We start from the raw sequence: 144,179 nt of genomic DNA, 5'->3' as shown, positions 1-144,179 counted from the left end.
AGGCAGAAATCTCTGAAATTCTTCTATTAAATTACAAATAGACTAAACCCCTCTACCTGGTGAAAGTGATCATTGCTTTTGTGTCCTGGACAGAGGTTTGTGGGAGCATTTTGGTCAAATAGCTATGTGCACTTCTTCTGTAAACATTGGCTTCACTGCTGCTTCCTGGCTGAGTCTTCATTCCTTGGGCTACAAGAACAAAACTTTATTTTGCCTCTACCTATTGAGTGAAACTGGCTGCTTTCTGGATGAGAGTAACTGGTAAACCCATTCATACAAACATGTGCCACAGAGGGTAACTTTCTGGCAGATAAAGCTGGGTCCTTTCTTCAAGCAGGGTGTTTCCAATCCTTATTTTAGTTTCTAATTTTCCTTGGTTGTAGCACAGGATTTTTTTCATCATGCAAGTATTCTTGGATCCAAGCTTGGGGCTTCCTGCCACAGCGGGGAAGGGATGGGTGAACAGATCAAACATCTTCATAGAAAGGAAAAATTTGCAAGGAAATCAAGCTTTATTAGTATCATTTTCAATTACAGTCTTCTGCTGTCTCTGTATCCTACTGAAAGGCCCATTCTTGAAATTTTCTTTTATGAATATTGTTTTTTCTAGTTATCTGGTGGGACAGGGAACAGCAATTACAGCACAGCAAACAGAGAATGTACTGAGCATTAGAAGAAATGTGGCCAAGGACTGGATTGCTTTGTGGAGGTGGAGAGGAGAGTCTCCATCTTGAACTTCTTTAAGAACAGACTGGGTAAGCTTTGTCAGAAATTTTCCTTGCCCAGGGAAAGGGTTAGGTCACCCCTCCTGATCCTTCCCAAGGTTGTCAGCATTGCTGAAGGTCCTGTGTTGTCAGTGTTATGTGTACAAAACTAATTGTTTCTTAGAGGTTTCCATAACTAAAGTCCTCTGTACAAGTCATGGAAAAATGGCTTTGGGGGGATGTATTTTGTTATGAGGGTCAGAGAGTAACACCCTTCTCAGCATCCATAGCAACCTGTTTTAAAAAAATATCTGCTTGGAAATCTTTTAATCTTGGATGCTTTTTGAGCTTTTTCCAGACATGTTCTGCACTTTCCCGTTCACAACTACTAAATATACACTCTGTTTGGACTGCAGACCCCAATCTATTTTTACTTTTATTTCCAGCATATTTTAACTTTTCTATCCTTGCTAGAACAATTTGGTCTGTTTTTAAACCCAAGACCTTGCTGCCCCTTCTCCTGCTGTTGCCCAATTTCAGCATTGCTTACGAGGAGGTTATTATTCTGGGGTACTTCTGTGTGATTATGTTAGCTTCCATCTGGCTGAAGACAGACATAAAACTGGGAAAAAAATGGAAAGGAAAAAAAGGAAATGGGTTGTATAATGATATGAAGGAGTAAGAAAGTGCTTCTGCTCTCTCTATCCTGTTTGCAAATGGTTAACAGAATTTGGGGACAGAAAATACTGTAATAGAACAATGAATTCCTGCTTGTGGGGCACTTCTTGTTCCTCTTGGTTGAAATGGCCAATGGTTTCCTATGTGCAAGGTAGAAAACAAGTGACTGCTTGCTTTCTGGTCCTCCCCTGTGCTAATATTTAGCTGAGTTTTGTTTATTTGATTAGGTGCAAGGAATGCACACAGGTTGTTTACATTGCATGAATGGGAATGGCAAGAAATAGATTTTTATCATTGCTACTCTTGTGTTTGGTTGCTACTCTGCCCTCTGGAGTGTTTCTGGATCAAGCGAAAATTTAAAGCGGGGGGGGGGGAAAAAAAAGTGGAGGAGTCTGAGGAAACATTCTCAGGCTTGTGAGCAATGAGGGACCTATTCCATTTGTGAGCTGTGACTTGATTAAGCTTATCCATCTCCACTTGACCTTCATAAGGAAACTCACACATTAAATAATATTTCTGAGTCCCTAGGGTCAAATCCAGGTTTCTGTGATGCAAAGCATTACTAATGAAATTACTGTGGTGTCTTGTGCTGATAACATCTTGCTGGGCAGTGGGGCACTGCTCACCCAGAGCAGGGATGGATTGTCCCAGCCCTGCTTAGGACCTACATCCAGCCTTTGGGAAAGAGCTCCAGAACTGAGTAGGCTTTGAGTGTGGGTTGAAGCACTGCAAACCCCAATTCCCATGGGAAGAGCTGCAGTCCTGTCCTGTAACTCCTGCAAACCAGCACCCACCACAGCAGCTGGCCTGAAACTAGTTATTTATTTTTCGTCCAGCCATGGGGTGTGCCCTTTGGTACTGACAGAGAGAAACTCAGCTCTCCCAGCAACACTATGGCTTTAGAAAAGGAGGGGAAGAACCCCAAGCCCCAAGTCTATTACTATAGGATCAAAATCCCCATTCCACTGGGGTTGGAATGTGCTACAAAACACTGAGTAGAGTTTCTAGCATAAGGGCAGGTGAAAGGGTTAAAGACAAAGCTGGTGCTGGTTCCTCCATGGCATTATCTGTATGATTGCTTTTCATATCTTGTTTATTGTGGTTAGCAGAGCAGTTATAATATAGAGTGCTAGATGCAATAAATCTTGTCATTGCAGACAGCATACTTTTCATCAGAGCCCAAGGAATTGCAAGGTAAGCATTCAAAGGAAATCTATAGATTTAATTATATAGAAAGTCTAACCTGTGTAGATCTTAAAGGAAACTATAACTGTGCAGATGACATTATGCTCAGTTTTATTTGTATTACATAGAATATCCTATTTTAGTTGTTATGAGGATACAAAGAGTGGCATTCTGTGTCTTCTGTGGTTTTGTGTTGGCACTGAACAGCAAAAGATGTTGGTAATTTATGGGCTGAGGTTTTTTCCCTTTCTGACAGCTATGTCTATAAATTTATACCCCTGCATTTTAAAATCTTCTCTGGTGCTAATTGTAGCCCAAGAAATCCCATTGGGTAAAGGAAAGAATCTTCAGATTTATTTATTTATTTACTGAAAGATGGGCCTGTGACCAGAAAGCAAAACTCTGCATCAAAGTGACAGGTCTAAATTGCTCTAAGCTCCTCAGCACCACACTTACAATGTGGTCTCAAGCTCTGGGCTGTCTGTGACATGTCCCTGGCTAGAGGGACACACCAGATGCCCCCATTCCTGTGCAGGAGTGGGAAGGTAAACCACCCATGTGAGTCCTGGGTGTTTAGGGATTATGAAAGTTTTAGCAACTTTCATTTTCTCCTGACTTGCAAAATCCCCAGCTTGGGTTGTGCTGATGTAAAAACTTCTGTAGATTGACTGACCCATGTTATGGGGTCCTGAGGGGACACATGGGTGACTTTAGGGCCTTTTTTGCCCTAAAGGGGCAGTGCAGAAGGCTTCTGCTGAGGTCGGTGTCCTTGAGAGATGCAAATCCAATGGACCTGAGGATCTAAGCAAACTTCTGGGGCTTGAGTTTCTCTGCTTTGGGCAGCAAGCTCTGGTTCACTGATGGGTTCTCAAGATGAAGTCTGAGCAGGGTTGCTGGTCCCTCAGGAGGGACAGGAATAATATTCCTTAAGGAATAAGGACAGGAATAAGCCTGTTAGAGCTGCAGAGGTGGGTTTATCATTGCCAATTAGTAATGAAACGAAGCAGAGTTAAAACACTCAGCTCTGTTCAAAACACCATGATGTGGGCTGTGCTGGAAGAACCTGTTTTGGTCTTCCCAGCTCAGGAGAAGGGTTGGGGAAGCTCCTTTGGTGGTAGGTGAATTTTCCAGATGTGTCACTGAAGTGTTTCACTTGGAGTGACTGCTGTTGGGCACACTCCTACGCACCCTGAGTCAGGAGGAGGTTGCCCAACTTGCCCTCGGGGGAAGATGTTGCTCCAACAGGTTCATCCAGAAAGGAGCACTAAAAAAATCCCATCTGGAAAGGGGCATAGCAGCAGAAGGATCTGCCCTAAATTCTCTGTGCCTTTCTCATCAGCAGCACTGAGAAGAGATGAGGGATCTTTGTGCCTATTTCATTGACTCACCCAAGTCTTGTCGTGTGGAAACGCAATGGTTTTAACAGGAGGTTCTTAAACGCTGAGTTTTGTGCTGATGGCAAACCTGGAACATGAGCTGTGCCAATAGCTATGCACACAATGAATGCAGGCATGTGATGATGAAGAAAGACCCTTTTTCCTAAAACTCTCCCAGGACAACTCTGTGCCCACCTCATAAACCTCTGACTCCATTTTCATGTCTTCTGTACTGGTGGAAAAACCAAAGTACCTGTGATGACCTTCTGCCTGTCCTAGTGTCTGGCTGAGAAGTAAAATCCTCTGTGGCTCTGATACAAATCTCAATGGTTTCCCCTGTGCAGGATCAATAGCACAGGGAAGTGAGACACTGAGCTCTACCCTGATGCTTGCCCAAACCTACACTCCTCCCAAGCCTCCAGAGAAACTCCTGATTTATCTGTGTCATGTTGAGCTCCTCTAATCTCAATATTATTTCTTCCCATGAGCTTCTCTGGGGTCTAAGATTCCCATCCTGGTTAAGGATTAGGCCCCAGGGACTGTCACTGTCCCCACTCCCTCTCTGAGCAGGTATTGGGTTGGACTGGTGACAAATGGGTGCAATCTGGGCACATATTTAGATTTTAGCACGCAGAGGTGGTTTGTAAATGGAATGTTTTGTTAATGCAGAAGGAAATAGATAGATATTAATTGCTCTCCAGCAGTTTGTCATTTTTCATGTAGGTTATTGATGAAATAATTGTAACCTGAGGGAAAACAGCAGAAGAGAAAGAGGTCAGGAAAAAACTAAAGTCAGAGAAAAACTCCATAACAGCTGGAGGAAGAGAGAGGTTGCATTTTAAACTGAATTTTTTCCAATAGATCTTTCAATATCCAAATGTTTCAGGAATTCTTCTTGGCTTCACCAAGCTGCTCATATAAAAATTTCTTCTGAAAGTCAAAATATTATTTTAACACTTTCAAAGTGAACCATTTTGATTTTGCTTCTTAAAATCTTTTTCTATGATCCTTTCATTCTCAAACCCACACATTTAGGGAAAAATGCACCCAAACCTCATTTAGCCCCAAAATGAGAGCAAAATACTTTTAAGCCTAAACAGAGAGGAGTGTTGTTTGATTCCTGAAAGTTTTGCAACATCTCTTTCTTTAAGGATCCCTTTGAAAGGTTGCAAACAAACTGTAACCATAATAAACAAGCAGTTATCATCTTTACTGGGGCAAACTCCCCTGTCAGAGTGGAAATAGCAAATATATTGATGCTGAACCCAATGGACCCTTGAGTGTGGACAGAGGTTGGATGAAAAATGAGCTTTGGTGTGTGCTGAATCCAACCAAACATCATTATGATCATGTGAGCCAGCTCTGGGGAAGAGAGTCTAATTACCTGGGTGATGTTAATTTATTAACTCCCACAATTTAGCAGGTTGAATAACCACTAAAGAGGCAATGCTCCTGTTAGAGCTGTGGCAGTTTGTGTGCTATTTGCAGGTGAGAGAGATGCAGTGAGCAGGTACCTGCATGCAATGAAGTGTATTAAATTTCCCATAAACAGGAGAAGAAACCAAGTATTTCATGTCAGATTCTTTTGCCCTTTCCAGATGCAGAGTTGTGTCTTCTTTTAAGCTGTGGATGTACAACAGTATTTCCTTGGTATGAGGAAAGTCAAGGGGAGAACAGAGTGCACTTGAATTGCTTTTGCTGTGAATTTATATAAAGCTTTGACCTTTAAGGGAACAGTATAGCTTTGCTCTGCCTGTTTACACTTTGCATTGCTCAGTGATGTTGCCTAGCTCTCAGCATGCCATTTCATTTATACATTCAGTTCTAATAATCCTCCCTCTCTTCTCCATTTTTCTCTCCCTTCTCCCCCTCTCACAGTCTCCACATTCCTGGCAGTTGCAGTATATTGGGCTGTCCAAGATGAAACAACCCCACATTCTCATCACCTTTAAACACAGGAAAGATAGAGGCTTTACTTGGAGAAAACACTTTTGCTACTCTGTTCTATGTAGCACTTGAGTTTCATACCCTCAAAATGAGAATCTGCCTTGCTCCCTGAGAGCAAGGCTGGGAAAAATCTTTCTTTAAATAGCCCCAATAGCAAATGGTCATTGAAATGCATGGCTCTTTCTCTTTCCACTGCTTTCCTTAACCTCAGTGCAAATAGTAATTTGGCTGACACCTGGTGCCAGCCACCTACATCACATGTGTTTAACACTCCCACAGCTGCTGGACCTGTTAGCACTATTTTCCATTTTCTGCCTGCAGCTTCAGGAGACACAGCTGCATTGCTGCACCCTGGGTTTTCCTGTAACCCTGGGAAGGGGGAACCTTGGCCTCCCCAAAACCCAAGCTTTGAGGGATGAATATGTTGCGTGGGGCTGGTTTTACAAGGCCCCTTAAAGGTATCAGCTTCTCCGAAGCTCTCATGTGCTTACCAGCACCTGTTGTATGCTCTCATCAACAGATTTGGCCCAAAGTTTCCTTTATCCTATTTACAAAGTGAATTTGGTGCTGCTGGACTTGGACTAAATTGTCTTTCCTAGCTGGGGAGAGCTGCTTACCTGTGTCATGTTTCCATCTCCTGCCTGCAAAGAGGCTTCATGCTGCTTGGGCACTGGTGAGTGAGCAGGGGTTAAGGAAATGCTGGAGAACATGTGGGAAAAATGTTTATTATTGAATAGTGTGGGGAAACTTTCAGTCTGTTGGCAAGATTCTCTCGTTACATGGGGCCATTGAAGCAAGGTAGGTTCGGTTCAGATGGCTTTCTGGCTTAGGGTGGTGGCAGGAGGGTCCTCAAACAGGGATATGAAAAAAAACTTGTAAAGCACAAACACAAGTGGTGTCTCCCCATTGTGGGTGCCCTGAGCCATCCCCTGGGCTTGTTTTCATGCCTCAGAGCAGCTGGAGTTGGGGATCTGCAAACTGTTTGGAAAATCAATTCAGACCAACTGCTCCCAACACTTGGAGTGGGACCAGGAGTTCCGTGGATGTCACTGTCACAGGCAAGAGGCACGGCACAGCCTCTGAGCAGCTTCATCTGCTCCTGGTGTGTTCATGACTTCAAAGGCAGAAACTGAGAGGTTTCTGAACTACAAGTCTCAGCTTTGTTATTCATCTTCTCCCATGCTCATAAATTATCAACAAACAACCTCAGCTATCAAGTTGGTGAGGAGGACTGGGTAATTATGTTTGTGGTTCAAAACGAGGGTTGTCAATTTTAATTAGGGAAAGCTGAGGGCACAGGGAATTTTTAATGCTACTACCTGAACAGTGCTGCACAGATAATAATTGTAAATTAAAAATTAATCAGGGCTTGGTAAGGAGTGCAAGTAGTTCTCCTTTTCCCCCCTATTTCATTATTTTCCTCTCTTTGAAGCAAATTTGGCTCTAGTGATACAATTGCCAACAGGTTTGCTTCCATTAACGATAAGAAAAATGTATAAGTGTATAACAAAGGCACTGGGTGATTTTGGTGGCAAAGAGGTTTTTAGAGCCCCAGAATCTTTAAATATTAAAGAGAAATCTTGGGTATGAATTTCAGAAGCAAGTCTGCTACCCAGACAGTGCTACTCTCTGGGGCTCTGGTATTGTCAGAGCAATCCTGAGCAGTGCCTGTGGCTCTGTCTGTACCTGCAGGATTTCCCTTGCCCTGGTGCAGGCAGGGTTTGGATTTTTTGCCCCTCCTGGGGTGTCCGTGGTGTCTGCCAGGGCAGCAGGCAGCAACATCACCCCAGGAGAGGAAATAAATTGAACCAGCTCTCCCTGTTGATAATAGGAGCAAGGTGCTCTCTGCTCATCCCCAGCTACATCCTGCCTGGTGGCACCAGAGTTTGTCCCCAGGGAGCAGGCAGGGGGTGCTGAGCCATCACTGCATGGCACAGGGCTTCTCCTCTGCGTGGAGCTGAACACCGGGGAGTGCTGCTCCCATCATACCTGCTCCTCCTAAAAATCAAGGGAACTTTATCCCTTAATGTCACTTAACTTAATGTCACTGGCAGCCAGAGGGCTGTCTGTGGGGTGGCAGTATCTGAAGAGCAGGCAAATGTCAGCCCATAGTGGGGAGTGGGGGTTAAGTTTTAAGCAGCAGACCAGTATCATCTCCTAATTTATTTTCCTTCATTTAGACAGGATCTGCTGGATTGCATGCAATCTTTTCAGTATTTATAATGAGAGTTTTTTCCCTTGCTGCCTCTGTGATGAACCAATTTGGTACTTCCCAAGGACATACAGAGTGAAGGTTAAACTGAAAAGGTCCAATCCTTCCCTGGTCTTATCCTTTGAGTGTCAGCAGAATTGTGTCAGCCATGATTTTGGTCCCTGTGTGTTTGCTAGGAAGGGATTTTCCTCAGCTAGACAACACTGCCTTGCTTCAAGTGTGCTTGGTACCAGCAGAGATGGACCAAAAATATTCTCAAGACAGCAGAAAGACATTTTAATGGGCTTAGATGAGACCCAAAGTGAATCTGCAGCAAATGAGTTCCCATTTTTTAATAGTAATTTTTTAATAGTCAAGTTGCAGACAAGTATTTAGCAATTTTAGTTGTTAAATCATAAAGAATGATGAAAAAAACCACAAATTATTTGTAATTCTATGTAATTCTATTATGAGAAGAATATGCTGAATCTCTGACTGGAAATCCTTTGGGCTGCTCAGCTGATGCTGGTAGGGAAGATGAGATTGTTTACATCAGATTGTGTCACTAGCTGGATTACAGTCACTAGCCTTGCTTACAGTCTGGTAATGCAAAACCAACACCAGCCTGGATCAGCTGGCAAATGAGTCTCCTGGTTGCCTCTTAGTGTTGTGGCATGTTAACTAAACCTCAATCAAGCAGTAAATGAAAGGACTGACTCTGATCTTGGTGATCCTAGTAAGAACTGAGTGCATATTTACTGCCATTGGGGAAGCTCAGGAGCTGACCCCTTTTGCAGGGGGCCATCGGTTCTGATGGATGCAAAAAGGCCCCCAAAGCTCCATGCCATGGGTGAGGGGTGTCAGCCCTTCCTCTTTGTGCAGGAGGCAAGTGCTGAGGGGTAAAAACACCTCAGCCCTGCCTCCAACTCCAGCCCTGCCTTAATCCCTGTAAGGTCAAAGGGATCCTTGTCACCCCTCCTGCAAGTGCTCATTGTGTGAGTTTCCACGGGTTTGCCAATGTGAATGATTAAGGTTGGAAATTAAGGGAAATTAATGAGAGGAGTTTGTGTTCCCAAGTTCCCTGGCACTTGGGTACAGGTGGGACACTTCTGTTTGAAGATGTTCTGTGACCCTGAAAAGCTGGAAAGTGTCTGTGATCTGGGAGAATGTCCTGGAGTATTTTTGCCAGTCAGGGAGATCCAAACAGCACTTAAAGCATCATCCCCAGTCAAACCCTGCCTACAGCTGCCTCACTGCCTTTTATGAATTTTGGCATCTCTTACTGCAGCTACTGATTTGAGGACTGGAGGTGTTCATATCAGAGAAAGCTCCAACCAGGCTGAAGAGCTTCTGTGCAGCTTGTTCATGTAGCTCCATACGTAGTGCCAGCTCTTCCGTGGTTTGACACTCCAGGATTTGGAGGAAAGACATGCACGTGTGAAGTACACCCCTGGGAGCCTCAACCTTTGTGGTTGTTTCTGCAAATTGCAGCCAATTGTGCCTGAAGCTTTGCTGGGATATGGGGATAGGAGGTCAAAGTCTGGCAAAAAACCATTTGGCCCCAAGGTTTTGAGAGAGGAGAATCTGGGGGACAGGATTAACGCATGGTTACTTGGCTCCTATTCATTATCCCAGCTCAATACAACCAAACCAGTTCCTCATATAGGGAAGATCTGTTCTGTTTATGGGTTTATTCTGTCTGTCATGGGCAGACAAGCTGTGGGCTGATGTCCTGTAAATTGTTTGGTGCCCTCAATTATTTCTCTCCAGGAGCACTGGTTGGTTGTTCAGCCTGCTACCCAGGCAAGTGTCTGGCATTATCTGGAGAGGAAAAAATTCTGTTGTTCAGCTGTGCCACAGCAGAGAGCTTGTAAACTGTCTGGCTGTGAATGGGATAGAGGATGGTAATTAAAATGTGCTCTCAGAATCTAGAAAGAGGTTGCAGACAAGTATTTATCAGCTCCTAGGTCTCCAGCAGGCGAGTGAAACACCAGAGCATAGTTAGATCTATAGCACCATTTAATTAAGCTGTTGTTTTAACCTCATATAGGAAAATTGTTGGCTTATTCCATCCAAACCATGCATTCAGAAGGGGAAAGACAAGAACATGCATAGTCAAAAACTTGGCTTGATGGCCAAAAATACTCAAAAAGGCAGTCAGGGCACTGACTGGGATTTAGGAGAATAATTGTGGTTCTGCTGCTGGCTGCTTCCGAGTCTCCTCTGATCTCTGCATCCCCTTTGCTCTGTCTGTGAAAACATAAGAATTGAAGGCTGCTCTCCTTGATTTTCACAGGTCTTGAGACCAAGGTGACAGACAGGATAACAAGGCTTCATCAAGTATGTTTTAAAGATGTTGATCAGCCACTAATTGAGCCTGGCTTGTCTCTGCATGCCCAGAAATGCTGCTTTTTCTCTAAGGGCTGTTTGGGTTTCTCCATAGAGCATCACCTGAGCAGGGAGCCCTCTTAAGCCAAGCAAAGGGTCTGACTTCAGCTCCTCTAGATGCAGTTGGGGTTTCCTGCTCTGGAGCAGCCTGTACATGCAAGGAGACTGCACTGCTCACAAGTCATATCCAGCTGTGAGTACCTTGGCAGGGACCAGCTAGCTATGCCTCAGTACAGCCCTTTGAGAGCTTTTCGACCTTGTTAGGAAGCTGTTCTCAAAGATGAGTGTAAAGAACCGTGAGTGCCTTCCTCCCTGTCTGTTTGCATTTGTGGGATCTGACCTACTTCTTGGGTTTTTCTAACACAAAAGCCTCCCTTGTTTTCTGACTTGCAGTGAGCTGCTGTGAGATTGGTTGATGCCTGGGAGGGATCACTGGCTCCAGGACAAGAGTCCTGGCATCTCCCACCACAATGAGCTTTCTATTAGAAAAGCTGCCCCCAGGGATGGCAGGCAGTTTTTTGGGAGGGTGATGCCAGCTGTGCTTGTGACGACCAGGATATGTCCCTAGTCCTGCCCTGCCCTCCATCTCCTTGCACCCAAGCTCAGAGCCATTCCTCTTATGATCAGGGATTGGAGGTTGCTGTCTTTCTGCTGCCAAAACCCAATGTGCAAACCCTCAGCAGGAAATTTTGCATTTTTATGGCCACAGCCTCCACCTGCTCCTGAAAAGACAGGAATGGTTAAATCACTATAGGAAGGGATATCTTTTCAGTGCCTGAGCATCTTCACTTGATGTGGCAATACTGTAGTAAGAAAAGGGGTGAAACGGGAGTGCAGAAGCTGCTTTTTCCCAGGCTGACTGCCTCAGTGCAGAGCATCAGCATCCTCTTCATCCTGGTTTGCAGCACCAGCATCCCATGGCTGTGGATGTCCATGTGCCAAGGGCTGCAGCAGCCTCTTCTGTTTTAGGACATACTGGGATGAATTTGTTTGTGCACCATGAATTATGATGGGCAGGGCTGGGCTGCTGTGAGGAGCCCTAATGCAGAGACCTTTTGTTTTCCCCACTACCCATCCACTGGCAATGCTGGGCTGACATCTCCCAGGGGAATAAACAACAGTTATGAGCTAAGGAGAAGGCACACAGGGTGCACTGAGCATTTTGGAAGGACTTAGCTTGAACAGCAGGGCAACATTAATATATGCTCTATCCCCTTGTAAATGTTTCTTTAGAAGGCACTGCAGCTCTCTGGGATGTTCCTACACAACAGCAAGTCAGGAATGATGGCTTTCTTCAAGCAGAGTAGACTAGAAGCTCAGTTAAATACATCAAATTAACTGTCAAAATAATCTTCCAAGACTTGATGAGCCCAAAGATTAAACAGCATGTTATTTCTTCCCTGTGCTTTTTCATCCTAGCAAAAAGGATTTACAGTAGATTCCAAAATCCATATTTTAAATGAATTGCAAATAGTTTCTTGTAGACTTGGCCCATATGAAAAGTATTATTACCCAAACCAACCCCTCTATTGGGGAACGTAGGTTAAATAGAAATAGGAATGTAAATAAATCTAAGGCTTTACAGTGAATTCTGCAGGGGGTGTGTTTATTTTCACTTCTGATTCTCCAAGCACAGTTTCCTATACAATTAAAGGGTCTAGCTCTGCATTGCAAAGCATAACCCTGCCTTTTTTTGTGTCATCAGTAAATATTTGGGCTGAAACTGTTTAAACATAAGCTTTCAATAATCTTTGTTTTTCTTTTTCCTCTTCTGGATGAGTTTTGGTTTGAATTTCCAGAGACTAAAAATACCTGATTTTGTTTGAAGAGCTTAGATGGTAGTGTTCATTTTGCTGTTTATCTGTTAGGAGGAAAGTCTAATCCTTCTCTGATTGATGTGCAGTGGCACGTAGTTAAACAACAAGACAGGGGTTGCAGCAGGGAGTTGTTATTCTTAACCACACTCTTCAGGTACCCAAGCCCACTGCTGACCTAGAGCATCCCCAGTAAATTGTATTGCCCTATTGCCACAGGTTGGGAGCAAAAATGTGACCAGATAGATGTAAAAAGGTGATAGAGACAGAAATGGCAGAGGATATTAGGAGGCAGGGAGCAAAGAAAGAGGTTGGTAGCAGTCAATCCTGATTTTCAAGATAACAGCAGTGGCTCTGAGGCAGCATTCCCTGCATTGTTCATGTTTGAACACTGAAAGGGAAGGACAGCCTGTGCCTAAGGCCTGGCTGCAGCCTCAGCTGTGGGATTTATCCATATATCTACCTGGGGCTCTGCATTTCAGCTTTCCTTCTAGGATGTTTTATGGGGAGCAGCTGGTGATTAATATATTTAAAGAGCTGTATGATTAAGAAGCAAGGAGAGGAAAAGCAAGTCAAAGCTTCCGGAGGATTTCCCCATTTACTGGGCTTCTGGATGTTCATGTCAAAGTTAAAAAGTAACATTAATTACATGAATCTAGAAAGACCCATAATCATCTGTCATTCATGGTGACAGAATGACATCTCCTGTTTGGATGGTTCCACATTACCATTTGCAATCTCGAGCACTCAGCCTACAATGATAACAACTTCTGACAACCTGGGGAGATGAGTTTGACATTTTGGATGTGTGTGTGTACAGGGAAGGTCGTATGGCAGTGCAAGTATGCATGAGGGCCTTTCATAGGCAAAGACCAAACAGGTATTTTTCATTCTGAGAAACATCTAGTTTGGATAAAGGGAGATATAAGCTCAAAAGAAAGCACTGAAGATGGGTGCCCATGTGCCCTCCATGCAGATTCTCCACTACAGCCAGAGCCCCATTAAGGTTGATGCTGTACCCCTGATGAAATTGAACTGCTTCAAATATCCAACAGATTATGAGAGGTCATTAAACTGTGGTGACTCAGTTCTTGCTCAATTTTACCTGGAAGTAGACAAAAAAAATATCTTGCCATATCCATGGAGTGGGGCCACAAGCTGTTCCGTAACCTGGATAGCAAGGACCTCCTTGGAGCTTGATTTTTCTTTCAGGAGTAAGGGATGAAGTTCCCCACTTGATTTGCTTGCTTTCAGAATGAGTTCTGGTGAGAAATGCTTGACTGGGGAAAAAGAAAAAAAGCAGACATCAAGAGTTGGTCTGTTTGTTCCCTACATATACAGTGCTGTGTTTGCAACTGTCATCAAAATCTTGCCTGGAATGTCTACACCAAGTGAGCTGGACTGGAGGGCAGGAGGGGCAGGAATGCCAGACTGAAATAATGGGTTCAGCATGCTGAGACTCACCAGTTCAACACTGGTGAGCAGCTGTGTGCAGACTAACAGAGGGCTGGGATCACACCTCTGCAAAGCAGAGCATCATAATGTCAGATCTCTCTTGACTGGGTGGTTTTTTTTGGGTTTTTTTCCTGTCAGATATCAATCTCTCAAAGAGCTGGCATCTTTCATAGCCTCCCTGGCTTCTCTGCATCTGAATAAAGGCACACTGGCTCCTGCTCAGCTCAGAGCTTTAGGGGAATCAGGAGATACTGCTTGCATTTCTGCTTGCCCCACAAAATACTCCTGTGTGCCCTCATTGCCCCTGTGCTGCTCTGGCTGATCTTTCCATTCCACTGCAGAGAGTTCATAAGGCTGTGGTGGCTCACAGCTTGAGAATATAAGTAATGCAGAATCTTCATCAGTCTTGATTAATAATGTGTCAAGAGAGGTGAGAGTGGTTTGCCCATGAAATTCAATATGTTACATTAATAGTAACAGAAATTAAGAATAAAGGTGAAAATTTAAAAAAAAGATAATCCCCATCCAAGCTAAATAATGGAAGAAATGTCTCTTGTGATCATCTTGATATGGATTAGATCAGTAGCAACATCTGAATAAAGCCAGGAGAGTGGCTCTGAGCCCAGAGCACTATAGCACTACCAGGATTCATAGCCCTGATCATGGTTTATTACACAAATGTTTTCCCTGCTCAGTGCAAGGTTCTCTGGTTGGCTAATATACAACCATTGTTGAAATAAATAAATATTTTAATTTTTTTTCTTGCTAGAGGAGAGATCAAGCAGTAACTCTTTGCTGCCACTGGGAAAGAATATGCAAAGCTGGCTCTTCAAAAGGTCAGGCTTACATTAGTCACTGTGACTACAGATAGAAAGGGAAATCTGCACTTGTTCTGCCCTGTGGGAGGATTCTGGACATTTCAAAGTTTGGTGTGCAAAATTTGTTATATTTAAGGACTAATGTTTGCAATCTGGACTCTTTGAAGAAGCTGCTGGGTCTTGACATAAGATTTCTAACTAACATGATGAATTTCTTTGTTTGCTGGGTTTATTTTTCTTCCTCAATTGAACCAGTCTCCTAGTGTTTATTTTGTAGTTCATTATTTATACCACAGCATTCAGCTGCCCTCATCGGATCAGCTCCCTCTGTGCAAACACACAGTGGGAAAGTCCCATCTCTAAAGAGCTTTAGCCAGTGGTGCTAATTAGAAGACAAAGGTGCCTGCTGCTCCCCCACACTTTGTTCCTGCTCACAATAACAGGCAGTTTGTTTTCCACCATGTCCCAGGACACATGGGATGGTACCTCCCATGGGGCCTTAGCCAAGAGCCAGCTTCTCCATAGAGCAGGGTAAGAGCTGTCAAGGGAGAATTTGTCCCTTCTGTCAACAGATGAAGGTTTTCAACATGCTGCTTTCCTGTGAGAGGTGGATGTCTTAGCATATCATCATGTCTTTTTTTTTTTTTTTTTTTTTAAGATGAAATAAATATCTCAGCCATGGCAAGTTCTTACCCAGGTGCCTTTATGTTGGGCAGCCAAAGGAGCCTTGCTTTTCCTGACAGGAACACTGTGGGAGGAGAGGCCAGAGTGTGTCCTCCCAACACACTGCTTTCCCTTCAAAGGCTCAAAAGGATTTCAGCTGCAACTTCACCTTCCATCTTTCTTTATCTTAGAGCTTTCTCATCTCTGTTTGGGAAGACATGGTTTCCCACGTTCCTGATTATTACAGAAGGGGAGCATGATATACTGTGACAGGTTAAATGATTTCTAACATAGAGTTCTCTGAAAGATATACAACACAGGGATGAGAGAACCTCTGGAACACGATCTTTTGGCAGTGTGTGAAAGCCCAATAATGATCTTGGAAATATATTGGTTCAGGGATTAGCATGAAAGGCATCCAGGTAGGATGCTATGTTCTGCTTTGGGTGGCATCACTGGAGACCTTGAGGAAGGTCAGTAGATCTTGCTGACTCTCAGTCATTCCAGCTGGAAAGAAGTTAGGTAAGAAGCAAAGACTTTGTGGAGGACCAGATGCTGGATCCACAGTTATTGTTCCAGGGTGAATAGGAAGTGCTTTTCATTTTTTTTTTTCTTGAGCAGCTGTTTTTGTTGTTCAGTGAATCTTTCAGTTCATCTTCAAATGCAAATTGGCCAAGTAGCTGTACATATTTCAAATGATAAAGAATAATTTAAATAAACCATTCTATTGCCATTGAAATAGCAAAAGCCATGCCTTGATAGCTCAGTCAAAAGGGTTACAAGTGTAGTGACACAGACCAGCCAGTTGTGCTAGCCAGGCACATTGAACTACGTGAGGTTTTTTGAGAGAGGCCAGAAAAGTAACACTATGAAATAAGACCTGGAAGATCTGAAATGGTTTTAGTTTTAAAGGACAGCTGCTCTGTCATTTGCTTCCCCATCTCAGCTATTTCTGCAAAGGAAAGGCCATTAGATGTGGCTAGAAATGCAGACTTGGCACCAGAGAGAGGATGCAAAGAATACTCTGTACTTTATAGGAAGATAAAGCTACATTGAGCTGGGAGCAGAAACCTGACACTGTACTGTAGCTCTCTTTTGAGCCCTGCACAGTCTTGTCTGATGGGATGGCAGAAGCTGAGACTGCATGAGATCAAATCCTGCAGGCAGTCCTGGCCACAGCATTTCTGTGCCACAGCATTTCTGCACACACTGGGTGGCCCCATGGCTGCTCAGGTGCCCTGACTCCTGCACCTCCTGCAGAAAGGGCTGGGTGACCACCACAGCCATTTGGTGCCCAAAGCACCATGGCTGCCCCCCCTCTGCTCTGGATGTCCCCCTGATCTGTTGACACCTCTCTAACTAGAAGACAGGATTTGATTTTAGGCAGTTTTCATGCTACACAAGTTTGACTGCAAACTGTACAGCTCCTTAATTAATGACTTGCTGGCTTCATTCCTGACTCGTGGCTTCTCCATTTAGGCTATTCCAGTCACATACACACTTGAAACAGCTTTGGCTTTTAGAGATGCAATCCAACAGATGAATAAATAACAATAAGCTCTGGCTGAAATGCATTCAGGAAAGATTTGATAGTAATTAATTTATTTTACTTTATTATTTAACGAGCCCATATATAAAATTACCTAGGACAACAGCAGATTAGCTGATGCTCTCACTTTCTATTAGCCTTTGCTTGCTGCTCTTGAAAGAGAAAAGGAGAAGCAGCATATACACAGATAACCTCAAATTAACTCAAGTAGTTCAGCTGCACAGACACAAACACGGGCTCTGCTTTGACAGCACAAGGTGGACACTTGCTTCAGAGTCATAGGAAACCAGAGAGGGCAGCAGAAAAAGCAGAAAAACCAGCCAGATTTCCTGGCTGGCAATTCACCACTGCAGTAAAATCATCTGTTAGAAAGACTGTGTTTGTGTTACTTAAAAACAGAGTTACAATGGTAAGGGTGAAAACTGGAAGAAGAGTGAAATCATTGCCTTGGGATGTCCCAAATGTCTAGGAAAGGAAAGCAAATCTTCAGTCATTCCAGCTAAGGTGGAGGTTTTTTCCCACTTTTAGAGTTTTTCTGTTGTATTCTGATCTGTCAGACAAAAGAATCTGCTTGCAATCATGAAAATAAGAACCAGTTAGAGGTCTCACAGTATCTGAATTAAATGTATGTGTGAATCTTTGCAGGAGAAGAAATATGGTAAAATTCTCTGAAAATCCTGTTCTGTAGAAACAACCAAAAATTGGGCAAGGGTAATTCTGGAATTTTTATGTCCAGATTGTAAAGAAATATAAATTGAAATCTGGCTATTGCATAAAGGAGAATATGAAAGTTGAATGTGTTGTATGCTTGAGCTGTTTCATTTGAACATTTATTCAGTTCTCATTCTGGCAGTTTTCCTACCTCGTGAAAAAGTAGAAAATGACAAGGTTTCTTTACAAAGCCTTGAATAGTTATATGGAAATACAAGTCTTGGTTACTTGAAAAGGCCATAACATGCAAGGAATTTTTTCATATGTTTGAATCTAAAATTCTATTCTATTTAACACAACAAATCCTCCTCTCCTGTTGCCACCAAACTCATCCTGTTCCCCACATCTTACCTGGCTCTCAAGGAGCTCCAACATATATATACCTACACATGCTATATGTTCCTCTGACTCCTCTACATAAATATAGGTAGCAGGGTTTGAGATACCCAGCTCCCATTCTGGAACCTCTTTTCCATTTCTCTGATTCACTCCTCAAATACAATACGGGTTTTTTTGTTGGTTTTTTTGGGTTGGTTTTTTTTGTCAGTGATCAAAACAATACTTTGCTACCTTTTTTTAATGATTTTCCACGTATTTTGGTTCTAGTCCTTAGCTGATAACATCCTGACAGTCCAACAAGCCCTTCTTCACACCACAGCAAACTCAAGTTGTACTGAAGTGATTGTCTCCTGCTCTGCAGCATGGCAAAGACACTTTTGATGATAATTCCCCAGACAGTTTAGCTGTGCCTTGAGGAATTAGTGAAACCTCCAGCTCTACCTAGAGCTGAGGAGTCTGTGGGGGTGGGGATGCTGCAGGAAAAATAGGCAGGGTGAGACAAATATAGAAGCAGTCAAAAGAAGCTTGTTTCAAGTATGTCCCCCCAAACCCACCAGTCTATTATTCTAACCACAAATTTGTCCTTCAGTGTTTGTGCTTCTTGTCTTAGAGTCTGAAAGGCTTATTTCTAACATTGTGAAGCCTCAGCTGTCAAAGCTACTTTCCTTTTATTGAAAGCTGCACACTGAAGCACTGTGTTGTTTTATACCAAATGCATCATTAAAATAGATCCTTTTTCCTGTGAGAAGTAAGAGCTGGGTGCAGTTTTGGGAGCATTTCCTCTAGCAGCCATGCCAACCTAAGACATTCATCTTCCTGACAAGCCCAGAGGTACAGTTTCCACCCCTTCACATGTACCCATTTGTGGGGCTACCCCATGAATTTGAGCTCTGTGGATTAAAACCATCACCCTAACACCTTGGCACAGCAGAGGGGAGCACTGCTCCCCAGCACAGAGATGGGGAGCACATCCTCATCTTCAGACACCAGTAATGGTCATTTTTGCTGCTGATGGGCACTGCCCAAAGCAAAGGCTGCAGGCAGTGAAAAAACAAACCTGAAGCCTTTACACATTTCTCAAGCAGGCAGCTAGAGGCCAGAACCATTTCTTTATATTGCATGGCACTCTCTTTAGGCATTTCCACAAACAAAATTAACACTCTCAAATCCCCAAATCAATTCAGTGTCCACGTTTTGTGATGATTAAATAATGTGCTGCTATTTATTTAATCTTCTTTGAAAACAGCAGAGCTGCTGTGAACAGAAGAGGCATGTTTATTTTCAGGCATTTTTAATTCATTACATTCCTGTACTTATAGATACATATACAGATTTATATCCTTGGTACAGAGAAGCCCATTTAGTGAAACAAAACACAAACATCTAAAATACAAATCAAGGATAAGCTTTCACAGCTGAACTACTGTCTTGTGTCCTCCTTGCAAACAGAAATGTCCCAAAAGACTACAGCTCCCAGCACACACCAAATCTAATGGCATTTCTGGCACCAGGGTGACAGCTTGCATGAAGCAGCAATTAACCTGCCTTGGCAAAACAGAAGGGAGTGGGAAGAATTCATGGCCACAGCTGTTCTGTATTCTTGAAAATTCAGTGCAGCTGCCAGCTTGCAAGTTTACTCTGCACTTTAGACTAGTGAAAATTTGCAAGCTGTTTAACATGATGGTTGTTGGGAGGAAAAGGGATGCTAAAAAATAACTTGTGGAGGACTTGGTGAATACTGAGATATCACAGGATGAGAATTAAATGGAAAAAAAGCACCTCTGTGACCAAATGCTAGTGGGGTGTGTTTGCTTTTAGGAAAACGCTTGAAGTGAACCTTGCAAAGAAGCAGAACAAAAGGTAAAATATATCACAAGGGGTATTCACATCCACAGCACACTAATGAGCTGTTCTACCTAATGAATGCACACATGTGCAGTGTTTTGGGGATAATGCCAAGAAGCTGATGGTCCATTACACAGGTGCAGACCCCTCCATAGGGGTTTAGTGCTGCTGCCTTCAGACAGCATCTCTGGCAAGCTTGTGGCTAGCCCTGCCAACCCCCTACCCCTGCAGGGCACACTCAGGGTCCCAGGAGAGAGGCCTCTTTCTCCTCACTTTGAAACTGTCTGCTCTAGTTGGTTGATATTTAGATGTGTATGAAAATTAAAGCTTTTTGCTAACTCGAGACTTTGTGAAGAGACACTGGTTCATTAGTGCTTGGCAGAGAACAAGAGCTTGGGTTAATTGTATTTGCAGTGCCAGATTCATCTGGCCACAGCCACGGTGGTTCAAGGGTTGGACTTGATGATCTCTGAGGTCCCTTCCAACCCAGCCAATTCTATGATTCTATGATCTGCAAAGTCCAGATAGAAGTAGCTGAAGAGCAGGATCATCAAACCCATGGTGTTTCCTGAGCTCTGCCTGTGAGCTCAGCATGGACAGGACAGGCTTTTGGTGGAGATGAGATGTGGATTAAAACCACCTTGCCAGGGGAAAGGAGGAGATGCTACACCTTGGAGCCAAAGTGGGGAGGGGAGCATGCTGCATTTTGGCATCTCCCTGTGCCTTTTTGAACCAACCAGTGGACTGGTGGAGCACCAGTATCCCCATAGACTGAAGCAGTGCTAGAAGCCTTCCAGCACCTCCATATTCTCATGCAAGGTTGTATCCAAACCCCAGTGGGCACCTCCATGGGGAAGCAGGGCTGTGTCCAGGGTGTCTGCACAGGAGATCTCCACACTGCCTTGAGCACAGGGATGTCAAGTTCCTTCAAACCATTCCTGTTATTTTCCCTGGGGTGAAGAGGCTGGGTGAGATGGAAGCTAATTGGGGAGAATAAATCCTCTTTATTCTTGCATCTCATTCTGCAAAATCTTAAAAATAGCAGAAGCCATTTGTGCCTTCTCTTACCCAGTTCAGAGCTAAGGATTCTGGTGTGTATGTGTGCAAGATACACATGTGCATCTATAAGAATCTTCACCTCTTCTTCTCCCCCACAACATACTAACTCATTGTAGCACTTGGCTTTCTTCAGTTGCTTTGTTAAAAAAAAAAAAAAAAAGCTCCAGAGATGATCAAAGGTTAATGAAAAGTTCAGCCAAGGAGCAGACCCCAGCAGAGATATCTGTTCTTTAAGGCTTTCAAGCAGTTGACAAGAAAACATCAACAAGTATTTGAGGTCAGAGATAAAGAGAAACATCTTTCTGAACATATCCAAGCATGAAACCTCCATGGTAGTTACCTTAGAATATTATCCCTACATGTCAAACCATGTCATTTTTATGAAGAAGACTGATTTATATGTGACAGCAGCAACTTTTTTACAGCCCTCAGGGGCTGTGACTTCAATAGCTGAGATCTGAGTAGTAGAACTGTAGTCTGTAACCCCATAATAAACAGCAGTGGGAGGAAAATGAGAGTTGCATTCTTGTTGTTGTTACCAGACTGTAATAAATACAGCTTGCAATTGCAGTCAATTTGCTCTCAGGGCTCAATAAAAACTGTCTTCATGGAATAGTGCCTTTTTTTTTTTTTCCCTGATTTTTTGAAGATACAACTCTCCTGAAAGTAAGTTTTTTGCTTTGATGCTTGAGAAATTCTTAAGGATATTTATTTGTTTTGCAAATGCTCGTGTTCTAAAATGAACACACTTGTGTTTTTTACATTATTAGAGTACTGAGAGTTTCCCTCATGTGAAAGAATGGTTAACAGACCTTTAAGAAATAGAGAAGTGTTGATGGAAGGGTTTATCTGGACCAGAGCCTACTTCTGCTTGAGGTCTGAGTGACCTCAGAGAACAGAGCAGCCAGAAAGTGGGGCCAGCTGGGAGGTTGGAGAACCTGGGTGATCTCAGCAGCAAGTCAGGAGAAAGCATCATCACTTTGTGTACAAACCCCAGTTTAGGTTGTAACACCAGTGGTCAGAGGGTGGGGGTTAATCACAGGGGAATGCTGTTGGATGGTGCCACAGGAAGAGATTGATTCACATTCTCTGGGATTAATTATATGGTGGATGCTGATGAGCTGGACAGAGACTTTAATATCTATAAGGTAATTGTAATGGGAATTTATCATCATACCTATTCTGTTACTGATCAAAATGGTAGTGACAAGACATCTGGACCCTACTGATTAATGTAGATGTGTTACTGGTGTATGTATTCTGAACAGAGCTCTGCACTTGTGGATTTTTTCTCTTGTCTTTATTTTTATTTTCCTGTCACCATAGTACTGTGTATGTAAACATTCTTTATTTTAAAATATCAAATATGAAAGCAGATTTAAAGCATTTTAAAATGTTTGGATCAGAATTAAATGTGTGGTGTTTTGACATTAGCTGAAAATATATCCAAAGGCTTCTTTCCAGCATGCTGACAAAACATATAAATTAGCCTGGCAAAGGTCTGGCTCTCACCAGAGCTCCCAGCTCCACACAGAGCTCTGGCCCAGCTCTGATCTGTGGTCAATCATCATTTTTCTAGCAGAGATGGTACCTGTGGTGAGCACAATGGGGACTGCAGGGAAGCCAGCAGCTCACTGCCTCTAAATCTGGTGATAAATCAGCCCTGTGCTATGTCTGGCTGCTACAGTGATGGCCAAGAAATCCCCATGGTGGCTTTTGCTATCTGGAAGGAAGAGTCACCCCTCCAGGTGGCAGCAGGGGAAGGCAGCACTTTCTAGGAAGGGACACCGAGCACCACAGCTCACACGTCCCTGTCACCAGCACTGTCCTCCTAAAAGTCATTTGGTATTCTAGATCTAGTGGTTAAAGGAGCTTGGTTGGTCCACACCCAAATACAGCAGCCTACAAGATTTGGGGATCAGCGTGTCATATTTTCATAAATTTAGTTTTCAATGTCTATGCCCCAGCTTAAAATACAACCTGCTGCTTTGCACAGCTGGGCTTGCTTCAGGTTTCACCTCCCCGCTCGTACTTTTAATTTTAGAGCTCTGACACTTAGTGTGAATAGGCTTGTAGAGGCATGAAATGTCCTTGAGTAACTGAGAACACAAAAGAAAATTTATTTAGGGTTGTTTTTTCCTTATGGCTGGTGGATAAAGTTTACCCTCAGGCTTGAAAAGGTGCAGCGTTTAAATCAACTTGTAGAGAAAAAGATTTTGTGTTGAGGCACAAAAATGGCATAAAAAATACCTCAAAAAACCAGGCCACTTGTATTGCATTAGATATTTATTTAAGTGTCTAAATCTGGTTCTTAATATGAGGCACACACTGAGAACCCTGGCCCTGATAACAACAAAGGCACAGAAGCATCAAAAGAAGGAAGTTAACATTTAAGAGTGCAATTTCTTTCAAAGCATTACACATTCTGTGATTTACACTTCTAATTCCTACAGATGTTCCAGAAAAGCTCACTTTAAATGTCTGTCAAGTATTTTAGGACTGATGATGGGAAGTAGAAATTCCAAACATTAATTTTATTGCTTAGTTATTGTATTTAAAACACAAAGGGACTGTGTGGTCTTTAAATGTCATTTCAAAAAAAGAAATCTTCCCCTGGAGAGATCAGCTTCTTTCAGGAATTCTCTAGTCCCAGGCAGATCCATGGTATTGAAGGGAAACTCAGGTTTGTGTCTCCTCTGCTCTTACAGAGACTGAAGGAAAATCTCCCCCAGGAATGCGTGCGGCTGCTATAGAGCTTGGGTTTTATTTCTGTGCCTTCTCTGTGCTGTCCTGCAGCTCAGGCTCACACACTGCTGTTAATAAAATGCCAAAGATCAAGCTGGTATTGGAAATCAGGTCAGCTGCTGTGTCTCAGGTTTAGCTGTTCTAATTACTCTGTAGCACAGTGAGACACACACAGAGAGCCCAGAAGGCGCCCTCTCAGAGCAAGACCCCTCTCTCCATACTGCTGGGTCTAAAGAAAGGCTACATTTTACTTCTTAGAGCTATTATTTTGGTAAATTATCCCAGGTGCAAGCAGCCCCTCACCTGGATCACTCCATCTTCCCCCACCAGCAGCTGGTGGTGGAGGAGGAACATCCTTTTAGCTGATGAAGGGCCCTGAGTCACTCCCAGCTGGGCAGTGCCCCTCTCCATCCCACAATACACCCTCTCCCAGATGTTTTTTCTGGTAAGCCCTCTGCTAAGGGAGCTGCTTTAATCTGTGTTTGAGGTGGAGTAGCTCTTTGGTGCACTATGCATTTTTTTTAAAGCTTTTTTTCAAGCACAGGTAACCAGCAGTCCCTTGGCTAATTTGGTGCTGAATGTTTTGCCTTGGAGTGTTCCATTTCTGTGCATTTTTAAGTGGGTGAGATGAGGTCTGTTGTTTTCTCACAGTTTGCCTCTTGTGGGTCCCCTGGGACAGTCTGCCAGGGATGGAGGTCTATGTCCTAGGAAAGGTAAAGGTAGGCTGAGGTTTTTCTGTTCTTTGTGGATTGCTAAAAATATGACTTATGTGCTAATTTTTGTTATGATTGCATAGCATCCTCTGTAAAACTAACTGCATTTAGTATTTCTGGGTTGTCTGGACATGCAAAAAAGCTTTGTCATGTATGGTCTAGTTACTTCATGTATTACTGGAATTTGTTATGCTTCAATCCTGACACTTAAACTTTGATACACTTTATGAAATAATGATAGGTCTGGAAGCATGTGAACTTATGAAAGCACTTTGCACCTCTTAATGGACAACTGCCTAGTGATCTTCAAAGGAGTTCAACACCTTCTGTACTGAGAGCTCTGGAAATAATAAACTTTGGACAGAGGATGTAAAATGTTTGATTCTGAGGTATGGGAAGTGCTTGACCTTTTGTGTCTGCTGCATCCTCCTGCCCCTTTAAGCTGTTTCTCACTGTAGTTGTCTATACCACACATTATAAAGGATTATTTATTTATTTATAAAGGCTTATTATTTATCACTTAACACCTGAAATAAGAAAAGGGTTTCTTGTTTTTTCCTTACCAATAGTCCAGACTTCTGAGCTATTCAGGTCTTCTTTTTAGTTATGTCAGTTTTCTCTAGGTGGCCTTCATAGTAGCTTGTGGTGAATTATACTGGCACAAGAACAGACAGCTTAGAGACCCAGGTCTCTGAGATGGAAAAAATACTTGGGATTTGGAAAACCTCAGCAGTGCTTAGTTTACATGCCAACTTTTGCTTTGATTCTAGGGTAGCTTCCTTGGTAGCAGCAATCCAGAGATCAATTTTGTCCTCCTCAAAGTAAAGGGCAGAGCAAAGGTACTTAGAGAAACAAGCTGGAGATAACCACCTAGCAGGGGTTGGGGGCAGTGATAGGATGAGTCTGTGGTCCATTGCAATGGCAGAGACCAAGGACTGGGTCTGTTTCTCTCACTGATCCACTCTGACTCAGGGAAATGCACTTGGGCTGTTTCAAATCCTCGTTTGTAACGGGTGGGGGAAATGCTCCTTTACCTCCACCAGTGTTGCATATATAATAGCCCTTATGTAATGGATTTCCTTGAACACTGTCATGCTTCTTTTCCTCTTTCCCCTCAGCTGTGGCTGCACAGGATATTTGCAGGCTTAAAGGAGGGGAGGGTGTCATCCTTTTTCCCCCTCCCCCCTTATTGTTCTTGCTAAAGAGAGGAAAACATTTCATGAAGGCAAGGAATATTTTTGCTGCTCTAAACATGCCTGACTCAGAAGAGGTTTTGTCAGCTGACTCAGCTACAGCAGCACTGAAATGAAATTAGCAGGTGCTAAGCTTGTTTTGAAATGCAGCATCACTTTTACCTGATTAATAAAGGCCTAAATGCTTCTAAGCCGCCTCTTTGGCCTCATATAATTAAAATTTTGCCAATACATCATCTTGTTCTCTTGGTTCTTCTACTAAAATGAAATTCTCTTTATTGTGTTAGCCTCAGCATCACTGGAGGATGCTTCTTATCAGAGGCAGTCAGGTATCTGTTGTCCTGATATTGCACAGAGCACAGTGTGTTCTGGAGTTCCACAGGTAGCACCAAGGGACAGCTCAAACCTAGGGATGTAACTTTCTCATGGCAGGAACTGAAGATTTTTTTCTCTGGATGTTTCTGTTTGAAACCAGATTCAAAGCCTGCAGCACATTTCTCAGGGCAGGCCCTGTTATTCCATGCTGTGCTCATCAGGATTGCTGATCCTTTGGAAATGCAGCAATAAATCTCTTAGATTTCCCAGCCCAACAATCCTATGTGCTGGGCTGCATCTTCAGGCATCCAGGAACCTAGGGAAGCCAAGTAGACCAGACAAGCAGCAAGACAAGGACAGAAAAGAGGTCTGCTTTTTGGAAACTGTCATTTTGATACTCTGTTTTTCAGCACTTCCACTGGAACATACATAACCACGTTTTCAATATCTAATGTACTGATGTCTTCTGATAACCTGCCTGCTGGTTTTGATGACTGAGGGCTGATTCTCTGAAGGGTTGGTTCCTACTTGACTTCTTATCTTGATTCCATTACCTGATGTCAACAGAGATGATCTTCGTTGATCTGCAAAAGGCCAGTGCATCACCAAAACCTAGGTTTTATGTGATGACCGAACCTTGTATTGCCCTTATTGCCCTCTAACCATGATAAGTATCATGGACCTGAAAGCTGTCATGGATCTGCTGGATGGTAGAGCTGTATTACCCCTCTCCTTCCAAATACTGCAGCATTTAAACCCACAAACACGTGAGGCAGTAGGAGCATTTTGTTATGCTACAAGTCAGTAGACTAAAACTAGTCTAATCCCATCAAAATCCCCAAGCTGTGCAAGTTCATACTACCTAGCTCTTTACTCTAAGAACATCTCTGAACATGAGAGGAAAAAAAACCCATTACTGCTAGAAAGTGTAACTATGACAAAGATACAAGTGCTTTTTGCTACTAGAAATATTTGGATTGTGAAGAGTCCTTTTCTGGGGAGAGTTTCTTTGGATTGCTGTGATTTCTTTAGTTCATAGTGTTTTCATGCTGATACAACAGTTTGTTGTATAACTGGCTTTTGCACATGTCCTGTATTTTGATACAAATTGTCTAGCACTATGGATATTGGAAATGGTCATCACAGTAAACAAAGCCCAGTCAGTGTGTGTTGGGTGAAAGGAGCAGATTTGCAGGAAAGCAGCTGACAGAGGGGGAGACAGTGTGAGACTGCAGCTCTGAAACATGGCACTGACTCCAGGCAATGCAGATCAGCAGGAGACAGGACTGCAACAGATGGTCTGAGTTTGATTAATCAAATGTCCTGAATTAGAGCCTGATTGTTTTAAAAACAACAACAACAAAAAAAAGGGTACTGACAGTGTAAATGAATGCACTGTCTATCCCTATTATTAACTTCAAATAAGCAAAGGCTGAAGGAATCATTTTCCTGACAGCTCACCATATAGAACATTAGGGTTTAAATAAATTTTTAATTTCCAGTGTGTTTCAATATGTTTTCAACATCATGGGAGCCAAGCAAATTCTTGATCTCTGAAAACAAGCAAATCCTGCATCCTCTGAAAGGCTGAGCTTGATGGTTTGGGGATTCAGTGTATGACAGGCAAAGGTGTGCTGAAATGCACACAGGACTCCCTCAGTCTTGGGAACTGTTCTGGGCCATAAAACAGGTCCATTTATTGCCTGTTCAGCCCCAGACATGCACCCCTCTGTGTTGAATTCAGCATAGTTGAGGATTTAAGTCTGCCAGTCTGATTTTATTTTCAGAGAAGCAAAGCAGATTTTGGTTCTCCCTGGCTGAGACTGTACAAATTTTTTTGCTTTTTAATCACATGCACAGTTTATTATAATTAATCATCTGAAGAAATGGGGAAAAATTACAAAAGTGGTGAAAATCATATTCAGCTCTGACTTGGTCTCTAAAATAGCAAAACCACCCAACATTTGGGGGGAGTGTAGAATTGAAATAAAACTATAGATTGATTGTAAGACTTCTTGGCTATGTGCCAAGAGTGGAGCTATTAATTTGATGCAAATTAATCTATGCAAATTTGCCCACTGATTTAATGAAGAGACAGACATGCAATCATTTCATTACTTCTCAAGTTTTCAATTAGATTGAATTCAGTAGCTGGCCACCATCATAGCTGCCGAGTTTTGCTAAAAGGTTACTTGATGAATATTTATGAGTTTGGGACTCCACTACAGCTAGGCTTAATAGAAAGTATCACACTTTCTGAGTACATGCAAATGATTCTCTAAATATCCTGATGTAGTGATTGATTTACCTTGACTGCTCTATCTTTAATCCCAGTTATTACTCTGGTGTTCTGGTCTGAGATAAATGACTTGCTTAGGGGTAAGTGACTGCTTTATATTATTACAAACGCTGTCTTGTTTCATGGCTGTTTCAGTGTCAGACGTGACATTCTAAACAACTGGAAATGTGACAAACCTCACTCAGAGTCCAAATGGACAAAAATTGAGACAACACATAATATTGCCCTGGGCAAAAAAGGTTCCAGTCCTACAGATGCCTGAGATTAGAGAGACAGATTCCCTTCTAATTGATTTCTACAATGCTATTCACCTTGCAGGTGCACTTAAGATGTGTTCAGATGGAAGTCTGATGCTTCCACTGTATCAGCTGGTTCATGTATAAACACTGCCCCAGTGTGAACTGGTGCTTCTGAACCTTATCCAGCCTTTCCTGAAATAAATGAAGATAAACTAAAGTGCTAGAAATAGGAATAGGAGCGAGTCCCACACTTTCCAATCCATCCTTTCATTGTTTCAGGTTCTCTTGTTGTAAGAAACCAGAATAAAGACTGAACCTGTCACATATTCATGTGCTGCAGGATTGTTCTGGAGACAACCAGAACCAGAAGCAGCCCTGCAAAATACTGGCTGTCCTCAGGTGGCTTCTATAGCCCATTCTATATGTCAGAAACTTTCTGCAGAATACATTTCATTTGGTGCCAAATTAAACTGGGACATCAGTAAAAGTGATCACATCATGTTGAGCACTTGGAATCTCCCTTTTTTTATTTTCATCAGTGTAGTTTCTTATAAAACCTCCATTAACAGTGTCAAAGCCTCTTCCTGTAACCATTATGCAAATTGTCTAGTGGCTGGCATGAGAGACTCATTGTGTCTCTCTGCATCTCTTCTCATCTCTTCTCATGCTACAAACAGTATTTTCTTTGGATGCTCCTGAAGTCAGCCTGAAGAAACACACAGCTAGTACTTTGGTTAGGAGATAGGGTGCTCTGTGATGCTCTTTAGCTCCTGGAGAAAACAATTCTGGTGTCTGTAGTAAGTACCTCACTGTTTATCACAAGCTTCAAACTGTGCCTTGGACCTTTGCCTTTTAGCAGTGCAATGGAGATGTGAAAGCACTGGCAATGTGAAATTAAAATGGCTATGGCTGTAGTTTGTGAGCTTTGTAAAACAAGATCTTGAACTATGTAAGGCAGCATGGAAATAAACCCTGTATTTTATCCATTCAGAACCAGAACTGGAGAGATTTAGAGGAAAACCATACATATCTCTTAGTAAACTGTGATGAAGATACCAACTGTAACTTCAGGACTAAGCCAAAACTGGTGTCAGTGGCACTTTTTGCCAGGCACCTTGGTGTGCTGGTTAAACTTGTTTTGTTGCCCTTTGGTTGACACCCACGTATATTACAATTACTCACATGTAACCTCAGAACTGGCTCACTTTACTTAAGCAGGAATATTTTGTGTGTCAAGAAGAAGCAGAAGTGCAGTTATATATCTACAAAGACAAGAAGTGGTGATAAGGAAGTGTTGACTGAAGTGGGCTGTACCTCCTTTTACATTTCACTCTTCACTGGAGCCAAGATGTTAAGCTTATTCATTCCCACTGTAACATAGACCATTTTGTATATTCCTCCTGATCTCTCCCTGCTATCCAGACTAGGAATTAAATCTCGTTTGTGATGGAGGCATTTAGCTGGGAAAATGAGAGAGCAGCAAACTTCAGAAGGTTATGAGGCTGACAGGACAAGTAAGGCATGTTTCCATGCTGCTGAGAGCAGAGAGTCCTCTTCTTTTTAACTGGCAAGGAGACTGGTCACTATTCAACTAATGGCCTCTGAAATAAAGAGTACTTATAAAGTCTCTGCAGTTCCTTTACTCAAAAAGGTCAAAAGGGTGCTGTTTCCATTACAGCCTGTTTCTTGAACTAAATAAACACCTGCAGTTATGTCAGGCAGGACTCAGCTGCTCTGCAAGGAAATGCTGAAGGATTTCAACAGCAGGAACTGGCTTGCCTGAGGAGGAAAGATAATTCATTACAGGCTTTGGGAAAGTTTGGAGCAAATGTCAGTGGCAGAGTTTGTCTATATGCTTATGTAAATCTGAGTACGTGTGGAGGAGGATTATCAAACTAGTAAAGCAGTAATATATTACCAGCAAGTGACCTAAGGCTTAACCAATGCAGGGAGGCTGGGATGAGTGAGGACTGCAAAGTTTGACTCACTCTATTAAGGGGTTTCTGATTTCCACGCCAACTGATTTGCATGATGTCTGTGAGACTGAGTGTCTAATCATCTCCTGATTATTCCTGCTTTTCCCTGCTCTGGACCAGATCCTCTCTGAAGTTTTCCTTTAACCTAACAAAAGAAGCATTCATTACTACCTGGAGATGTAACCATACAACTCATCTGAGAGGCGTTGTTCCTTACAGTGCTATTATGTGACAGTGTGCAGCGTTTCCACACTTATTGGAAAGCTTGTTGGATGCCTCATTGCCCTCCTGAAAATCACCTTCCTCCTGAGCAGCAGTGACAAATGGCCACGGAGAGGCCCATGGAGCAGGATGGGAAACTACAAAACTTGGTAGAAATTGATTTCCCAAAGTAAGAGACTGAGAACCATGCTCCCGCAGCTTTATACCTTTTTGTCACTGGCAATGTTTTTGCCTCCCCCATGGGGTGCAAGCAGCTGAAGTGTTTCCCCTGCGTGACCTCAGAGCTGGTGGGGCTTTGCTTTTGTGGCTGAAAGGGCACAGCAGATCCATCTTGGCACCAAGACAAACTTTCCCTGTGAGCCCTTCCTCCAGGACTGAGCCAACAATACCAGGGTCCCATAGCCCCTTTGCAAAGCAGTGTTGTACAAGGAACAAGATTGCTGTGCCCAAGGGACTAGGAGAGAGTTTTGCCCTGCTACTTCCCCGTGTTGGAGCTCCTGGCATGTCTGCCCTGCTGCTGGGTGTCCTTCCCTGTGCACACAGGCCAGGCCACTACACTTGGAAAGGAGCCCAGAATTCAGACATTTCCTCAGAACTAAGGAGGCTGATGTGGCTGAACCTGTCAAAGAGGAAGAGCCCTCTGGGAGGTAGGAGATCTCTGTGTGTTCTCAGGCATAAGGCATCCCAGTCTTTACCAGAGCTAACTTCCCCATTGCCATTATTGATCACTCTTATCTACTTCAAGAGCTGCCCTTGAGAGAAAGGCACACTCCTGAGAAAAGGAAAAAAGGGGTAATAAACAGGAAAAAGCTTATTTTCCACCACAGGGATGGCCTTTTCCTACAGGTGCAGTGCTCTGGAGTGCTATAGATTTGCTGCCCTCATCTGCCTCCTTTAAAATGTCTCCCCTCCCTGCCTGGGGGCCAGGAGGCAGGGTGCAGTGCCATGTCCTGCCCTCATTCCCCACCATGCATCCAGCACCCTGGTGCTGTCAGGCTCTGAACCCTGAGCAGGGTGGGCTGGGCTGTGCCCATCCTCTTCACTGCTCCCTGCATCCCTGTCCTGCTGCTGGGAGCCATGGGCAGGGCCAGCAGTGGAGAGGTGGCTGCAGTAGCCATGGAGAAGCTCTTCCCCATGAGGCAAAGGGTGTGAGGAAGACCTTTTATTACAAAAACCCAAAACAACAACAAAACTACCAACCGAACAAACCCCTCCCCCCCAAAAAAAGAAACCCAAAAAACCCCAACAATCAACCAACCAAAAAAACCCACCAAAAATATACCCTTGTTTGCCGTGGGTGTTTAGTCCCTGCATTTACTGCTGTGCCCAGTCCCTGGCTCCTCAGCAGGGTCAAGGAGGTGAGCCTGGCTCTCCACAGCAGCCCCTTGCAGGATGCTGAGAGAGAAATGGCTGTTAAGTGGCCCCTGGAGAACACCTGGAGCTCAAAATGCTGGGAAATCCACAGGGGATGCTCTTCATTGTGTGAGAAGAGCATCAGACATGGCAGATAGGCTCTGGATTGCTGTGGGGGGGGGAGTTCCTACTGCAGACCTTGGCATTGCCTGCATTTTGGGGGTGCTTCTCTCATGCCCTGGCTGCAGGGTAACACTGTCTGGTTTGTTGTGCTTCCCCTGCACCCATATAACCCTCTCCAAACTGCCCCTGAGCAATAAAGTGACTCAATTTGTTGTCTCTTAATATTAAGTCTTTCAGCCATACTTCAAATAAACCTCAGAGAGAAATTGATATTTCTCACCCTTTGCACATCGATTTACACCACCCTTGTGATGGCTCCTGTAACATATGCAAAAGACTTGTTGGGATGCAAGCATCTTTTATGTGCATCTTTTATGTGCAAATACAACAGTGTGGGGAATAAAGAGTCCTGAACAAACTTTCAAGGGGCAGGACAGACTCAGTGCAGTGCAGGGCTGGCTTTTGTGCTGCTGCATGCACGTGTGTTTTAGAGATGCAACCCATAGTCTGGGAGCAGGCAGTAAAACAGGAGGATGCTGCCTCAGCATGTGGGTTAAAATGGAATTAAGGTGGTGACAAGACGTGATGACAATAAAAAAAGATATAAATAAAGGTAGTGACACGGTTTTAACCTTGAAGCAGCCTGCTGCAAGTGAAGAGCAGAGCCAAACGCCAAGAAGTGATATGTGCCATGCCATGCTTTTAATTTGCTTATATATTGGTGCCAGACAGCTGGATGTGGGTGTCTGGCCTCAATCAGCCAGTTACAATACTAAAACATTGGCCTTTTGGCTAAAAGAAAAACCTTCTGCTCCAAGGTTTTTCTCAAGCACAGGGATAAGCTGCAGAAGCAGCTGGAATCAGGTCCAGGGCCACAGAGTCAGGCCCTGTTTTAGGATTAGAGCAATGTGCTTGGGATTTGCCTACACCCAAAAGCATTTCAGTGACCAGAAAGCCACCCAGGATTGTAACTCTGCCTGTTCTTTGACTTGGTTATATAGAAAGCATAATTTGTGTTGTTATGAGTTGCATGAAATTGAGTAACTTCTTAGTCACAGGAAATCTTAATGGCTGCCTCTTCATTGCAGAAAAATACAGCAGGGAGCTGATCTCCCCTTTCATGTGTTAAAGCATCCACCAAAAGCCCAAGCTGACTGAAGTCACCAGTCAGACAAGTTATAAGGGCTTCACAAGATGCTGTGCTGTGGCCCTGGCAGAATGACATCAGATCACCTGCAGAAGCAGCCCCAGAAAGCACTGGCAACACAGCACAGAGAAAATGCTGAATGCAGCTTTTTGAGAGCTAAAAAGGGACTCGGAGCTCTCTCCTGCTGCTTCCTTGCTGGTGTGTGAAGGGAAATAAGGCTTTATACATAATTTGAAAGCAAACAGCATTGTGTCAAAGATCTCAGACTCTGCCATTAATTATTTCTCCAGGCTGGAATGACCCATGGGAGATTTTTAGCCAGCTCCTCCTGGCAGGCAGATAGTATCATGAAATGTTCTTATCTGATGGAAGTGGCTATCACTCCCTGGACACTGATAGACACCCGCAAAGAAGCTGACAAAAAAACCCCAGAACAACCACCCACTTCCAATGAAGATGAAGCTGAGTGGTACATGAATTTCAATAGCTGCTTTCACTTAGCTATTTGGTATATTAAGTACATAATTTTCCTGCTCTATTTCTTCCACTGTAAAGCAATCACTAATGAGGACTAATGAATTAAGAGTTTGGAACAAATGCTTTCAAATCTTAAGCAGTTTGACTCAAACTGATTACTTGTCTAAAAGGGTAGTTCTGATAGTTCATAGCTAATACATATTATATTGTTGCTTTAAAAGTATCAGCACTTTAGAGCTGTTGAGCTTTGCATTTGCATTGCTGCATTCTGTCTACGAATTTCCATTAGGGCAGTTTCCAGTATTTTTCAAGCTCCATCTCCAGTAAAACTCCTTGGGGAAGAAGATGAAGAGGAGAATAATTTCTTATGTGTTAATACAGTAGCTACCACCACAGGTACCAATCTGAACTGAAATAGTTGTATACTGACACTGTATAAATAATAAATCTTCCAAATGTTTAGGAGGTTATGCAGTGTCTGAGTCCTACTGTGCTAATTCACTGGGGTAAGGGATTTATTGTTGATTATTTTGTAGGATAGCTGTTTGGCTTATAGCAAGAGCTGGGCATTCAGCAGCTTTAAGTTGTCATAATTTTCCTGAAGTCCTTGGACTGGATCAGGGATACAAGCCTGGACTTCCCTAAGCTCTAAGGCTATACTGGGTTCTGTGATTTTGCTGGGTGCTTAGATGCCATTTGAAATGTTACCTGCTGGGGTAGGAGGTAGGAGAAGAAGCCTGGGGTAGCTCAGGGCTTCATTCACAGACACTTTTCAATGCCTTTAAATGCTTCTGGTTCAATATGCAGCATTTGTTCCTTGAAGAAAAAAAAAAAAATCTGTCTTAAAGACAGGTTTTATAAGTACTGTATGGGATTTGGATATAACTGGCACCTTTGACTTGAATGACTGTGCAAAGATTCCTTCATTTGCTAAACAGCGTTATTTGCCATTAATTTTGAGGAAAAACACTGCTCAGTGAAGGCTTCTCTACCTTTATGGGAGAGCAGTGCTGTAACAGTGATATTTCCCTGGGTCAGTAAGCTGAGTTTACTGTGTGTATTTGATATTCCAACCATAGTCTCATTTCCATACTTAAAACCCCATGAATTTTCCCAGCAAGAAATTCTGCCTTACCCCAGATACGCTATAAAGCTGACCCTGTCCTCCAACTCAGCTTTCAGTCCCAGCAAGTGGCTGAGAAAATGTAATACTTAAAATTGAACAGTTATATGTGCACCAACCCATCCCAATCATATACGTAAGCTGCCACTGCTCTGGCCACGTGTGAGGACAGACATGGCACCAAAAAATGAGAAGAAGTGTCCCAGAGGTTTTCATGCTTGCAGACACCTCAGCTGTAACTTAGAAATCAGGAAATGTGCTTCAGAGGGCAGTGCAGGATCCCACTGCAGGATTTGTCTCTTCTGTATTCATGAAGAGCTCTCATTGTGGCTACTTCTCACATTTATTTTATCTTTAATTACAATGATTTATGATTGGGTTTTAATTAACTTCTCTTGTCTGGAGCTTACCTGTATACTTAATAGAACTTTACAGTCTTGGCCTAACACATTCACAGGGGTGGAAGTTGCTCGTGGAAATACCCTTGTAGCCACAAGCTTTGATTAGCAAAAGATGAGGTTTTAACAGAGCAGTTTTTGTGTTACAGAGAAGGTGAAAGGCTCGTTCAAGGTCTCCTCTGAGCCCTGGTCTCTCACTACCAAAGCAGTTCTGTGGTTCTCAGACTCCTGTTCCCATGGGCTGAGTACTCCATGCCTGTGGTCACATCCTGTTGTCCAGGCTTTGTGGCTGCTGTTTTCCATCTTTGTGCTACTCAGCACCTCTAGTGAGATGTCACATCTGACTCTGGAAGGAGGATAGAGTCCACACAGCCAGAGGAAAAGGGGAAATTGCCAGCAGTGTTGGACTGTTGATTCCCTATGAGTCTGCAGTGGATTTTGTTCTGGGCAAGGCTTGCACTGCAGTCCTGGCTGCAGAGATGTGTGCTCTGAGTTAACTTTGATGTGACATCAGACTTTTGGCTTGGTATGACAGTCCTGCAATTTTCTAATAAATTTGGGTCAGTGCTGGTCTTCTGTGGGATAATTAAGGTTGATCCATTCTGCAGGGCAAGCAGGAAGAAAATTCATTACTGTGTGGGGAGGTCAAAGAGGGCCAAGGTGGAGAAATATCTGTGTCCTGAGCACTGCTGTTTAGTTCTGCATCCTAATTGATCAGTGAACTATGTAAATGCTGAGCAGGTCAGGCTCTGCATTTCATGAAGTGTCAGAACTGATGAGGCTTCCTTTGAAAAGTTACCTTGCCGTGCTGCATGCTGCTGAGAGAACAGGAAAATGGGATTTTTTAAGGGATTGTTCATTTTTAATTCATGGCAAATTCTTTTTATGATCTTTATGCAGCACTCAGGCTGCTGAGCATAGTTGATTGCCTCTGTAAACAAAATACTTCCAACACAAATAAGACAACTGTTTCCAACCCTTTTTACCCCCTCTGCCCCTCACAGTGCCAGGTGCTGTACACAGCATTCACAGAGCAGAGAAGTGATGGTTTCTTTTGACTACAAACAACATAACTGCTTTGTAATAGGATTTATTAGCTTGGGCTCAGGGTCAGGCAAGTTCAACTTCTTGTTCTGGAGCTAAAATCAAAGGCCATGGAAGCTGTTTCACACTCCCTTGGGTATAGAGTTACTTTCCTTGATTTTGGTTTTTTTTAAGGAGAGGAGGCTGATCTAGAACAGTCTCCATCATCTTCTACCTGGGGTCCAGGATTCTGATCTGACCATGCCTTGCACAAGAGTAGAAGACAGGGGCATCTCACAGCTCATTTGGGTCCTTGTATGGCACTTGCAAGCTGAAGTCCCAGCAGCACTGGGAGGGGGAGATCTGCTATAAATACAGGGCTTTGTTTGTAGAGCTTTGACTTTCAGGATCATGCTGAAATCCCATAGCCTGAGCACTCTGCTAGAACAAATTGCTCTGAGAGATCTTGGTGTTTTTCATTTTACTATGATTGGAGGAATGCCAAGTTTTTTTCATTCACTTACAACAAAAAAACTTATCAGACCTCAGGGCTTTGCAGAGCACAATGAGTTAGAATCATGAAAGAATAATGAATTCCTACAAAGGAAACTATATATTCATTTGTACAAGGGAGGTGGGGACAGAATTTGTACTTGTGGCATAAATAATTTTTGTGATAGGCCTTTCACCACTACTTCCAATCAATGCTGAAGCTGGGAAACATTTTTCACAATGAGAGAGGCAAGAAGTGGGTCTCTAATTATGAATATATTAGGAAGCAGAAGCAAAGCACCCAGGGCTAAGTATCAAACAATGGAAATCATCAGTCAGGCTCAGATAACACGAGTCTGTTACTGATATTAGAATTGTTAATGTAAACATGTCATGGTTTTCCTTTGTGATAAGACTGTGCAAATAAAAATAATAATTAAAAAAAAAAACATTTCAGAGGTGCTTGAAATTGTGGTTCATCTAGACAGAATTCTTCTGGTGGGCCCTGGACTGCCTCAGACACTGGCTGAAAGAACACCAGGTCACCATCCCAGGCTGGGAGAGGTATTCTCTGGCTGATGGTCTTGCTATGAAGAACAAGGAATCTCTTATCCTAAGACAGGATATTGAGGTTCTCAGAGGAGAAACCATTTGGCTTGTCAAGCTTCATGAAATGAAAACTAAGGAGAGGATGTGATTGCTGGCTATATGTGTGAGAGGAATCAATAGGAGGAAGGAGAGCTCTGGATCTGGACTGTTCATCTGTGAGCTTTCCCAGTGCTTTGCCATTGCTTACATTGATTAAATGGAAGATATTACCTCTCCCTGCAGGCTGTGCTTTTCTTCTAGTTTCAGACCATAACAGATATGGCATTTCTATGCTTGGTACTAGAGTGGAACAGTTACAGCCTGGTTGAAAATAAATTTAGTTTGAGTCAAAGAGGTTTCTAAGTCTGAAAGCTTCAGGGATCCAGAAAAGTGCACAGCAAATAAAACGTAGGCACCCGAATTAGCCATAAATTGGCATTTGATTAGGATCTGAGGGATTGCATGACATGAGAGCACATGATAGCAGAACTGGGATGGCTTGAGATCCTCTGCAGACCAAAGGGAACACGAGCTGAAATAAAGCAACTCTGTAACATCAGCAAAGTGGGAAAAATCTGCATGAGGAACATCAGCAGACTTCCTATCCGATGGTTTCTATTTAATTATTGATAGTAATCCAAGTACTGCTTACTGTATCTTGTACTATTTTGCAGTGTTTTCCTCTGTGTATTGAATGTCTGATTTATGAAGGAACTTTATGCCCTGGAGTTGTGTAAGAACAATGAATGTATTCATCAGCTTTCATATCAAGCAGCTGTAAGATCTCACTGAGGAAACCTTCTGCAAAGAGTTAAGATGAGGGATGAAGAGGAATGTAATAAAATTACATCTAAGACTGGCACATCCATCCAACAGACTACAAAGGCTGTGTCATAAGGTTGATTGTCTTCTTCTCTGTGTGTGCTTATAACTTACAAAAGAATGTCAGAAATTCAGTGTCCATACCTAGGGTAAGATTTTGGCTCCCACTGGCCACTCTACAAAGGAGCCAGGGTCTTGAATGGAGTGGTGTGCTCAGCACTTTGTCCTGAGGTCTGCCATGGAGAAAAGCTGTTCATCCCAATCAGTCAAGAGGAACAGAGTGCAGATGAGTTCTGTGGCCTTTCTATAACCCCTGGATGCCAGCAGTGGGAGAGTGACATTTTGGGTAGTTACAGAACATGGGGAATGCAATGTTTTGATTGTAGGATGACATGATGCAGGACAATTTTGCATGAAAAAAAATGGAATGAGTTGCCAAACTTTTGCCCAAAATAAGCAACCAGAGAACATTAGGCTATTCCTGTAAGTTAAACTTACAGTGTGCCAGTGGCATCACTGAAAGTACCAGGAAAAGCCCTCATCCTTCCCCTGCACTGCATTGCATCCTTAGTGTGTATTGGTAAGTGGGAGATTTGTCTTGAGAAAGTCATTACTTTTTATGCTCAATATATATGTTTCATTGTGACACAAAATAATTTATGCATGGATGATAAAACTGAAGATCTAAATTCCTCCTTGCAATCTCATCTGAAGGGGAAGGACATGATGGATTGGATGATAAAATAGGATGAAAGACCTCTCTACCTGAGCCTTACTGGAAGTTTATGTGTGCTCAGAGCTAGAAGCAAAAAAAAAAAACCCTTCCCATGTACTACATGGGCCTGAATTCTGCCCTTGAGGTGTTTTTTTTTCATAGCTTCAAGGGGTTTTAGATCAAGCCATGTGAATGGGAATGTATTTCCAGGGATTCTACAGCAGCACTCTGGTGAGCTGCTCCTTACCTCTAGTAGTTAGGGAACCATTGCCAACAACTGGATACACACTGTGGGCAGTGTTTTGCACTGTCCTTCTCAGTTATCATTCTTTTACTGTTGTAAATGCATTTGAAGGGTGTGATTTTCATTTAAAGTACACTATAGAACCAGGTCAAACATGAGGAATTCATTTTTTTACCTGCCTAGTAACCTGACAGATCATGGAGTTTGATCCTGGTGAAATTATCTGACTAGACACAGTGCTCTTCAGAAGAGGAGGATTAGGAGCTCTTTAGACATAGAAGCAGACAGCTATAGTAAAATGCAGTGATAAGAATAGTTGCTTACTCTTGCCTTACAGAGAAAATGAAATTAATGGAGGAAGTGCTCCTTATTTGACTGTGAATGTGGGAATTATTACTAATTGCAAGAGTAATTCCTTGATAATGATGCTGTAATGATTCTTTCTATTATAAGTGGTAATGCTGTCATTACTACATTACTCAAACTCAAATCCATGGGGAAGCTCTGTAGGGTGAGCAGTGATTGAGAGTTCCACATTAAAATAATTACTCCATCTTAAATTTATAGTGTGTGTGATATACATCTAATGTTCCCTACATTTCTTAAGGCTCCTTTTCCACAGGGATATTTCTCTTATCTGCATTGGGTTCTGGTTATTATTATTTTTTTTATACTGTTTAATTGTTCAGGACATGTTTCAGGTTGATATACAGAAACAGAGAAGTTTTAGCATTATTAGAAGAGTGACAATTGAAAAATGAGCAGCTTATTTCTTATCTGTAATGTTGTGCTGAGAAAAATGTATCATTCCTTATCCAGAGCTTTCCTGTTCCTGCCACTGCTTTGAGATAGGATTTCAGTATCTTGGCTGAGATATACAGTGGCAAAGTGAGAAATATGACATAGGAAGGTGCAACAAATGCTAATCCAGGTCTCCTTTTGATTCTGAAATCCCTGGTGAAGAAGGCAGGTGACACGAAGGACTGGGAAAGGGCCCTTCTGATTTCAGTGGAAGGGACAATAAATGGAGTCAGCTTTCCACACAGACTTTTGTACCTGTGCCACTAAACTGATGGCACCACCAGAACTGCCTGAGAAGACAGGGCAAGCCTTCCCCTGGGAAATGCTGTTAATCCAATCCTCCCAGAGGTGCTGAGCCTGCTTGATCTCTCATTTAACTGGGATGTGCTGCACTATTTCTGAGGCAGCACTTTGACAGCTGGAACAAGGCACAAAGTTATCATGGACAGATACGTGTCAGCATAGCAGAGACCAGGGAACATCACTGAAAGGTAGTGAAAAATAATGTGCTTTCCTCTCCTTCTTTTTTCTGTGGTGTTCCAGGCAGCAACTTGGAACTGAGCTACTGCTATACCCTACCCATGGCTTGTCTTTCAGTGTTATGCTGATATAAGTGGTGAATGCTCATGGTCAATGATTGCTCTATGAACTTGTAGGAACAGTTCTGAAGGAGAGTTTTATTCAGGCCACTCTGTAGCACATCAAAGAAGGGGAAGGAAGCCCCTAAAATAATTTTTGGTTAAGCTAACTGGATGTAAGTTAGGTTACCATAGTAAAACACCACTTGTTTCAACGTGGAGGTGAAGGAGCAGTGGGAACTGAACCATCTCCTGTACTGCGTCCTCTCTCTGTTTCCTTATCAGGCCATGAACAGGGGCTGCTGTCTGGGACTACTGAGGGAGGTTTGGGTCCCACATGAGGGTGGTGGCTGGCCCAGCTGTGGACCCTAAGGATTTCTCCCTCATCTCTTACTGCACTTAACCTCAGTGACTGACTTCCTTACTGAGCTTGTCCCAGTTAACTGCTGGGGACTTGTCAGGATTCTCTGCTGGCAGGGAATTTTAGTCTTTGTTCCTCATCTATACTCTCCTTTGTAGAACAGTATAGAATCTGTTTTCTTTTACAGTGTACTTTTGAACGTATTAATGATATTGGCAATTACTCAAAGAAAAACATATAATCAATGCTTGTTAGTCACTGATTTGATAAATTTTAAAAATAGTCTGTGCTCGCCTGGAATTTATTGCTTCAGGCAAGGTGAGAGCTTCAGCAGCACCATTTCCAAAGACTGCACTGTGCATTTATTTTCTCATTAGCATCTAGTTTCTATTGTATATTTTGAACAAAGGTAACCTTGGAGTAGCAACACATTCCTTTCTGTCAGGAGGAACTTGTGATGCTGTTTCAAAGGTACATGCATGACTGAGCAGCAATACATCACAAGAAGCTCTGCAAAGAAGAGAATTCTCCGTGGGCTGTGGTAGAAGAAAAGAAAAATCCTTTTTTCTTTTTTTTTTTTGGTTTATCATACTTTGTGTGGGGGGAGGGCTAATTTATGTGTGTTGTGACAAGCTCTCTCAGATGGTGAGTAGACTGTTTGTCAACTCATAGCTATCATTCTCCAAAATAGCAAAGATTCCACAATTTGCATTTTTGTAGGTTTTGATAAAAGATTATATTCCTTGGTATATTGATAGCATTTAAAACATGCTTAGGATCCATAGAGTCCCCACAGAGCTGGAAGCCATAGATGTAGCCACTTTTCTGAGGATCAAGGAGAAGACATGCTGGGGAAGTGAGGGAGGGCAATCTCTGTGGTGCTCTGGTTGGTGGCAGAGAAGGTTTTGTGACCAAGAAAGTCAGTAAGTATCAGTGGGACATCTGAAAATGGACTCTCAGGTGCTCCAGAAAGGCCATTGTGAAACCATCTGCATTCTAGCAGCACCTCAAGATGTTAGACCCAGCCCATGAAGTGGTCCTTTCTGTAGCATGGACTGGAGCTAGGATAGTAGGCACTACCCAACATGGGGAAAAGCCATTCTCATCCTCAGAAACCACAGGACATAGTTAGAACAGGGAAGAGGAAAACTGCTGGTGTCAGAGTCAGTTATCGACCAGGATGTTAATCCCAGTGCTCTCATTTGACACAACACAAGCCGAGCTCTTTAACTCAGCTTAACCTCAGACCTGTCTGTTCCCCCCCATCTGGGGTGAGCATTGATGCAGAGGAGCACCCTCTGCTAAAAAGTTCATCAGTGTAGGGGCAGCTGTCTCTAATGCTGCCAGGGTTTTGATTTACTTTGATTTACTGTCCCACCACTGCAGCTCCCGGTGCTGTCTGCACCATCCCTCTGGGTGCACCCTCAGTGCCCTTGCATAGATTATCTGAGCTGTCCAAAGAAAACAGAAGTGCAGATGATGAACTGTGGAAAGAAAATAGTATTTCTTTAGTTTGCTGTTCTTGATGGAGTTTAATCCCAGCTGAGATGGCTCTATCCATGCTGAGGATGCTGTGTGTTGAGCATCAGGCTGCGGACAACCGAGCTGCTCAGCCCCATCCTGCTGGGAAGCAAGAGCAGTGCCTGGGGAATTCCAGAGATATAAAAGGGCTGCACCAGCCAAAGCAGCTGGAATTGTGGCTTTCAGCTCTTGATGTGAGTATGCTGTGGTGTTGGCCCTTGCTCTTGTGTTTTTACGATGATGGAGACAGAACAGGGAACTAATGCCCTGGAGTTCCACACTTTTGGGTTTTTTCTGTGATACAGATTTGAATCTTTGGCCTTCCAAAGGGACAACAGTCACAGGAAATTGCTTCAGTGGAAAATGAGGCCGTTCACTCCTGTGCCCAGCTGATCCTATCAGGTAAACCTCTCTCAGAAGAGTTATCTGTTTAAGGATAAACTTCTGGTGTGAGGCATTAAATAATCACAACACAAAGATAGCTCTTGGCTTGAAGAGCATTAGCTCTCTAGTCAGCTATAGCTGGTCTGGTTTGAAAGATCAGATTAAATACAGTGTCTATTACTAGCCATAAAACAATGTTTTTTGAACAATACAAACTTTAATGTGTTTGAAAGCACCTTAAGTTGGCAATAATGATGAAATGCAGAGAATAATCAATTTTTTTTCTACTTACTTCTATAATATAAGCAGCTTTATTCAGTAGTTTTTGCATGGGGTATTCAAGATTTTTAACTAACAGAAAATCACTGGCTCAGAGAAGTGTTGGCATGCCCTTGTGTGAAGTTTGTTAAAAATGTATGATAGACATCTTGTTATTTAAAAAATCCTTTTCCTTTCAAACAAATTTATTCTGTGGTTTAAAAGCTGTTTTAAAAGATAATTGGACAAGACCAACTACATAATTAGAATTAGATTTATTCTTATGCAGAATAACTTCTGGGACTTTTCTGTAAAAGAACTCTGAGTCTTCAACTGAGCTTTGTCAGAATATCACAACAGCAAAATAAAAATAAATTGCCATCTACTCCAGGCAACAAATCCAATTCTACCAGGAGATTCCTATTATCAGACATGATGACCTGGTGCCATTACTTATCATCTGCTTGTCAAGCCCTTTTCCTACCCCCTCTCCTAGGGGTGATGCTGGCTACCAAAATCATTGGACCTGCTGCTGGTGCTTGTAGGATTAAGAAGGTTAAACCAACATTTGGTCACTCACTGAAGGCTGATAATTCATAGCTGTTAACAAGTGTATTCAGTAGTCATATTCTTTCTGATGATCAAATCAATTGCACCTTTAAGAAGAGCTGAAAATAATTTGTTTAGGAAATAAGAATCTTCACATGCAGCCTAAATATTTTTCTCAATTTTTTTTTTTTATGGAATTTGAATTCTCACCTTCCTGAAGAAAAGCTTCAAAGGAACATCTTCCAGTCTTTTTGCCCTTGCTTCCTTGTAAAGTCAAAAATGAACAAAAGGTTGCTGAAGGCATCCTACAAAATTTATCTTACCTCCAAGTTTTGTGACTGTCCACAGGTTTCTGGATCTTGTGCTTTCCTGCGTTTGCCTGGAACATTTCATGCCCGAGATGTACGTCTGAGCTCTCTGGGAAAAGCAGAAATGTTCCACACAACTTACTCTGGACTTGTAACTCCCTTTCATATCTATGCTATAACTTGTTAGGTCTCCTCTTACATTTTTACCTCCCTGGCTGTTACCACCCATCAAAGATCTGTACCAGAACTGGCTAAATACAAGGCAAGCTCGGGAGGATTTCTCTGCAAAGTGCCAGGGGCCACATTCTCCCCTCACCTCCTCCATACCTGGGTCTGCTTTGATCTGGCAGGAGCTGTGAGCCCAGGGCCCTGGAGGCATGGATCAGCTTCCCTGTGGTTTGCCTCCTCTCCCCCTCAGTTATTCCAGGAAGCAGCAGCATTTACAGTGTAAATGAGACATTTGAAAGCTGATGTTGTCAAAAGGTTCCTCCTAATCCCATAGTGCAAATCTTACATATTCAAGTTGTCCCTCACTGAGCACATGGAGGTATCAGCCAATGGCAGGGATCCCACCTTGCTAAAATCTGTACATTTGGGTTCTTAGAGTTCATCTCTGTCCTGAAGAACTTGGAGCTTGTATGCAACACACACAGGGAACTTTTGGAATGGTAATTTTGGAATGGTAATGTCAAATCTAAGTGGTGGTGTGGAAATGACCTGACTTCCCAGACTTCTGCTAGATCATCTACATGCCTGAATGGTCACTATTTCCTGCCTTCCTAGAAGCTCCAGCTCTTCCAAAATCCTACACAAATTGAATAATAGAGTAGAGTTTTGATGCCATGAAAAAGCTTCAGGTCCTGGCCAAAAATGATACTGGAAATGGATTTACTTTTGCTGAAACCAAAGCCTTGTTTACTCTTAAGCTCTGTTTATTGCCTAATAGAAAAGATGGAGAAAATGTGCCTTTGAGAGCAAGTGGACTAAATGACTTCCCCAGGGTCCCACATGTACTCCAGATCAGAAGTTAAGCTGAACTTTTACAGCTCCTGAATATTCACAGGGCCTTAACCACAGAATGATCTCTGTCTCCTTACATTAACACATTCTCAGTTCTGAGCTGGCTGACTTAAACATCTGAAAATAAAAGCAAAGTCGTAGCTCAGAAATTAAATAAAAAGCTGGAATCACTTCAGTACTACTGAGTTATTAATATTAACAATTTCAAGAAAAATGTCACTGTTTTAGAGTAATAGCTTTTTTAAGTGTTTTTGAAGGACAAATGTTTACATTCGTGTGGATTTTTTTCCCCTCAGCCATTCAATAACCAGAATGCAGGGAATCATCTGAGAAAGCTTCTGTGACTCTAACTCCGAATCCTTCACCTATAATTTGCTAATGAATTTCATCTTAAGTGCAGTTTGACTGGGGAATAGATTGAAAATAATAATTTTCCTTCTTCCTATTCCCTCTCTAGGCACTTGGTAAGAAATGTTTTCAGTGTTAAGAGACTGAGTACTTGCTATAATGGCAGTGGAGCTGCTGTTTGAGGGGAGGCAAAGAAGAATGTTAAGGAAGGAATCTGAAGAAACTTCCTTTCCAATTAAGATTAAAAGCATTTCAATTTGAGGAAAAATAAATGTCTTCCAGACCTTCCTGTTGTGCACTTTAGAATCAAATGAACTAGAAAATTTGCTTGGCTCTTTCTGTAGACATCAGTCCTTCATGTGTGTATCCAGACACTGGACCTGGTGTGCACGTGCCCAGGCCAGTTGTGCTGGAAATGGCCTCACTGGAGCAACCAGACCCAAAATTTGATGGATATTCAGGAATAATGGATGCATTCATAGGGACTGGGATGGACTAAAACTCAGATGAAGTGTTCAAATATCTAGTCTGCAGTTGGTGATTCATCCAATTTTGATAAGGACATTTTGCATGAAAAAGGCTTCTCTTTCCTCAATAATTCATCAGCTTCTATATTTATTCCTCAATAGCCATTGCTCAGCTCCAGTTAGGCATCTCCAGGGCTGGCTTCTCCTTGTGCTTTTGGTTTTTAATATCACACATCCCCTGCAGTCTTCTCAAATGCTGTAACCTATGGGATCAAATCAACTTTAAATAAGAAGGTCAAACTCAGCCAGCAGCCAGCTCAGTGTCTTTGTCACAGTTCTTGCTGGCTTGGATAGCAGGGGAGTACATTCCACATCTGTCTCCAGGAGCACATAGCCAGGCTCCAGAGGGCACATCCCTGGGATGAAGCAGTGTGCAGGAATGGTATCCCAGGGACTGTAGGGGTAAGGACAGATGTCAGCTGAAAATTTTCACAGCTGGTCATCTCAAATGAGAAGCTGTTTGTTTGGCACCAAGAGTAATGCAAGGGCAAGTGGCTGGGACATCTCTATGTGTGTTTGCCACATACCAAAGGCTGAAGCAGTCTCTCCATGGGTCCAGCCCACTGGTGCCAAAGAGGAAAAAAATGTTTGTCCTCTCCCCTATTCCCTTCTGCTCTCTCTACCCATGTTATGTTGGAACTGATGCTTCTTAGGCCCTGCACAGAGCTAAATCCGTTTGTTAATCCAGCAGAAAATTAACTTCTCATAAACGAAGGGTGTTTTTTTGTTTGGGTTTTTTTTTTTTCCTGAATTATCAGAGAGTTGGCTCAGCACCGGGGCTGATGAATGTCAGAGCTGAAGCAAGGCAGAGAGCAGGACTTGAGATTTGGGTGCTGGCATCTCAGATGTGCTCTGTAACTCTGCCCCTTCCAGCTCTTGCCTGCCCTGGGAAGTGGAATTAACAAGGAAGATTTGGTTACTCTGATGTGTTTTAGTTTTTGTGAGAAAATTACAGGTTAAGAGGACAAATTGTGGACCAGATTTGACCCTCTGGAAGGGTAGTAATATACCTCTGATTTTTGCAAAACTGGGATTGATGTGTGTGCAGTGTTTGTTTCATGTGAAAGCATTCAATTAGATTACATGTGATTAAAGACACTTTTCCTGTTAATCAGTGTGGATTATGAGGATGGGCTAAAAATTTTAACACTGAAGTTGACTTAAAAATATTTGTGAAGTACATATTTAGTCATCCATTCCACTCTAAGCCTTTGGGATCCTCAGAAGCCCATGTTTCATTTCCCAGCAGCGTACAGATGGGGAAAATCTGTTTACAGATGTTGTGTTATATGGAAGGGACTTAGTGGAATGTTTGTCTTAGACTTACAGTACTATTCAGATAGTTTTGGTTTAGTTTGGATTTGAAGTGAGAAATTTGCCCCAACTTTACTCTTTTCTGAAATGCAAGATTTAGTTTTACCATTGCTAATCCAGACTGAGCTAATGGCACTGAAGTCCTGCAGAGGATGTGGTGATACAGCAAGCAGAGAGCCCAAGCTGAGCTCCCATCCCAGCTGGTGTGAACACTCCAGGTATGGATGCACCCAGAGGCCATTGCTATGACCCTGTCACATCCAGTTAGTCCAGGGAGATGTTTGGTGATGACTTTGAATCCAGGCCCTCAAATGCAGATACCCTTAACTCATCCCTCTGCAAAACTCTGCCTGCTCGGCTGACATGGACCTTGATAGGCAGAAACCCAGGGAAATTAACAGTAGTCTGGTGTGGATTAGTGTCACTGGCTTTGAAAAATTGTAGTTGTGTATTTTAAGGGCTGAATTAAGCTATTTAAATCACCCAGCCTGACTTGTATTACATCATTTAGCTTCCTTGCCTTACATTCTAATTGAGATAATATATATCTTTTAGATATAAGGACCAGTCTGTCACATCCCTCAAAACCCTGTTCACCTACAAACTGTCCTTAGTCTTGAAAGTGCATTTAATGGTCCTAGTTCCCTTAAATTTTCCATTAAATTTGCTCTAATATTCACCCCAATGTGCTAAAATGAGCCTGAACACTGAGAAGCTGGGTTGCCCAAGTAGAGTATATAGAGGCCTTGGGTTGAAACTTGGATTTTTGTCACTATAATGTCTATTCTTCACCTTAAAATAAAAATAAACAAAACCCAACCAAACAGAACATTTTGCCAGCATGTTTATACATGATCTCAGCTAGTCTCTACATGGTTGCTATAGTGTTGCTAACACAAGCATGTGGATTAGGAGTAGTGATTTTCTGCTACTGCTTTTCCAGTTGAGTAATAAAATAATCCATGTTGGTATGCTAGCAAGTACTTCGTAGCACACAACTGAAAATAGCTTTATCAAAATTCCCAATTAAAACAAACCCAACCTCAGCCTTACACTTGAAAGCCTCCACATTGGCAAAACTCGTTAGCATGTCAGTTTGTTAAATATTCCCAGGACTAAACTCCCATCCCCAGAAAGAACAATGCAAAATGCAGAGTTTTAACATAAGCCACAAAAGCTGGAAGTCCTCCTTTATTTTTCTAATGCATTTCCAGCACTGTTTTGCATCTTTATGACTCTGGGGAACATAATCTGCAAAGTACATGATTAAGAATTATCATCATGATTTCAGAAGCCATTCTGTTAAACCAAGTAATAATTCATTTTCCACCACTGTGCACACTGATATTGCTGTCTGAGCTCTAGGCCAGATCCTGGCACTCGGACAACACTGAAAAAGAAGCCATAAACTAGCAATGACCAGTGTGTAGACTTTTTCCTACTCATGATTTTTATACTTAGTCAAGCCAAACAAGTCTTAGAATTCCAGTCCTGCCATAAGTCTGGGCATCATAAGGCTGTTCTGTTACACTTTGGTTTGTGCTTATAGTTTTGTGTGGGTTTGTAAGACTGTCTTATGTTTTCCTGGAGGCACCGTTTTAATTTTGAGGGCAAATCATGACCAGTGTTGGATTTTTTTCTATTTAATGAAATTGCTCCAGGTAGAATTTGCTCTCTGTTAATTAAAACACTCATTGGACTCAAACTTGAAGTACTTCTTGGGAGCAGGAAAGCAGCAGCCCCTGGGTGAGGATGGGAGAGGGAGGCTGAGGTTGGCAGGAAGGTGGAGTTTTGGGGCAGAAGGGGATGCATGAACCTTCACTCTTTTAATCTCTACTTTTCCAGTCTCCCTGTACATCCACCTCAGAGGAGCAGTGGCTGTGATGTCAACTGATGGAGTATTACAAGGGGCTCTCACTGCTGGGAATCCCCAGACACAAAACCAGAGACATGGCCCCCGTTTCTCATCCAGGGAGGAATGTTTTCATTACTATGTTAATTCAATCTCTGCTATAATAGTGATACTTTAATTGCTCCTCTGTTTTCCTCAGACATAATCCAATTCCCTTTGGCCTCCTAGTTTATCCACGCATTAATTGGGTTATTGCCTTGTAAAACAGAAGAGCAAATATATCACTTAAATTTTATCACAGACAATTAATAAGCATGACTGAGATTTTTAAAAATACCCTGATGTAATTAGGTGTCAGGCTCCCGGGAATTTCGGTGTGATCTGGGTGCCATCCTGTGTCACACCTATTTGGAAATCCCCATCCTAGATACCTAAAGGAAAACAACATTTTTTTACAGGAAAATAAGCACTTCAGAGTTTCTGTCTTTCCATCTGAACTCCTGATTTTGCAGTCTTTAATCCTGTAAATCTCTGTAAATTTACTGTAGTAAAATTCATTTTTATTTCCTTGATTGTGGGCTCAAAGCTTTTGAAGTACACCTAAAAGCTTTAGAGTATAAAAAAGGCAGAGACAGGACTTGGGACACTGGTAATGGGACACCCATCTTCATGTTCATGATTGCAGTCCCTGTCAAAAGTGACTCCACACTTCCTCAAGGTTGTAGCTGCCAGACTGTTGTCTGTACCCCAAAATCTGATGGGGCTGCTGAGTAACAGTCTTGTTGAGCAAGCTCAGAAACCTCTGAAACTTTCCAATCTCCTTACCCAGCTTATCCTGGAAAGGAGCTGGCATGGCCAGGTCTGTGCTAGTTATCTGACAAGCAGACACCCCTGAGCACCCCTGTTTCATGAGCACTTTTGTCCTGGGAATTTTTATTACCTCTGTCAAGGAACACCGGACCAGGATAGCAGCACTGGAAACTGTTAGGAAAAAAAAAACCCCAAACAAACAAGCAGAGAATGAGGAACAGCCTTGAATTCATTCACGTGAGCAGTGCAGGGAAATACCAGGACTGAGCACACTGCAGATCTTACTCATTTTGTAGCTGTTTCACCACCACTTGTAGCAGTGTAGCTAAAACTACCCCTCATTTATAATCAGAACCAAATACCCTACAACTCCTTCAGCTGACCTCTCCTGGAGACAAAGTGTTGCATCAGAAAGGGTGGTGGCTGCTGCATCTTCCCACAGGTTCCTAGTGACACCAGCATGGGGAACAATGACCAAAAAGCCACCACTGCTGCAAAGCCTTCCTAAAGGAAACACATGTGCTGAACTAAGCCCTCTTTATTGTTACTTGTTTGAGGCATGAATCAACTGCCATAAAAGCCAATAGTGCATGATCAAAGGGTGAATACTAATGATATTAATTAATGGGATCTCTCTTCTGGACCAGCAAAGACATTATAGCCATGAGCTACCCACATCTCATCTGTGTAGTCTCAACAATCAATTTCTCAAGCTAAGCAAGGGGAAAAATAAGAATTGCCAAAGCAACATCCACTTTGTGTTTTCTCTTCCTATCAAACATGGAGGTGAATGAAACTGAGCAGGTTTATTTTGCTTTGAGTGGTTTTCAAGTAAAAACACTTTCCACTCAACCTTACATAGTGTAGGTATTATTATGGCCAGGGAAAAGCAAACACTTTGTAAACCATTGCAGCCAGCTGCTAAAAATTGAAACTAGAAGTAAGTTACAAGTGGTGTGAGAGAACTGTGGACAGGTAGCCCTGCAGTGGAGCTCAAGCAGGGAGCAAAGACCTAGGGTGACCTAGCCCTGGTGAATGCAAAGCAAAATGTGTATAAATCACTATGATAGCTTCTCTTAACCCATAATATATTGTATGTGCATTGGTGAAAAAACAAATCCCTTCTAGCAATGGCCAAGTGCTCAGGTGTACCACATCCTGTCTCCTGGGGGTCTCAAGTCTCCTCCAAAGAAGCTGATGTTGGTTACCATAGGATGTTGTTGGTTAAAACATGAAAACCCACACCAAAGGAAGAGAACTCATTTTGGTTCACAGTTATTTTCTCTATAGAAGTCTTCTCATTTAAAGTAATTTTATGGGTTGAGAATCAGGCTCAAGTAACTTTGAAGGGAATTTGGGTTTTTCAGGAAGTACCATATCCCAGACTTTCAATGGACAGAGAGGCATAATGAGTGTTCTGGTCCACTTGGGTGCTTCATGAATTTAGGCAAAGTGTTTGCTTTGCTTCTGACTCTTCCATGAAGAAAAATCAGCTCTGTTGCTGGCTGGACTTCCATGTGCCTGTTAGGCAAAAATTACTTGTATCTGGGAACTTTCTCATGTGTGAATGTGCTACTCCAGGTGGGAGATCAGAGTCTGGGGAAGCTGGGTTATCCATCAATTACAGGACAAATCTACAGCATCTCAAAGGTACAGCTGTCCAAACAAACTGAGATCTTGATGTGGAGTGCCTGTAACACGTTACACTAAGTTGTCTGTGACTGTCATAAGAATCATCTTAAATATCCATTAGATAATTTATTTTCTGTATTGTGTCAGCCAGTTCTTCCATTTCCAAGGAGCACCTTTAATTTTAAATAGGAAAAATCTGGGTTATTTAAACAAAGCAAACTGCTGCAGTGAGCCCTGATCCAGATGTTGATTGAATTGAATATTGATTGAATAGAATTCCAACCTTTCCTTTCTCCCCTCTAAAGAAATTAAGGACTTAGAGTCTTGTTTCAACTGGGTTAGGTTCTGACAGCTTCCTTTTGCCCATTTAGCTCCAATCCTGCCACATGCTGTAGGCATTCAGCTGTCTGCAGCTATGGAGGGAATTGCTCAGCTGCTTGGGGTTGTATTCACGGGTGGACAGCATTGGGGAGCACCTGAATCAGCCTGGCCTCAGCACAACACCCCAGAGAGTGGGGTTGTGCCAGGGGGTGTCTGGGAGCACAAGGCTGAGCCTTTCAAAGTCATTGCTGTTCCTGCTGGAGTCTTTGCAGTGTTTTGCCATTACTCAGCTGCATGCTGAACCAGACAGCTTGTAGGACTGAGCAGTGAATTGTCCCTGGGGAAACTTCCCTGCCATTTCATTTAGAACATAATAAAACGAAACATGGAGATTTTTATTTTTTTTTTTCTGCAGTGGTGGATTTGGAAAAGAGGGAGATGACTGCAGTAGTGCTTTGTTAAATGCTCATTGCCACGGGGGAAGGATGCTGCTGGCTGCTGCTGCTAAATTTCGGGGTGGATTAAAACTCCCTTGTAGTACAGGGTACAAGCATTTTCATTTGGAGCTTGGAGTCCATCCAAAACAGAAATGCAGAAATAAGGATCGAGCTGTTATTCTGACAACTGCTCAATTCTGTCCTCCAGTCCCTTCTCCCTGGACAAAAAGCTAAGCAAGTTTTGGTCTCAGGCCTTTGGTCTTGCTTTTCATTTTGACTGAGCACTCATTTGAAGTAAATGCTGTAAGCCAGACTTGTTCTGTTTCTTGAAAACACAAAACTCCAGGGATTCATTTTAGGAGATTTTTTCTTCATCACAGGCTTCAGAGTTAAATGAAGGACTAGATTTCTGATAGGAGTATTTGCGTGAGCTCTTGAAGGACATACTTAGCTGAGGTTTTTAGTTACAAAATACCTTCAATAAGGTGTTTTATAGCCTCATAATCTTTATGAGTTATTGGGATTTCTTAATACAGGATTCAGGATTTATTTTAATCAGGATTTATTAGCTTTGCATATGGAAAACACCCTAAAATCTGACAATCTTCAATATCTTTACTCAGGCTGTTGAGTTGATTGCAAGTTACAAGACTTTGTGACATCTTAAGTACTTCCCTAAGGCTACAGCTATAAGATTATTGCTACATTATTGGTATTAAATATAATAATAGCCATGAAGTTTTTTAATTGTTGTATACATTAGAAACAGGATAAAATGTATTCTTCATTTTACTATAGGTATAGTATAGCCTATACTATATAGTATATATGGTGTATATATATATATGGATGTGGCACTCAGTGCCATAGTCTAGCAACCACAACGGTGGTTCAAGGGTTGGACTCGATGATCTCTGAGGTCCCTTCCAACCCAGCCAATTCTATGATTCTATGATTCTATGATTCTATGATTCTATGATATACTATATGAAAATTTATTGATCATTCTTTAAGACAGTGCTGTGCCCAGATAAACTGGGAAAACCCGAATCCTTTTGCTAATAAGAAGCTGACTTCCCATCAGGTTTGCACCACCAGAATCAGGCTCAGAGCTATAGCCCAACATAGAGAAATCAAAAAAATATCATTTAAGTGGATAGTTAATCTGCCTCTCTCATGCAAGTGGGAGATGGGCTCCAAATTCAAAAAAGCAAAGGGAAGTGTTAGTATTGATTTCCTTAAGCTGTTTTCCAAGTGACCAGGGAGTCATGAGGGATTGTGCATTTTTTCCCTCCAGTGATTTTTCTGGCCTGCTCTTCATTAGCTTGGCCCCGTGACCCACAGAAGAGCTATCTGGATTGAAGAGCCTCACACCTTTAAGATCAGCAAGAAATTAGCAGGACCAGATGGGAAATTGAGTCCTCTCACTATCTTTGAACAGGCAATGTAAGATCTCAGGGATAAATAAGAGGCTTAAAGGAAATGTGGTATTTGAAGGGCTTTATTCCTTACATTCTGTGGCACTGATTCTGATTAACAACTCCCTAATGCTGGAAGCACCATATCCAGATCAGAGGGAGCACCACACACTGGAGCTGTGCAGGGCCACCAGAACCCAATCTAAGGGGCAGAATTGGAAGATAACGTGTGTGGCTGTAAAAACATGGAATGACAGAAATGGGAAAGAGGGCAAAAGTGTTAAAATGCAGATGTTGGATCTGTTTCAGGTAGGATGAGCTCTGCATGCTGTGTGTTCAGAGGTGTTGTTCTGGGGTGTTACCCTGGTACAGGGGAATGGAATTTAATCTGGGGTGCTGAAGATTGTGACTGGGATGAGATGGCAGATTGAGCCACTCCTTTGTTTGCCATGACACAATTTCCCTAGCCCAGAAGGACCATCTGAGGCTGAGTGGTTATTTGACTCCTAGGGATGTACAGGCTGTAACTTTGCTGTCTACACTTGCTCTGTCACTCTGAAAAATCAGCTGCCTGGCTGGCATCAGACACGAATTTCCCATTTGTACCAGCTGCTGCAATGCAAGTTTCAAGACTGTTTTTACTGGAAGGTGAAAACAGAAGTTGAAGCTTCGTCAGTTTTTTAGATTTCTAGGTAAATGAATTGGAGGCTGTGTTTATGACCTTGGAATAAAGATGACCACTGCCTTTACAGCCTCAGTGTAAGTCTTACCAGGACAGTGTGAGAAAAGTGTTATTCCCTTCTGGAGCAGAACAGGCTGAGGGTTGTGGGAATGTCATGCAAGCCAAGTCCAGCTCTGCTTTCCCTGGCTACAGCCAGCCCAGCGGCTGTTGAGATCAACAAGCCAAATTCTGATCTCAGTTGTATTGGTGGGTTGTCCCATATTTGTCCACAAATAAATCAGTTTTACCCAGTTCAAGAAAACCAGCTAGGTTTTGGTCCCAATTAAGTGAATGGGAACATGCCATTGACTGCAGTGGGTTTGGATTTCATTTGCAGTTGGGAGATTTCAGTTTAATTTAACTGTTTCCTACTGCAGATGACAGAACTGTCCAAAGGTGAACTGAACACTTGGCACACTCTAAACCAGGCAGCTCTCATCTAAAGGTGCAGTGCATTTCCCATAAAGACTGTTGCAATATTTGCTTGGCCAGGATGCTTCCCTTTCATGCTGAATCAACGGCTCTAATTAAGCATGATGACAAAATATGAGGACTTCTATGTAATTATGGCAATGGCACCACCTGCCTCTAATTAAGCTGCCAAAACATTTGGTCTAAACTGGTGTGATGAATAAGAAAAAAAAATTATATCCAATATTCTGGCAATGCAAGAAGAGGCTGGCTTGCCTTAAATAATTAGCTTTAACACAGTATTGTTAATCTGATTTTTTTATTAATAAACTACTTAATCTTTCAGCAGTCTGACAATACTCTGAGCTGCCTCTGGTTTACATTTGCACCAAAAAAGCTAAGATTTCTAGCAGTTTTAATGGACAATGAGATACATTAGATTTTCTTACTCTTTTCATTGTTCTCCATGAGAGCCCCAAAGGTTACATCTCTGAATTCACTGACCTTTAAAGCCTTTCATTGACTTCGAAGCCAGAGAAAAAGCTATTTTTTTCCCCCTTCCTAATTCTTCATATGGAGAAGTCACTGGGAAGACAAATATGGGGGAGGAGGGGTGCCCAGAAACCTCCCAACTCTGCACATTGCAGAGCTGCTGGTTGGCTGGCAGAAAGCATCAGCTTTGTGGGGTGCTGAGGCCCTGGGATGCTCAGTGGCCAAGGGCCTCCCCTAAAAGTGCTTCTAGGGTTGGACTTGGTGACAATGAGGAGGGGAACATAAAAAATATCCAGCAACAGCAAAGCAGCCCAACTGCGTTTCAGGACTTGTGTGGCCATTTGGGTTTCAGAGCTGTTAATGTAACCTGGCATGTTGAATCATACATGATCAACACTGTAAAAGAGCCAAGCATACCAACAGCTACAGATGGGTGGCAGATCATGAAAGCAGCCATGGCTGAGCAGTGTAAAAACTGCTGATCAAAACCATGTTAGTAAATGGGACTTGCATTGCTGGAAATCAGCATTTGTATACCAGGTGAAAAGAGGTAGCTGTATATCCACTGTAGGTGCCGACACTTTTAGAAACAAGTTTTAGCAGCTTTCTGGTGTCCCAGCACTGATTGCCTTCAATGTTTGTTCACTGATTTGTGCCCTCCCATGGCAATGGTGACTCCATAAAATGAGCTATACGTAGTTCCCACTGGCTGTGGTGTTTCATGTCTTGCCCATGTTGGGTCTCTTTCCATAGCAGTGTCTAGAGTCAGATTATCCACCCCCAGTCCAGCTGCTAAGTCTTGCCTAGCTTTAAAATTTCTGAGAAGTTTCAAGAAAATCCAAGAATTCAAGCAGCTCTTGGCTATTTGTTAAGATGACTGATAGCTCAAAGGATTTATTTTCAGGTTTCTCAGGCTGTAGTTATGATAACAGCAGAGGTTTTGTACCTATGTTGTTAGGACGTGTGTGATGTTAGAATGTGAGAAAATGCTTCTTGGTGCAGTTCCCTGTGCCCTGACAGCAGAGATTTGATGGCATGAATGGATGTTATTCCCTGTGTAGGTTAGACAGCCTTTATATCTGTGTGAGATATGAGAATGAGAAGAAATAGAAACAAAAGAAGCGAAGTGTCCATTTATGCAATAAAAAACCCCAAAATGGGTGTCTGGCCAGTGTCAAACCTTCAGGTAACCAGAACTTCATCCACTGAAAGACAACACTGCAAGTTAACATCTGTTAACACAGTTCCTTGAAGTATTAATCAGACAGTATTAATCGAGAAATACTTGATAATCCAGAAGTGGACAAAGTCTTCAAAAATAAAAAGACATGAGGACAAATATGACAGCATGCTGTCTCCTCTGAAGCAAAAATACAAAAGTAATTGGACTACTGCAGAAGACTGCAGTTTCTCATTATCAGCGCTTTATAATCTTGCACGCCCTTCAGAGTTGGGTGCAGAAGTCCATTTCTTATCTCTGGGCTCCCTTTGTGCAAGCAGTAGTTGGTTATGCAGTAAAACTGAACAGACTTACTAAACAAAAATTTAGTTGGAGGGCTGTACCATGACCTGCCAGGTGAGAGGCAGGAGTGTAAAACCACCTCCAGATTCCACCTGCTAACATAACTTGAGATGGGGAGAGTCCTCAATTAATGTTTTCTGTACAGCTGCATGGTAGAAGAAAAGCTGAGTGTCAGAGGTCCCATTTCATGTGCTGCAGTGTGTGGCTCAGAACCCTGAGGTGGGGAGTGCCCCACACAATCTGCTGAAGCAGAGGGAGTACCCAGTTACTCACCACTCACTCAGACTCCAGCCTACCATAAAAGCCAAGATCTCTATTAATTCTCAAATCTTGTCAATACACTGCCCTGCTGCTCCAAAGGAACAGCAACAACACTCAGCTGACCTCACTTTTCTTGCACATTAGACTGGCAGATCAAACACATATGACTTTTTTTTTTTTATTCCTACTCTCTCTCTTATTTATCAAATAGGTTTTCAGATGCAGATTTGGGAATACCTTGTGTTTACTTTTAAGGGTGCTTGGTAAGATTTGTTTTCTCAAGAACTGAACAAATGAACTCCTGAGCCAGTCATAGGAGGAGATGGCTAGGGCCAGTTTAATGTTTTCCATGATTAAAGTACACACTGCTGAGTAAATACAGGGAGGAATTATTTGACTAGCTGCTAATTACGGTGAGCTCTTTCTGACTCTGCTGCCTTTATAAAAGATGAAAGTCAGATCCCTCAAAATTCTCTTATTTAGTTCCTTTGGGAGAAATGATCTGGTAAATAAACCAAGTACTACTGCTGGAGTTTGTATCATGCTTCTTTTGCATGCTAGGCTGAAGTTCCCCTGAGATAGTTTGACAAGAAGGCCATTAATGCAAATTTAAGCATGACCTAGAAAGGATTTAGTTTTTATGTTCCATATTGACTCTCTGCTATTGTTATTGGGTTTTCTTTTTTTTTAAACTACCTGGTTTTTCAGGGTTGTCTTTCCTTCTTTTTCTTTCCCCCTTTCTGAAAAAATCTCATAACCATAGTATTCACCTCAAAAGAAATATCTTGCTTTCAAATAAAATGCTTAGGTAGGATATGAAGATATTGCATATAAATTGAGTTTATCTGGCAAACAGTAGGAATAATTTGAAAAAATTGTAGGCAGTTGAGTAAAGTTTACTGTAATTTATTTTACTGGAGAACTTGTATGCAAATTTGCATTACAGATACCTGAGATTTCCCAGCAGATGTGGTCCCAAAGCCCTCCACCATCCAACCATGCCAACTGGCTAGCAGAATTAAATAAATAAGGAAAAACCCAAACCTATTTCAGAAAACAGGATTAAACTTTTTGGGTTTTTTCAATTGGTCATTAGTTTTGTCTCTAATTTCAAGGCATAAGATAATTTTCAGGAATCTCTAGCTCTGACATTTGTGTGGTGTATCTCATACAGAAACAAACAAGGAGAAAACTCAAAGGCCTGAGAATCTCCGTACTTTTGGATTTGGTTATACATTGCAAAGAACAAAAAGATCCCAGTTACCTGCCTCCCTTTAGCCCTTTGCAGGTCACTTTGGGGATCTTACGCTTTTTATAATATATATAGAAATAAAGTATATAACCTTTCCCAAGGAGACCTCAAAGCTCTCTGCCATCTTCTCTCACTAAGGCCTCCACAAATACATCATTGCTCAGGAGAAATAAATCTAGGTGGCTTCCAGTAAAGATGGGGGCTGTTAACATGCCTTGATAAAAACCTCTTTGAGCCTGTACCTTTTTTTTTTTCCCCCTTTGGCCTGCTCAATGCAGAAGAGAACCAGTTACTTCCCTTGTAGCTCCTGCGTGCACTGGGAGGTGATGCTGATGGTGACACTGAGAATGGATGCACAGAGCACGCCTCTGGCTTAGTTAATATTTTTCCCTCTCAGGTCGATATGTCTGCTTTACATTCTGCTGAGGATCACGCTAAATAATTCCTCGTGTGGTGCAATGGGGACAGCCAGCAGTCCTGAGGCGGAGGGAAGTGAAATGACTGGATGTTCAGGAGTCACTGGAGCAGAGGCAGATGGAGGTGCGAGTCCCGCTGGAGCCGGGGTTGTGCCTCCGGCGCTCCTGCCCTGCCCCGGGAGCCGCCGGGAGCGATGTCGCCGGGCAGCCAGAGCTCTGGCTGACACATTGCCAGCTTCTGCTGCCGGAAAACACACCCAGTGTCCAGCCCGCTTGACCCCTCTGTCTGAGTAACTTGTTTTGCCATTTGTCACTGCCAAATGTTTCTTTATTCTCCCTCAGTCACTCGGTTTGCCGCTCTTTTGACTCCCCGCATAATTAACTTTGCCAGCCAATTGACTCGCTGTGTAATTATCTTTGCCAGTCGCTTTGGTCTCTGCATATTAATCACGGTGCCTGATGGGCCCGGGGGCAGGTTGGAGATCGGTGGGGCCGGCAGCAGGTGCCAGGCAGCCCTTACATCCACCAGGCACTGCCTGGCGCTGGGGACAGCCCGAGGGACCCCGGCACAGACAAGACCTCTCGGGACCGGGACGGCAGCAGGGTCAGGACAGCTGCAGAATCGCCCTGCCACTTGCTGCTTCTCTTCCCTGACCCGATTTTAACTCCATTTCCCAGCAGTGCCCCCCTCCAGCCCTGCCCCTCCTCCCTTAATTGCTGTGGTCTCGTATCGCGTCTGTCCCCCCTCGTTGCCTTCTCGGACACGCTTCCCCGTGAGCTTTTCCCTTTACTCTTCTAACCACCTCCAAAGCATCCAGGAATTCTTTGTTCAACTTCAGTCGGGGGGGTTGTTTTCCCGGGATGCCTTGGAAAAATTATCTGACTTAGAGTGACAAGTGTGAAGAGCAGTTGCAGACAGTTTATACATCCTCCTCATGGAAAATAAACCTGTTAGTGGACGCCATATGCTACAAAGAAGTGGCTCTCGGCCACGCAGCTGAAACACTGGAGCCTTCCCCTGACTCTTTGTCTGCTCCTCTATTTGTCTTCAAATCAGGAGCCCCTTACAGCTGACACTTCTCCTTCTGTCCTGTTTGCCAAATAGCTGTGGACTTTGTAAATAATGCAGACAAAAGGTTCGGATGGTGTTGGGAATAAATAACCTGATGCTTAGGTTTACAGCCTAATTGCAGAATAATGGACTTTGGAAAATGATCTTGCCTGCCTGCCTGCCTGCCATTCAGAGAGGTTTGGTTTTCTCCATTGGTGTACTTTGGCTTTAAAATCTCTCTAGCTTGTGCTTTGTTCTGCACCTTCTGCTCAACCTCAATCTTGCCCCTTTATTCCTCAATGAAATTTTGTACAACTTCAGGATGCCCTCCAGTTCTAAAAACATAATCCAGCACCAAAATAAAAAAGAATCAATCTAATTTTTCTTGATGGTGTTTTCTAGTTTGTCTGGACAGATAAAATCTATTATTAGGATCCTGGCTTCTCCGTATTCTTTTCTATCGTCTGATTATTTCATCATCCAGTTATTCTCCTTGCTTAGAGCACTTATAATGAAGGCTTGTCAAGAGCTTTTTTTTAATCCTCTCCTATTACTCTATGTTTTGCATTTGTATGTATCCAACAATGTCTTGGAGAGCTGATTTTTCTCCAGTATCAAGGAAGATAAACCCCAAATGAATTTCTGCAATACAAAGGCGTGAGTCTATGCTGTGCGATCAAGTGTGATGTTGTTATCTCACCTAATTTTAGCTGAGGTAGCTCCACAAACAGGAGCTTTCCAGCTTCTCCTGTTACTATGGCACTACCAGGAGGTGCTTCTGCCAGCCCTGTGCAGCTGGGGCTGTGTTTAGCCTGGGCTTGCCCTGTGCTCACTCATGGATCTTGACACACTGGCTATGACCAACACGAATGTTTTGCTCATCTCAAAGGGAGACAAGTATTCCCCCTCCTCCCGTCTTGTTTTTTGGGCTTCAGCTTTTACATTCTCTGACATGCTCCTTGGAGAGCCTGAATTATTGTTGGTAGTGGTTTTGTTTTGCAAGACTACGAGTTCTTTGGCTGACTAATGCACAGACAAATCTGTCCTGGCTTGGTCTTCCCATAACTTCCGCATAACAAAAGGAAAAGGAGTGATCACATCTCAGCTGTCCTGCTCTCTCATGCTTGTGTTCTAGTCTGGGGCAAGATAAGGGTAGGCTGCTGGGAAGAGATCTAAAGTTCACCATCTGGAGCTTTTCTTCTGAGACTTAACAGTTTTTTTCTTCAACAGAAAAAAATTAGTTCATGTGTGAAGTATGACTGCTGAGGGTTTTTTGTTGTTTTATTTTTGTGTGTTGCTTTGTTGTTGTGTTTTTTTTTCCTGAAGTCTCTCTGCTCTGCCCTTCCTAACAGCTTGGAGCTGCAATAAACCCACTCAGAAATGCACCAAGAGCTGGTTCTGACTGGTGTGGACAGTGCAGCTGCTGAAATTTGATTTTGGCACAGGAAGTGACACAACTGGAGCAAATTCCTCAGCTTGACATTTAAGAGCAAATATAATATCAGTGGTGGTTTGGCTGGGGCTCTTGTTGTTTTGGACTAAGCTTGGGTCAGTGGGAAACACAGCATCAGAGGCAACATACTAATGCCTGCTCAGATGGGGAGAATCTGGGGGACAAGGGGGACATTTTTCCTGGGTCAGTCCCCACCACTGTGGATGTTCCAGCCTGAGGTTCTATGCTCAGGGAAGCCCAGCAGAAACAAGGAAAAAAACACAGTCCCTGCAATGAGCTTTAGCTAAAGATTAACTTTGCTGACTAATTGAATGCTGAGAATGAAAAATGTTAAAACAAATATATTGAAGAACCAGGCTGTATTTTTCCTCTCCATCTGCTGATGGAGGGTTGTGTTGCCACCTGTCTGGGCCAGCATCTTTGGATATTAAATAAACTCTTCTCCTGTGATACAATACAGAGAAGTTAATTCAGCTCCATTAGAAATGTTCACAATGTAAAGCAAGCCAGTTATGGTTCTGAGAGTCTGTCCTTCAAATTCTATTTCACACCCACCTAGTAAGTGGAGATAACAATGTTTACTATAACTTTGTAAGTATTACTCTCTGGGTGACTAAATCAGAAAGTAATGAAACACGATTGCTTATTGAATTTCTGTTTTCTCTTTTTTCCCTTCATCTTTCTGTAACAAAGCCTCGGGTTTGCAATTCCTTCCTATGAGAACAGCAGGAGTAGGATCCCCCCTGTTGTAAACCTAGCACATGGGGCTGTCTGCCCTGCTGCTGCTGAGGAGATGTGGGGGCATGGACTGTGTCCATGGGAATTTCAGGCTCAGTGATGGAAGAGGATGGGTTCAGGATTCCTAGCTTAGCCTCTTCAGTGTTATCTGAACTCCTGGAATGTCAGTCTAGAAAAAAACATGACCTGGACTTGTCATGGAGATGTGAGGCAGTGAAGAGCTTGTCATGATCAGCTCAGTTTGGCTGTGTTGGGTTCCCTGTTGTGTAGCCAGAAGCAGCTGCAGTCTCAGAAAGAACTCGTGTCAGGGCATAGGTACCAGGGAGGGACTGGAGAAATGCAGGCACTGCTCTTGTGGGCAGTTCTGCTGTAGTAAGGAGGTGCTCTGGGGGAGGTGTTTCAGGCACTAACTGTAAATTGACGACTAAATGTTACCACTGATCCACAGGTGATAGCAGTGAGAATCCAGTCCAGAGTAGAGCTTGCCAAGAAGGGACCCTTTAGCTGCAGGACAAGTTGCTTACAAGAAGTTGAAACAATATCAGACCTCAACACCCTCTAAACTCAGCACAAGATCTCTTGCTTTGCCAGCACTGACCTGCAGTGCTGATTGTCAGAAGCAAGGGAATAAAAAGAGACAACAATGGAGGAAGGAGGACAGGGAAATTGTTGGCCTTTTAAGACCTCTTTTTAAGCCTGTCTATTATTGCAGAGATGAACTTACTATAAACTCCTGAGTGGACAGGCAGCCTGAGATACAATGGAATGGGCCTAAGACAGTTTTCTATTATCTGGGAGATTTCTGTCTTAATAGAAGCTTTCAGAGCCAGCATGAGAGTTCAGCTTTGAAATTATGCCCCCATAGGAACAGAATATGTTCTGATGGAAAAGGTAAATAAATTGTTTTCCAACACGATATTGGACGCACACAGTATTACTCTGCTGGTTCTCCTGTCACACAGATTCCATTACAGACGATGAGCCTGAGAGTCTTCTGTGGCAAAAAAAATTCAAAAAATACATCATTTTTTGTTCTCACTAAGAAAATACAGGGTAGTATGTGGTCAAAGTGGCTGCTCTGTTCATCTTGCAGAACTCTGCAGAGTCATCTTCTCCTCTGTGCTGCTGAGCCCTTTCTACTCTTGTACACACATTTTCCTTTTAATTTTTCTTTTGACAGTATCTATTATCTCAGCTTCTAAGTGTGAAATTAATGTTTACATATTTTGAACCAGTTAAAACTAATTAAAGTAAAACCATCACCTTCCTGGTTGGGCTGAAACAGAGAACAGTGGATGCCCTGATACAGTCGTACCCCTACACCTACCCAGCTGTCACCCAGCAGGATTAAATGACAACAAATCATGTCAGGTGCTCTATGTCCTGCCATTGCAGTCATCAGATCAGAACTCTCCCCACAGTCAAACCTGTGGTTTATGAAATAGATTTTGTACTTTCTCAGTCTTGTCACTACTTTATTTACTTTACTACTTTACTCACCACTTCTGGATGGTGTCTCCTCTGGGAACATTACCTACAGCTTCCATTATTGGCTGCACCATTTATCATAATTCCACATTATTTCCTTTTCTGCCAATGGCAATCACATAAAAGCAGTGGACTATTTACCTTCTTTCAGTTTAAATATGATCTATATATTTCAGCCCAGCTTAATAGCTCTTACTTTAAGAGTGCTTTTCTGTTTGAAGATTTTAATTTGATGTCTGTTCCAAGAATTCCTATAATAATTTTTTTTTCTGGCAAAAAAATGGGATTCAATAAAGAGCTGTCTTCATGTTTTAGAGGTCTTTAAAGAGAAAGAATATAATGAAAGATTTTTGGTGTTATGCTTTTTTTAAAATCTGCAATTAAGGGAATGTAATTACTTTTCACCTTGTCTTCTGTTTGCTTTTTGCATTCCATTTCTACTGAGCTTGGGGTATGAATCATGTTTTATTTCATGACTGGAAAGCAAGCATGGGTGTGCTGCTGATTCTGTGTCTTGTCTGGATTTTTGGTAGAGACACTTGGCTGCTGCAAATCAACAAAGAAGTCAATGGAGCTGAGTTGTTTTAGACCAGCAAAGGATGTGACCTTTGATCTTCTGCAAGAGAAAGCCCTTGACCCTATCCCTTTGAAAAAACCTTAATTTAAAGCAAAAAGAACATGACTGTCAATCCAACACATACTCTTTTTCTCTTAGTGCGGGTTTGCTCTTGCAGGCTTTTTTCCTTCTCCTAGGAATGCAGTAGATAGAATTTAGATAAAAACCTGATACTTAAGAAAGACCCTTCAGCAAAAAGCTTGTCCAGCAGTGTTGGAACTTGCCCCTGGATAATGAGTTAGATTCACCTTTATCATTCTCTTGGAACTCTCACCCAATTAAGCAGCTGATTCCAGCCTTCCCTGAAACTTACTCTTGTCAGCCTGTCCCTGCTGCTGCTGCCAACCAGTTTGACACTGGTGGAGCAGAGTGGGCTTGGGCCCATCTCCTGCAGGTGACCTGCCCACGTTTGGTTCTTCCTTTCAAACCTCGTGCTGGATCACTGATGCAATAACTTCACAGGCTTGGCTGAGTGTTCCCTTGAACCTACTCTCTAATTAACAACTGCTTTGCTTTCTTATCAGCAGATTAACTTACAGCAGAAACATTTTGCATTTCCCTATCTCCCAAGCCACATAGGAACATGGCTTCTGTCATCTTGCCACAACCTTGGCATTACTCAACATGTCAGCTGCAGTCTTAGAAGTTTTCAAGACCTTTTAATCTTTACTCCTCACTAAATATTGTTCCTTTCATATAGATGTCATTCTACCCACAGACAATTTGTCCCACGGGGATCCTAAAGCAAGTTGGGTTGAGTAAGACCCATTTCACACAGGGAAGAAAACACAAGAAAGATAAGGACTCAAAATATAAGCCTCCATTTAGGGAGACAACAAAGCCTGAGCTTAAATTCATTCCTGTTGTAATTACTGGTGTTGTGAGAGCTATAGAAACTACAGCCTTATTTGTACTTGCTGTTGTATAAATATATCATGAGGAGGAAGTGTTATGTCCTGAAAGACTGCCCAGTGATGTAAGAATAAAGTCGACAGGGAGATCCAAACAACAGACAGGAGTACAGGACACTTGACATAACCTTTATCTACAGTAGGATTCACTGGCCAAAGCAAATTACCTGTTGAACAGTGCTGTGATTTCAGTGGGTATTGTGGCATAGTCTCAGCTGACAGCTTGTATTTAAGTCTAATTGAAGAAATTAAAGTTTAGCATGTGCTTTATTGGTGAATCAGGGCCCTAATTCTGCCACCAGACATTTTAATGCTGGACAGAGGAGAGCTAAAGAGTGTGTCTGGTATCAGTGAAATTCCTTAGTGTCTCCCGAATTGGGTACGTTGTGTCCAGCCAGAAGAACTGAAGCCCCTTTCTGTACTGTGATTTTCAACTCTGATTAAACCATCTCAATATACATTCCCAAAGCCACTGATGTAATAGATTCCTTCCAGAGAAAACACTGTGTAAAGCAACACTGCCAGAAAATGTGAGTCCTCTCACTTGGTGCCTGTATTTATTGTAAATATCCTGACTGAAGTCTTTTGTGTGGTAGTTTGAGAAGAAGCTTTTTGTTGTCACCCTCTTCAACTACACCATTGTACAAGTCTGGGAAGAAATTGAGATCTCATCTGTGGTGAAAAAATCTGTCTTAGAAAAAGAGATGGAATACAGTAAGGGTAAAAATAGCCTGAAAATGGGTTTTCAGTGAGAACGTAAGTTTTCTGGAGATCTTATAATCTTCACCACCAACAAAGGGCTCTTAAATGCTATGGGACTTTAATTATTTTTTTCTCAGTAGTAGTAGATTCAGTCCATCAGTGCTCATTTCCCAAAAGTGATGCTCTCCCCGACCCCATGGTCGCAACATGACCCTGAGTCCTTTGCTTCAAACAAATCCAGCATCTTTGGCAGCTTTCTCTGGAAGAACCCAGCTCACCTCACCCTTAGACCTTTCCCAGAAGCAGGAAAATTCAAGGGGAGTTTTGCAACTGAGCAGGATGAAACTCTTGAGTGTTTGTGCTAGGCACTCTACCACGGCCGTACCACAGGCTCGAGAGCTCTTCTGCTGGAATCAACAAGCCCCTTATCCCAGTACTCCACATATGCAAAGCTCCTTTTTGAATTAAGCAGATAAGATACATGCAAAAGAAGCAACCAGTTTGTTGGCATAGTAATAGCATTAAAAGTCATTATACTGTTAAGCATCAAAGATACTGAGCTTGGGCCACAGTTCTCCCCAGCTGGAAGCAGTGAGTGATGGCTGCAGCCTCTGGGCAGGCCAGTGCTAACCAAAGGTGCACATCTGTTGTCTGTGCCCAGCTATGAGGAACCAGCATCCACAGCTGCTCTAAAGCTACTACTGAAACTTTTAGGTCTTCCCCTAGACCTGACTGTTTGCCAGATTCTTATTAAGATGCCACACCTAAAGGCAGAGACTGTCACATCAAATGAGGGGTGAAAACGATGGGCTTAACCCCCCCCCCCCGTGAGGAGCTCAGACATTGCCCCTGGGGGCAAGTGGAGATGCTGCTCTTGGAATGATAAGTCCTGTGGTGGCTGTGGACCAGCTCCACCTTCCCTATGACATGCCTACCTGGTAAAAATGAGCACAAATATTTACCAAAATTGAGAGGGGAATATCTTAGTGAAATCACATGGCTTCCTGGCTGTGCCTTTCAATTTTTGATAAATCCCTTAGTGAAAACATAGGCAATATGTCACTATAGGTACCTTTCTAATTAAACTGAGAACAAACCACATCTATCCCTCAATGTCCAGCACTCTTTCTCCTGGGTGCACTTTGCAGTGCTGGGTTTGATCTATGAGCTACTTGTATGGTTTGGTTAACAGCTGCCTTGGAGCCTGCTTGTTTCTCTTCAGGCCATTACAGCAGCAGAGATCGAAGGGATGCTGTGTCAATGACTTCCTGATGCCAAACTGCTGAGAGAGATTTGGGCACTGTTGTCTTACTGGAACTCCAATGCTTAGCCAATAAATTGTGTATGTTCAAGTTAGCATTTAGTGTTAGTGTTAACACTAAGCAGTGTGAGTGAGAATCAAGAGGGTGTGCATCCATCTTAACGAAGGAAAACAAATTTGTGACTGTTAGAGGACATCTTTCCTTTCGTGGAGAAGTATGCAGTTCAGCTTCTGATGAAGAAAATAAATCCCTTTTGTCACCTTTTTCCCTGTCAAACAATGAGAAGCAACAACCCTACTCTTCCCACTACAGCCTGCTGGCAAGAAAGGAAACGTGACTTGGTTACCTGGGGACAGAGAATGGATGGAGATGTGGAACATCCAAGAACCAGAGGCCTCTTCTCTCTGGATTCTTCCACCATGTTTTATGGAATCTACCATCATCTTCCCCATGGGAAGTGGGTTACAATGGGACAGAGAACACCATCACACAGCTGGATGAAGATAAGGGGCTGTACCTTTGTGTGCTACCAAAGAGTCCTTTTGTAGGAAGACAGAAATAAGGAGGGACTGGGAGACCAACTCAAAAATACAAGCTTTCTCTGGGTTTGTGATATTTCTTCATTCTTCCAGATGTCTCATTAAAACTTATTTTAAAAGAGACAATTAGCTTTTACTGAGAATTTACAGTGCTGCTGCATCAAAGTACTTTGGAGTACCTGCTAAATAACAGCTGAGTAATTGGTATCTGTCTCTATTGTCTGTCACAAATAAAATGGACAGGGTGCGAGTCCTGAAGAGATATTGTCTTTATTGAAGAAAGGAAATTAAATTTTAAACAGACTAATTATAAACAACATATAGAAATTAATAGGATTAGCAGTAACTTGACTGGTTTCTTTTAAATTTTTTCTGCTTCCTTCCATATAGTTTTCTTCTGGTTGGCTGTAGAATGGGTTCCCTGGTGACCGAGTTAGAAAAGGCAGAATTAATATTCCTTTCACAAAACCATAGTCAAAAGGCCCTTGTGATTCTTAAAAATGGAAAATGTGGATACATGTCCTCTGAAAACCACAGCCTGATAGTGGGTACAGAACAGCTGCCTCTTCTTCCACGTCCCCTCTAACCTTGCTGCTTCTCCTGGTACTTTGTAAGCAGGTTTTTCTTCTTAAGGTTTTGACTACTGTTTTTTGACTACTCCCCAGCTCTCTCCTTCCAAATGGCAGGATTTCACCTCAGGAAAAGAAGGAAAGAAACAAGACAAGCAGTTAAGGCAGGAGAGTGGCAGGAGAGAATTTTTGATTAATACTTCTTCACAGACTGTGCTTTTATTTGAGACTATACCAATTTCAGTTTTCATAACAATGTATTTTTTCCTTTGACAAGTGCTTATTTCATTTCATATGGTTGTCTAAATAGTTATCACATTGCTAATGTTTCCAGCCAGAAATTACTCCCCAGTGCACCAGATCCAGACCTTCCAGTAATTTGTGTATGTAAATTCAGATTATGATTATGTTCCTATGTAATACTACAGGTAACAAAATGAAAGAGCAGATACAAATTATCTGCATTAAAATCTGCATAAAATATTCACATATGGAAACCTAATTTTTCTTGTTTGCATAAATGTCTGAACATGTGAGATCAATCTTACTTGTATCCATACAGCTCAGCAATGTGTCACATTTATCATGAGACCTAATATCATCTTCCAGTAGTTCATAAAATATGATCACTGGTTGGAGCTGATCAAAATTCAGAACCGTACAATCAGTTGCTTGCCACAGTTGGTTTAAATGCCTTTTTTTTTTTTTTTTTTCCTGGATATCAATTTTTCTCATTTAACAGTCAACTAAACTATAGTGATTTGGGAATTAGCAGCTGAGGACTGTTCAACACAGCAGGATGCTTAATGCAATTAGCATAGTTAATAAAATGTTGGACAGGTGCTTTATACCAGGGGAAAAAAAAGGTAGTGTTCTTATTTGCTCAGGATCAAACAGTTATGTTACCTGGTTTCCCTTAAGAATGATTTTATTCTTAAAATGGAAGGAAATAAAGAACAAAATAAATGATTGAGCTATTACTGGTTGAATTCTACAGTAAGCTTCCTTGTTTTCTACTTCCAGGAGAACAGCTTCAGGAAACATGTACCTACTTGCAGAGGGGCATAGACACAAATATACACTGAAATCAGCAGAGCCTGAAGATTACCCTGGAATATTTAAGAACCAAGTTGCAGCCAGCTCTGAACCATCCACCTTTAATAACCAGTGGAGGACGGGAAATAGAAGAGGGGCCAGAGAGGAGCAGGGATACTGTTCCTCTTTCTTTTGACAAAGCTGATCCTTAGAAATCAAACACTTATCAACTTAGCACCTGGAAAGACAGTAGAAAACCTGAGTCGGTGAGAGACAGCTGAAAACTACTGATCTGTGGAACTGGTGGGAGGAGAAGGTTCCTGCTGAAAGGTCCATGAAGCCTAAGAAAAACAAGGATGTTGCCAATAGGTAAGTGTGCCAGACTGCTTGTATCTTCATTCAAGAGCTCACAAACTGGTGGACTCCCCCATTTAGAGTGAATGTTTTTCTGCATCTCTCCTTGAGATAAAACTAAACTAGTCAATTCTCTGAACTTACTTCTGTGTTGGTTTTAGAGGATGATTGGGTAGCCTGAGTGATAGCCTGTAATTATGGTGGGTCTTTCGACTGAAAAAATCTTAACATTTAGAGGAAAGATCTTAAGAGACAAAAAACCTTAAGAGAGAAAATGCAGAGTCAGGCTGCCAGGCTGCCTGTCCTCTGGAGTCATATTGTTCCAGGTCATGTTGATTTTGTGTTTCTCTCACCTCTTCTATATTTATAACCTTCTAAAAAAAGACTACCATGGCTGAAGTGGAACTGGAAGAAAGCTTCTTTATCCTTGTCCTGCCTCCTAAGCCATCTGTGGCAGCAGCATCTGTGCTCCAGGAATGTGCACAGCTGCCTCTGATGTTATACCTTCCCTGTGCCTTCCCTCTCTGGGGATCCCAACTGAAAGAACAGAAAGAAAGCATATGAAAAATAGTGGCTTGAAGACAAAGCATCACTTCTGTCTCTGTGATCGTGTAGGCTTTCCTGTCTTCTTAGCAGCCATGGGGGTATTAGAGGGTAAGCAAAATCCTGAAGGGACCCAATCAAAGGCAAACCAAGGATGCCCTGTGGCATACACAGCTTGCAAAACCCCCGGTCTTCTTGTGTCCCTCAGAAATCTGTAGGCCACAGTTGTAAAAACAAGGAGCATTTTGCTGTTCCTGCTGAGGAAAAGGCAGAGATCCTGGTGCAGAAGGCTGTGTCAGTGTAGGCAGTTCAGCATGCAGAGTCACCCTCTTGGATCTCAGCTTGCTAATTTTGTTCCAGAGGAAAAACCTGCAAGGGGGAGGCTTGGAGCATGGGCTTGAGGCCAGAATTAATGCTGATGTAGCTCCAGTGTCTGGGTAGGGCTACACCTTTACCCTTTGCATAGGTACAAAGTGATTCTCAGTCTATGGGGGGGTTACCTTGGTACCTTGGAAACATGACACTGTTGTGGGACTGAGCTAACAAGTTGGTTGTTTCTTGAAAGGACCGTAGCCCTTGCCTTCACAGAGAACTACAAGAAGCTGATAGAAGGTGAAGATTGAGATCCTGGACTGAGCAAGAGGAGGGGGCAGGACGAGCTTTCTTTTCAGGGTTAGGGGGCTCATTTCCCACCTGCATTTTGTGTTAATGCTCAGGAATGCATAACCCCTTAGATGCTTGCTGCCTGGGCTGGCATATGGAGAGATGTACAGATGTTCAGGCTGACTGCCACTCCCCTCCACAACCCTGGGCTAGGAGACTATCCCAATCCTGCTTATCTGAAGTATTTACACTCCTCATAGTGCCCAGGTATCAGCAGGCATGGCACAGCCACGTATCAGCTTTGAGTCATCAGGAGGAAGAAGTCTGGTCTGGGGCCTGTAGGGACTAGAAATCATAACCTGGTGTTGGCTGCTTGTCCTCTGCAAGATGAGTTTGTGGGCTTGATCCATTTCCCACCTACACGCATAAAATACCCACACATCCGGCTTGTATTAGCGTGTCCTCATTGGCAATTTCTCTACAGAGGAACCAAAGTGGGGAGAAGTGGAGTGGTTTAACCAGCTGCAGCTCACCTGGCCCCTGAGAGCACAGGTAGAGTGAAGGAGTAGCAGACAGGGGGTGGTGGTCCAGCTCATCCATCCTGTATATCCTCTGTTGCCACCCTACAGCAGTGCTGTGCTCCTGTTCAATAACACAGCCTTGCCTCAACGTTTGTGATGTCCTTTTATTTGTAAAATGGGGATGTTTTGTCCTCCTTTCCTACAAGGGGCCCAGTAATTTTGCTAAGGACTTGCACTTCAAGAAATAAGTAATTAAATGTCACTCCTTATCTTCACCTGCTGTGAATCGAAATCTTCCATTGAAGTCAGAGGTCTCTCAATGTGGGGTTTACAGCAGTGGGGTCCAGGGTTTGTGGGGCTGCGGGTCCGCAGGGCAGGGTCCGGCCACGGTTTGAGCCGGAGGCCCAAGCTCTCCGCTGCCGAGGGAGGGGATTTCGATCAGCGCGACTGCCAAAGCCAATTGTCAGGAAGAGGACGAGATAATTATATTAGGGAACATCTGTACTTCATTAAAAGCCCTGGCGGGGGGGATTCACGCCTGGCCATATTACGCACAGGCGCTTCCAGCTCCTCCACTCTTTCTCTTCACCGCGCTGGGCCGCCGATCCCGCTCCGCCCGCTGCACCTCCCCGACCACCCCGGGGGCTGCACCTGCCCCCGCTCCGGGCCCCCCCCGTTCCGCCGCCGGTCCCATCCCGGGCTCGGCGGGCAGGCGGCGCTCTGCGGCCGGGCTGTGCGGGGGCTCGGGGCGGCGCGGGCTTCGCTTCCTCCTCCTCCTTCTTCTCCTCCTTCTCCTCCGCGGCGGCGGCATCGGGCAGATGCGGCGGATCCTGGGGTGGCTCTCGGCCTCAGCGGGCTCCCGTCCCCCCGCCGCCCTCATGGACGGCAGCGGGGGCAGCAGGCGCGCGTAGCTCGGTGAGTCCCGCCGGTCCGGTCCCGGTCCTGTCCCCTCCCCCGGCACCCTGCCGGCCGGCGCTGCCGCAGCCGGGGATGCTGCCTCCCTCTGCCGCGCTTCTTCGTTTCATTCCCTCGGGCGTAAAAATCCCCCGGCGCCCCACGCGTGTTGTCGGCGGGGGCCCGGCTGGCGCCGGGGCTGGGCTGCGCGGACCGAGTCTCCTCCCGGCTCCGCCACCTGCTCCCTGCGGCGCGGCTCCGGCTGCCTGCGGGAGCTGCGAGAGCGTCGGCTCGGCGGGTTGCTCGCTCCTGCCGGGATGGGGTTTGGGGGAACTGCTTTGGTTGTGTTCTGCCTTCCTCTCTGCTAGAAGTCCTGGGCTGGGGGGGTGCGATTGACTCCCAAGCATTTGTTTCAGGGTAGGACTTTAGCAATATCAGTCTTGGAGTTATTTTCTTTCAGCTAAATTTAATTTACACTGACTCAGCGGTTGTAAGAAGCTCAGGGAAAAACGTCGGTTTGAGGACGGTTTTCTTTACCTTAGGTTTAAAGACCTCTCTCTGAATATTCGGCAATGATTTCTTTTAGTAAAATAATTTTGTTGTGCTTTATTTTTGTTGTCCTTTATTTACTCCTGGAATTTAACAGTCTTCCAGGACAGACGGGCTCGTTAGAAGCTGAAATAATCAGCTCCAAGGCATCTAGGCAGTGCCTTGGTTGTAACAGGTGCAATGTGCATATTCGCCCAAACAATGAAATGGTTTCAGTGTTCAGGTTTATTTGTATGCTCTGCGTTTCTGTGACTAAGGAGAAATTGTCATGCTCTGTTATGTCAAAGATGTGCTTACAGCACACGCGTGTCCGTGGCACCTAATTAACAGGATGGGAGCAGCTGTACACTCCCTGTCAGTGGTGCCTTTAATTCCCAGGGTATTTCTGGGTGACACTGCATAGCTTGGGGGGTTTTGTGGCTTCTGTGAGAACCCATGCTGGGCACTAGTCCCCCAGCAATGCTCTGGCACAACATGAATCACTGGGAGGAGGAAAAGAGAAGTGCAGAGGTAGAACCATTTGTGTCCAGCTTGTGTTCTCCAGGCTTAATGCTCTTTTAATGCAGTTCCTCGCCTCTGTGTTTTCTGAGTGGAGGTGGCTCATCCTGTGTTGTTACTGAAACCTAAAATACTGACACTTATATTCCACAGAAGAAATTTCCTGGGCAAGTGTTTCACAGATCAAAGGATTGTCATTGTTTTAGTAACTTCATGGGCTCCACATTTGAGACTAAAAACCAGTGACATCAAACTGGTAATTGACTTAATGGGAGACGCTCTGGAGTTAGAGCTGTAGATCAGAAGGAAATTAGACTGGAATTTATTACTCTTAAACCAGTAAAGCACAAAGGTTTATTCCAGCTGTGGGATACCTGTGCTCTGTAGTGCAGTCAATGGCACCTCCTGCCTAGAGATGTCTCTGCCCTCCTTAGCACTGACAGATGCAACTTGCTGGTGCTCTGCTCTCCAGGACTCCCACTTATTTTGTTAGGGATGGGAAGAGGAGTGGACTGCCTGTCTGGGATGGGAAAGGATGACTGTGTAAAGGAGTGAGGATGGGGAGTGCATTTATTTGCTACCCTCTGGCTATTTATAGATTACAGCAGGGAAATGGGGAGAGCAAAGGAGGAATCGAGGCTCTAGCCAGGGGAAAGTTCCTGGTAATGGAGGTTTGTTAGAGCTGTCCTCCAGGGCAATATTAGGGGAGGCAAAGAACAAAGTGAAGGCACCAGAGATGTCAAAGAGGTCTTGGCTTGTCAGAGATGCTCTGGGACTTCACAGGCTTGGATTTATGCCTTGCACAAGGTCCAGTGCTTGTTCTTCCAGGAAAATAGTAAGAAGGAAATTCACAGTGGCATCTTCTGGGTCATTCAGTCCTCTTCAGATATTTCTCTCAGTCAGGGGGTGTCTTGCCAGCTCCTGCTGATGAGCTGCAATAGCAGTGAGCTTCATGTTGTTTAGTGGTACTTACAACCTTGGGACTGGGAATTGTTTAGCAAAGGAGGCAGACAAACAAAAGCAGCATTTCTACCACTGTGTTAACTTCCCTTGGGCTTCTTACAGCCTCCCCCAGTGATGTAATTCCATCCCTCATGGTCCTCGGTTTACGGCAGGTGAAGGTAGGGAAATGCTTCAGCCTCCTCTGAGGCACAATATTTTGTATAGTTCCAATTCAGCCAACCAAGAAAAATAATTACCTTGTTAACCCTTTGTCAGGTGTGCTTGAGATGGTTCCCTCTACTTCGTCAGGTGATGTGCAGTTAAAATGCAGCAGACTTCACAAGAAACTGTTAGTTGAGAACATTTCTGTTACACCACCAAGTCAGCTTACCTAATGATGTTTGTTCAGTTGAAAGGATTTCAAGTGTTATTTAATCAAAATTGAGGACAATATTCTTAAAGGATTCTTTTAAAATCCTCTGAAATAATTAGCAGCCGTATTTAGCATCTTGGGCGATTTACTCTGGTGAGAGTGATTTGTGCTTTTCTCATTGCTGGCAAAGGGGGATGTTGCTGTGAGTAAGCTGGATAGTATTTACAGATCTGTTAAGGCAATCAGGCTCTGGAGAGTGGTCCTTTAATTGCCTGAGGCTTTTCTTGCTATATGTCCTTGTTTACCAGAGTTTTGAAAATCCTCTCTGGAAAGCAGCAATGCTGCAGATGCTGCTCTGGCCAGGGATATGTCCATGCTGCAGGCACAGGTGTAATTTGAAGCAATCTCTTCTCTGCAGGAGTGTGTCCATGGCCACGTGGAGCTCAGTGCACCCTAATGTGACAGGTACCTGCTCTTGACCTGCTGAGTTCACCTGCAGAAGGAGCATTGTGTTCTTGCTCCACTAACTTGATGCACCTGCAGGGAATGGGTCAAGGAGAGGTTGATGCCGGAGCAGAGAATTTTGGACACCCTGGCCAGCAAGGACAGGAGACTCATTGTCCCAAGCCATTAGCTAGGTCCAGGAGCTTAGTAGGGTGTAAAAACAAGCTTGGTATTTCAGGGAGGTAAAATGAGAGAGGGCAGTGTGTGCTCAAAATGAACAAAGCTTTAAGGGGGGTGGGGGGTGTGTCTAAAGAGAGCCATCAACAGCAAGGCACATGGTGTTTGTGAGGTCTTAGTGGCCTGTCTGCCAGGGAAGACCTGTTCTCTCACAGTAGACAGATAATAACTGAATAGATTACTAGTATCAGATGAATTCATAACCTTAAGTTTTAACTTGTGTGGTGAGTTTGTTAGTAAACTTCATTTATTCTTTTTTTTTTTTTTCATTTCCTTGCTCAAGGTCTACTTTGCCTTTGGAACAATAGGTCAATACTCTGGGGTTCTTCTTTCTCGTAGCATCACATTGCTTATGTTAGAAATGTTTTGTCTAAGCAAACTCACTTCAGACACTTTTCCCACCTGCCAGTTTCTCCAGGGATGCAGAAGCTTAGCAGGTGTGTAGCAAAGGCCTTTGCTAGTCCAATGTTTGCTTATGTCCTAAATGTAACTTGTGGGAATTTGTGTTTGGTTTGGAGCTGGGGAGACTTTTCTCTTTTACCCTCTTTATAGATTCAGAGGATTTAAGCATATGATTAATGTTAAACGTATGAATATTCTCTTTGGACTCGTTTTTTGGATCAAAGGCAGAGTGCTCAGTATGGAGCCCACAGCCACTAAATGCAGGGAGCTGCTCTGCTGCTCTGCTTGTCTAAGTGGAATATAAGATATGAGTACTTTGGACTTGGACTTATATCTGTCTGTGCCCCAAATCCCTCTGTGAACTGCTGGTTTGATGTTCCTTATCTCCAAAGTGCTTACAGGCTTTAACAAACTTTGGTGATACTCCTGTGACATGTTGTTATCCCCATTTTTCCAGATGGAGATGCTGAAAGTTGGGTGATCTGCTGAGACCGCTGAAAGTTGGGTGATCTGCTGAGACCACTGCAGGTTGTTGATGGAGCTGGGCATTGGACTAGAAACCTTTAATCCCCAGCTCTGTAAGGCAGCATTTGCTTAAACATTGCAATCTTTCACATGATCAGAACCCTCCCCAGATTTCCATCTCAACACAAAGACTCCTCTGCTGGATCAGACTCCAATCCAAAATCCAGTCTGTCTGCAGCAGTGACTAGTGGCCTGTCACAGGAAAGCCTGTCAGAAAATATTGTACCTCTACTGGCTCTCAGCCTTGATGGATGTTGCAAAGAGAGCTGCTGTGTCTAAGCTTCTGTAACCTGAACAGTTGCAGCTTAGAGAAAGAGGGATTTATCCATCTTCTCTCCTGTAATTGCAGTGAATCTTGACTTCTTGATGATTTAAAAATACTCCACATGCCTCTAGAGCACAGAGAGCCTGAGTCCACACATTTAAATATAGACACACTAGGTGTGTGTGCCTCTGAGCTGGCAAATGAATCAGTTTCCAAATCTGAAGTTTGCGTAGCATCACTTTTGGCTCCCAAGTTGTTGGAGTTTTTTGCCTGGTTTTGTTTTGCTTCATTTCCTGAAGTTTGAAGAATTTTCAGAAGAGAACAGGCAGACTTCAAACACAGACAAATGTGCCTTGTGCTGATCTCACAGGCTTTGCTCCAAGGGCAGTGCTGAGGTGAGAGGCTCACACCTGCCTCCTTTGCTGCTTTGCCCTGCATCACTAAGACCCTCCTGGACCACTGTGGGGTGCTGGGGTCTGAGGAAGTTGCTGTGGCCAGGGAGGTTGGTGCTGATACAGGAACTGTGACAAAAGCAAGATTCCCTGTGTTTTGAAGTTTTCCTTTGAGAAATGCTGTTCATCAAAATCCCGTGTTTTGTGTTATAAGGCAAGTGACAAATTTGGATCAATTCCTGAGTTCCCTGTGGGATAGCTGCCTGATGTACCTGGCTGCACAAACCTGTGTGAGGGACAGACCAGCCCTAATTGGGAATTTACCACCTTTATGTGTTTTGTGAATGAAACACAACCATCCTGAGCTTTCACATGCATATAATGGCAGCTTTCCCTCTTTCCTTTTATCCTCTCTAAGGAACCTGTGTTCTTCTGAACTAATGCTCCCTTCCATAAATGACCCAATCAGACTTCATCACTGCTTGTTAAATCAGAAACTTCATTAGTTAATAGCTGTGCTTTTCTTCCTTTTTGTCCTTACTACAGCTAAGCTCATGGCATTTGCAGACAGACTTGTTAGTCATTAATATTCTTTGTATTCTTCATCTTTGGCTTCAGAAGAGAAGGCCTTTCATCTTTTGCTTTGCTTTGTTTTTTAGAAGAAGCCAAGTTTGGAGGAAAAAAGAAACAAAAAAAACATTTCTCTCCTGCTTTCTTATAAGCTTCCAAGCAGTCTCCCCTGCTGACTTTGTACTTTCACAGTAGACAAACATTGACTTTGTTTCCACAGAATATAGCTGGTTTATTTTTTTTTTTTTAGTTTACCTTTAGTTATGCAGCTTGAGAGGATTAATTAGCAGTGGCTGTCTATTTTGCTGAAAATTCTCATTCTTTCCCCAATTTTTACATCAGGTTTATTGTACCTCATTCAAGTGTAGAGAACATAAGCATGTGTCTAAACTTAGGAAAATTGTGATGAGTTTCCCTGGTTTGGAGCCTAGGAGATGACTGTGATTCATCTGTGGATTCTTAGTCTCTTCTTTAAAAGAAATCAAAATGCTGATACCAGGAATATCTCTCAGCTCTGCCTACCTGGACTGAAATGTGCACAGGCAAGTACAGTAATAAACCATGTTCTTCAGCTGGGGAAGGCTTTCTTTTCACCTCTAAATGCTCATTATTTGTAAGTGGTGAAATCCAGAGCCTTTGCTAATCTTCAGTGCCAACTGAAAGGAAGATGGAGAGGCACAGCATTTGGTCTGTGTGATCATATGGAATCTCACAGCTCATTTCTGAAGAGCAGGACCAAAAGCAAAAAAAAAAAAAAAAACCCTCTGACCTGGGCTATGTGTTTTGTTCCTGGTATAAAAATTACTTGAGGTTCATTGCATGCTTTTCTGAATGTGCCAGGAGTTCATATCCATTCAGCTCAGGTTTCCTCACTCAGAGCTCTGATGCAGTGCATATCACAGTGCCATCATTAAGTGTGATTACTGCATTTTTGACCTATTTAAAAGTGTCTGGCTGTGAAATTCCAAAGATTCTAATTTGAGCTATGAAACATATTATGTGCTGCCACATATTTCATGGCTCATTTCCTGATTGCAGTGATTTTGAACACGTATGGATGGTATGTTCCAATGGATGTGTAAACATCCCATCCCATGGGAAGCCTGGTCACCTGGGCTTTGCTGCTGTGCCAAGCTGGAGAGAGGAGAGATTTCAGATCCTTTCAGCCTCTTTGGAGAGACTGCCTGCTCAAGCCTCACGTACTCGTGTTGCACATCAGGCACAGGATTTGTGCTGTTTTTCCAGGCATGTGTATACATTAAAAAGCATTTCAGATGTTCAGTGTATATTGCTTCAAAACACCAGCAATACAAGTTTTGTAAAGGAGTTACTGAATGGTTACTCAGCTCTGGAGGTGATTTGGATCCTTCTGTCTGTCTCCCAAGTGAGAAGTTGGGTGTGGGACTGGCTAAGCCCTGGTAGATGTCATTGCACAGGGTATGTAACTGGGAGAGCACCAGCTCCTCGTTTGTAGTTGTCTTATTTCTTAATGTGGTGTAGTAAATTTATAAATGTACACAAACATCTATAAAGCATTTAATTCAGAAGCTGACAGACTGCATTGTGCATTTGGAAATTGCTGATTTGGGGTTGGCTTTGTTCTTTAGGATAACTTCATTGTCTGATAGCAGGCATTTTAAAACAATAAATAGATCACATGAGAACTGTATGTCCATTAGTGATTCTGCTTATAAAACCTTAGTCTCTTCATTTCATCATGAAAAACCTGTGCAACAACTTTTTTGTTTGTTATGCTACAGTTATTACCTATTATTGGGTCATTTCAAGAAGATCATTATTTGTAAGCTGGTGTTATGTGGGTTAGAAGCTTGTACCCCAGCATTGTGTAGTCCAGCAGAAGTATTTGAGGGTATAGATTGTTAGGAAAATGTGCAAGAGCTTTGTGTACGTAGGGATGGTTACAACTAAGTCTTTCTTGTGGCATTATTCACAAACCTTTCTCTTCTGGGGTATAGCAGTGCTAACAGCTGTCCAGTTTGTGTGTTACAGCAAGGACCTTCCTAAGTGGAACCACAAATGACAGCAGAATTATGATTAAAGGGGAGTCAGTCCTGATGGTGAGCCCAGCATAAAATATAAGTCTGGCTGTGGTTAGGAGAATGTGCCCATCTAATAAGCAGCTTAACTTGGGATATTACTGTGAAATAGAAGCATGAAATATGTGATAGGAATAGTAGGCTGGATTCCCCTGTCACTTCGTATTTACATTCCTGGAGCTACCCTGAATTACTTCTGAATTACACCCAAGTGAATGAGAGGTGGATTTCTACTTGTCAACACCTAGAATTGAAGTTTTCATAGCAGATAGAATGCAGTCAGTAAGATTAAGTGGTCCAAATGTTTGATTTTTCCTGATCTGAAGCTAACTGCCACCACTTCATTCAACAACATTAAAGAAAATGGGTGGTGTTCCTTTCTCATTAATGGGAGTTGGATTGTGCATTAAATGCCAATTTCAGCAGAAATATTAGCAAATACTAAGGCCTGATCCACAGCATGTTGCAGTCAATAAATCAGCAATTGCTGATCTAGGAGGGCTGAGATGGAGAGTGTTTGTCTTGAATACTGCTTCTCAAGTTTTCTGAAACCAGTTACATTGAGATAAATGCAGTGATTTTTTTTTTTTTTTTTCATGTCCAGTGAAGCTACTAAAAATTTCTCTTCTTCACTGAGAATAAACTGTGGCTTGCTGTGCCTGGATGGGGAAAAGCTCCTTTGACTATAAATAGCCTGCTGAATGTTTGTGTTCTAAAGGAGGTGTTCAACCAAGCACTGCCACAGTGTTTCCACGCTGCTTTAAATCACTTCCTAATAGTTTCTATTAGAGATACCCAGAGTTTACTTTTTCCAGGCTTTTCCGTGTTTGATTTTAAGATTGTTGTGCCTCCTCCCCCCACCCCAGCAGGATTCTCTTCCTTCACAAGCCACTTCCAAATGTGCCCGTGGTATGTAGCAGAAAGAAAAGCCTATTGTATTAGGCTGCATGTTTGGGTGTTTCAGCAAGCAGCCTAAGAATTCTTAATTTCTGTCATGCACACCTTCAATCTTGGATGTTTTGACAAGGCCCTTTTCAAAACTCTTCTGGCAAGTGATTTTTATGAGCACATGTGGGGAGGGACGTGTAACGTGGTTGAGGTAGTGAGCACTGGGAAGATGCATGACAACTGCTTTGTGTAAGCTGAGCTGTGTTCTGAGGAACAAGTGGTTCATTGAGATGACAAATGGAGCAGCAGAGGTGCAGCTGGGCTGCAAGGGATGTTTGGTAGTAAACATACAGCTGAGCAGCTTGGGGAGAGCCTTCTGCAATGCTAAGAATAATAAAAGAGCGTTTGCTCTCAGCAGATGAAAGGATTTTATATGGTGGTCAATATAAACAGTCTCCTGTTTGCATTTGAGCATTTGACCTAATTTTCATTGGTTTAATTAAATCAAGTTCTCGGAGCTTGATTTGCAGATAGTTTTCTGGTAGTGGCTTTAGAGCCAGTGGATTTTAAAGCAAGTAAGTGGCCTCTGCTGTCTCCCTTGCAGGGTGGGGTGGCTGGTGATAATTAATGCATTTATCAATGCACATTTCCACGTTGGAGATGGCCTGTTATCCACTTCTGATAGATGGAAACAGAGGGGCAGGGAGATTGCATGACTTGTCCAGAGTTGTTGTTGTCAGTCAGCAAAACCCAACTGCAAAGCCTTGAGGTTTTGTTACATTCCCAGCTTGGGCTGGGAGTGCTGAAGTGACCCTTGGTGCTGGCACTGTGGGAGCCAGTGCTGGTTTCTTGGCTTTTCAGCTGGTGAGATGATGTGTGCTAACATCCCACCCCTCTGATTAGTTTTGGTTTATCTCACTTGAGTTTGAATGTGTGTTGGCTTTTCTCAGTAGATCAAGAAAAAAACCAGAATTGCTGATTTCCTCATTTAGAAATATTTGACCTTAAGATATGAACATGTCAAGGATGTGACTTTGAAATAATGGGAACTTGTATTTCAAGACTAATTTAGTTAATATCTGCATTTTATTTATGTGTATCTTCTTATTTTTACTAATTACTGTGTCAAGTAACTAGTTCAGTGAGGCCAGCTTAAAACAGAAATGACAATAGAATCTTGGGAAGAAGAAAAAGTGTTTTTTTTTCTGGATGTGAACACACAGGACTCATGTGTTAGAATTGCTAAACCCACTGGACCCTCCCACCATTGGTACTTTTTTCATAAAAACAAAGGTGCTGTCAGTGCAAGTCACTTTTTCACCAAAAGGGTCATTTACCTTTCATAAAAAATAATGAGCTGTATAAATATTCTCCATATGCTGCTACGGGATGATATTAGTGAAATATGTCAGTGTTTGTAGTGTGTGCAGCCTCAGGTTTTATGACACCACTTGAAAAATACAAGACATTCATATGAGTTATTTGGAAGGTGGTGACAAGACTGTGACATAGCTATGTCTTAAACTGGGTGTTTTCAAGCACTGAGTGGAGAGAAAAAAGCATGTGAGACCCCCAGTGCTGGGGAAACAAACTTCAGCACATGTGCTGCTACAAAGATGGCTGTGGGGCTTTCCAGTTTGCTGGATTTGTCTTTCCAGTGGGACATGTGCTTACAGAGACCAAGCAGATGGCTATGGAGATCTTTCCTTCGTGGCCTCTAGAGATTTGAAAGCAGTTGTTTGGGTTTTTTTTTCACAGCTTACATAGTATTTGGGTTTTGCCATGCCAAGGTATTTCCCATCCATGTCTTTACTGAGCTTCTTGGATCATCTGAATATTGCCAAGACTTACTCAGCAGTAGAAAGCCAGACACAGAAGAATCTAAGAAAGGTTATCTTTGATCCCTTAATCAACTTAGACTTTCACCTGATGGTGCTGGCTACAGAAGAATGATTTGGATTTGAAGTAAACCTCCCAATGCCTGTTTCAATTCTTCCTTTTCTCAAAGCTCTTCTTGAAGAATGAACTATGTAAGGAGGAGTTGCTGTATGCAAATCTGAGATGAAACCTTTTGTCTTTCCAACATTTGCTATTTGCATTGCTCAAAAAGTGGTTGTGGTTTCCCAGCTTTGGACTCTGGCTATGAAAACACCCTGGCTGAGAGTGTTGATGCATCATGTAGGGTCTCCAGGTTCAGCATTTGTGAAACAGGAGATTTGGGATGGGATTGAGAGGACCTGGGAGCAGATGATTTGTACCACAGGCAGCAGCACAAGGTGGGGCCTCTGTGGGTTAATGAATATTCAGCTCTGTCTAGCAGTAACTTGTATCCTGCATCCATGAGCATCTTTGTGAGAGTCTGAGCTGCAGACAGGGCAGCTGGTTCCCAGTCCATGAATTTGTGACTGGATGGGTGAGTGTCCTTCAATCAGGGCTCTGCTGGTCACCCAGCATTTGCAATATGATTATTTCTTTTAGTTGTTTGGTTCTAATTATTTTCCTCTTGAAAGTCTTTACTCAGTGCTGGCTACTTGTATCTGGTTGTCCATGTTGTATTTTGTACATGCTGATATCTTCCCTGGGAAAGAATTGTAATAAATTTGTGCACGCAGCAGTCCCTAAATTAATCTCTGTTTGTGGCAGGAGTTTCAAAGAGCACATACGTCTGAGAAACATTGTGATTGTTGCATGAGATGGTAATTTTAATGCATGGAAGATCAGCATCTGATTTATTTTTGTTAGTGAAGATGAAAATTTCTAAGATGGTTGAAGTAGGGCGTAAAATAAATAGCTCTAATCTCATTCCATGAGGAATATTAACTTCAAATTTTGTATTTCTTTCCTTTCCTAAGTCACTGTAAAATGCTTAGTGTGAGGTGTGAGTCTTTGTTCTGTCATGTTTATGTAGAAAGGTTTCTCTTTCTTTTTTCATGCTCATAATAGGAAAAAGTCTATTTTCATTTCTGTAGTGTTTTATGCAACATAGAAGTTCCAGTTCCTCTGATCAGAAGGATGTCTCAGTTTTTAACCAGCACACAGAAATGTGCATTTATCCCAGTGGACAAAAGCACGTTAAGAAATGCTTTCCCAAACAGGACACTGCAGGTGATTTCTGTTTAAAATATAAAAGAATGCAAAATCAAAGATTTTCTACCAGCAAAATCCACAGGCAGACAGAAGGCAGGGCTGATATAAGGGACTATTCCTACTCTTATTTTCCTTTTACGACCTACATGTGAGGACCAGTATGATCCTGAAGGCTTTATGGATATACATGTTACTTCTTGGAAGGCTGACTGTAGATCAAGGTCCTGGGGAACACCCATGTCCTTGAGTCTCCACTTGTTTCCCCAGCTATTTTGGCACAAGCTGTGAGGAGGATAAACCCTTTGTAGACTCCAGCCATATCCTGTCTGTGACAGGTTAATCTGCCTCCCACATCCACACCTAGAGGTGGCTGACAGCATGAAATCAGACCTGGAAATGGAAAGTAGTGCTCTTCCTTGCTACTATTTCAGGGGTGGCATGTTACATGATGTGACCTGCTGTATCATACCCATCTGCTGTCTTCCTGCTGTACAGTCCCAGTTGTTCTGTTCACATTCAAAATCCATGCAAACTGTTAGCACTGGCCAGGCCAAGCAGATCACTGAAGAAAAAAGTGATGGGTCTTGTTGGATGGTGCCCACTTTTGCTCTGCCAAAACAGAGGTGGGTAAGTGAAGTTGTGAATAACTAATGTTAGTGTTTTCAGCCTTAGATAAGTTAGAAAAAACAGAGTTATAGGCTAGCCAGGGCTTAGTGCCTGCATATGAGAAGATGAATGTGTGGGTCTGTGGCAGAGTCCTGTCCCTAAGCACTGCTGTAAGAGCACAAGGCAGTGGTGATGTTTCAGTGGGGTTAATTGGTAACCTAAATAGCATCGTGGGAAAATAGCAAAAGGCCTTGAAGACAATTTTAAAGCGTTCAAGTATTGCTTAAAGTATTAACAGAAGATGCACATGTAGGTATGTGCATGCATGAGGATAATTGGCAATTCAAAGCCTTTGAATTGGAAATCATTGGTACAGAAATAGAGTTGAGGTTTAGAATGGATTTAGTTCAAACAAGCATAAGGAAAAGTCAGGGTATTAAAGCAGTAAAAAGATGTACTGGGAGGCATTCACTTCTGAATCCATATATTGATTGGACTGAAGGTAGAGGGTGTGTGCAGTTGGATCTCCTTATAGGGAAGGGGAATTTATTTTGGGGAATGCAAAAGATCACTGAAAGGGCTGAAAGAAATTATTCTAATACTTCTTTCTAAAGATCCAGAGAGGGTTCTTGTGAGTTTTGCTCTGTCTTGTAAGTTGTGGACTGCCTCCTGTGTGTGAACTCCTGTGTGTTCACTGTGTGAACACAGTCTCAAGGCAAAGAAACCAGTGTGGTCTAAGACTCCACAGGTATAGGAGAAAAAAAGGTGTTGATATGAAAACATTTATAATGTCAAGGAAAATTGAAACTGCTAAAATGACACTTCTCCTGTGAATAATTTACCACAATGAAAGTCAAGAGTTGGACATCCTGGTGAGTTTACTTTGGCTGTTCACAGTGAGAGAGCTCAGAGCAATGTTCTTGGGATGGGGAAAGGTTGATGGTTATTATTCCAGAAAATAGCTCAAATCCTCTTTCTGTGTCAGTAGCATGTAGTCTGCTAAGGATCATCAACTGCTGGCCTAGGGAATGGACACCCAGGGGGGGTGGTCAAATGGTGTCTCTCCCAAATAACTCACCTGCCTGGGAGCCCACTGTGTGAGCTGGTGCTGAGCATCATCTGGGATGAGAGCCCTGCTGGCAGGAAGCTTTTTGTAGGCAAGTTTTTGGCAGAAATTTGGAGGAGGTGGCTTTAAGAGTGTTACAGATTGAACTGATGAGAATTCTTAGAAAACCACACTGGGCTTGTGACTGGTCTCTGCTCTGCCAACTCTGTTAGTGGCATCCTTGCCATCTCTTGATGGGTTTAGGTTTCCAGATACTGGGGGACTCTGTTGGAAAGCTGCCATGTCTGTGTCCTCCATGTGAAGTGGGAGCATGTACCCTATTTGTGTTCCCCAGCACTATCTTGCACTCAAGCTGTGTGCTCACCCACTTAATGATAATGTCCAAGTCCACCCCAGCATTCTGCAGAGTGCTAAGGACTCTCTTCCTGTCCTGTCCATACATTGTGGTGTGGCATGGTGCCCAAACACTCAGCAAACACCAGACAAAGGAGCTCACTTCTAGTTCACTGTTTAAATACAAGTACCCAGTGGTCCTTGGGTGCCGAGAGAGGCTGAGAGGTGATGGCTGCAGGGTACAATTCAGAGTACAGAGCATGTTGATGACTTCCATCCAACAGACCATACATATTCCCTGGGGGCCTTGTATTCACAAGGGGCAGCTCATCCCTCTGTCTCCTGAGCTTTTGTAGGAACCAAGAGGCCCAGCAGCTGTGTTTTCTTTGGCTGCTAAGTGCTAAATCTTTCACTGTACTACTTCCTTTAGGATATACAAGTGCATTAAAGTGTTGCTTGGTCTCCATTTGTGAGTATCCTGCTTGAATTCTTGGATGAAGATATTCTTGGAATACTTCTTTTAGTGTGAACCCTCCAGTGGGCAATCTTTTATTCCAGAATAATGGGCCTTTCTGCAATTTAACATCATGTACTTTGGAAGTGGAAGTCTGTAGTTTGTTTCACAGGAAATGCACTCATTTACGAAACCTCGTTAATTAACTGGCATCTATTTAAGGGATGTTTCTTCTCACTTGTGATCTGTCATGAAAAGTAGCTCTGGAGTTTTTTAGCATTAAGCTTAGATTTTACAAGTGATTCCTTCTGCATATTTGAAGTAGTTTTTCTGCTACTCCTTGGTATGGAGAAGGGACCTTGGCTTTGAGAATTACAGTTTAAGCTGTTCAGAATTGTATGGCAGCTCTGTGCTTGCTGATGGGAAGCATTTACTGTGCTTGGGACAGTGAGGCTCTGCTGTTTGGTGTAATATTCCATGTGTCAAAAAAATAAAGTAGGGGTTTTTTTGGTGTCCTTTTTTTTGGTGTCCTTTTTTTTTGGTGGGTTTTTTTTGGGGAGGGGGGAGGTTTGTGGGGGTTTTTTTTTCTGTTTCTGTGTGTGGCCCCCAGCACTTCTAGGCAGCACAATCTATAGTCTGCTGGCTGCCAATCTACAGAGCTCTTGCCCAAACCAGAGACAGTAGCAATGCCTGCACTGCACCAACTGAACTGGACAAAACTCGTTGACTTTCCTTGGTGGGCTTTGCTGATAGACTATGCAAACCTTTCTTCTCAGCTGCCTCATATCTGCTCCTTGCCTTGCTCCACTTTGTCATTTCCAGGTCACTTCCCTTGCCTTTGTCAGCATGTTTAGCATTGCTTCGTGTAGGCACTGCCCTCAGGAGCATCATCATGCATACTAAATGCATGTCTGGGACCATGGCAAGGAGTAGCCCACCCACTCAGGAGCAAGATACAGCCTTAGGGAAGAACAGAAAGCTTCAGACATTCTGGAAGTCAGTTCTGTGCAGCCACACAAGCTCCTTCTACTGTTTTTCTGGTGCTTGGGTGGCCCTGGTACAGGTGGCTGAACCACTTCTGCCATCCCTGGCATCCTTGTCCTCAGCACTGCCTGAGCTTGTCTATTTTAGTAATGCAATTACTTATGTTAAGCATAATCAATGAGCCACAGAGAATCTACTGGTGGCTTCAATCAGTGGAATTACTCAGAAGGTTCCAAATGAGCTGCTTTTTTTTTTTTTTTTTCTGAAAATGAAGCTATCATTCACACAAGAATGACTTCAAGGAATCTCTCTTCTTTATGTAAGGTGTGCTGTGACTCCCCAGCACCAGTTCACATAATTCCTTGTCTTTCCATAATGTAGTAGTTAAGATCTTGCTTATGTTTGGGGAAGATGAGGGTGGTGAAGGTGTTTGCCTCCAGAAGAGCCAGGGTAATACTCTCACCAGAGAGAATATGAGTAAAGGGCTGCAGAAAACACTGAAGCTTGTTTTCTGTCTGCTGGCAGTCAGCAGTGCAATGACTAAAAAGATTGTTTTGGTTGGGTTTAGCAGAGTGCTTCTTCTTGGACAATGTGGACAGCCCAGGCTGTGTTGGAAGCTTAGGCAGTTGTCCAACAAGGAGTCACTGTTGCTGGTTTCTGCTGGAGTGATGCCCCATGCAAGGGCTCCACACACCTTCAGCACTGAACCACGAGTGCACGTTGGGGAGGTGAGTCCTCTCACCTGCCTCTGGAGTGTGATCTTCCCTCCAAATTACAGGATTTCAGGGGGGAATTTGGTATGAAAAATGGCACTCTGTGCTTGGCAAGCCTTCATCAAGTCTTACAGCTGTATGGAGGGGAGGCCAAATGTGCTCCCTCCATTTGCTTGTGCCTCTGGGCACAGCTGTGAGAAAATGTCGTGCAGATTGCCAGCCACATGCTGGGATTTTTGTGTGTGCATCTCTGTGTGCACTGGTTACATATGATTTTGCCTCTGCCTGCTTGCTAGCCCAAAAAAACCAACTTTGAATCCTCCCCTACATGTGCTGGATGCCACTTGTTCACCAAGAGTGTGTCTTGAAGGTTTTATCCTACCTGGGAACTGATGCCAGAAAGGACAATTTCCTCTTTTAGAGCTGAGCATCTCCTGCTTCTCCCTTGCCTTGGGTTTGCAGGTTGTGTGGCTGAGGGCAGATGACTCCCTGGCTGCATCCTGTGGACAGTGTTCAGTTTTAATAAGGGGCAGAACAGTTCTTGGAAAGTTTTGGTTTTGTTTTTTTTATCTCTTGGTGTGTCAATTTTCTACTAAATCAGCAGACTGAACAGACTCACCCCACTTGTCTGCCAGATCCTGTCTCTGTTGCATGGAAAGCTACAGGCAGTGGTGAGAGGGCAGGATCTTTCCTGCACATGGTGCATGGTCAGATCAGATTATGTTTAACATCCATTGACTTATCTACACACTGCTTACCCTGGATGTACCTGCAAACAGAAATCACTGAGCTTTATTTGATTATTTTTACATTCTGGATTTCAAAGCGCAGCCCCAAATAATTCCTTGGCTTTAAAAAGCCTCAATGTTGTGTGCATTAAGTCATTAATTTATTGTCAGATCGTGGTAAGTATGATGGGATCCAAACACTTCTATGCTTTCCAAGACCTCTGTTCCCAAGTTGGAGATTACAATGTGATCCTTCCCAAAATGTCTCATGCCAAAGGGTGTAACTACCCCCTACCCATCTTTGGGCACTCAGCCCAAGTTCTTGAGCTTAGTTCCTGTCCCTGATCATCCTGTACTGTCCTGCAGAGGTAAGGGAAGCTGAAGCTGTATTGAATTGCCAAAGCCCTCTGTATTTTGTGTACTTGAAATCCAGCTGGGGAGGAGGGTTTATTCTACTCCACGTTACTGTTATTTTAGTGTACTGGTTTGGTGTGTTTTCTTGGTTTATTTTTAGTCCTCACAATAGCTGTTTATGTGATACACAAAACCTAGTCCAGGAGTCTTGCTGCTCAGAAAAACTAAAGCAATATTTGAAAAAAATGTTCAGTTGTGTCCAGTTTTTCAGCTTAGTTTGGATCCCTGATTTGGGAGCACAAAATCTGTTTGAGAAAGCTAAAGTACCACAAGTACCTGGTGATTCCAAGGCAAAAGCCGGACTTGGAGCATGTCTCAGATGTTACCTTTTGGTTTAGAAGGTCAATTAACACTAGAAGATATATTAACACTATGCATATTAACACAATGGTAATTGTTGGCAAAATAGTAACTTCCTAATGGACTTCCTAATGGCAGCCTCTCTCTAGGTTCTAGGCACCAGTTCAGCAAAACACAGGACCACGTGGGAAACCCCATCTCTGCTGGATGTAACATTTATATATGTACTTACTTTTGAGTACATAAGTAACCTTACTGACTGTTGCATCTCAAAGTCCATGTTTAAATGATTTACTGACCAGGGTGCAGATAAGAATATTAAAAATGAAAATTTACCCATCTAATCCAAGTTGTGAAGCTGAAATACTTCTTTTTCGAGGCAGTCTTGGGGATTTAAACAAAACATTTTCCATTAAGATTAATGGAAGATACGTGCCCTAATTCCTGTGGACTTCTTTGAAAAATATCAATCAAGTGTTACAGTATGAGGCAATAAATGCCTGATGTCTTTGCATTGCAGATTGCCTTCTCAGCTCTAGGGATCTCATAACATCTCTTGGTCACTGTTTTGTATCAAGACCATAACTGTCCTTACCTCACTGTGTTGCCAGCCCCTGCACTTTTATCTTTGTTTTTTTGGTATTTAGTTTTATCTCAAAATCACAATCCCTAGTCCTGATCCATGACAGTACAGTCTGTTTCTATTCTTTTTTCCACTCAGCATGTGTTGTGGCAGGAGATGGACATTTACAGCCTTTAAATTCGTGAAAGCAGTAGTCAAAATACTTGACAGCATTAACCATAAGTGCTTGGAATCCCAGAGGGAGTATAAACTTGATAGGCTTGTGTGTGTGTGTTTTTAAATTTAGAGGTTTTAACATCAGTCTCCTGACCAGTCTGAAGCTTGTGTCATTGCTGTGGAACATTCAATACTGGGGGCCTGGCACATCCAGCTTTGCCACCTCCACACGGGCATCAACCAGACCCCCATTTGGGAGCCTGGATTGGTCCTGATGTGTTTTAGAATGTCCACAGCTGGACAACTATGCCCATTGCCCTTCTGAAAAGTACTTAGAATTGTTCCTAGCTAATCCTCTTCTCTTTACTGGTGACCCAGGGACCCCAGAGAGGTATATCAAGTGTAATTTCCATGTGCTATCTGTAGAACTGCTCCATTTTTTTTGGAGGTAAAACCATGTTTTCCTTCAGCTTTGCCTTTTGTTCGTAGGCATCGGTGCTTGAGGCAGAGCATTTCATTAAAGATTTATGTAAAGCATATGCTGGTTTCTGAGGCAGGAGGCTAAAGCTGTGCTCCAGAATGTTAATGCAGAGCTGGAGCAGTTTGAGATGTGCATAATGCAGCACCAGTTGGCAGGACCCAAGCTTTCATCCAGAAGAGGGAAGCTTGCACCATCTTTATCTTTGCCACCCTGTAACTTTGAGGTTGATTCACATTTTGGTTTACATGAGGAAACAAGCACTCTCCTGGGAGGCCTTGGAAGGCAACCTGAGTGTGCATGGGCTGGCAGGAGTGAAGGGGTTTTGGCTCTTGGGGCTTGGGTGGCAGTCAGCAGCCCAGCCAGGAGCCTTCTACTGCACTGAGCTGAAGTTGTTGGCAGAAAACCACAACCAGAGTTTGTTCTGTCTTCTCTGACCTTCCCTTTCTAGCTGACAGGGTGCAGAGGTGAAGCTCAGCTTATGCTTCCTTCACTGGCATCTCCCTGATGACTTCTGCAGTGTCTGAAATGCATGGGGAGTGTGCCTTTCCTGTGTCCCTCATTCTCAAGTGATGTCCTGGTAGGATGTTTGGGAATCCAGAGTGTCTGTCAAACATGGTGACAGTTGTCTAACTCCACACTCGAAGGCATTAGTGTGGAATTCATCCCATACCTGGCAGTAGCTGCAGTGCTGCTGGAAAACTGACTTGTGGCTGAGCACTTGTGCTCCTGCAGAGCTGTCAGCAGAGACTGTCCCTGTCCCATCCTCAGCAGCTTGTGTAGATCCCAGGTAACCTCTGTCTGACAGTGGTAAGTAGAAATCTAACAGCATATGAAGCTTCCCCCAGGCTTCCCAGCTGCATACAGGAACCCACGTGTACTTTTTCAAAATTATGTTGTTTACTGTTCATGGCAGGTGCAGCTCCTGTTCTCTACTCTGTGGGCAAAGCTTCTTCCTTTAAGGATGCACCCAAAGCTCCCCAGGACTTGCTGTCCTTCACACATGCATTTATGTATTGCTGAGCTGTTTATTTGAATGTAAAAGCATGACAGGAAACGGGGTTTGTATACATGGAAATGTAATTATGTATGTTGTGTAAACTGACTAGTAAAAGTAATTCTGGAAGTCAAACAGGACAAGATTTGAATACTTATTTACCAAAACAATGGTGGTTGCTGTGTATAGGGGAATAAACACCTCTCTGTTGTGTAGGAGGGGCTAAAGGAGTTGCCCCATCCTCACTGTAGCTCTGGCAGCTGGAAATTACCATTCTGTAGAGTCAACCTTAGGAGGCTTTGGCAAACGTGGTCTTGAATTCTCTCTGCTCCATGGAGATCCTGCAAGTTACAGGATAAAACAAGCCTGCTTTCACAGGCAGTACACTTCCAGCTGATCTCCTGAAGATAGGATCTGTGTGCTCCTTTGAAGTCATTCATGGAGAGCCACGATAATGTGGGAATATGGACTGTTTCCCTTGGCACAGCAGTTCCAGCTGGGATCCCAGGGCAAAATACTGCATGGAATGTGTGAGAGGGAAATGCTGCTGTAGGACTCTGGCCATGCAGAGGATGGTGGGTGCCAAACAGCCTTCTCAATGGATGAGCAGGGTAAGGTTGGATTTTTGCAGGCTGAAATATCAAGCAGCATAACAGCATGTGTGAAATAGCTTTGGGAGTTGGGGAACCCAAGGAGAGGTGTGTGCTGTGGGCCCCCTGCTTTCACCATCTGTACAAAGCAGTTGCCCTCCTTGTCACTGAGGTGTCACGTCCCAGAACTTCATTGATTTTGCTAATCTCACTGTGTACCTGAACTAATAGAGCAGACTGTGACTGTCTCAGCAGCAGTTTGTTCTAAGGGTCCCCACAAATGGGAAAGGCCAAGTTCCAGTCCTCAACATCATTCATCTGCACAGCAGATTCCAACAAGATGTGTATTTTAACAAGCACACATCTAAAGAAACACCCTCAGCTGATTTTTCTGTGTTTGCCTGAGGCAGGCAATGCCAAACTGATGGCTTTTATACATGAAAGTTCTGAAAAACTTGGAATTAACCTGGTGCAAGTCTACTTGGTTGCTATGTAAGTAGAGCTGTAGAAAAAGATTGGCCAGTGTTGTTATCCTAAGCAAGGAATAATTCTTTAGTTCTCCTAAACTGTGGAATATAAATTGAAAAAATCCAAATCCATTTCTGCATTTTTGTGGTCTCCATTTTAGTCAGTGGAAGTGATGTAGGACAGCTAAATGTCACTTGGCTTTTCTTCTGTGTCCTCAGTGATGAGTGCAGGCACCCATCAGCTTCCAGACACTTTCAGCAGCTCTGTAAACAAGCTCTGGAAGTGGCTTTGCTGATGCTACAGACAGTGTAAGATCTAGAAATAACAGGTTGGCAGTGATAAGTTGTTGTTTCCCAGCAGCTTTGGAGGACAGGGCATACTTGAAATAAATCTATCAGGTAGGGTTCCAAATTGGCCAAGGCTGTAAGCAGCAATTTATTGAGCTTATTTATGATGTTGCACCTAGGAAATGAAATGGAGAAATGTCAAATGCTTTCAACACCAGCCAGGACAATTTAATGCCCCCTCCCCTTTGCATGAAAGCTCTGTCTTGGCTTCGTGCCAGAGGCATATTATTGTAATAAACCACATTCACATTCTAGGTGGTAAATGGAATTTACCTGATAATTAAAACTACAAATAAAATAAATTAATTCATCATAATCTTCATTCCCAGAATAGCTTAAATTCTGAGCATTATATACGGCATAAAAATGTGCACCTTTGGCTTTTTAGCTGTTTGTGGCATAATGAACAAATCCATCTGTGAGAGTCTTGGAAGACTAAGCTGAAGCAAAACCACACAAAAGCCAGACCTGAGCAATTCCTTAAATGCTCTTTCCATGGTCTCTTCTCCTGTGTTTGGACTTAGGCCTGGTCTGAAGTCCATCTCCTTCCCAGACTGCTGCCTTTTACCATTGCACAGACAGAACAGCCTCAAGTTCCTCAGCTGAGTAACCATCTGTCTGCCCTCCCACACAGACACCTGCGGATGAGTTCATGTTGAAAAGAAAACAAAGAATTTAAATATTTTTAAAGCCTCAAATGCATCTTCCTGCAGTCTTTACAGCTGCCAGTGTGGCTTTTTCATGTGATAATAGGATAGATACATTCTCCAACTTAACGTTAGCTTTAGAATTATGGCTTTCATTTTGGTAGAGTCGCTTCATAATTGTGCAGAAGGTGTTCTAGATGCCTTGGTTATAATATGTGCATTGAACATGGGTCACTTGGACTTGCACAGATGAATATTGGTTGAATTCTGTCCTGAGGGCCAGCAGTTCTTCTGCAAACCTGAGGACAGGGAAAGTGACATGAGATCTGCAGAGTGTTTTGCACATCAAGTCTCTTTGTGCTGTATTACTGGGTAAAGCCTTCATAAGCAGTCACATAATCCAGTACAAAAAGCACAACTGAGCACAGCACTTTCTTTTCAGAAGAAATCCTAATATTTTGATGAACTTAGGCAAAATAGAAAAATTAGAGACAACTTTGAAATAAATCCTGAAATGCAGCTGGAGGGATCTTGGATTAAAAACCTCTTGTGTGCTGCTTTATGAACAAGCAACTTCATCCATGATAGATTGTGTGCCCCAAGCGTACATAACAAGGCAATTAAGAGAAAGAACAGTCAATTGAATAATATTGTATTATCTTTTTGTTTCACATAAGTCCTGTATCTCCTTTCTGCTGCCAGTTTGCTGTAAATTGTACCTTGTCCTTAATAGGATTATTGATAACTCTGCCAAACACAGATTCTGCAGAATTTACTGTTTGCTAAAATGCCTCCTTCATCATTAAAAGGGGTTACTAATATGCTTTAAACATAAATCTTGTATGTTAATGCTCTAGGGTACATCCAGCAGCAAGTAGAGCTCTGCAGATTGCTAAAGCTGGAAGACAGGGACACGTGCCTGCTTTGGGATGCAGCATTTGGGTTTTTTTCAAGTCTGTAAACTCTTAAAAGTGAGTTTGCCCTTCGCCCTGGGGCAAATTCAGTAGTGAATTCCACCCTGGATAAATCAGCTTGTGTCATGATTAAATGATCAGCAGACATCTCACGTTTTTCTTGCTCTCACCCTGCTTGTTTGGAAGCAGCAGCTGTGGTGCAGGTGATCCAATGTTGTGCTGCTGGGGTTGGCTCTATGGGAGGTGGCACTGTGAATGGTTTGTAGTGATCTTGGCCATGGGGCTCAAAGTCTGATGGCCTCTGGGAAGTCAGCTGAAGGACATCCAGCAACATAAAGCTGTTCATTGCCTGCCAGCAGTGTGGACAGCACATCCCATGCTGTCCCTCAGCCTGGCCCCAGGACGAATGACTACAGGGCACAAGCTTGTTTTGGGCTAAAAGACAGCATTGTGGTTAGACCTTTCTCCAAACCACTTTGCTTTGGTGAGCAGTATTCCACTTCTGAAGTTTGGGATCGGTTTTAGGCAGCTGCTTCCAAGCCCTTTGTCATCCTCCCCTGTGCAGTCACCTTGGTACCTGCAGACTGAAGGGCAGGCAGGTCTGTGTCTTCTCTGCCATTTGACACTTTCTCAAATCCTCTGTGCATGTCCCTTCATGTTGTGGTCCAGGAGGTGCTGAGTGGGAGTGGTAGCTGAGATGCTGTTGCCCATCACCCCAATTTATTTAGAAGAGCTATGCCACAGGGTGGTCCTGGGCTACTCTGCTTTCGCCAGGCAGTGCTTTATTGTTGACAAGTCTGAAAGCTGCAAATTGGTCTGAAGGCATGAAAACTGATGATTCTCCCATCTCTGGTGAGATCCAGAGATCATGGATCACTGCTTTTTCAGTCTCATTTCCATCTTGAATCTGGATTGTTGATGTGTCTAAGTGGTCGCTGCTACTCCTTGTAAGTCCAGGCTCTGTGTAGTATTCTGTAGTGCTCAGTCCAGATCAGACATAAATAACCCAAAGGAATTTAATCATATCTGTGAGACATTATTTATTGTTATTTGATGGAGCTGTGTGGTATCAATCTGGAGCTGTAACAAGGCATGAACAGACTTGTCTTGGTACCATGCTGACATTTCAGCTTGTTAACCAATTCCAGGCTGAGCAAGGATTGTGCAGATCAATTCCCTGGGATTTTCATTAGCAACACTCTGATGTTCAGATGTTGTTGAAGTCTGAGGACTGCATGGAGTTTGTGCAGTGACCATTATGCATTCTTGCAGCCCCTTCTCTAGCTCATGTAAAGCAGCGATTTGAGACAGCCTGCCCAGTCATTTAGGAGATGATTGTTCTCTCAAAGCAGCAGTTTGTCAGACTGTAATTTTAAAACTGTATTATGTTTTGCTAGGACTTGGCAGAACTTCTCCTAAGCCTAGACTTTTGAAATAGTAGCCCAAAAAAACTCGTTGCTGGTGAAATTAAAAACAAAAACAAAAGCAAGAAGGAAAAGCTATATGAAACAATCTGCTTGGGAGTTGTTCTTATTCTTTAAGAGAAGGCTGTCTGAAACTCTTGCTTTTGAAGATGTATTCCCACGCTGAGTCACATCCAAGGTTCATACAGAGAAACCTGGCTGGTGCTCTAGAGGTCGATATTTGTTGGCTGCTTTAGAGACGTTGCCAGCTCACAGCAGTGAAGCCTCACAGAGGAGGGCTGCAGGCATGCCTTAAGATAAATTGATTCAAAAGGTAGGCACTACCTCTTTCCTGCTTTAATTTTCTCCCCCCAGGTTTGCTGTACTGGTGTGATTACAACACGTGCTGGGCTGGCAATGCCATCTCTCGCTGGGTGACAAGGACAAATATTTTTGCCCTCAGAGAGACTGAAGGTTTCTCTATTATGTGTCTGGGGAGCACGTAACTTGGTGTCACCTGTGACAAACACAGCATTAGAAATAAGCCTGCTAGGGTTTAAGAGCCTCTTTCTCGAGGTTATGTGGCTGTTTTGCTACTAAATGTCATTTTAACTTACAGCCTCACTTCGGCCTCACTTTTCAGTGCTTCAGGTAGTGATTGTGTGGGTTTGTTACTGCTACTCAGAGTGAGTAACTGAGTACATAACTCAGTGTGAGTAAAGGTGCCCATCTGCAGTCATAATGTACGACTACATTAAGCCCCATTAGTAAAGAGCTGGACTGGTTACAAATGAGGGTAAAATGCACGCTCCATTACTGCATCTGTCTCCTCTCTGTGTGTGTTTAATTTTGTGAACAAAGGGTGAGGAATTAAGAGACAGCTCTTTGATACATTTGCTGCCATTTTGAGCCTGTCCAGATTTGGGAGAGCAATTGTATTTTAATCAGCTCTGTGAATCATCACAAAAAAAAACCAAACCTCAGCTCAGGTTTGATTGCAGAGTTGGTTTGTTGCTGATGTGTGAGATGTGAAGGAGAAAGAACACAACCTGGTGTTTAGCTGCAAGACTGAGCTCAAGATGCTGACAATTTGAAAAAGCTTGGTTTTGACTTTGCATGCCAAACAAATTTACTTTAGGAAGAACATGTTTGCTACACAATGATGTCACTTTCATAGAATCACTTGACTGATAGTGCCCACAGCTCAGCAGAAGGCTTGGTCTGAATACAAAGACTTCTTAAAGATTCTTCTGGTTGGAAGAAAGCCAGCACTGATGTGATAGCAAAATGCATACAGGTAGCAAAACTACTCATGCATTCCTGCCTGAACTCACTTGCAAGTCAAAAGTGTCATTGAACTGGCTAGAGAAGATGAAAATCATCAGATTTGCAGGCGTGAGAGAAAAAAAAAACCACCATCACAGGACTCTAGAGAGATGGAGGTGTTGTGCTGGAATAAAACCTTTTTTCTCCCCAGGTAATTACATAGTAGCTATCTAAATACTCCCTTTACTAATAAAAATTATTTAAAAAGACAGCAATTAAATATTTGTTGATGACAGATACACACTTTAAAGTGCCCTGGACTATAAAGAAGAATATTGTTCATTTCTATGGTAAAAGAGACATAATGGGCTAAATAACTTAATTTCCTACACATTTCTGGATTTGTCCAACACAAAAGATTTCACTGAAATGATCACAAAACATACTGAGATAAGCTTGGCCAGCATCTTCCTTTTTGACAAGACAGATTCTAATAATAAAATCCTGCATTTGATTGCTTAGCCCAATGGAAGGCTTCTAGTAGTCCTTCCTTTTCCTACTGTTTAGTAGGCTGTAGTGGTATTGCTAACCAGTCCAGAGCAGGAAGGGAAGGAGCATTTTGTCCTGGCCTTGGAAGGAAGGCTGGGACACAGATCTGGCTTGAACCAGCTGGGAGGATGATTAAATGTGCAGAATCAAAATGTATGGGAGTATTGCTGTGATCTTCACTAGCTATCTCTACTTAGAAGATAATTCACACCAAAAAAAAATGCATATTACATTATGGAAGAAATTCAGTCATGATGGATTCCCTGTGTTTTCTAAAAGGGTTTCCATGCCAGTATTGACTGGCACTCTCAGCCCTGCTGAGATACGTGGAGTTCTTCAGGTGAGGTGACATGACTCTAGACATGTACTGCTCCTGGTGTTTGCAGAGCAGGTAAATAAGTGTTACAGCTGAGCTTTTGGATATTGCAGTTTCCCTGTAGTTTAATCTGCTAAAACTCTTTGAAGAACTTAAGTACTCAGAACTCTGTCTAAAACTGAATTACATCTTGGCCTGTTCTTGTAGCATTACATAGTGTTTATGAGTGCTCTCTCAGGTTGTTTTTTTTTCTTCAGCATTAAAAAAAATCCAATTCCACCATGTTATTTTAAAGCTTGAGTATTTAATTTTTGTGGCTATTTTAAGCAGTGATCTGCTTAAATCCCTAAAATCCCAGCATGTTTCTCTGAGTCTCATGTCTGCTCTCAAGTCTTTCTCATGTCTGCTGAAAACACTGGAAATGTCATAAGAAGTGATTTCACTATAGAGGCTGCTCAAAACAGACATTGATGTTATTTAGCCTTCACTTGCCAAGTTGAGCATTAGGATTGTGTTTTCACATGCAAAGACACTATTGGCTTCAAAGGTAACCATATTTTCATAAGCTGCATTTGGCTGTCACACCTTCTGTAGTTTCTTGATATGCAAACAAGCTTCAGCCCTATATGCTCCTGGCCTATAAACTGATATCCCTGAAGAGTTCCTGATTATCCTTCCATTAACTTTTACTCTCCTCTGTCTCCCTGAGGGAGGTAGCAAGGAGCCTTCATCACGGGTTTCCAGCTGGTTTCCTCCCTACTTCCCTCCATAATAGATTCTCTCAGTAGCTTTGTGTGCCACTAAGGAAATAGTGACTGTAAAATTTCAGTGCCATCTGAAAGCATGTCAGGGACTGCTGAAATGGGGATTTGAAAATTTGAAATGCAAGGAAAGCATTCTGGATCTTAAAGGGCCATCCCAGAGTAACCATAAACATCTGAAGTGTGGTGTCACAGTGCAACCAGAAGGGACATTGCTGTTCCTATATGGTGTTTGAAGTCCCCAGCTGTACTCTTGAAAATTTTGGCAAAGGCTTGTGTTTTCTCATCTAATTAGCATTGCTCACCAACTAACATTCAAACCCATGTCTTGGTTGCTATTAATGCTCCCCACTTCATTATGTTCCTCACTTTTGCAATTTTTCCTTCATGAAGTTGAGATTGTTTTTAACCAGATGTCATACCCTGTGTTCATTGTGGTAGCAGCTGGGGACATCCCAGCAAAGCATTTAGCAGTTGAATCTTCATCTGTCCTATGTTCATCTTCCTGCAAACTCCTGCAACAGTAGATATTTCTAGGAGTACAAACCAAATCCTTTTCCCAGAGAGTGGGTCTGTGCAGGGTGGTTTTCACTGGGAACCCATCTGTGTAAAATTTTGAACACATTGTTGATGTCTTGACTGCTAATCTTTATTACTGTTTGAATTCTACATAGTACTAAAATAGCCTTTTTGGGGCCTCTCTCTCCTCTCACATACTCTGACTTGTTTTATCCCCAGCTGACAATGGGCTCTATGGTTCTGTGTTTCTTGTAGTTAGTGCTTTAAAATGAGCATTAACCAGTATTTGCTTGTTTCTATCAATATTCTTTGTTTGAAACAAGCTGCTGGCTCAGCTTCTTTAGAATTATTCAAACTCAAATGATTATTTAGCTGAATAAACATTTCAAGACAAGTTGCACATTTCTGCTTTTTGTATTAGCACTCCTAGAAAATCTGCAAATAGCAGGGACTGAATTTTTAAATGCAATATCTAACCTCATTGCTGTAAATATCTGTGTGAGCAATCAGTTGTATCTGGGAAGCAGAGGTGACTCCCCTTATCCACTTGAAGCAACAGCTTTGAATAGTCACACTGAGTTCAAGGACTTGTTGGGTTTGTGGCCACTGAAGAGACATGAGGTAGTTAGACTGTGTCCCCAGCTATGTGGCAATGCCAGACCTAATGTGAGCACGAGATTCATCCAGTTTCCCATGTGGAGTGGAACATCAAGGTTTTCTTCAATTGGATGTATAATTCTATGGGCTTGAGAGATTACAGGTGACATTAGACTTTTCCTTTTGCAAATCTGATGTATTTGCATATCTGTACAAACATAATTTTACCAGAAATTCCCCTACAGTGTTTAAAGTCCTGTGGTATATGTCTCTGTCTGTGCAGGTCTGGAGTCTTAGAAGATTAAGTAAGGGTGAGACATTTAGCCACAGGCTAATAACTCTGGTGTATAGTCAAATTTTATATCAGGTAGTTTGTTATATTATTAAAATAGTACAATTTCGTAACAGGGTCTTGCTGCTTAAAAAACCTCACTGTTGCTCAGGCAATACACCAAGTGCTTAAATGAATTTGGATTTTTATGTTGGTTTTTTATAGACGAAAAATGGCATTTTCACTGTGTTACCTGCCTTGTATATTCTTTTTTAACCACTATGGAGAGGTGTGTGTATGTCCATGCTCAGGCTGCTACCCCACAGCCATGGAGTTTGGCAGGGAAGAAAAAAAATGTGTTTCTGTGGCTCCTCCAAGCACTAAAATAATGAGTTAAAAAAGCTCTGTGCTTTCTGATGCCTCCCATATCTTTCTGATCTATAGGATTTGCACCCTTGACACCATCTTTTGAGGACTGCTTCCAGAAAGTATGGAATGAATGTAGATTATGTGGGAAATATCTCGGTAGTTTGCTCACACAGCTCGAGTCAGCACAGTCTCCCACTGTTAACTGAACATGTCCTTTATGGAAATTGGCTTTGTAACCCACGTTTCAACTGCTGAAGAGTTATGAGGTCAGCAAGTGCAGTTCAGAATTTAGCTCATTTGTGTATATCTTGGACCATATTCACCCCTGGGTTTCATACCACAAAAATCAGTGGCGTGATGCCAAGAAAAAATTCATCTTCTAATGTTTAAAGTCAGCTTCTCCACACTTGTGTATTTCACTGAGCTCCCTGTAATAGATCTAGAAGTCAGCTAGGAAGTCTTGGAGCTTATGATTTCTATATGGACACTGCAAACAGGTAGTGATAGCAGATTTTGGATGGATGTTAAATCTTGTGATGCAGCGTATGAACTGGTCTCTAGCTACTTGAGAGCAGGAACGTGCTGTGGTAGTGAGAAAATTCTTGTGTTCCTGTCTTCCATGGTGCTGTTGCCCCTTTCTACCATGAATCTATCATGCCCACTTTCTACCACTCTCCAGCAGGAGAGGTAAGCAGGTCAGCTGGATGGACCATGGGCAGCTCAGCACGGGCAATTCCCAGGTGTTTCCAAGAACAGATTGTTAGCCCTGAATCCAGAGCATCACATCGCTGGTGCTTAGATAGGAAGCAAAGTTAAGTGATGTCTGCAGTTCATTTTAATGACAGACTTTTAGCAGTGATCACAGAATTGTCTTGCAGAGTTAATTTCAGCTGATGAGCAATTAATCAGCTCAGCAGTGACTCCTCCTGGCCCTGTGCCTGCTGGGGAGAAGGTGGGGGGTGGCTGGGCATGGAGCTTCCCTGGGGTCTGGGAGCCCCACCAGGACCTGTGTGGGCCCAGCACCTTTACCTGCATTGGGGCTTGGGCTGCAGCTGATTTTTTCTCCTTTTTAAGTCAAGGGATTCATCTTTTCCAGCTAGAGGCTTGCTGTGTTACTCTAAATGTCAGCAGAGTCTCTTTTTTCTTTTTTTTTTAATTGTTTCTCTTTTTTTAAAAAAAGAAACTTAATGCAGGCAGAGAAAATCTGTCAGTAGAAGACACCTTACCTGCCCAAAGAGAAGGTGAAACTTGCATGGGCTGAGCAGGTTCCAGGGTGTGTAAATGTGGGGACAGCCCCAGATGACGATGCCATTTTCGCACCTCACGCGAGAAGCGCGGGGCTGGCGAGGGCCCGGCTGCCTCCGGTCACCCCCTGGTAGCAGGTGGCAGGACAGGGAGCAGGCACAGATGGTGCTCCAGAAGGGGAAATCCAGAAGCTCAGGAGCTCATTTATTTTAGGGAGACGGGACCATATGCCTTCCATAGAGCACAAGAGCCTGCTTGGCAGTCTGGAGCATTGCGGGGCTGGTGGAGTGAAACAACCCGAATCTGTAGCTAAAACTGGAGCCTGGTGCTGGTTGCACTGGTGTAACCCCTGTGCTCTGCCCATCTTCCCTAGCAAGGGGTGAACTCCAGCATTTGAGTGTCCTCATCAGTGCTTCTCCAGCCTGGGGCTGAGGAAATATTTGGGAGGAGTTACCTAGGGAGCCAGCATGGCCAGATCTGTTGCTGCTGGGCTCAATTTCAACCTCTTTTTCTGTCCCCAGCTCATAGAGGTGTGTTGAGGACAGGGGATGTAATCCCCATAAATGAGGTGTTTGCTTGTCCATCCCCTCAGCTCTGCACTGAAGCACAGAGGTTCTCACCACAAAGGATTCCTTGCAGGACATAAATTTTGGGGATTCCTGCAGACCATGGCAATTAAGAGCTAAACCGTAAGATGTTTTCACTAATCTGATAACTGAGCATTGCTCAAACACAGTGTAATTGATAGGGGTGACAAACTGGCACTGGTGACAGTCAGAGCTTATGCTGCTGCTCTGAAGGCACTGATGGTTTTGGAGATAGAGATTAGACTCTCTTCCACTTAATATCTTAGAATTTTGGAAGGAAAAAAAAAAAGTCAAATGAAGTGTTGTCCCACCCAAACTGGAGATAAGCAATTTCCTTTAATTGCTGTACCAGGGAAGGAAGGGGGTGCACTTAGATAAAACTGTGCCTCTATATGTAACTATAATACCCAAAATACATAATTATGGATTAATAATCTTGTGTGGAGTCTTGAGAATTTATGTGTATATATAAATATGTTTTTTTATGGTTTTAAAGCTTCCTGACAGACTCCAGAAGACCGATTTCAAAATGTATGCCAAGATTTTTGAGTCAGAGACAGGTAGCAGTAGGTGCTAATAACTGAGAGAACTGCGAGTGAAATGTTATGACATGCACCTCTCTGAAAAACCTGCAGAGCGCTGGCAGAATCATCAAACTGAGCTGAGAGTAATCAGCAGGGACTGATAAAGCTGCTCTTGTAATTATTTGTTTGATATACAGCTTTCCTTCTTCCTTCTGCATAAACAGCAGAACTGCTTTGCTTAGTGTGGGAGGTTTTTTTTTATTCCTGTCAGGGCTTGTTCTCACCGAGATGTCATGAGAGGAGGACTGAGGTCTGCATTTTTGTTTTATTTATGGGCTTCCCATTGTAATTCTGACAGCATGCAGTGGAGACAGCATTCATCTAGATGAGGATGGGCGTCCTTGCTCGTTCAAAGCTGTTGGTGTTGCAGGGGCCAGGCTCTGCCATGCTGCTTTTTAGCTGCTCTGGCTCCTCCAGGTTTGGCCTGCAAGAAGCTGCTCCTGAGAGGAGGCTGAGATCTGAAGGTAGTCATGGTGTGATGCCTGGGTATTTAGATAGTCAGTAAAATTCCCACTGCAGCTTTCTCATTTAGAAGTGTGAGTTTGGTGGTGCTGTAGCCCAGACTGCCCTACAGAACCACACAGCCCTTCAGGTGGACAGCTATTTAATAACTCACTCTCCTCACCACTACTTCTGCCTAAGTGAGAAAATCCAAGCACTGACTGATTTCCAGGCAGTCACAGTGGTGGCCCGACAGCGACCACTAAACTGAGCCAAAAGGCTTCTGTTGCTGTCAGTGGTTTCTGGGAATGTTGCCCTGCATGGTTTTGTTCCGGGATTTCCCTCGCTGTCCATGCCTGGTTGAGCTCTGACTTCACTCGGGGCAAATATTGCAATTCTGTGTTGAACAAAAGGTGCACTAATTCATTCCTGCTCTTGGTGCTCTTGTTTTCCTTGTTCCATTCATACATCCCCTTTATCCTTTTTCTTCAGAAAATAAAAAAGGATATTTTTAATGAAAAGAAGAAAAGAAAGGAAGAAGAAAAAATCCTGTGTACCAAGGCAGTTTTTAACTAACCTAAGGGCTTTACCAAGACCCTGGGAGGAAGGGGGAGGCATAAGTGGAGTGAAGCATGTTAGAGGAGAAGAGAGATTTCCTGGCCTAAAGTGAGAAAAATCCAGACTACTGCCTTTCACGTACATTTGAGTAGTGTCAAGGGTATCTGGAATATATCTCCTTCTAATAATATAGAAAATCTGATAATTATGAGGCACAGATATGCCCTGTGCTTCACATGCACACACAATATTGGGTAAGTGTCTGAGACATCAGAGTCTCAGACATCAGTTCAGTCTCATGCCAGGGTCAGTGCCAACTCACTCTTACTCAGGAGAAATACTTCAAGCTTGAACTAGATTAATGAGAAGAGAAATTGTTCTGAGACTGAGGAAAAAACCTTTATATCCCTTGCAGTTTTAGGGGGGGGGGAGTTTCTCCTGAGCTATTATAGCCCATCCTTCCAATGCTAGTTGATTCCGGGCAATGATGGCATTTTAAGATCAATAGTGTGTTCATGGCACTGCTTGTCATTAGAAGGATTTTATTGTTGCTTTTGTTACATTAAAAAAAAAAATTATTAAAAAAAAATGTGGCACTAACAAATTGAACCCCCAGGGAATTGTTGCCTGGATGGGATTTTGATTGGAGTTCAATTTAATCGGCCATAAATCTTCTCCTTTCTGATTTTCATTCCACTTCAGACCAGTCTACCAAATTCATAATAATCAGGTTTTCATTTTTCTCTATTGTACAAAATACTTTGACATGAGAATAAACAGAAATATTCCTTCAGCAAGGTGACCTTGTTCTTGCTTGCATGATGCTTATAGTTGATTTAATGCCTCCTTACCTAGAAATTTGGCCTCTTTCTGAGGCATGTCCATCAGATTTTAAGACAACTGGTTAGCATAGTTGTTTTTTCACTGTAGTATTTGACTGCAAGATGTTTCTCATAGACCTCTAGTGCAAGGATAGCTGTGATCATTCTGACAGGATAGAAATAATTCAGCTGTTAGACGTATGTGTGCCTCTGCTGTTGGCTGGCTTGGAGTGCAGCTATGTTCATATTTCAGAGAATAAAAGCTCTTGTTCTAGCCCAGAGTAAATAAGTGAGATGCAGAACTCAAGAGAATATTGCAGTTAAATGTTTTTCCTCATCTTTCTCACCCCATAGTTCTTTTCTGTTGTAATTCTTTTGTGTTTCTAAGTTGTGTAGCTTCATTATGTTGCTCATTTAGACATTTCCTACAGTATTGGGACTGCAGAAAACTCAACCTGTCAATCTCACTTCATGGACTGTAAATTGAATGTTTTATGACCTGTTGAAAAGGTGAAGAGTTATATCTGCCAGCAGTTTCCTAATTACATCAACATGAAATACATTATGAATTTGTTAGTGGCAGGGACTCTTGCTAAAAAAAAAAAAAATATTTCTAACCATAGCCTTTGCAAGTGGAAGCAATTATTTTGCAGTGGTTTTTCCTTTGTTTTCTGAAACATTAGAAATCTTTTTCTCCTTTTTCCTCTGCTTCTCTCCCTACAAAAGAAATGGAGAAAAGTCTGAATTTAACTCATCATTATTATATTCTGAAGGGGTTTTTTTCTTCAAAGATGAATAGCTGGAAAATTACTGAAAGTAAAGGGGAAAAAAATGAGCATCTGTTACTGAAGTTTCTGCTGAGCCCACCAGCATTTAGCATTTGTATGGCAGCACTGGGCAGGTAGTGAGGCAGAGGAGACCCAACTGCATCTTGTGCTGTCCTGGCAGAGAGCCCAGAGAAACCTTTATTCCCCAGGAGTTGGACAGAAAGTGAGTGTTTTGTGGGTAAGGGCTGAAGAAGCCACCATCCCTTCCATCCATTAGTTCCTGATCCTTTTGGAGCAGGTTACTAAAGCAGGCCAAGAATTACTCAAGATGGCTTTCCAAAATGTTTCAGAGTGAACTGTCTTCACTTCTTGAATTCTGGTTTTTTTTTCAATACTTTAGCTGGTTTGGGGTGGGATAGGAGATGTGTCCCACCTCTGTTCCCAGTTGAGAGTATGAACTAGTCCAAATCAGTCCAGATTAGGTGTATTTGTTAAAGTCTGTACCCTGCCAAATTATGCTTGACCTTGAGTCTCCCATAGCTTTGATCATCCCCTGCTCATGCTCAGTGAACAGGGACTTGAATGTCCTGATTTCTTGCTAGGAGGACCCCCCCCCATCATGGTCAGGATAGTGAGAGAAGCAGGAGCCTCCCTCATGGCAGAGATGAAGACACCTTCCCTTACCATCCTCACCAGAGCCTGTAATTCTGGTGGGAGATTGTCAGAAGCTTCTGCCTTTCATCCCTGAAGTGGGAAGGGTTGTATTTATTTTCTTAATCTGAAAGTTAAGTGGGTGGGAAGATAAGTCTGCAGCCCCACTCCATCCCTCACATGGTACCAGCTCTTGTTTCCCCTTGAGAGAGGCAGAGCAGATGGAAGGCAGTGATGAAATGAAGATCAAAAGTAAACAGCGTGATTAAGTTTTTGATAAAAGGATAAAACACTTATCACATCAAAGCCACTGAAAAACACATTAAATGTTTCCTGAACATTTTTTGTCCACATAAGCATTAGCTGTACTTGCCATGGGGACGTTTGTGACAGCAGGCGTTGGAGTTGAGGAATGTTGGTGGGGCCTTTACCCTCCTGGGTCTGCCCCAGGTCACCTGGCTGGCACCAGGAATGCAGAGCTGGCAGCCCATGAACCATCCTCTAGCACATCAAACCTCTCTTGTTCCAGACTGGTGGGCCAATGGTATGTGCATTGTTAGGCAGTGATTTCTTTAAAATATTTCCAGATCATTTTTCTAGGTTTGGGCACTTTCTTGGTTTTAGATAGGTGCTGAGTTTGTGCATGGCTTTTCTCCCAAGCATTGGTGATTGTTTGGGCTCATGCTTTGGGTCAGTGAATCCAGTCCTTAAGTATTTTTGTATAAGCAGCATAATTTGCAGTGAAAAGTGTCTATGGATTGATTGTCCTCATCACTGTGGTCCTGACCAGGTCCCTTTTCCAGTTTTGTGAGGTGCTCAAGGGAGGATTTTCTCTCATGTTGAACTGGAATTTCCCTTCTGCAGGCTGGGAATGATGCCTCTCATCCTGTCACTGTGCTCTTCCAAGGACAGTCTGGCTCTGTTCTGTACTGTCTACCTCTTCCATCATCCAAACTACCTTCAGTCCAATAAGAAAAATCTCCTTGAGGTTTCTCATCAGTTTTCATCTTTCAGTGCTTCCCTTGTTTCTGTATTCTGTGAGTGATTGACAGCACAATCTCTTTTGCATACTGCAGGCCATCATGTATTTGGGCAGTTTCAAGGCAAGATCTTGGTTCTATTTAGTGCATTTGAAAATAATACTTTGTACACTACATGAACAGAAAAAGAAATGAGGTATTCTGAATTCCTGTCTGCCAAATACCAATATTATTTATTATCAAACTTAGTAGTGCAGGAAGTTTTTAGTCTCTGTACAGATGGCTTCATCCTGCTGTGAACAGTGAGCAAAAAGACCATGTTAAACCCTTCAGATCCTCTTCAGTGTCAAGTAAGGTGACAACCAGACACCAGCTCAGATGTGACACAGGCCTTGTCCAAAAACTTGAGATTAGTCCAGAAACTTCATAATAAAAAGTCAAATTTAATTTCTTAACAATGCATAAAGTGAATGTCTCGGTGACAGTTGTACAGCTGTTTTGACTTGGGTTTGTTTTGTTGTTGTTGGGTTTTTTATGGTAACTTATTCTTAAGAAGCATTACTGTGTGTTTCAGAAAGATTCTCATGTAATGAGATAAAAAAAATCAGGCAGTATCCTTTTGAGATACCCTTCTATTTGATAATAAAACTGGTGTTTACAGTGCAGGATTATACAGAATAACTTACTACTCTGAGTTCTGTCTTATACCAAAGCCAAGATGTGTCCTGTAAATTCCCAGATGTTCTTTTTCTTTTCCTCATCTAGACATCTATATGTCCATGAGATTTATTTCTTGATCTATGTGAACATGCAGTCCTTCTTGGGATTATTGCCATAGAAACAAGACATAACATAGAGCGTGTTAGAAGCAACAAATGGGATTTGGCAGTCTTTCCCATTTACTACACAGAGTCTGAGCTGTGTACAAAAAGCAGCAATTACTTGCTCTCAGAGCCTTATTACCAGGCACATCTGCACATTCATTAAAACTAGATATTTCAACTTCCATTCTATCTGAAAACCCTGACAACTTTTTTTTTTTTCAGTCAAGACAGGGATTTGTGGGATTTGAAATTTTGGTTCCTTTTTGTTTGACTGCAAATCCAAGAAGCAACCCATGCTCCCAGCCCATGTGAGCCTCCCAGGAGGAGATAGGATGCAGTAATCAAACCTCTGGCTCCTGGGGAACAGTCCCTCCTTTGAAGGATGAAGTCACCCAAGTTTTGCTCGTAAAGCCTGATCTCCCACGGTGCTGGGACCGAGCTCCCAGCCTCTCCCAGGGCTTCCCCATCCTGCCTGGCTTGCAGCCACACTGCCCTGCTCATCTCAGGCAGCCCAAGGTTGCTCTGAACTTGGCAAGTGGCAGCAGCCTGAGCTTGGGGGAGTAGTTGGGTTGTGCCAGGCAGAAAGATGCTTTTGCAGGAGTAAGTGTAACACAGTGTACATGCAACTAAAGTTGAGCTGACTCTCTTGGGTCACAGCACTATGTATGTGAGGGAGAAACAAGCTCAAGTTTTGAAGCCAAATCCATGGGGCAGGGTTTGAAGTTGTGTGGGATGGTGGAGAGGCAGAAAAGCAGTCGGAGAAGAAGGATAAAGAACAGGGCAGAGAAATATACTGGGAAATAAGGCACATCCCTGCCTGCCTGTGCAGGCTGAGGAGGAGCAGCAGTGTCAGCGGGTGGCCCTGTGCCTTCCCATGTGGGAGGTGAGTGCCAGCTCAGCAGGTTGCAGGGTGCAGATCTTCCTCTTCCAGCAGCAAGAGGTTGTGCTCAGGAAGGAGACCTGGAGTCCTGGGAGATATTTTCTAGCTGCTATAGGGATTAGGGGCTGGCTCTAGGATTCTTGCCTTCCGTCATCTTTCCACCCCTCCCTCACACCAAGTAAAATCAAATTTAGAAGCAAAGTGTTAGGTCACGGGGGGGATCCCTTTTGCTGAGCATGCACTGCCCTTTCCCCAGCCCACATTCTGGGATCTTGCCTCTTGTTGAGAGTGAAGCCAGTTCTAGGAGGGATATCAGAGGCAGCTGGGAATCCTTTAAAGCTCTCAGGGCAAAATCTGTCATCCCTCTGCTTCAGTTCAGGAACAAACCAACTTTGCTAGCAGGAGAAACATTTAAAGCTGATTGTAAGGAACAAAATTGAGATGAAGCCTGGGATGAAACCCTGAGAGCCTAGAAAACTGAAATACAGGGAGCTTGAAACTGGGCTACATGCTCTGAGGTTGCCTGGCCTCCTTTTCAAAGGTGCTGAGGATTCTGCATTTCTAGTGAAGTCAATGATTGCACAAGATCTTTTTGAAACATTTATTTAGTGCCTAAGTATAGATCTAGGACTAACTTGCAGCTTCAAAAATAGTGCAGGTGTCTGTCTTCTCCCTCTTCCTCATTTCTCTTTTCTTTGCTCTTTAGTCTCTCTTCTTCAGCTCCCATGTTCCCTCCAACTCCCTGCATTTTTTCCATCCTCCTGCAGTTGACTTCTGCTCCTGACTCTGCTCCCTTGTTCTCTCTGATGCCTCTTTTGTCCCATGGGAGCCACAGAACACTTCTTAAGGTCTCTCCTGATCAAGCCTTAGGTGACACCCCCCTTCTCTCCTTCTTTTACCATGAATTCTCCCTGCCTCATTCTCAGTGGGACAGAGGGTTCAAACAAAAAGCTCTGTTCTGCTCAGAGCCTGCTGAATTCAGGTCCCCAGCATCTCACCTTCCCTACATGTGAATGACCACCAGAGCTGGCAGCAAAAAGGGGATCACTACAGAGCTCACAGAGGGGGAGTCCAGAAGCATATATCAAAATGTCCCATGTTCTTGTGTATTGCCTGTTGGGAGCATGATCTGCCAATCGCAACAATAAAAGAGGTTATAATTAAAGGATCATGTTAATTTTGTGAACAGGAAGCTCTCATTAGTGGCTTGCGTTTTACAAATCATCCAGCAGACAGATGTGGCTTTGAATCTGATGGATCTTGTCCCTGACTTGAGTTTCTCTCTGTTGCAGGAAGGAATGCCCCAAACACTGAGTTCTACCAGTATGTTTACTCCATGTGGCTTCAACCCTCATCTACATACTTCAAAAGAGGATGAACAAGGAGGACTGATCTTCCAGGATGGAAACCTTACCTCAGCGTCTCTGGATGCTCTAATCCAGCATCTGATACCTACCACTGATTACTACCCTGAAGTAAGCAATTCACAGTATAATGAACAGTTTAATTTTGATGAATTGGGGGAGCATTTTATGCAAAAGTGCAAATGTGTTAAATTTTGAATTAAGAGGAGTAATTTAAAAGCTGCATACAATTATAGCTTGGGAAATTGATGCATTGCTTTAAATGCTGTTTCAGTGCTCTATAATTGTTCCCATGAAAAAGCAGATCCCAAAGTTGATACTGTGTTTAAATAAGAGAGCTGGGTTTGGGGAACACTGTGGTGGTGATGAATTAGTGATGGAGCAGTTGAAGCACTTCAAAAATAGCAGTGCATCCCAGAGAGGTTTAGATAAAGACTGGAAGCAAAAAACCTTCAAGTCTGAACTGGCATTAAATCAGCAGGATTTCAGTAGCTGCTGAAGTCATCCAGGTTTGTCTGCATGTACGAAGCATTCCCTCAGTGACAATAGAGACCCTCATGATGGGTTCATGATTTGCCAAGGATTTAATTCACACCAGCTTTGTAGTCACTGGACAGCAGAGTCCAGATCCTAATCCTTGCTCCATCAGTGAATATTCAGTGTTTCTTCACCAAGATAAATGTGAACATCTAACCGAAAAGCAGGTTTATGGCCCTGCAAGCCATTAACTTCTCTGGTTTTGCACATCCTCAGTGGAATTCAGGGCAGAGTTTGACTGGAAGACTTCTAAGTGCTTAGGTATCTCTGTGGAAAGGCTTGTATTTCAGAGCACAAAGTCACATTGACTTCTGGGCAGTTTGGAAGACAAGGAAAGTTATCAATGTGGACCAGACAGCATTTTTTAAATTACTCATGGCTCAGTTTCTGATCAGCTAAAAATAAATAATAAAGAGGCATATCAATTAAAGAAAAAAAAAAAAGGAACTGAGAGGCAATAAAAATAGGTAATGGCCAGATATTAGGCTGTGAGATTTCCATTAAGCAATGTGTGATATGTAATATTATATCAGCTGCTCAGGAGCATGGCTAGGTCTGGGAGAAGGAAGATAATTCAGGCCCTGGGAGCAGTTAGGATGCAAACGACTGAGGATTCATGCATATATTTTAAATTCACTGCTGGAATACTTTAAGTAATCCAAGGCTTTATCCAACAGGCCAGCTTCCCACAGCTTCACAGATATGGAACTGCATATGATACGGTTTGGCTGATAGAAGTGAATTTTAGGGAGCTAGTAGAATAAATGAAAAATTACTTCAAACAGCCTGGCTGAGACCTGCAGGGCAATAGCAAGAGGTGACTGATCCGGGGGCATCTGTAGCTCACAACCCAGTGTAACACAGAGGTACCTGAGTGTGTACACATTTGGTTTTCACTGGCCCCTGTGCATCCCTGGTTGTGCTGTCTCCTATACTTGGGCTCACCCCTGTAGTGTGACCTGTACACTGGATATTTGCACAGGACTGGGGCAATCCAAAGTGGCTGCCCCAAGCTGGCAGTGGATGGTGTGGAGGAAGGAGATGCCATTGCATCCTGTGCCCACTGTAATGAGTTCCATTCTCAGGATCAGAAATCCTTATGTCCTTTAGGCATAAAGAAAGGTCTGTCCTAGTGGAAATGCAAACACCGTGGAGTTCAGGACCTTAATGGCTAATATTGTCCACTGTGCAAGTGTTTACAGCATCTCTGCTTTTCTTTCCCCCACAGAAAGCCTATATCTTCACATTCCTGCTGAGTTCCAGACTCTTCATTGAACCCCATGAACTTTTGTCCCGTGTTTGTCACAAGTGCATTGAGCAGCAGCGTCTGGATGACCCTGTGCTGGACAAGGTTAGCTTATCTTTACAGCAGAAAAATGTGAGGTGTTTTTGATGGGCAGAGAATTCCAGTGTGTGTGTCCTCTACCTCCCTTTGGATTGAACGAAATATTCTCATAAAGGCTGATAGTTACCTCTGAGATCCTGACATTGAAGCATCCTGGTATCTATATCCAAGAGCAGTGCTCCAGGCAGTAGTCACTTCAAATCTTCTAATTTTCCCTTTCCCCTGTCTCAGTCTTCCCAGGTGACTTTCCCTCTTAACTTCTTTAAGGCTCTGATGAAGCCTGGGGATGCAAGGACATATAAACCTCATACACTGTCAGTTGCAGATGTCAACACACCACTCTCCCACTTTTACTCAATGTGTCTGCCCTTTTGCTTTCTTGCTTCTGGTACAGTAATATTTCCTCTTGGCCTTACCTGTCACTTTGAATGCTACATAACAGCACACAGCTTTCCACTAACCTCCCCTTGCTGGCACTGACAGCTCATGTGCAGAGCAGCACTGCCTGGGTCACCAGGAGACTTGAAGAAGGAGTGAGTCTGTGATGGAGTAAGAGAATGAGAAAATCCCAAGCTGTTACTGGGTCAGCACTCCTGATCTGCCCTAAGGACTGTGCAGTCCTCATGTGCAACAACACATGAGCATCCTCTGGCAGTCCCACAGACACAGTGGGATCCCACTGGATCCCAATCAGTGCTGGATTCCACCCAAGCTCTCATCAGTGCATTGAAGAAAATCTGTCTGGTACATTACCAGGAGCAGGAGATGCAGTGGAAGAAGAGTGTGAATTAGTAACTTTCCCAAAATTCTGACATTATTCCCAAGATCAGTTGTGGAACAGTATTTTTGGTATCAAATACTGAATCACCACCATCTTAACATGTGTGCTTGTTGTTGCCCAGGCACCTGGTTGCATGAGTAAGAGAAGCTTTGCTCTCACTATGGAGAACAACCAGACAGACTGTATAGGAACCTTATACTTGTTTTTTCTGTACAGTCCACATTAATAGAAATATCTGTGTGAGGTGCAACCTCCAAAACAATTTTTCTGAGATGTGTTGGCTTCTGCTCTCCAGTGCTATGGTAGATGCAAATTTAGAAGGTTTAAAATGGGGGCACTGTAAAGTTTGCTGCTCATTAAACTTTGCAAGAAATGGGAAACATTATTTTAGTACAAAGATCTCCTAATCTGCTTGAGATGAGCCAGCATTTTGGGCTAGCCTGTAGTAATGCCAAGTTGGTGGGGCACAGCTGATTTTATGTTCCTGAGAGAGGGGCTGACATCAAAACTTTGCATATGAGTGACTTCCCATCACCTGAGCTGCATCCTGTGACTTGCACAAAGTCCTCTCCTTCAATTCATAATAACAGTTTACACAGCTGGAGCAAATGTGTGCCCAGACCTTTGTAGTTTCCAATAAAGCTTTCCCTTTAGCAGCTACCTGCTGGTCTTTGAGATGAGCTTAATGCTAGCTGACAGCAGTTATTTTTAGAGATGTGGTTCATTGAAACCTGTTGTTGGTGGATAGCTGAAATAGGCATCTTAACCCCCTTGGTTGAAAAGCAGAGAGCTGTGGAGCTCAAGAGTATAATTTTTGCTGATTACAGGGTGCACTTTAGCTACAGTACGTAGGATGCAGAAGAAGGCTCTTTGTTTTGGTCTGTGTTTTCTGTAAATAAAAATGCAGTTTGTTGTTTAACATAATTTCCCTTTCACGTGTTCCTGGGTAGTGGAGGATGGAAGCTTTGGAGGCAGCCACACTGACCATGTTTTGAGATAACCCTCGTTGTGCTGTTTCCCACATTTGCCCCCTTGCTCTGTATCTTCCTGACTATTTCCACTGCTGCATCCTCAGATAAATCTACACCAAAAGTAAAATGGGCATTAGCTGTGTGTTATTTGAGTGGTTGTCCTCTTATCATGACTTTGAGCTCATGTGGGAAGAGTGCAACATTATCAGTAGCCCAGGTAAAGTTACTAATGTGCTGATGTTTTGTCCATCGTTTCTTCCTCATGTTACATCCACCAGTGGTCACTAAGCAGTTTTTTCCTACAGCCAGAAATCTAAAGATTCACATCTATGTCTATCCAGAAATACATTGCAATCTGTTTTTCAGGAAAGGATGAAAACATAGATGGGTTGTGAGTACAAAAGGGAAGAACATGGTGCAAATGAGCCAAAAGGCCAGGTGAATTTAATAAAGGTATAAAGGTTGCATCAACAAAATGTCCATCCAACCATAAACTGGCCAATTGCATGTGCAGAATATTTAAATCTGCATGTAAACCAGTCAGTTGTGCATGCATCTAATTACTGGTGTATTTTACATCCCAAAACATAGAAGTTGTGCACCATGCTATTTGTTTTGCATTGGTGGAGATTTTGCAAGTGCAACCGTCAGTTCCTTCTATGGAAGTCTGGTCCCACTTTCAATAAAATGTGTATTTGCTAGAAGACTTCAATGAGTTAACATGTTTCAATCCCTGTCCTTCATTCTGCTTTCCATTTCAGGCACGGGTCAGGAAATTTGGACCCAAAATCTTACAGCTGCTGACGGAGTGGACAGAGACATTCCCATATGACTTTCAGGAAGAGCGGATGATCGGCCATCTGAAAGACATGATCCACAGGATAGCCCCGTGTGATGAGGTGAGGGGGTCTGACCTGGGACACTATGTTCATTTTCCCACGTGGTTCCTCTTTTCCCCCCTTTAGCCAGATTGTGTTCCAAGCCTCTGCCTGGGACCTCTTACACTTTTGTCCTTGTGTAATGGTTAAAACCTGTGGTAGCTTCCCTGAAAGCCTCATCTCTCAGCTCAGGTACCCCTATGGCAGTGACACGGGGACATGTCAGAATGATCAGTGGAATTTATCTATAGCACAGCTCATTTTAAAACAATAACATTTCTATTTAACTGAGGAGATCTGAGGCACAGCATAGACTGAATGTGGTGGTCACAAGTCAAGCAGCAACAGAGCTGTGATCTCCCAAGTTCAAGTCTGTCAGAGAAGTGAAGTGTCATGGTGTGACACCAACCATACTGGTCAAGAAGTGGCTCAGGGAGCATTTCAGGAGGTTTAGTTAGTGAATGAGGAGTGGAGCCAGCAGGCAATCATCAAGTGATTGCACTGGGGAGCTACAAGAGATCAACAGTTGTTTGAAGGTACTTGATAAAGGCTTCCTTTCTCTCAGAAATGAATAGTTATGAACAAGTAACCAGCAAAAGATGTTTATGGTCCTTTTTTGTCTCAGCTTCTCCATTTGCGTGGTCCTTGATCACCTGCACCAAAATCTAATTTTCTGTTCCTTGCTTTACATGTCTTCAATCTGGCAAATTTGGGGTTTTGTGGGGTTTTTTTGGTTTTTTGTTTGTTTTTTTTAAACAATCTTTGCATTTTGTCATCTTTTTCATTAGTGAATCTGAGATGGGATTGGCTTACACCTTCCAGCCCTGTGTAAAAGTGTTCACAGGCCCTATGCTTTTGCTGGTTGATATTGCAAAGCAGGGATCCAGACAGTAGGTGAGCAGGCTCTGATCCTAGTTGGACTGATGCCACTGGAATCCCCTCCCCATCAAATTTCCCAGGATCTGTGGGCCCAGCAATAGCTCCTGTTGAATCCAACCTGTTTGGCTCTATCATGAGATAACAAGGGACAGTCCTTACATTTACAGAAAACACAAATGTTTATGGACATACAGCTTCTCTGGGAGCATGGAAGTGGCAGAACACAGTAGTGTGTGGCTTGCTTGGCAGAACTCAGTCTTGCTGGCTCTGTGGTCTTGGTGTTCAAATGCATGACCCAGGTGCTTGGCAGAACAGGACACAGTGAATGAAGTCTCTTGGAGCTTGCAAAATCAGGTGGGTGAATCCCATAAATTAATTCAGAAACATTAACAATACCACGAAATCCATTAAAATAGTAAGGATAAGAGCAAGTTGTATGTAGCCTCTAATTACTTCTTGGTTAACCATGGAACATGAAAGAATTCAGTTCCATGGGCTACATCAAGGCCTGGCTTCAGTTCATAGATGGGTGCAATTCAGTAGAACAAAAATAAATTGGAGAAAAAGAGGGGTGGAGAGAATAGAGAAGGGATTAGCAGGGTTGCAGCACAATGGAAATGAAATTGGACCCTCTACCCATATGAAACACAAGAAAAATGGAAACAGCTGCTCTTGGGCTGCATCACCAGTGGCACTTTTGGATGCCTGGGCTGGCCAGCTCTGGGAGAGAAGGGATGGGAAGGGGAAGCTGTGCTACCCTTTGATGGAGGTGAAGAGAACACAAAGGACTTTCAGAAAGAGCCAAGGTGGCTTCAGTTCCATTGAACAGAGCAGTAAAATTCCTCCCTTGAGGGCAAGAGGCAATGAATGTGCTCCTGCCTACTACCAAGAAAGGTGACGTGCAGGCCTTCAGCATCTCAAGTGAGAGAAACCCATACAGAGCCACCAGAATCATGTCTGCTGGAAAGAAGAAACCAGCAAAAAGGGCAGAGAAGAGGAGCTTTAGGAGTGCTCTTTCAAAGCAGTCCTTGTAAAGAGCCATAAATACTAAAAATCAACTTTTTGCATCCAAAGCAACTGTTCATTTGTCTGAGCTGTGTAAGTACTACAGATGCTCACTGTGGAATGGGCACAGCTGTGTATCAATGCTTATGGGTGCCTGGGGGGTGTGAGAGGAAATAATTTTCTTTTAACATTACTAGGCACTATAATTGCAAGTGATTATGCCTGAGCAAAATCAATAATTTAAGAAACATATCCTGCAAATGAAAATTTTATTTTTTAAGGGACAGCACAAAAGGGTGGTGGGGCCAATTAGTTGTTTGGAAGAAAGTTGTTCCCATTGTGGATCACAGAAACTAAAGATTGAAAGATTTGTGAGGTCACCTAGTCCATGTAGGTTAATGCAGGATTTTCCCCTGCAGTGTGTGCTCCTGTCCTTTGTGGAGTCCACTTTCCAAAGGCTCTGTGATGTACTTAGAAAGGTGTCCATGCTGAGAAGCATTTCTTAGTGAGTGCTGTGATTTGCATTTGGAGCTGGAAATTTTAATTAAAATATGAGCTCCTAAGCCACCTGCTGAGGCCTGCCATCTTCAGAGGAACTTCTCCAGTTCAGAATGAAACATTTTCTTTAAATATTAAACAGCAGTATGCTTCTTTTAGCTGTTAATGTGGCAAAAAAGTGAAATTGGTTGATGGAGTCCAGCATGCAGCCCCTGTACAATGGGGGGTCACTTTGTGACAAGGTAATTACCAGCATGCTGAAGGTAATGAACAATGTTGTTTTCATTTAGTGAACATAGTTTAAAGAAGGCAGGAAGTGCTTTTACAAGGGCAAAAGTGGGAATTTTTTATTTTTTTTCTCCTCCAACAGAAACAGGCTTTCTAGGCAAGGGTGCACCCAGCAGATTTCCAATGAGTCTTTTCAAGAGCTCTAATTTCTGAATAATAATTTTTGTGTCCATTAAGTGTCTCTCATTTCATTCCTTATTAGGTGGTTGAACTACCTGTGCCTTTTTTAGCTGTTGTCTGGGTCTATATTATTTTGCCATACTCCTTACAAAACCAGGTGCAACTAGATCTCTTGATATGGATCTACTGACAGAGTGGCTAATACACATGTTTTTCAGGCCATTTTATGTTGCCTTTTGGCTTTTCATCTAAACAGTGAAGAATTTGACACTGCACAGCCATGGCTGGTCCAAAATTTCTCATCCAAACTCCTTTTTGAAAAAGAACTGGGTTTTCAATGAGACATTGACAGGAAGCTGAACATGAGCCAGCAGTGTGCCCAGGTGGCCAAGAAGGCCAATGGCATCCTGGCCTGTATCAGGAACAGCGTCGCCAGAAGGCCCAAGGAAGTGATTCTGCCCCTGTACTCAGCCCTGGTGAGGCCACACCTCGAGTCCTGTGTCCAGTTCTGGGCCTCTCAGTTTAGGAAGGATATCGAGGTCCTGGAGCAGGTCCAAAGGAGGGCAACCAGGCTGGTGAAGGGACTCGAGCACAGATCCTATGAGGAGAGGCTGAGAGAGCTGGGGGTGTTCAGCCTGGAGAAGAGGAGGCTCAGGGGAGACCTCATCACTCTCTACAACTCCCTGAAAGGAGGTTGTAACCAGGTGGACGTTGGTCTCTTCTGCCAGACGACTTTCAACAAGACAAGAGGGCATGGTCTTAAGTTGTGCCAGGGGAAATTTAGGTTAGATATTAGAAAGAATTTCTTTACGGAGAGAGTGATCAGCCATTGGAATGGGCTGCCCAGGGAAGTAGTGGATTCTCCATCCCTGGAGATATTTAAAAAGAGACTGGATGTGGCACTCAGTGCCATGGTCTAGCAACCGCAACGGTGGTAAAAGGGTTGGACTCGATGATCTCTGAGGTCCCTTCCAACCCAGCCAATTCTATGATTCTATGATTCTATGATTTTTTTAGCCAAATATTTTATGTTCTGTAGAAGATTTGGATTTCAGTGCTGTGCCTGTCCTCTGCCCCCTAATTAATCCCCCTGTTTACAAAATATGTTCACAAAATACCAAATGTGTTTCTATTTGAGCTTCCATTAAAAAATAACATTCTATTCGTAGGGCCAGCTAGGTTATGCTGAGATTTGCAAACACACCTGGTTGTAAACCAGAGAAATATTGAGATGGTGTTCAGTAGCTTGGATCTGGGACAGTCTTGGTAAATCGGAAGTGTGACCATCTGTTTAAATGAGTAATCATATGAGGAAAGCAAGTAATCTCACTTCCTTGTAGCTAGTAAGCATCAGGAACAGATAAAAACTGAAAGAATGTTTTTTAATAACAGGATAAAAAAAATCAGCATATTCCTCACTCAGTTTTCACTATTCCTGTGTGATTTGCCTCCAAATACAATGTATTGTCATTCTCCAAGACAAGGCCCTTCTGCCTTCTCTAGTTACTTGATTAATTTTGAATTTATCAGCCATATTTTATTAAAAAAAAGCCTGGCTGCATGACATGCAGTCATGAGGATTTGAAGGCATTTCTTTCTGCTGATCCTTCCTGGCCAGTGCCTTCACTCCTTGTCTGTAAAGAGCTGCTCCAGCTCTGAGAACAACCTGAGAACTCAGTCCTGAGCATCCTGCTAAGCCCATGGCTGTGCTTGGAATACAATACAAGTTTCCTTCAGTAGCAGGTAACATTTTTTATATTAAATACCCAAAGCTGCATGATGCTCAGACCAATCCAATGCTGCTGCTTTCAGCTCAGAATAGGGTTAGAAATGTTTTTTATTCCTAATAACCAAGTGTTGGCTGGGCACCTCTGACTGGTACAGTTGTTGGTCAATACGTAGCTGACATAAAGGATGGGTACTGCCTGCTGCTCTGCTCCAGAAAGCTGCAATAACTCATGTTGTAGCATTACCTCTCCTCTGATCCTGATGTTGGCAGGATTATGTGAGTGTCTGTGCCAGCCCAACCCACCAGTCCTGCCTGCCTCTCCTCTTGACTGCAGTCTGTTTCTGTGGCCCAGAGCACAGAGCTGTAATTAAGCCAACTGCTTGTTCTGAAATAGGCTTGTTGAAAATGAAATGGTAACCTGTTGCTGGCTTAGTAGTATTTTGCAGAAGCCAAAGTTCAGCATCAAAACACTCCTTTGTCAAGTTCTGTGGGTGGTTTATGTTTCTTTCTCTCTCTGTCTCTCAGGCCTACTGGAAAAAGATGAATCAGCTTTTGCAAACCCTGAATCAGAAGCTTGCAACCCTCAGCCATGGGCAAGAAGGGATTGTCAAGATCAGTCCTGCTGTCTCTGATAAGCTGGTTGCCTTTAAAAGTAAACCTCCATCCATTCAGAGAGAAATCCTGAGTGTCTGCAGTGACCCTTACACTCTGGCTCAGCAGCTGACACATGTGGAGCTGGTAAGTGGGAATGGTTCGCAACTTCTGCAGGCAGAGATATTATTTTAAGCCATCAGCTGCTAAGTATTCCAGACACAACCAAAAAATGTCTGCACTGCTGCAGCACATCCTGTGCTGGATCAGCACTGCAGCAAGAGGCAGGGTTTGACAGGTTAAGTGATGCTTGGAAAACAAGCCATATATCAGAGTGTTCTGTGCATCTCAGGGCAGGGCACTTTCCCTTCTCAGCTTATTTGCAATTTGTGAGTCACAGTCACAGGAAGGACAAAGGGTTCCCACATCATTAAGGTGCTCTGAGCCCCCCAAGCTGATGGTGCTATCTGAGTGGCTGCTCATTAGACCTTTTATTAATTTGGAAGGAATGTTAACAGTTGAAGGCTGTTCCTACAGATACACAAAGCATCTGGGTTGTCTGATGTGGTTTTCATTCTTCCCTTTGGAGCTTTCTGGGTGGACATACAAAGGTGTCCAAATACCACCCAAACAAATTCCTGCTGTTCCCCTCTTGGAATGCAGTTTATTCTCAAACAAGCTCGTGATGGTAATCACTCCAATGCAGTACCAAAAATTTGGACAGGCTGTTGTGTTGCACACCCTTCTCCCAGGTTCAGGTCCTCTGTGTAGACCTCCTGGATGTTCACAGAACTTAAAACATTGCTGCCATCTGCAGATCTCTAGATGCTGTAATGGTTCCTTGCTGCCTGCCCTCCTGGACACAGTGTTCATCCTTGAGAGGAAGGCTGGAAAAACAAACCATGAAATGGACTGTGGATTGGAGTGAATATCATGGAATTAGCCTTGGGAATTCTGAAGGTAGTTGCTATTCTATTTGTCAAGAAATGGAATAGTTCAGATACCCTTAAGTTGCTCTTTATTTACTAAGTTATTTGCTAATAAAAGTCCTACATATGGTTATCAGTGGCAAGGTGAGAACCCAAGAGAAACGGCGTAGGAAGTGCCATAAAATTGTTAGTTAAGCAAAACTAATATTAATTTTATTGTTATTTGAGTGTTCTAAGTTTGGGCGGTAGGAATTCCAAAATATCTCTTCTGAAGTACTTTTGTGGCCTACCACAAATATTTTTTTCTAATAAACATGTTTAAGGGAATTGAAAAGCCTAACATGGTGGTCAAGTGTTGCTGGAACTGCCAGGTTTATTCCAGTGCTGGTGGGGATGGATGGTGTTTACTAAGGTACATCTGGATATTATATTTACTCTTGTTTTGTCCAATGCCTTGGACATTCTACAGTGCAAACAGTGCCTTTAATATAAACCTGTGCATCTTCAGTGCTTCCCTTCCCCAGTGACACAGTCACCACCTTGAGATGTCACCTGAGCTTCATTGGGTAGGGAGGTAGGGCCAGAGCACTGTGTGTGCAGATGAGCAATGGATTGCTGTGGTTACCAGATCACAGCTTTGCCATTTAACAGCTGGGAAACAAGGCTATGGAGTAATGCTGGACCATAGCAGCTCTGTGGCAGCACCAAGCATGAAACTGAAGCTGTCTGGCTCCCAGATGGAGCCTTCTGCATCCGGCACCTTTCCCTCTGCACAGTGGAGAGGGCTCTTATTGTGGCTTGCCAGTAATGAGATATATTTATTCTCATTTTCTTCTGTCTGCTGAAATAACTCTAATGGTTCATGTGAATTTTAGTGTCTAGTGATAGTTGCCTGTAACACCAGTAGCACCATTCAGAGCTGACAGATAAGGAGAATGACTTATCAAAAGACACAGAAGAGGCACGGGATTCTTTCATATTTCTTCTTCTCTCTTTTTTTTCTCCCCTTTCTAATAGGAAAGGCTAAGTCACATTGGACCTGAGGAGTTTGTACAGGCATTTGTACATAAAGACCCTCTGGATGGCACCAAGGTATGATTTTTCTGCATGCAAAGTGTCTCCTGTGATCACTGTTCTTCTAAGAACTGATGTGATGAGATCCATAAGAACAGGGCCTGGGGTGCCTGTTGACCATGGCCAGGCCAACTGCATCCTCATGGCAAGGATGGGACCTGTTGATAGAACTTGAACTAGCAGGTTATTGCCATTCCTTCCTGGTAAGGAAGTGTTCTAGCCTGAGACAGGCCAGCACCTTGATGTTCTGCTTTCTAGCTTGTCCCTCCTCACCTGCTTTGGCCAAGGCAGATGGCTTGAACCTGTACACAACCAGAGAATGTCTGTTCCCACTACTGAAGGCACAAAGACTCTGGACATGATGTAAGACCCATTGTGTGTGCCCAGACACCACAGCAATGAGTCAGTGTGTCATGAATCAACTTACTCTTCTCTCTCTAAACATTAGTGTTTAACTCAAAGCACTGCAGGGAATGGAGTTGCCTAATCAGAGCTTCATCCAAAGTCCAGGAAAGCCATCTGGAGCCTTTCCACTGACTCCAGTGGGGTTTGAAGTAGCATTTCAGAGAGCTCCTCAATAAGGAAACAAACTTCCTGGCTGAAGAGGGACAAGTTTCACATACTGCCAGAAAAGAAAGTGGGTGGACAATTCCTCCCCAGAACTGCATATGGGCTCCCACTGAGATCATACATTACTGGCAGAATGTCATCACTGGATGCTGAATGTAAGAGGAAGATCTCTGCTTAGAGTTCTGCCCAAAGAACACCACCTTGTAAAAAAAAAAAAAAAAAAAAAAGGATGGATAAATGGATGAATGAACAAATAAAAAGTGCAGCGTTGGGCTTTTTCCTTTTCTCATTGGAGTTCTGGAGATTCAGCAGTTGATTTCAGAGAGAGGGAAGTAGGCAGAGATGGTGTTTCAAGTATTCTGAGAATTGATAACATCCTATAGGAAGGAACCCTAAGGCAGCAAATATGTGTCAGAAACATGAAATACCAAATCAGCTACTGTGAGAAATCTACTGTGAGATTTCACCGTGCTATAAATATGATGGACAAACCAGGAAATGAGCAGTCATCCTATCTGTTGCAAAGCAAAATGAAAATTGATCAAATGAGGGCACTAAATTTGAAAGAATTTTGGAAGAGTGGGAGGGAGGCAACAGTGAGTGAAATTGAATTGCATAAAGTCGTAGAGGGGAAGGGATGCTAAGAGGAAGAAGGAAATGTTCAGTAATAAGCTAGTGCAGGTACAATGGTTGTAGCTGTATCTGGAATTTCAAATGCTGGCACATAATAGCACAGATAGGTGAAGAGAAATTGAGGTTACAAGGTAAACATAAGGAGACATCAGCTACAGTGAACAGGAAGGAATAGAATGAGAGGCAGAGAGCCTGAAAATAATGGTAGGATGGAAAATCTGAGCAAATGACCTTGACAGACTGTGACAAGCTATTTGACAGTTCTTCGTGTTCATCAAATGCAAATCTGAACACTGAGGGCTGCCCAGTAACAGTTCTGTGACTTCAGAGGAGTGCATAGTAACAGAGAAAATAACAGGTGCAAATCACCACTGCATTGCCTTTCCAGTTCAAGGCAATGTTTTCCCCCAGGAGGATCTACTTAGCAAAGCAAACCTGCCATCACATTTTCACACAAGACATGGCCATAACAAATTACTGGACTTGAAGTCAGCAAGGCTGATGAAAGCAGAAAGATGGAACTTTTCTCTGCCTTTCCCTTGGCTTCCCAGAGGTCCCAGTGGGGATTTACCCTGCACACCAGGGTAAGCTATAGCTGAAGGATCATGTGGGACCTTGCAGAACATTGTGCACTGCAGCACAAACCTTACGTGGAGTGACATCAAACTCCCTGTCCCGTGGAGACCACCCCTGTTAACCACAGGGAATTGGCTCTTGTCTGAATTCCTTCCAGCTGGAGATCATATTAAACATCTTTCTTTCATGAGGGCTTCAAAAGGCTTCATTTAGGAATGTTTACCAAGGGCTCTGAGTTGCAGATGGAAGATGCAAGGGAGGTGCTAAAGTTCGTTGCCATTTATAAAGCTTAACCTTTAAAAAGCAGCCTGCTTCAACTTGAACTGTTGCACATTTTTCAAAAGCTTTGTGGTATTAGCTGTGGTTCTTATGCTCTGGCACAGGACAGCATTATTGAGATGGAAATGCTATATTCAGAACAAAACCTAGGGTTCATTTTTTGCTTTAATGAGGAATAATACCGGAGCACAGGAGAACTATGGACAGACTGGGGCTGCTTTGGGTTTCCTTTGTTTTGTTATTTACATGGAAATAGTTTAGTTTTGAGGTGGCTTTAGGATATATTTTAATTTTTTATTTCTGTCTTTTATTGTCTACATAGTCTGCTCATAAAATGGTTAGGAATTACAGGTTTGTGAAGTTTTGCACCATAGCATGGTACTGGGATTTCTGATTCTAAACATGTCTGTGTACAGGATCACAGGTGAATTTTTTCTTACTTTGAGTTACGTTTGGAATCATATTAAGCCTCATTTCTTAATCACTTGTTTCATTTGCATAATACAGGTAATCCCACTGACATTAATGGGTCTGTGGTTACGCACTGTGATTTTTTTTTTTCTTAGTGTATTTATGGCAGCTCTGGGAAATAATCATCTTCTTAAAAAAAGAAATCTGTATTCTCTGATACCCTCTAGTGGATGTTAATGAATGTTCAAATAAACTACATGACCTCTAGGGCACGGTGTGTCCTAGTAGAACAGTTTAAGAACTTAGGCCTCAGAAGAGGACTTGAATTCTCCTTAATTCCAAGCAACATTTTCAGGCTGTGTGGACAGCTCAGTCACTCCACTGAAGTCAAGTTGTCTGCTGATATCAAAGGAACTGGAGGAGCTCAGCTAACTCCCACAGACTGTACCAGTTTGGGGAACTTATGATGAGTTTCATGTAAAAAAATGTGGAAAATATCCTTTTTGTAATGGCTGATATCAATGGAATATCCCTGGCATGTAACTGATCTGTGCAAGGGCAGACATCATCACAGATCTCATCACTGGAGAAACTGTTATCCTGAAAACACACTAAGGGAAATAGATTTTTCCATAGAGAAGCAACTAGAACTGTGTTTTCTTTTGCTTATCTCTTCTACACTTCACTAAATTATGGTCTGTCCCTTCCAGAAAAGGTCTGGGGGTGATTGTATTTATTGAAATGAAAAAAATTCTGGAATCAAAGGCCCAAACTGAGTGTGCTGTAGAAGGCTGTGCTTATCTTATTGTGCATGAGAGATGTGACCAAGTAATTACCTTTCTGTAGTGTTTAACTTAGCCATCAGGCAGCTGAGACACATTTTTATGTCTTTCTATGCTTTTTTTCCTCCTCAGACTTGTTTCAGTGAACAGAAGAAGACCAGTAACCTTGAGGCCTATGTGAAATGGTTCAATAGACTCTGCTACCTTGTAGCAACAGAAATTTGCATGGTAAGTGAAAATGTGTGGCATTTTTCACCATGTGCTGGAAGTACCAGTTGAAATTGTGCATTAATAAGCAAACCTGGGGATTTATTTCTTATGACCTAGCTAAGCATCTCACAGTAGGTTTTAGTACTATTGCACTTTCAGATGCAACCTGATAAATGACAAACATTCTGCAAAACAGCGCTGGTGACACACGGGGGATACACTGTTCTCTTGATGTAGTAGGAGCTCAGTGTGAAATAATGAACTCTGAAGGGAAAAAGAGGGAAAAATGCCTTGAATTATCCTGTGAGATTTCTGCTGGAAAAGATTCTAGCGAGGCAATATTTGTTATCTGTCATCCTTAAGCTCCAGCATGCATGTGAATTCCCATTGCATGGCTCTTTGTCCTTTTTCACCCCTGTAGCTGTGACTAGTCATTTTTTCCCTTGGTTGTGGTTATAGTTTGTTTAACTTGGCCCCATTAAAATGAAATTAATGTTTTCCCCTTTGAAAAGGAGGTGGAAGGGAGCAGTTCAAACATCGTAGATAGCCTGTGACTCCAAAGCATTACTATTTGAAGGTCATCTTTGGAAGAAGTAGGGAGATTTCTGTCTATTTAAACTGCAAGCTCCCATTTGGCCTGGCCACTTTGCTGAAAGGGATTAATGCAGTGAAACAAAGTCTTTCTGAGGCAAAGATGCTGCTGTGTATGGTATAAATCCTGCCCTTAGGGAAGTCTGTGCCCACTGGTTTGAGGGAGGCCAGCAGGGAGCTGAGCTGCTGTTGGGGCTGCCTGTTCCATTAACTGAGGTGAGCCTGGGAAATTCCATGAGTTTCTTCTGTGTCACTGCAATGAAAGCTTTGATTTTAAGGACTGCAAGTCACCAACATCTACCGGATTGCTAGAACAGATTTAGGGCCAGTGACTGGTAGCAGATGGCCCAAGCTGAGCGTGGCCCCATGCTGTGTCTCAAACAAATGCCTAAGATGCCCTCCAGTTTTTGGCATATGCTTATTACAGATACTCACTCCTTTTAATTTGCAGCCTGCAAAAAAGAAACAGCGAGCACAAGTCATCGAATTCTTCATTGATGTTGCCCGAGAGTGCTTTAACATCGGGAATTTTAATTCGCTGATGGCAATTATTTGTAAGTACAGGTTCTAAGCAGGTCTCTGCCACAGAGGAAAAAAAAGAAGCTGACTCTGATCCATGGATCTCTTTTCCTCTTTCTCACTCATAGCTGGAATGAACATGAGCCCAGTTTCCAGGCTAAAGAAGACTTGGTCAAAAGTGAAAACAGCCAAATTTTTCATTCTTGAGGTAAAAAAAAGAATAACTAAAAAGGTTCTGGTAAACTGCTTGAATTATATTCTAGACATTTGTGAATTTTCACACTGTTATCTAAGTGTAAGAAGTTTTCAGACATGTTTCAAAGGCAGATTCTGGCTGAAGTTTCCCACGTGTAGTGAGGAAGATTTGAAGCCACTGAGGGGAATTTGAGCACTCAGATAAATAGGAAGAGGGGAAAAAATAAATAAATTTGAGCCCATATGCAAGCCATAGTGCTTCCAATGATGCCAGTTTTGTTTGTCTGTGGACACAATTCTGAGGGCAAAGCTCCCAAGCTACACGTTGAGTCTTGAGTGAACAAAGCCCAAGGTTGTTTATGGTACTGGGGATGCAAGGATCTGAGGCATATATGAAATGTGTAGTTTTCATTCTTCACATAAAAGCTCAGCAAGATGCTACTAGAAAAATCGAAGGTAAAGACAGCCATGATCTGTACATCTCTCATTGTATTTTTGGTTCCTGGTTTTTTGTATGTATATTTTTGAAGATGTAGGCTAGGCTGTCTCCAGAGTCTGAGACATGTTCAAGGTGAAGGTGTCTTCAGAGGACCCAGGTTGCTTTCTAATTGATTTGTTTTCTTTTGTGTATCTAGCACCAGATGGACCCTACTGGTAACTTCTATAACTATAGAACAGCATTGAGGGGGGCTGCTCACAGATCCCTCACAGCACACAGCAACAGGGAGAAGGTAGGTTCTGACTACATCCCATTTCTCTCCAAATGGATGGGGTGCAGTGCTGCTGAGAGTCAGTGGCTCAAAGACTTGATGCAAGCACTCTCCTCCCTTCCATAGGTCACCAGCACAAGGCTTGTGCACTGCTAAATGAAACTGGCAATGTAAATCCATGGCTCAAAGGAGCCTGAAATGGATCACAGGGTTTTGTCAGCTTGCTCTCAGACTCTGGGGAGGTGGAGAGGGCAGGAAACACAGCATGGAGGATTTTTTTGCAACTGTCTCTGTATTTCTGGAAAATACACTATTTTAGACTGATAAACCTAATGGAACAGGTATTTCAGACTAAAATGATTTTTATGCTGGTAATGGAGCATCTGCCTGGCAGGCCCAGGTTGGAACTGCATTTTTCTTACAGCTGTGCCAGCCAGGACTCTGTACAGAGAAACTCCTGTTGGGTAGTGTGTGGTTTGAGACAGAGAGCAAAAGGCACAGAGAGAGAGGAGGTGGTTCCACATGTACATTTTAAAAAGATGAATTCCCATAGGTCCTGCAAAGTTGTTCAGTCTGAATCCATTGCAGCAAATTTGGGGTGAAATTCTGCCCTCATGAATTTTCATTTCATCTGGTTGTTGCTGCCATCTTGGTGAGCAAGAACTTAAGTATTTTATCAGTGTTTGTGGCAGATACATAGCTTGCTGAGATGTCACTGATGCAGCAAGAATCAGCTTAAGATGCTAGTGCAGGATCCTCCTGTTTTGTGTCCCAGTGTATTTCTTATTAATTTTGTTATTTCTCCATTCAATTATGGTTTGGTGTTTGTTTGTTTTAAGAAAGAGGGATAGTTTTTAATATTGCAGTTGCACGTAGTCATAAGTGGGTAATCTCTGAGCAGAGTATGGCTAAGGTAAAGTAGATACTGCATGAACAAGCATAATATGAAATACAGTATTCATTCACCAGAGGAGCCAGGCCAGATGCTAATCTCACATCCCTGTAAAATTGATGTAAATCTGCTGAAGCTAATGGAGTCTTACAGCATTTACAGTGAAATGAGATCAGCATCTGGTCACAGGCTGACTCAGCTGCTCTGGCAGTAAGCTGAGTTGCTCTGAAAAGCACTTCTCTGTGCAAAGATGAGATGATGGCTTCATCCATCCTCATCCTCAGGGTGCTCATGCCAGACTGCCGCACAGATTGTAGGAGGTTTCCTACATGGTATATTGGAAAGGAGGATGTCCTGACCTGTCAATGTTCTAACCCAGCCCTTCTCTTGGTGTGTAAAGAGCATAGTTTGAACCACTTGTTACTTTTTCAGGAGCAGACTTGTAAAAAGACAGGGTAAGGCAGCTCTTGAAGCTGGAAGACGCAATACAGCAGCAGAAATAAACGTCAGGGTGAGAGAGCTGGTGATGAAGAAGGGCTGATTTATGCAGAATTCGAAGGGGTGTACATGTTAGAAACTAAATGTGGTTTTATCTATGCAGTGAGGTGACCTGTGTCACCTCCAAACTTGTCATCCCACTGGGAACCCCTGCGTTGTGCTAATGACATGGTCTCTGGCTTTGAAATGTAGGTAGCATGTACAGTGCAGTGCTGTGTGTTGTTGCAGTCTCATAGTATGGAGGAGGAACATGTCTGATCTCATGAGCTTTCTTCTTTCTGCAGAAGGCAATTGTCCTTCAGTGTGGGGGTGGGTTGGACGGCACTTGGGGGGGAATCAAAAAGGTCTGAAATACGAGTTTCTGGCACTAACCCAGATTTTCTGCTAGCAAAGTGCCTGGATTGAAGCCAATAATTGTATTCATAACACATAACTGTATTCACTTTTGTTGCTTTTCCTACAGAAATTTGATAACAAAACATCCAAAGTGTATTTTTACCGGGGAAATAAATTCTGAGACAAAGACAGAAATCCCCTGGAAATGTGTAGGGAATTGGTATCCAAGGATGTGTCTTTGTCACCTTTTGGATGCAGATGAGAACAAGCTCTACCCATGCTCTGGGCTGGCTGTGGCTTTGTAGCTGTATTAGCATGGCTTTGAGCCCACACTCACACACCTTCCCTCTCAGCAAGGCTTTTAGTTTATGTTTAGTACCACTAATGAGGGTGACCCAGCTCCTGGCAGCAGGGAACAGGGCAGAACAAGCTCACATCTGCCTGCAAAATAGATGTAGACAGAACCTGGCAGTAATTTCTAGCTGAGGAACAGTGTCTGGCTCCAGCTTTCTGTATCCTTCCATCTTTTAAGACCACACCAGTTACAGGGTTTTCATCATTTCAGGCAGAAAGCAAACCATAGATCTCAGCTGTATTCTTTACTTTCTGGTTGATTGATCTGAATTGAGTGATATAAAAATTAATCCCAAAGCACACTTAGCTCAAGTGTGACTTGAAATGGCTCCACCTCACCCTGGTAGGAGGGCTCTGCATTGGGGGGGGTTACATTGAGCTGTGTTTTCAGCCCTATATTATAGCAGTGGGATGTATCAGGGTGCCAGTGGCTCTTGGAGTGTCAGTCCAGGTTTTTTTATGGCTATTTGACATTACAGTGTTCATCTATGGCTACCCCATAAATTGATAGCAGAAATGCAGATTGTTAGCAGTTCATTGCATGTAGATTTTAGCTGAAACAGAAATTGGCTTCCATTTTCACAGCAAGAGCTGGTGGTGGCTTGTAGGCTCCTTGCCTCAGGAAGTGTTTTCATGCCTGTGACTTGCTCATGCTCACTGTTGCATTGTGGAGGCTGCAGACTGGAAAACAGCAGCTGCCAATCCTGCTCTAGATCCATTTCATGTCTCATTGCAGCTGATGTACAGCATGAGATGGAATAACAGTACAAGATTAAATACTTATCTAAAGGACTGCTGTGTTGTCACCAGCTCCCTTGGCTGGTCTTGCATGATGGCACTTTAACACTTAACAAGCTGCAGTTAATTTAATTTGCAGATAGGCCAGTGACAACATTTGGACACTACCATGCTATGTGCTTTCCTTTAAGTTCATGGTGACTAAGTTTATACTTATTGTCTTATAAGTCAGATTACCACAGAGGTGGCTGCTGATCTTATAGCTCAACCCCTCTAAGTGGCCTTTTCCCAGCACAGTGCTGCTGCTGGAGGGTCAGAGATTTGAATATCAAATGCCAGAGCCATGGGTGTCAACTTTGTCATGGATTGGTTCTTTGTGTTATCTTTATTTTCCTTTAAGTTGTGACACAAAAGGAGCTGGAGAGAATCTGCTGCGCTCTGGGTCTCTGCTGAAGTGCTGGGGATGCACTTGTAGAAAGTCTGGCATCAAATTAATCCCTGCTGTAATTCCATTAATTTCAAGAGTCTTACCTAGAAGCAGACCTCTTGTACAGCAAATTATTACTGTACAGCAAATTATTACCTGACTCTGGTGTCTTAGAGAGAAGGCTTGGATCACTGCTATATGCCACTTCACCCTGGATGATGGCCAAGAGCTTATTTTGAGCTCTACAGTGATCTCTGTCTGCTATTGGGAGTTTCCTGGTAACTAACTTAGTACTTTCAATCCTGCTGTCTCCAAGTTAATTTGTAGAATCAGATTGTACTGATCAGGCACCAGGAAAGAAATGCCAGCTTCAAGAGGTAGCCATGCAGGGAGGTGTTGAAAATGAAACAGCTCCTGATTAACTGCTTGTCAACAAATCCTTGGTCATCAAATTTTAGTCTCTTTCTCTGTTCAGGAACATTACTGATTCTTTGGTTCCCAGATGTCTTTAAATTGCTCCATGGGTGTATTCAGCATCTTTGCTTTTGAAGACCCAACAGAAAAAGGAAGAGACCTGCAAATCTGTTTTGCTCTTTGCTGTCTGATCTTGTCATCAGACAGTGATGCCGTTGATAAAAATCTGGGTTATTAGCATTTTCTAAGTCATGTTATTCTGCTCAGTGAACATTGTCTTCAGTTTATATTCATTTCAGCATACATCCTCCTAATGCCTAAAGGTGTCTCTATATTCTACTGCCCTTTGCTTGCCTGTCACTGTACTGCTTTTTAAGTACAGATCACACTGAAAAGTTAATTATTTTTTTTTCTTTTCTCTCCCGATTGAGTTCTTCTTTCATGCAGAGAAAATACTGACTGGAAAGATAATAGTGATGTAATTTCTCTTTGCAGATTGTGATCCCCTTCTTCAGCCTATTGATCAAAGACATTTATTTTTTGAATGAAGGATGTGCTAATCGCCTTCCAAATGGACATGTCAACTTTGAAGTAAGATGTGAAAAATGTTTTTATTTATCCCATTCTGAGAGCCCTATCTGAGACTGTTTGCCTGCAATTTCAGTGCAGACCAACAAAGACTGAATATGCCAGAAAGGACTATCCTAGGTGACTGTGTGAAGGTTAAACCAACCTTCATTGCAGCTATTGTACCATTGTAGCTTGATGTCAGTTGGCTGCCAGAAATTCAGTGTCAGCAGCATAAATGAGTATACTTAGGTTTGGAGGAGAAGATGGCTTTTTCTGAAAGCATAGAAAATTGGTTTTCTTACACAGAGAAGTAAGTCAGTAAAAAATGCTTTATACTTTGTCTGTGTTTTTAGCCCTTTCACTTTTTAATAAAAAGGTTTGGTAAACTAAGACATGAATTACTTGTGGCCCTTAAAGAGAAGTTAGAATACAAGCAGACAAGAACCTGGTCTTCTGCTTGGATGTTGCTATTTTGGTGCTGTAATCTTACCTTGTCTGAGTGAAGTGGTTTTGTGTTAACAGAAATTTCTGGAACTGGCCAAGCAAGTAGGAGAATTTATAACATGGAAGCAAGTGGAATGTCCCTTTGAACAAGACCCAAACATCATCCACTACTTACATACTGCTCCCATTTTTACTGAAGATGGTAAGACTCAGTGCAATCTCTAATCACTGAAAATGTCTCTTCATCACTACTAATTAAAACTCTGATGTGTGCATTGGTGATCTCTTTCACTGACCAGTCCTGGTTCTTTCCTAGCTTTCATGCAGCTTTTTTGTCCCAAGTCTATCAATGTGTTTTTTGCAAATACAACCTTCTAGCTCACATAGCTGCTGGTTTCTTTTATTTTGTCCATGGCTTCTCTAGAAGGCACTGTCTAGGAAGTTGCCATTGTTGCCTTATTTTTGTAACCATGAGTCCACACAACCATGTCATGGACTGCTGTGGATGCCAGCTGTCCCTTAGCCACTCATTCTGTGATTGATGGAGCCAGAACTAATGTCTTCCACACCACGACACTGTCAGCTCTTCAGTGAACACAGCCCAGGGCAGTGGTAGCCTGTCTGATCTCCTCCACTACAGCACAGAAATGCATTATCTACAGAAAAGAATTTTTAAGAGAAATCTTGTAAAATCTAGTAATTAATTTAAGCTGTAGCTATGAAAGCCCTGTTGTGAAATCATTTCTCTGATTTTTCTTTTTATCCTTATCTGTCCTCTTTGATTTGGTATCCAGCATGTCAGACTGTGTCATTTCAGATTGCTTGGTGTCAGTTGCCTCTTGGTACATTGTCACGCACAGAATTGCCTATAGCTAAAATCCTCCTGAGCTGTACTAGAGTTTGGGTTGTTTTTTTTTTTTTTTAATTCTATAGGCTGTTTTCTGTACTAATCCAAGTTAAGCAGAGCAGACAGTTTTTATTTCACAGAACACTTCAGAACACAAAATATTCCTTCAAAAATCTCGCCCAAATCCGAAGAATGACTGCCAGAAAAGAATAATTAATGTGATTAAAGTAATTTGTTCTGGCTTTAGGCTCTAAAGGGACAAAGTGAATGTCAGGGGTAAAAGTAGTTTTCAGGCTGCTGGATAAAAGAAGGGTGACTTCAACCCACTTATTCTTTGCAAAATTCTCTCTCTCATGACCTCCTCTACATTCATACTGATTTCCTGAGATGCCCTTTGCAGAAGCCACACCTGGCATCCCCTGACACCCAGAGGAAGTGCAGAGCAAAAAAACCTGCCCTGAGTGAAAGGTGGGAGAGTATTTTAGACAGATAAAGCAGTAGTATGTGAACTGCAGCTGTATCATGCTTTTCACAAGCACAGAGGAACAGTGGACCAATATTTGAATGATGAAGTAGAATTGAATTGTAGCACTTACTTGAATACTGAAATGGTTCATGTATTAAAGAATAAAACATTGGTAAGCAGTCAGATGAGGAAATAGCTGCAAACAGAAAGCACAGCCTACCTAAAGAACTCTGAGGACAGTGAGATATTAGTGCACCCCCAGCTTTTGCAGAGGAGACTCTACACCTGAGACACATCTTGGTGTCATAAAACCCATCCTGCAGTGCCAAGTTTTGCAGAAAAAGAAGACCTGTTAATTTTCTACAACTGTTCCTTCTCTGCTTTCTGTAAGTCATTCTACCTTGAGGGTGTTTTGTGTCTTACTGTTGCTGTTGGAGTAACACACATTTACCTTTTCCAGGTTTGTATCTGGCTTCCTATGAAAGTGAAAGTCCAGAAAACCAGACAGAAAAAGACAGGTGGAAATCCTTAAGGTAATCACTCATTTTATCAGCTCATTTCTAAAGTACCTCCAAAATGCTGCTCTGGTAGTCAAAGGTTGAAAAGTGCTATGAATCTCTGAGGGGGGCAGTGGTCTTTCCTATTTAAGAGTAAACTGCAGATCTGAGCCTGCACTGATAAATGCAATTTAATAATAATCTGAAATTATCTACCATTTTAAAACATCCTCTATTTGTGCATTTATACAGTGCTGTACCCATGCAAAAGAGGCCTTGTCTAGTTGAAAAATGCACTAGGTTAACTAGACCTTCTTACAGTTTATATCTCTTATAAGAGATATAGAATGGTTTAGGGTAAAAACAGATTTTAAATCTAAAATCTAGAATCTAAAACCAAATCTAAAACAAAACTAATCTAAAACCAAAAAACACAACAATAACCCAACTTTACATTTGCTTTTTTTTTTCCCTTTCATTGTTCTTACGTTTTTAATTTACAGATCCACTATTTTAGGCAAGACTTGAAGATAAGGAGATTATTCCAGTAGGTCAAGGAAAAGAAATCCGCAAATGTTTTGCACTACTGATTCCAAAGATGCCTGTTTGGGATTTAGATAATTCCTTTTGTTTGAGTTTTTTGTTGGGCTTTTTGACTGTCTAACGTGATGGATGAACTGGATTCATCCACTGAAAATCAACAGAATCGTGTGCACAAGGACTCTTTTCTAAGTATGAGACAAAAAGAGGAAGGACAGACAGACTTTTTGTGGCTGTGCCCAAACTGCATCAGGATCACTGTAGCTTTTGCCTCTGAAGGAAAACAAGAAATTCAGGAGCATGGAGAACCATGGTGCTGTAAAGAAGATGGAAAAGTCTGAAAAAAGGAAAACAAGAAATACACATGAATATTTCAGAAGCAGGTGCTTCAGACAGCAGCTCTTTAAACCCTCTGAGGATTGTAAAATTAAATCAAACACAGACAGAGCAGCAATCTGGTTAATTGCTGAATGAAGAAAGAACTTAATCTTACATTAGCAGTCCCCCAGCCTTGTTGAACAAAGCCCAGACTGCTACAGATCTAAGCTTCCAGCAGATGAAAACTGACATCTCTTGCTCATATGTACACATGTATGTCACATATAGACCACATCAGCATGGGACATGCATATAAACCCCTTGAATTTTTAAAAAGAACAATTCAAAGTCTGACTATTCCTTAGTTATTCTTCCCACCACTGCTGTTGCTTTTCTTACTGTGAATCTTGGCAGATCTGAGGAGGGCAGAGTGTAGGCAGTATTACTTAAAGATGCCACCACCACATCTAAAGTTGAACTGAAGAAGTAAATGGCATGGAACTCAACTTCCCTCTGTTTAATGTATGTAGTGTATTCCCTAATCTTCTACATGCTGAGTTGCATCTTTTAGAGGGTTTTATCCTGCTTAAAGAAAAAAATACTGCTTTACCATTTGAAAACAAACCTATCAGGATCCAATTTATACAGTACTGCTCATTTTGCAACATGATGAGAGGGATCAGAGTAATTGCTCTGAATTTGGGAACTACATGGTCTGATTTAAAAGGCAAAGGGTTTCAGACTAGAATAAAAGCACTAGAGAATTTGTCATTCATCAGCAGATAACTGGTTTTTATTTTTAGGATATAAACCACATTCACCATTTCCTTATAGTTAATATAAAGTAGGGACCACATCCTGTGTCTAAAGTTGTACAGTAATCAAGGTGCTACTATAACATGTATGAAATAATGCACTATAGTAGATTCAAAATGAAGCCCTAACAGTAGATTAATGGTTTGTCTGTGCAAAGGATGTTCCTAGCTGCCTTCAAAAAGCTTAAATGATACCTAAATGACATACAATATTGAACTTTGCATTTTATTATTGACATTATACTGGCATTCTCTATGATGTTCAATTCTTTGATTACAACAGAAGGATATAACCCTTTCTTTGAGATCAGCAATAGTTTTATTTCAATACAGAGGGATTCTGAGTGGCTGTAGTGTTTTGAAAAATCAGACTAATCCCAAATCCTGGCTGTGTTGATGATGCATTTAGTCAGAAATCTGGAACTGTTCCTGTCCTCTGCCAGGCCTGGGAAGTTGTCTGTGTGTGAGTGAGTTGTTGAAACGTGAGGCAGGGGTGAGCTGATGTCTGAGGGCAGCTCTGCCAGCTGAGATGTGCTCTGTGTGATACACTAAAGGTTTGTAGAGTGTGCAGTGCTCATGTTGGGTTTTGGGCTGTGAAAACCCGTGCAGTCTGGATCGTGGCCACCTGGAATCCACTGCACTTGAAAATATTGGGATGAGGCGGGCAGCTTCTTCTGGATTTGCATAGGTAAGGGCTTGAGGCAGAACCTGAGTTCTCCTGTTCATACAGGTTTGCCAGGGCATGAATTCAATCAGGGGAACATTATAATGTCAGCTGTTTACTCAAGCTTCATATGGAAAAACTAAATGTAAGGATGTTGCAGCATTTCTCCAGCCAGGGAATGATCACTATTCTGGTGACACTGTTAATATGCTTGGTCTTAATTTTTGTCTGTGAGCTGAGAGCTATACAGAGAAACAGACTCACACAGCCATTCCTTCAAGCAGAGCCATTTCCAAAATGATGCCATTAAAAGCCTGTTAAATTCCAACCAAATCCAGAGCAATAACCATAAGCAAAGCTAAAACAATGCTAATGCTTAAGTGTGTTTGCTAAATGGAAATCCTTTTCCTCAGTGACTGCATCTTTTTAACAGTCACATTATGACTTCATAATGGAAATTTTTTCTTTGGTTGGTTTGGTTTTTTATTTACTTATCTGAAACCCAATGTAGGTGAATGGGCCCTTTCTTAAAACTTGCTTTTTACAGTTCAAATCTTCCTTCTCTAAAGAACTAATAGAGGCTGGTGCAGCTGAGATTATAACACCCTGAAGATGAATCAAAATGTGATTTCTCGTGGTAATACTTTATATTCTGGGGCACCCTCCACGAATTCAGGCAATTTTGTAAGTCTGGTTTAAATTTGATTTGATAAAGTTTATCACTGTTGCAAACTAAAACTCTTTCATAGTCCAAAACTTTCAAACCTCAGTGCTTAAAACGGAAGCATAAATTTCAGATTTATGTAGGTGCTGAAGGCTTGCTGGGACTTTCAGAAGCACCAAATTATCTTTAAGCCTTTATGTAGTCACACATTTAAAAGGTCTTTTTATCAGAGGTGCTAAACATCCTCCTCTCTTGGTGAATATTGAGGCAATTACTGCTTTACAGAGGTGTGAAATATATTGTTTGATCTCCAGAGATATGCTAAATGATTTGGAGATGAGAGTACACAGCAACTTATGATGAGACTATAGCACTTGTAAAAAAACAGACATTAGGAGTTACAGCTTGTCTTCACAAAACTTTGAGGCTAAAATCCTATTGATTCAAGTAGAAATCATGTAAAGCCTTAAATTACAGGTGTCAGTTGCATTTCTAATTCAGATTTGGCCTAACTGGGGTGTATAGGGGAAGAGTTAGGGCCTTGCTTCAGCAAAAGGTTTTGCAAAGTGCAAGTACAACTGAGAACAAAGGTTCACAGTTTGGGGAATAGACTTTTTAAAAATGTATTAGCATTACATGAAAATGTTTTATTGCTATAAATATATAAAGAGCTCCTACCATGCTTAAAGAAAGCAGGATCACTAAACACTAAGCACTAGGCCACTGTGGACATGGAGTTGTTAGCCCAACAGCTGGAGAAAGTACTGGCAGTAAGACCATGGCTTTCTAATTCCACTTTTTTCCATTGATTCACCTCCCTGGCAGCTGTTTGAATTGAAGTTCAAAATGCATAAAAGTAGAGCTATAGGTCTTTAATGTTAGTATCAAAACACTAAGTTAGTAAGATGTGAATATGACAGTCTTTCAGAAGCATTAACTTTGCTTCCATGTATATTTTAAAAGAGCCAAATACACAAAACCACTTCTGCACCTCCTTTACTGTAGACATAACAGTAGCAAAAGTCCTGTTTTTTAATTTTTTGAGTATGGCATTCTGCAACACAGAGCTGGATACAAAGCCCAGTGAAAACCAACAAGGGAACTGTGTGCTTGTGGTGAAATCAGTAGATGAACTTGCTCAATGCCTTTCAAAAAACAATTACTACAATCTTGTCCTCAATTTCACACCAGCATCAATCACAATACCTAATTAATGGTGGATGGATGTAGGTCTGCTGGGTGTGACTGAATTTAGAGGATAAAAACACTTGAAGTGAGTCCAGCACACAAGAACCCGGGGCACCAGAGGCCACTGAGCTGAGTGTATCTGTCAGGCAGTAAATGCAGTCCTGTCAGAGAGCTGGCTGGAGGCTCCCCATGGGGACAGAGAGGACCTGCAGATCTGGGATTGAATTGTGACCCCAGCCACTGCTGAGATGGCACTTCAACAAAGTGTGGACATGGCTGCTAAAGCACCTAAAATAAGAAAAAAATTAAGCATATAGATATTTTTCTCAGCTTGAAAATATTTTATGATGTGGTCAGTGGCAATAGGATACTCACTTAAAACCAAGCCAGTCCCTTATCAATAGCTTAGTTGCATTATAAAGTTTTATTGCAATAGTTTATGCACCTTTCATTAAAGCACATGAGCAGTGGTTTGCACATGACTGTAAATCCTGTTTAGAACAGAGCTCAGATTGCTGAATATGTAATTGGTGTTGTCAAAAAGCAGACATGTTAGTAGAAAAGATATCACTGTGCCTATCAGTGTAAAAGTGTTACCCAGCTAAGAGTATCTGGCCTAACAATGTCTGTGTTCCCTAGAATGAAACTGATTCCAAACACAGTGACAGAGGTGACAGAGGAAAAGCTCCAGTTCATTTGGATGGCCTTTGGAGTGATCCTGCAATTGGTAACAATAGTGCAGTTTTAAGTTATTCACAGGGATTAAATTGCATTGACAGCTGGTATTGTCCCTGGATTTCTTCAGAGCAAGGTGCAACTCCCACATGGGGCAGGTTGTGTTTAATAGGGTGACAATCCAGCCTTAGCAAAAGCTTTCTTTGACATTGTTGAAGATTCAGCAGCAAATTCAAGGACTAAATCTGATCCAATGAATCAGTCCCAGTCTGAGAGCAAAATTTAACTTTCTGGCTTTATGAACCTTTTTTACTTCTTAGTTTGTGGAAATTAACCTTACTGTCTCTGGTGTCTTTTTCTTTGGAAATTAAAACCTCTTTTGTTGTGAAATGATTATTCCCATTGTTGTAATTGCAGAATGGGATTAGCAAGTGACAAGGAAACAGAAAAAAAATCTTTGTCACTGCTCAGAGCCTCAACCATGGGCCAAAGATTTTCTTTTGTTTTGTCCTTTTTAACATTATTTGTTGAGTTAGATTATCTTAGGAGTTAGTGTTGGGCACTATTGAATTTTGGCTGGGGAAGAGCACACACAATCTGATGTCTTTATGACAGCATGTGCACTGACAGGGCTGTGCAGAGGTGATTTTATGATCCTGTACAAAACTGACCTGCCAAGGGGTATCTGAGCTGCACTCTTATGTTTCTAGTGCTGGACACATCACTTCTGAAAGGTAAGAAGTTTCTGGAAGTTCACCTGGGGCAAAGCCTGCTTCCTTATCCAGCCAACTGAATGTTTACAAAAAATTATTTTAAATGAGAAGTTCCTCTAGAGGACTTGTAGCAGTGAAGAACTTTTTACTTAGATGACAAAGATTTTAAGATCTAAGCAGCAGGGAAAAAATAGATACTTTAAAAAATCATCAGAAATACCTTTATGGTTGTTAGCTTTGCATGGCAAAAGAGTGGAGCAAGATATCCATGTGTATCTTACTGATAATATCAGTGGCAGCTGGCCAGGCTAAGGCAGGAGAGAATACAGTGAAACACTGGTGCAGAATGCTCTACCTATATTTTTGTTTTAATGTTGGGTATGTTGGAAAGCAAACGTACTGCCTTAGAGCAGTCACTTTCCCTGCAACCACTGCTAGGTGCTCTGTGGAGCAGCTGAGTTCTGAGCTGAGCAGAGGAGGCAGCAAACAAGTTACCTTTTTGGGGGAACAGATCTGGAGGCTCATCTGTTTGGTAGTTATTTATTTTACAGTTATTTTTGCATATGTTCAGATATGCAGAAAATACTAAATACATTAAGCTAATGCTCATACAAGGCATCACATCCTGCATTTTTACATTATGGAAGATGCAGATAACAGCTCATAGGTTCCATGGGTGGTATTTCATACACTCTGCACAGGTGCAAGACACTGGAACTCAGGCCACAATCTCAGCTACAGAAAAAAAGCTGAGTCTGAGTAACTCCTGCCTGGATCCCATTCCTGGCACTGTAGCCAGACAGACTGTGCAGTGATTAAATTCAGAGTGGCTGAGACTGCTCCCTCTTCCCTCAATGCCTTGCCCTCCACAGAGGCAGTAAATATAAACAGCTCTTTCAAAAAGCCATAGGAACAGTTTTTTAGTTTTCTGCCATACAAGGGCTCTATAATTAAGACTCCAGAGCTGTCATAATAGAACAGGAGTCCTTCTCCCTTCATCCCTGTAGCCCTAGAACTTCCAACCCAGATAATACTTCAATGTACCCAGGCCTTCTTGAATGCAGAAGGCTGAGAGTTCAGAGCTCACACATCCTGTAAATAAAATAACTGTATAAGAAACTTCCTTCTAAAAGGTGCAAAGCCCATTTAATGGACTTCTGACCAGAAAATTCCATAGTCCAGGCACCTTTCAGACATGCCACTTCCTCAGAGACCTTTTACTGGTCAGTAGTGCATCACTGCTTTCATTTTTAAATATGCTTCTAAAATTAATGTCTTTCTGAAACAACTAAACATAGAATGGTTTCTTTGTTTGAATCATGGGTAAACAGACTTGAGAAAACTGAAACTGTAGTCCTGGCAGATGACCTGGTATGTATTTCTGTAACAGCCCAAGCTGGGTTATCACTTACTTGTCTGTCCTCACCTTGAAGGAATTGTCCCACTAGAAGCCTCCTAATTATTAAAACTTACTGAGTGATGTGCACACAGAGCTATTAAATTCCAGCATTTCAAGATATGGTTCTTACAAACGTACAAGTACTGCTCTTAGGAGTCTGTCTGTGGAAGACCATTGCTAGTACACAGCACAGATGGAAAATAAATTATCCTCTGGGTTTCAGAACTCTTAGCAAGTGTTCATCAGTTTATAAAAGTGAGAAATCAGATTTTACAATTTTTTTCACTTTAAGTGACAGTGACAGGACCAGCTGTCTTAAACCTAAAGTCCAAGAACATGCTGTTCTGAAACGTTTAGTCACAGACCTAAAAGCACAGAGTGAAAATGGGCAAGCAGAAATGTCCTTATTTTCAGATTGAGAAATTGTTAAATGACACCTGGGGTCACCTGGGAAGCACCTCCTTTCCAAAAATTGCCCCAAATAGGTATACAAATTTTAGTTTTACATTTCTTCTGGTGTAACTCCTTTCTACAGCTGTGCTTAGAAAAATGGGAACTAAATTATTAATTTAGTTTCTAAAAATAATCAATCTAGGAAATAAGTGTTAAGGGTAAATACTGATGCTGTGAATGATGGTAATGTGCTTCTCCTGTAATTTTTTCTTTAAAAAAGCAATTTCATGTTATGAACAGCATTTTCAGGACAAATTGAAAGCTCTCTGCCATCCATAATACTCAAACTCTTCTTTGTTTGAAGTCCTCAGAACAAGTATTGACACTTTATTAATTGCACAGGCAGGAAACAGTAAAGTTACTTGAAAGTGGCTGTTAGGATTTTGTGACTGTACATAGATCTTGCAAAATGTTAATGGTAATATGCATACTGTACCCCCCATAAACACTGCAAGAATAGCATGGTCATTGTTATGCTTTATAGCTGTTGTGGAAAATGTCTTAACTTGCATTCATGATTATAGTGCCCATCCTATTCCCATGCCTTTTTATACAGTTGTGGTAAGATTGTTAAGAAATCCTTTTGTCAGTCATGTTCAAGCTAACTTACCTATGTATAGAATTTATATATTAAACCCCCCCCTAATTTATACTGTGTTTTAACAGTTTGCCTGAACTGTCTATTGTTTCTAAATTTTGTAATGTGAGTGTCAAATAATAATAATTAAAAAAAAAAAAAGGTTCAGATGTGTGGATTTTGTCCTTCAGTTTTATTTGTGGTGTTTTGACAACTGCAGATCTACAGAATAGGCTGTAAAAAAACTTTTGTTGCTTTGAAGCTTCAAAAATACAAAGACTTCTGACTCTGTGTGGCAATTCATTAATATGCCTGGAGGCACAAAGGTACCTGTGATTTCTGCTCTTCCTTCTGTTTCCACTTTCCTGCTTCTCTCTTCATCCTCACACATTAGCAACATTTTGTTGCATGTATGCTACAAGGAAAAGAGAGAAATTCTCTGAGTTCCATAATAAAATATTTTCCCAAATAGGAGTCATAGCCTCAAAACTTCTCTATGAGAGGAAATAGCTGAGACTGGGCCTGAATATTTTTAGTCTGACCCTCTAACACTGTGTTACAGCTGTTTAAATGTGTTCTTTTATTATTTGTATTTTAATAGATAGTGTTTCTGTTGCCCTTAAATTCTCAGTACAATGTATGAACACACTGAGGGCAGTGTGGGCCATTTCTCTCTACCACCTCTCACAGCCCAGAGAGAACCATCACACTAATTGGCCACAACTTTTCACCAGTCCATGTGTGAATGAACACAAGTGCCCAAGCTCATGCAAAGTTTCTGGGTCACTGCTTTTCTAAGAAAATTTCTAATAACTCATTAACAAGGAAAATGTGTTCCTGAGCCATATCTTGTCCCTTTTGAGCTGGCTGAATAGTGGCATTTTTCTATTCTATTGTATATTCAGAACAACAACAACAACAAAACTATTTTAAAATTCTTTTTCAAAAATAAATTCTCAAGGAATGGAAATACTGCTGTCCATGGGTTCTCACGTTGCCTTTCTGCTGATCCATCCACACTCCTGTTATCTCTTTGGATTTACTTATGCTACAGCAATCTAGGACACTGCCTCCCTTCATCAGTAGTTGTAGTGATTTGTGAAATGAATAATATATTCTCCTTGATACACCTTAGAAATGTTCCTGGTGGTTTTCCTATCCTCATTCAGTTCAGTCCCTGCTAAACAGGCAGTAATGTCATTATTCTGTCCCTGAATTCCCAAGCTCAGCTACAGCTGGTACCACCCAGCTGAGGGGAGCTAAGAAATTCTCTCCATCAGTATAAAAACCAAACCCTGGCACTGCAGAAATCCATAAACAAGAAGAGGAAAAGCACAGTTACTTAATCAGCCCCACTCTGATGCTAACCAGAGAGAGGAAAACCAAAACCAATATAACTTTAATTAAGAGAAAGCAAGCACAGCACTGGAAGCCAGGAGTCTTTCCAAGGCTTTCAGAAAGGCAGACAACCACTGCTGTAAATTTTGTATCACATCAATCAGAAAACTAAATGAGATTTATGTCTCCTGAATAGAGGCTATGAGGCTGGATCACCTTCTGTTGTGAAGTGTTTAAAAGAGGGACCATACAACATTCCAGGGGTTTGAATATAGCTTTTCATACATGCACAATGTGTCCCACCAGGATAATTACATGGAAATTTAAGATATTTTGCTTTACAAAGCAATGTAAACATGGTTACATTGGGTGATGCTCTTTCCTAAAGATGTGTACACATTTGGTGTTGTAAAATCTATTTAAAAAAGGAATTACCTCATCTAAAAAACAGTAAATACCATAGGGTTGACAGCAGAAGTAGCTGTAACTACACTCAAAATAAATTTCCTTCCCAGTTTTCTAGAGACTAAATTTCTCTAATTTCATTCTTCACAGTCAAATTATTCCCATCTTAAAACTGGCCATTTCTGGAGGGTCTGTCCTTTTTGATTTTTTGTTGCTTTTCAGGATATACCCTGATCATGGCCAGTGAATTTCTTCTGACTTTATTCTCTGAAACACCACTTAAATTCCAGCAGACGTCGTTCTACCGCTGGGTCTCCACTGCCACCTCCTGAACAGAAAGGAAAATGAACTTCTTGCAGTGCTGCTTTTCTCTGGTACATCTATAAAGGAATTTTTTGAAAGCACTTTGCTCAGCACGAAAATCGGTGGCTGAAACTGCTTTGCAAGCTGTCTACAGAGGCTTCAAAAAAGGTTCAAAATTAAAAGCTAATTATTCTAAACTTCTGATAGATTTCATCCTTTTTCAGTTGAAGACCTGTCTGAAAATGGGAATTTCTTGCTAGTTCCCATTCATTGCATTTTCATAATAAACAGTTATTTCGGCCACTTCTATTCCAGGGAAAAATTCCTTCTGACAGGAGGGACCCAAAATACCCTAGAACCAAAATTTCCCTGATTCCAGGTAACCAATTCTGAGAGGTTCTTCAGCATTAGGTGGTGGGGTTCTGGGGTTTGGTTTTGGTTTGGTTGGTTGGTTGGTTGGTTGGTTTGTGGGGGTTTTTTGGGTTTGTTTTTTGTTTTGTTTTGTTTTTTGGGTTTGTTGGTTTTTTGTTTTATTTTGGGTTTTTTGGTTGGTTTGTTGTTGGTTTGTGGACTTTTTAGGGCTTTTTTTTTTCTTTAGTTGATTGGTTTTTTGGTTTGTTTTTTTTGGTTGGTTAGTTGGGTTTTTCATTAAACAGGACTTTCACAGACCTGTAACACCAGGATTTGGCTTTTCTTGGAGCATTTCTCCCCACTGGAAACACGACTGATGTTTTTTCACCAGAATGGATGTTTTTAGGGGTGTGAACCGGTCCCTGCCTTCCCCGCACCCCAACCCTGCCGGGAGCATCACCGGGGCGTCCCCCAGCTCTGTCCCTGGGCTAGGAAACATCAATTCCCTGTCAGCAATACAAATTATTTTCTTGTCAGCAATCAGAGCGAACAGTCACAGCAGAGGGGATAGCTTTGGAGCAGAAAATCGGGTTTATTAGGTATTTTTTTCCTGTTAGCATCAAGCAGGGACGACTCCCCCCGGGACTTTCTTGTCAGCTGTTCCTGAGCATGACTTAGAATCACTTCTATCCAGTCTGGGGTGAGCAGGG

The 144,179-nt window shown here is 42.5% G+C and overlaps 1 protein-coding gene across 2 annotated transcripts; it reads left to right on the top strand.

Moving 5' to 3' along the window:
* Positions 1 to 71,480: 71,480 nt before the first annotated feature.
* Positions 71,481 to 141,238, top strand: RASGEF1C (RasGEF domain family member 1C). Of its 2 annotated transcripts, XM_008502033.2 has the most exons (14): positions 71,481 to 71,743; positions 109,411 to 109,593; positions 111,248 to 111,370; positions 113,878 to 114,015; positions 119,039 to 119,251; positions 121,051 to 121,125; positions 124,491 to 124,586; positions 125,611 to 125,713; positions 125,807 to 125,886; positions 126,509 to 126,604; positions 130,738 to 130,833; positions 131,335 to 131,458; positions 133,030 to 133,102; positions 133,570 to 141,238. In XM_008502033.2, exons 2-14 carry the CDS (start codon positions 109,417 to 109,419, stop codon positions 133,592 to 133,594), a joined length of 1,419 nt encoding a protein of 472 aa, XP_008500255.2. In that variant the 5' UTR covers positions 71,481 to 71,743; positions 109,411 to 109,416; the 3' UTR covers positions 133,595 to 141,238. The 2 variants fall into 2 exon arrangements, with proteins under 2 accessions (XP_008500255.2, XP_030315197.1); XM_030459337.1 differs by lacking the exon at positions 121,051 to 121,125 and having other exon boundaries at positions 71,673 to 71,743; positions 133,570 to 133,665.
* Positions 141,239 to 144,179: the final 2,941 nt, after the last annotated feature.

This window comes from Calypte anna, chromosome 13, assembly GCF_003957555.1.
Source record: "Calypte anna isolate BGI_N300 chromosome 13, bCalAnn1_v1.p, whole genome shotgun sequence".
Lineage (NCBI taxonomy): Eukaryota > Metazoa > Chordata > Aves > Apodiformes > Trochilidae > Calypte > Calypte anna.
This window is presented reverse-complemented; position numbering and strand designations above follow the sequence as displayed.

Excerpts from the sequence above, each read along its gene's own strand:
- RASGEF1C (XM_008502033.2), top strand. The coding sequence starts at position 109,417 with ATGCCCCAAACACTGAGTTCTACCAGTATGTTTACTCCATGTGGCTTC. Across the intron at positions 111,371-113,877 it reads ATGACCCTGTGCTGGACAAG|GCACGGGTCAGGAAATTTGG; the intron begins GTTAGCTTATCT and ends TTTCCATTTCAG. Across the intron at positions 124,587-125,610 it reads TAGCAACAGAAATTTGCATG|CCTGCAAAAAAGAAACAGCG; the intron begins GTAAGTGAAAAT and ends TTTAATTTGCAG.